The following is a 119803-nucleotide window of genomic DNA, read 5'->3' on the forward strand; positions in this document are numbered from 1 at the left end:
TTCCATATGCCAAAAAAAAAGAAAGAAAGAGAGAAAAAAATCCAGGCCTCAAGGGGTAAGTGCATCCAAATGGGTCCTGAGCCAAAGGGCAAGATCAAGAGATAAGAGAGGGAGTTCCCGTCATGGCTCAGCAGAAACAAACCTGACTAGCGTCCATGAGGATGCAGGTTCGATCCCTGGCCTTGCTCAGAGGGCCAGGGATCCAGAATTGCTGTGAGCTGTGGTGTAGGTCACATACCTACGAGTTGTGTGGCTCAGACCCCGAGTTGCTGTGGCTGTGGTATAGGCCGACAGCTGTAGCTCCGATTCAACCCCTAGCCTGGGAACCTCCATATGCCACGGGTGCGGCCCTAAAATTTAAAAGAATAAAAATAAATATTTACAAAAGAGATGAGAGAGAAACTAAAAACGGGTGATGACCTTACTTTCAGGCCCAACCCACAGTCCCAAATCTCAATTTTCAATGGACAAACCTTAGTCTAGTATAAATTATTTTAAATAATAAACCCCAAACACATTTTAATTGGACGTTAGCACAAATTTTTGACAGTTAATGTAAATGAGTGCTGCCTAAAAAGCAAAGTGTATCTGCTGGTAAGCCACACAGACAGTGCTCGGACTCAGCCTCAGGCTGAGTGCACCCCCAAAGGCTCAGTTTAACTGCTTCATTCTCTAATTAAATCCACATCCATACCTATTTCTTCAGACCCTCTGGAAAAGCGTCCAGGGGCTAGCTGGCCCTGAACAGTGTATAAAGCACAGGCAGGACGGCCACAAATGTCATGCAGGTGACCAGTGTGCCATAGATGGTGTTCCTGTTGACCTGGGCTTGTAGCCTCTGCTCCGTGTCCGACAGCGCCAAGATCACGCTCCCCTGTTCCAGCAAGGAGCCAGGCAGAGCCCCATCTCCTGGCTCCGCCATGCCTGGATGCGCTGCAGCCTTTGCAAGCTGAACCACCCCAGCCATTTGGCTGAAAGTCTTTTCCAGGCCATCAAGTTGCTCTCGTAAAGCTTCTAGACATGAATGGACCTGCCTGGAATGGCTGAGCTGCTCTTTCAGGGTAGCTGAAAGGACACCTGTGTCTCTGTCATGGGTAGGTGAAGTACCTGCCTGGGACAAAGAGCTCTGCCCAGGCCCGGCTTGCACCAGGCCCCTCAAGTCCGCCATGAGGTCACGGAGGTCCCTCTGCTGGAGGGAGTAGCTGGATGCCTGTTCTCGAATGGCCTCCTGGAGGCTCACAGGCCCTTTCTGAGCCTCCAGAAGCAAGGCCTTCAGCTCCTGTAACCGCACACGGTTCACATAGGTGGAGCCAGCCACACCAATCAGGGCCCCCAGGACTGACCCAATGAGGGACCAGTTCTTGGTCCTCTCAGCCCGAGTGCGCTCCTTCTCATGACTTTCCCGCACAGCTGCAGAGAAGAGGGAGAACTTCTCTCGCTCAGAGTCTTCGGCACGCAGATAGGTCATGCGCAGCCTCTTCTCCTCCTGCAGAAGCAAAGCTGTAGCAGCAGCACAGCCCAGCAGCTGGAGCTGCCAGCAGATGTCCCACCACCATCTCCCCAGGGCTCAGCCTCACGCCAGGCACAGATTACATGCTCCAGAAACACAGTGAATGAGTGAGAGCAACATGAGCCTGGTCCAGGTGGGGGAGCAAAGAAATTGGGGCTGGTCAAGGTGAACGGTACTATCCTCTTCCCCTGGCAGCAGTGGGTCTGACCAGACATGCTCTGGTGTCTAGAGAATGTGTCTAGAACAGAAGGGAGGTGTCTGTCTCTCTCTGGGTAAGCCCCCTCCATGGTGCCCCCTCCTCAGTAATCTGGGACCTAGATTATACACTGTCCTGGACCACTGATCCCCCCCCCCCCCAAGTACTCTAGGAGGAAGTTGGTGCAGAGGCCCTGGAAACCTGGGTCCCCGTCCATTCACAGGGGCTTCTGGCTTACCTCCTCACCAGCTCTCTGACCACCAAAGCGGTCAAGAGTTCCCACCTCACCCCTCCATGACCTGCCAGGCTAGGGTTCCAGTCCAGGTGGGGAAGGTGCCTACCTGCAGCATCCTGTGCTCCAGAGTAGCCAGTTCCAGATACTGGTTATCGTCTCTAGAGATGCGGTCCAAACGGTCCCTCACCTCCTTCAGCTTGGCCTGTTGACCCTCCAAGTCCTCCCGAGCCTCCCGGACAAGTCCACGAGCCACCATGAACACTTTTTCTGCCTGCAGAGAGAACAAGAGAAGACATCTGCCCCTTCTCCCCACACCCACACAGGCTCTGCTCTATTCCCAGACTGGGCAGAGGTCAGTGGGGTGTCAGTACAAAGAGTGGAGAGTCCCTTTGACACATAATCCTGGCTCACACAGTCATTCCTCAAAGTATAGCCTCAGGCCATGCCCATCAGCATCATGGTATGTATCCCTTCAAGTGCAAACACCCCACCCCTGAGAGACTTGGAAATAGCTTGTTAGATGGTTGCACACAATCGGTGTCAACCTAACCAGTTGACGCTAGTTTAGTCTCATACAAACCACAGCAGGCCCCTATGATTTTTGTTTTTTGTTTGTTTATTTGTCTTTTTAGGACCATACCTGCAGATATGGAGGTTCCCAGGCTAGGGGTCGAATAGGAGCTACAGCTGCTGGCCTACACCACAGCCACAGCAACATGGGATCCCAGCCACATCTGTAACCTACACCACAGCTCACAGCAACACTGGACCCCTAAACCACTGAGCAAAGCCAGGGATCGAACCCATATCCTCATGGATACTGGTTTGGTTCATCACCACTGAGCCACAACAGGAATTCCAAGGGCCCCAGGATTTTAATCCGCTTCATGTGTATTACCTTATCTAAACCTGCCAATAAATGCCTGAAAGGCATTGCTCTGGCCTCCATTCTACAGACCTAGAAACTCTGGTTTGGGCAAAAGTCATGACCTCCAAAGGGAGAGACAGCACTGTGCCTCAAAACCTCCAGCTGAACCCTAGGTTCTTCCTACCCCTGGTTTGCACTCAGGCAGGAGTGGGAACAGAAATGGCACAACACATCTCCACTGCCACAAAGGATTTGACAACCAGAGTCTGACGTTTCCACCTCACAGTCTGATGTTTCCCAGTGCCTCTACCTTCATGAGGGATGTTTTAATCACATACGGGCTTTGACGACACTGTAACGCAGCAAGCCTCCAGGCAATGATCACCACAAACCGCCAGTCAATTAAGGAAGTGTTTGCTGGCCTAACAGAAAGGATGTTAATGGCCTAGGACTCAATGGTAAACAGCATACACAGCAACTTGTTTTCGGGGGCGGGTGGGGGGGGGAAGAGCCCTTCACCCTGGTAGTTTTCAAACCCAAGCTATCACGTGAGAAATGAGTCAGCTCCCTCTACCAGTGGTATCTGTTCATGAAATGACAAATCTGGATGTAGCTTCCCAGCACCTATGGTTGGTGATTTATTTGGCAAGAGCCTCCAGGCTACATATATTGCCCAGGTCAAAGGGCAGGGCTAACCACCCCATCTCCCCTCCTCACCTCAGTCACATTTCCCTGGGCCTCTCGAACCTCACTGAGTCCAACAAACTCTTCATATCTGTCCCACCAAGCCTTGGCCGTGGAGGATGTTTGTTGCCGAATACTGTGCCCCAGGACTCCTCCCAGGGCTGTGAGGCGGTGGTAAAGCCCAAGGGCCACCTCTTCAGGTCTTTTCTCTTTGGGCTGGCTGGGGCCTGGGCTGCAGAGAGTCCTGGTCATAAAGAGGTCCTTTCCAAGGAGGCCTCTCCGCACCAGTATGGGGGACACACCCACGACGTGCTGCATGGCAAACACAGGGCTGCACCCTGTCATCAGGAGATCTGTGGGGGGATGCCAGACAGATCAGCTCACAGCTGAGAAAGGCTGAGCTTAAGTCAGGTCTCAAGGCCTACGAACAGTTCTGAATAGAATAGTTTCCATTAAAAACTCCAAACTGAGCACCACTCTGTTGGGCCCAGACATGGGAACCACCAGGGTCAGGCTTCACCTGGTGCTCCCAGACAATGGAGCAGACTGGGAGGAACACAGGCCTTCCACCTCCCTCCATGAAGCCACAAGAACCAGACACTCCTATTCCTCCCACCTTCCCAAGTCTCTAAAGTGATTTGGATAAGAATCCTGGTGTCCTGTTTTCTGATAATCTCAAGGAAAATTCTTTCTTTTTTTTTTTTTTGGCCCTGCCAGGAGCATGTAGAAGTTCCTGGGTCAGGGATTGAACTCTCGCAGCATTGCAACCTGAGCCACCACTGAGACAATGCCTGATCCTTAACCGGCTGAGCCACGAGGGAACTTCCTCAAGGAAAATTCTTTTTTTTCTTTTGGTCTTTTCCCCTTTTCTACGGTCACTTCTGCAGCATATGGAGGTTCCCAGGCTAGGGGTCTAATTGGAGCTATAGCTGCCAGCCTATGCCATAGCCACAGCAACGCCAGATCCTTAACCCACTGAGCGAGGCTAGGGATCAAACCCACAACCTCATGGTTCCTAGTCAGATTCGTTAACCACTGAGCCATGACAGGAACTCCAAGGGAAGTTCTTAATTCTTAAACCTGCACTTCAGAGAGAGCCCCTCAAAGACTCATAAAGACTCGCAGGGAGGAGTTCTAGTCATGGCCCAGCTGTTAACGAATCCAACTAGTATCCATGAGGACACGGGTTTGATCCCTGGCCTCACTCAGTGGGTTAAGGATCCGGCTTTGCCGTAAGCTGTGGTGTAGGTCGCAGATACAGCACAGATCTGACATTGCTCTGGCTGCGACATAAGCCAGCAGCTGTAGCTCCAATTCAACCCCTAGCCTGGGAACCTCCATATGCTGTAGGTATGGCCCTAAAAAGACAAAAAAAAAGATTCACAGGGAAACTGAACTGACTGAGGGGGATTTCAGAGAAAGATTCCTATAAATGACCATCAAAACCAACGTCCTAGTCTCCCTGAGGGCTGCCTCAGCACTGGGGAAGCAGTTTTACTTCTGTTCTAGGACAAAGGTCATCCATGTCGCCAGGCAGAAAACCCTCTCCTCAGCTCTCCTCTGAAAAGACAATTCCAGGGGGAAAATAAAACAAAACAAAACCACCCAGATTTCTTCACAGAGGATAGTTTTTCTTAGGTTCACACCAACTTTCCTCCTGCCCCTCCAAGCCCAGACATTCCGGGCAACCAACTCCCAGTCTCACATTTCTCACTTTCTATAAGCTTTCTTCCTCCTCTCCAACCTGAGTCTCTGCTCAACAGGTTAGGTTTCTTTAGTCTTTCCCTTTTCAACCTTGCTTTGATGTTTGGGCCCCAACAACGCCTACTTCTGTTACCTGCACAGCACAGGCAGTCTCCCATTATCCAGTCAGGCCTCGCTGGAGCCCAAGAGCAGAAGTGATTCTGAGGTCCCTAAAGAGAAGGCCAGATGACCCATGTTCCCAGGGCAAAACATGGGCCAGAGCACCCTCCTCTGGTCAAATCACCCCTGCCCCCCAAGTACTGACTCTGGCTGTCAGAGTGACACCCGATGGCCAAACAACCAGACCAGAAAGAGAGACACAGAGGGGGGTGGGGACAGGAACACAGACTAGAAGAGCTCCAATTATAAAGAAAGGGTCTTCCTGGAGTTCCCTGATGGACTGGTGGTTAAGGATCCAATGTTCTCACTACCGTTGCTTAGGTTTGATCCCTGGCCCAGGAACTTCCGCATGCTGTTAGCACAGCCAAAAAAAGAGAAATACCTTTCCTGATGTAAGGTAAGGGATAAGGCCACCTCCTCCCTATGGAGCCTTCCTTGGAGAAGTTTGAGCCCTCTAGAAAACAAAGATGGTTGGGTAAGGGCAGGCCTCCTGGCCACAGCCTGAGCTGAGCACGACAGAAGGGGACATCCCTGGAACAGTGTTTCCAAACCAATGCTGCACCGGAACCCCTGGGCCCCATTCATAAGGCCCATGGGAGTGCACGCCATCCATGCCCCAGCAAGCTGGGGCAAGCCTCCTAGGCTCAATGCCAGTGCCCACTGACCACGAGCTGTGGCCCCACAATAATCATGCAGGTGTACCCCTCATCAAGCAAAGCACCTGCCCTCCTCAGCCATGTTCAATAGAAAGGGTTTGCCTTTGGCTATCACTACTTCCTCAGCCCACCTCTCTCTTAATCACACTCCACCACCAAGATTGCTCTCCTGAAGCCCTGTAAAACTTCCGCCTTAAAACAACAACAGGTGTGGGAGTTCCCTTGTGGCTCAGCAGAAATGAATCCAACTACTATCCATGAGAAATGTGGGTTTGAGCCCTGGCCTCACCTAGTGGGGTAAGGATCCGGCATTGCCATGAGCTATGGTGTAGGTTGCAGACAAGGTTCGGATCCCATGTTGCTGTGGCTCTGGTGTAGGCCAGCAACTACAGCTCCAATCTGACCCCTAGCCTGGGACCTTCCATATGCTATGGGTGCAGCTCTGGGAAAAAAGATCAAGAGATGAGAGAGGGAGTTCTCGTCATGGCTCATCAGAAACAAATCTGAAAAAAAAAAAAGGGAGTTCCCGTCGTGGCACAGTGGTTAACGAATCCAACTAGGAACCATGAGGTTGCGGGTTCGGTCCCTGCCCTTGCTCAGTGGGTTAACGATCTGGCGTTGCTGTGAGCTGTGGTGTAGGTTGCAGACGTGGCTCGGATCCCGAGTTGCTGTGGCTCTGGCGTAGGCTTGTGGCTGCAGCTCCGATTCGACCCCTAGCCTGGGAACCTCCATATGCCGAGGGAGCGGCCCAAGAAATAGAAAAAAAAAAAAAAAGAAACAAATCTGACTTATATCCATGAGGACACAGGTTTGAACCCTGGCCTAGCTCAGTGGGTTAAGGATCTGGCATTGCCATGAGCTGTGGTGTAGGTCACAGATGCGGCTTGGATCTGGTGTTGCTAGATTCAGTTCCTAGCCTGGGAACCTCCATATGCTGTAGGTACAGCCATAAAAAGCAAAAAACAAACCAAAAAAACCTAACAACAAAAACCCTCACCAAATAAGCAGTTGCTACTCAGATTTGCTCTCCAACACCTCTGCAACTTTCAAGATCCTCTCTTTTTGAAATCACTACCCTTCTCAGCCTCCTTTCCTGGCTCCTCCTCCAAGAGCAGCCCATTCCTGGACCCACAGTCCTGGTGGAGATGACAGCTACGGTCACCTACACAGGCTTGGCTTCCTCCCCTGACCCTCACAACTGTTCTTCATGTGGCAACCAAAGGCTCTGTTAACTCATAATTCAGATCACATGTCACCAGGCATGAACACCATTCCTGCCAGTGGCCATCAAGCCCCGGTCCTCTCAGCCCTTAACACCTTCCTTCTCTCTTTCCCTGTACATAACCCACCCTACCCTGCTGAGACAATCCTGCCACAGGCTCTGTGCCCTGCCATTTCTTCTGCCTGGACCTCTGCTTCCACAAGTTCATTGGAATCACCCTGATTCCTATATCTTTGCTCAAATGTCACCTCCTGATAAGGAGTTTCTTGACCATTCCCTCCTTGACCACCTCACCTGCTTTCTTTTTCTACATCAGACACATATTGCCTTCTTCATGTGTTGCCTTGCTCCTCACCAGAACCTAAGCTTGGAGAAAGCAGGGACTTCAGTTTGGGAGGGGAGGCACCAATGACTTCCAAGTTTTTTTCTCCACACCAGTCCCTCCTCTCTGCCTTCCACCCTCCCACCCTGGCTTGACTCCCAGCTCCTCTTCACTTAGATGTCTCAGGGGCCCTCCAACCAGCAAAAGGAAGAAGTTCCTGGCATAGAGAAAAAGTGGAAAAGCACTTGAGGCAGTCCAAAATCCAAAAAGCAACCAGGGCAGCTGGAAAGCAGCAGAGGAGAGGAGAAGAAAGTGGACGGATAGGCCAGACAGATGAACTTTGAAGGCCAAGTTCAGAATCTTGCCCCTCCAAACCCATTCTCCTACTCCATCCAGATAACCACCTCCTACCAAATGCCCTTTCCTCCAACCTCCATCATTGGTACCTCCTCCCTTGTAGCTGATGGGCTTGCTTCATTTTTCACCAAGAAGATATTTTAAAAGTGGGAGAGAAGTCCCATAAACTCCTACTATAGGAGTTTCCCACTTGACACTGTCTCATTCCCACCTTCTCTGTTGTTCCTCAGGATGAAAACAATTCATGCTCTAGGGAAGACCAAGCTATACCCCAGGTCCTCTCCCCTCCTCAGACATTGCTCAGTAATTGACTTGACACCCCCTCCAGCAACTGTCCCACTTCTCTGCTCCTCTTTAGTCCTTGACAGAGTAACTGCACTAGCTGTCTCCAGTTCCTCTTCACCCATTCTGATTTAAACCCTCTCTGATCCAGAGTTCCCGTGTGTTGTGTCGGGGTTAAGAATCTAGCATTGCCACTCCAGCAGTTTGGGTCAATGTAGTGTGGATTTGATCCCTGGCCCAGGAACTTTCATATGCCATGGGTGCAGCCATTAAAAAAAAAGAAAGAAAAGAAAGCATTCTCTGATCTGGCCTTCACTCCTACCATGGCACTGGAACTGCTCTTGTCGAAGTCATTTCCATGTTGCTAATGATCAGTTCTATCCTCGTCTCACTTGCCATCAGCAACCTGTGCTTCATGATCACCCTCTCCTCCTTGAACTGCATTATCCTCTTGGCTTCCAGTCCCCAACTAATTTCTACAACCTCTACACAGAGTGCCCCAGGACTCCATCCTTAGGCTCCTCTCTCATCCAGTCCGGTGCCTTGAAAAGTCATCTACAAAAACGTTCTGAAATTGATTGTAGGGCGTTCCCTACTGTCTCAGTGGGTTACAGATCTGTGTTATCACTGCTGTGGCATGGATTCGATTCCTGACCTGGGAACTTCCACATGCTACGGATGCAGCCAAACAAAAAAATTCATTTTAAAATAAGTAAATACTTTTTAAGGAGTTCCCATCGTGGCACAGCAGAAACGAATCTGACTAGGAACCATGAGGTTGTGGGTTTGATCCCTGGCCTTGCTCAGTGGGTTAAGGATCCTGCGCTGTTGTGGCTGTGGTAGGCCAGCAGCTACAACTCCTGATTTTGCCCCTAGCTTGGGAACTTCTATATGCCATGGGTGCAGCCCTAAAAAAGCTAAATAAATAAGTAAATAATCTTTTAAAAGCTTATTAAAATTGATTGTAGGGATTATTGCACAACATTGCAAATATACTAAAAACCAATAAATTGTACACATTAAGTAGGTAAGTATTGTATGGTACGTAAATCATATCTCAGTAAAGCTGTTACTAAAAAACAATGTTCTGACCCCTCTAGCCCATACCTCTCCTCCAGATTACACGCTCATTAACTAAACTGCCCAATCCACGTCTTTATTTGGAAAGCTAATGGAGCCCTTATCTTCCCTTCTCAAACGTGGCTTTCCCACATTCTCCATCTTGGTTGATGGAAACCCCAATTCCCAATCAGGCCAAAACTCTCACATCATCCCTGACTCTGCTTTCTCTCCCTCCTCACATTCAATCTATTAGCAAAAGCCATCTCTACCTCTGAAACTGAATATAGAATCACCCTTCCCTTTGCTCCTGCCACTGCTATCGCCTAGTCCCAGCGACCAACATCTTTTGCCAGGATTATACTAAGAGCCTCTGAAAGGTCTCCCTGCTTATACTCTCTAGCTCCTACTGTCAACGGAGCAGACTGATCCCTTCAAAACACAAGTCAGACCATGTTTCCCTCTGCTCAAACCCTGCAAGGTTCTCCACTTGCCTCAAGGTAAAAGCCAAAATCTTGTCCTTAGCCTAGAGGGCATTCACCACTTGGCTCTCCAACTTTTCTGACCTCATCTCCCACTGGTCTTCTGTTCCTGCTCTGCTCCAGTCACATGGAACACCCCCCATCCCCACCATGATTTATCAAGATAAAGCTGACATACATCATTGTATAAGTTAAAAGTGTACAATATGATGAGTTGATACATGTATATACTGCTAAATGTTTACCACAGGAAGATTAGCTAACACATCCTTCACCTCACATTACTACCGTGCAAGGATCTTCTTGATGTTGCACACTAGGCTATTCCAACTTCCAGGATCTTCACATTGCACTAGTTGTTCGCTATCCTATTCCTTGCTCAAATGTCAAAGCCATCCACTCCCACCCCAAGACACCTTACCTACTTTCTCCGCTTTATTTTCCCCCAGGCGCATATCACATGACCCAAAGTACGCATTTCACTTATCTACTTATATTCTATATTCGGTCTCACCCACAAGAAGGTCAGCTTGACCAGAGCAAGATGAATGCCTGTTCCCTGCTGCACCCTCAGTGCCTAAAGTACTACCTGCATGGGTCACACTCAACAAAAACGTATTGGATGAATAAGCAGAGTTTGCAAAATGTCGCACCCCGGGCTGTATTATAAAACCCTAATTCCTTTCAGTGGCCTCCAAAGCTCTAGAACCAGGCGATCTAGCCCCAGCCCAATTCTGCCTCTTCTCTGGCATCTCTCTCCAGTCACGCTGTGTTTTCCTCGGTTCTAGGAACGTGTCCTAGCTTCAAGGCCTTTGCACAAACCCTTTCGTCTACCTGCAGCGCTTCCCTCATGAAGGGTCCCAAGCTTAGCGTCTGCGGTTAAGCATGCCTGGCGGCTTCCGGACCCTCCCGGAGCAAGACACTACCACCCACCCCCGCCCTTCGCCTTCCGCCCTCCGCCCTCCGCCCTCGTACCTGAAGCGCTGGGCGCGGGATCCTCAACCTCAATCGAACGCCCGCCGCTCAGTTGATCTCTGACCCTTTAGTGCCTGCCCCCCGCAGGGCCACTTCCGGCAGCGGGCACACAACTTCCGGACTCGGAGCCAATCAGCAGGTCTGCATGGAGGTATAGACGCAGTGGGTGGGGCGCAGCGCTCCGCATCCGGTGGCAGGGTCTGGGGAAGGGGCGGTAGGCGCCATGTCGGGCCGCGAAGGTAAGTGTGCAGGCCCGGTGTGATGTGGCGGAGAGGGAGGGGACCCGGAGGGGGCCAGGCTGAGCGTGCTCGTGTCGCCCGCAGGTGGCAAGAAGAAGCCCCTGAAGCAGCCCAAGAAACAGGCCAAGGAGATGGACGAGGTGAGTGCGGGCGCGGAGGCGTGGACGGGCGCGAAGGGGCTGGGAAATCTGCCTGGAGTGAATCCGCTCTTTCTCTCTCTAGGAAGATAAGGCATTCAAGCAGAAACAAAAGGAGGAGCAAAAGAAACTCGAGGAGCTAAAAGCGAAGGCCGCGGGGAAAGGCCCCTTGGGTAAGTGAGATTGAGTAGAGCTCAGACAAACGTTTGAGCGTCATTCTGTATATTGGCCAGGGCAGGTAAATGCCCTGCCTCGTTAGTGAGTTGCGAGGTCTCTGTTGCTGGTGTTGGCAGCGGTGGACAACCCTGGCCAAGCTTAGATTCGCAGCAGCAGAAAGAGCTGGAGCCAGACCTAGTTTAGGCTTCTCTTCCTTAGGAAAGTGGCAGAAATGGAAATGTGTATGTCTCAGTTACAAGTTCATACGGTAGAGTTTCCATATATCCTATACAGGTTCTTGCTCCAAATACGTATTCACTGCTTCTTTGTTGCTTATAACATTTCTTGATTTACTACTCTTAACTTTAACATATACTTTTGCATCCAGAGTCTTTTCAATCCTGAATGCCCCTAGACTAATGGATAAAGTCCTGGCTCCTTGGCTGTGCTATTGCACAATATGCTTTTTTAACCTAATTCTCTACCATTCTGCCTCTTTTGCCTTTGTATAAGAGGAATTGATTACATATCAAAAGACTTTTAATCCCATTAGTCTCAGTACTTTCTGTTTTTCTTAAGTGCTGTTTACATTTATCAAACTAGTGGTTATTTCCTTGGCAGTTACCTATATCCTCTTGGATTGCTATGAGCCAGACTGGGGACAGTGAAGTCTAGGATGGTGGGAGTGTCCTTCAGGGCTTCTCTCAACATCTATTCTAGTGGGTTTATTCGTTTTTGTTTACACAGCACTGAGATGCTAGCTATTGAGATTCTTTCTCGGAGTGACGTGAGGTATTGTGCATAATCTGTGATTAGGTGTTGGGAGAAAGTCAATCCTTACTAAAGTCCTTTACTACTGGTTTCTTTTTCTTTTCTTTCTTTTTTTTTTCTTTTTTTTTTTTTTTTTTTGGTCTTTTCTAGGGCCGCACCCGTGGCTTATGGACATTCCTGGGCTAGGGGTCTAATTGGAGCTGTAGCTGCCATCCTGTGCCAGAGCCACAGCAACGCAGGATCTGAGCTGCATCTGTGACCTACACCACAGCTCACAGCAATGCCAGATCCTTAACCCACTGAGCGAGGCCAGGGATTGAACCTGCATCCTCATGGATGCTATCAGATTCATTTCCACTGAGACACAACGGAAACTCCTACTACTGGTTTCTTATTGAGCATCATCTACTTTTTTTTTTAAGTTTATTTTGTCATAGCTCTTAGGACTTTCAATCTTATATTAGGCATACTTGATTCTATAACTATTTGTTAGATTACCTACTGTGTCCCAAATACAGTCATTGGTAAATTTGGTAAAATAAAGGTATTTAGTGTACCAGATCCCAGGAGCATAATACTGAAAGTGTGATGTGAGAGGAATTTGGACTTGGAAGTCAGGTTACCCAGGTTGGAATCTGGCTTTGTTGCACACCAGTTTGTTAATTTGGAACAACACTAAGACTTTGTTATCTGTAAAACAGGTTGATAGGGGATGAGGATTAAATGAGCCATTCTGAAATACCTATTGCTTGTGCCCTGCCTTATCCTCATTCTACAGTATACTCACAGTATGCAATATGGTGAAGTGCTGTGCATGCTTGTGTCAAAAAGAATGCCCAGGGGAGTTTCCCTTGTGGCTCAGCAGAAACAGATCCCCACTAGTATCCATGAGGATGTGGGTTCAGTCCCTGGCTTTGCTCAGTGGGTTAAGGATCCGGCATTGCCATGAGCTGTGGTGTAGTGGCAGATGCCGCTTGGATCCTAAGTTGCTGTGGCTATGGCGTAGGCAGGCAGCTGTGGTTCCAATTCTACCCCTAGCCTGGGAATCTCCATATGCCTCCAAAAAGCAAAAAGCAAAAAAAAAGAGAGCTGGGCCATACAAGGGACCCATGTAAGGCCCCTGGGGCTTCAAACCATAGAACTATATTTTTCCCTAGATGAGACTTTTTTTTTTTCCTTTTACAGCCACCGGTGGAATTAAGAAATCTGGCAAAAAGTAAACTGTTCCATTGTGCCTGAAGCAATGATGATTCCATTCCTGTTTAAACATCTGGATTCCCTGCTATAACATCTTTTGCCACCTATAGCTAGAATGAAGTGTTGTCTTGGAACCTATTGTACATTTAAGAATAAACTTTTGTAAAAAAAAAAAAAAAAAAAGAAAGAAAGAAAAAAATGCAGTGACTCATTTCATCTTTGGTTCTTTTCAGTCATTTCTGCCTTGGCTATGAGATATAAACCTAGCCCAGAATCCTGCCAAAGTGCGTTCTTTAAGGCATTGTGCTATCCCAAATTCTGTACCACCCGGAATTAAACCAACTCATTTAAAATGGCCATTGGGTTTTTTTTGTGTCATTGTATACCTGACAGAATATACTACGTGAGATTAGTGGGGAAATTTATGCTTTGGGGGGAAAAAAATTTTATTTTATGATGTCCATATTGCTTTTTTTTTTTGTCTTTTTAGGGCTGCACCCCAGGCCCGTGGAAGTTCCCAGGCTAGGGGTCGAATCACAGGTATAGCTGCTGGTCTATGCCACAGCCACAGTAACATGGGATCCCAGCCAAATCTGTGACCTCTACCACAGTTCATAGCAACACCAGATCCTTAACCCACTGAGCAAGGCCAGGGATTGAACCTGTGTCCTTATAAGTACTAGTCAGATTCGCTTCCACTGAGCCATGACGGGAACTGCTATTTGCTTTAAATGGGATTGTTCATCTCTTCATGTAAGGAGTCTGCTGTCTGCAGGCCTGGCACGTACCAGTGAACAATTCCTCTTATCAAGGAACCTCTCTATTGTTGGAGGGGAGCAGGACAAATACATACAATGAATGTATTACGTAGGGGAAAAAACTGGAGAAAGATCTACCTGAAAGTCTCTAAGAACTAAGCTTACTCTGAAGCCCCCAGGTCTGCATTTCCACTAGGGCCTCAGAAAGGTCCTTGCAGGGTTCCCATCATACCCAACATTCAAACCCATCAGCAAAATTAAATCTGGATCCTTTGTACTTTAATACTATATCACCCAGACCTTCATTATGACCCTAAAAGCCCTCACCTGAATTATTACTTTCATAGCTAAATTTGTCTTCTGCCCCTACCCTTGCTCCCCTACAACCTAATCCTTACTCAGGAGCCAGAGTGATCTTGCTAAACCTCAAAGTTAAGGTTTTTCTTTCGTTGGCTCAGAATTCTTCCTTGGCTTAGAACAACAACAACAGTCCGTGAGGTGATCAGTGAGGCCCTAAGGGATCTGGATGCCACTCCCTACCCTCTGGTTATCTACCATTCATTCCCTAATCCACTTTGAGCCACAGTGGCCTACATTCCAAACAAGCTCCTGCCTCACTGTTGCACCAACTAATAACTCCCCTTGGAGCACTGAAAAGTCACAGTAGTAAGCTCTTTTCTAACCTTAGTGGCAGTCCCAGTGTCTCTTACTCCTTTCCTTTTTTTTCTCCTGGCATATGTTAACTACCACCCTTGACTCCAGGAGGAGTAAATTCCTAAAGGACAGAGACCATAATGTTGCCAAATGCATATGTATTGAAATACCTAAATTAAGAGACATAAGTCTAGATTTTGTGTGTAGGCCCTTGGTACGACTATGGGAATAATACTAATACTACTACATTTTCTCCAAAAACATGTTTTCAAAAGGGGCTCTAGAACTAGTCTGAGATTTTGCTAGGTCATAACTGGAAAAGTGGAGTTCTCACTGTGGCGCAATGGGATTGGTGGTGCCTTGGGAGTGCTGGGATGCAGGTTCAATCCCCAGCCTGGCACTGTGGGTTAGGGATCTGGTATTGCTACAGCTGCGGCTTAGGTCACAACTGCAGCTTGGGTCTGATCCCTGGGCCAGGACCTCCATATGCTGTGGGCCAGCCAGAAATGCAAAAAAAAAAAAAAAAAACCTGGAAAAGACTGATAGACTGAAGCCTGTTTTATAACTCTAACGTATTTAACATTAATAGAAAAGGAAAAACAGCTGGCTTTGGTCATAGTCGAAAGTTGCACAGCCAGCAGCAACATCTTCTTTGGACTTCAAGCATTCCCTGTGGGGCCTTGCCAGCTGGCACCCATCTCTGTGCTGCTGAACAATCCTTCAGAGAGCACTGCCTCTGAGATTAAACTTCTGCTCTTTTATTTGGTGGAACCTAATCTGTACTGACAAATGAAGTATAATCCTATCTCTTTACAGGACCAGAGACTTGGAGCAATTAAGACAGGTGTTCAACATTTGAGCAGCTATCTGAGGGAACCCTCTAGGCCCTGACAACCATCTCCCTTTCATTTACTGCCTTCACAGACACTCATAGGATACTCACAGGCTAAGTTTGGCTCTGGGCATGCAAGAATGAAAAGTTTTGCCCCAGTTCCTCTCCAACACCGTTCCTGCACATCACTGCTGCCTAACAAAATCCTGTTAGCCACTCAAGCCCAGAAGTCCCCTCTAACACCTTCTCTCTTAGCCAAAGATAACTTCTGCCTAGCACTTGTGTGACCTCCATTTTAGTGTCATATTCTTGTCTGAGGAGTAGTCTTTTTTTTTTTTTTTTTTAAGGGTAGCACTCTTGGCATATGGAGGTTCCCAGGCTAGGCATCAAATTGAAGCTGTAGCCACTGGCCTACACCACAGCTACAGCAACTCATGATCTAAGCCGTGTCTGCGACCTACACCACAGTCCACAGCAACACCAGATCCTTAACCCACTGAGTGGGGCCAGAGGTCAAACCTGCGTCCTCATAGATACTAGTCAGGTTCGATTCTGCTGAGCCACGACAGGAAGTCCTTGTCTGAGTAGTCTTGTGTGCCATCCTCCTTGCTAACTCTTGATAAAACTCCCACTGAACCTGTAGGACAGCCCAGGTAACACTTAAGGGGGCCTGCCTTGAACTGAGTCTCATGCATTTCTTTTTTCTTTTGTCTTCTTAGGGCTGCACCCCCCCCCCCCCCCGCATATGGAAATTCCTAGGGTAGGGGTGAATCCGAGCTGTAGCTGCCAGCTTATGCCACAGCCAAAGCAATGCTGGATCCTTAAGCCACTGAGCGAGGCTAGGGATTGAACCCTCATCCTCATGGATACTAGTCGGGTTCGTTACCGCTGAGCCACAACGGGAATTCCCTCATGCATTTCTATATGACCAAGCACTTGAGACAAAAACACCTAAGAGCTCTCTGAGAAATGAATGAATGAATATTAACAGCCTGAGCTGTTAGTTCCCACCCCCTCCAACACAGACACACTCTTCTCAGGATCATTCCTTTACTCCTTTTTTTCTATTGACCTACCTCAAATGCACACATTCAAAACATTTACTGTTCTCAAAAAGATGTGTGCTCACAACAGCGCTGTTCATACTCCTAGCCCAGCCCCCCTCTCCAAGACTCCTCCCCAAGAAAGCCTCCAGGTATATGTGAAGTGGTTCAGGCTGGAGGACAGTCAGGTCACAAGGACCCTGAATGCTGCCTGCCTCGATTCACGTGTGTGAATGTCTGGGCATGAATTTGTGAATATCAGGAGGGCGAACTCCTCCAGCACAGCAAACCCTATGGGATGTCAAGAAGCTGGCACAGAGCCACCCCGGCGGTGGGGCTGGTGAGTCACCCCAGGTTAACTTGGCTCACATTGCACAAAGCACCCGCCAGGCCCACTGAGTCCTAACCGCCAATACCTGAGCAGCAAGCAGGGTGGGGCCCAGAGGCGGAGAACAACGAAGCTAGGCAGACACTCTGTTGAGCGCAGTAGCGCGCTCAGATTATGTCATCCCTCCGCGCCTAAGAACTGGCAGCTGATTGGCCCCTTGGTTCCGGGGCGTGGCACAGCGGCTGAGGCGAGCGGCGGCGCGCGAGCGGTTGGTCCCTGCTCCTGGATAGAGGCCGGACTCCGTTCCTTCGGAGACTGGCCGGCGGCAGGCATGGCTGGAATACCCACGCCAGGCAGCAGGAGGCGAAGCGGACCCCCGGCACCCAATCCTGGCCCGCCGCGCAGCCCCGGGCACCCTCCGAGCAAGCGGGCCCGGGGCTTCCCAGCTGCCGCCGCTCCTGACCCCGAAGACCCTTTCGGCGCCCATGGGGATTTCACCGCCGACGACCTGGAGGAGCTGGACACCCTCGCGTCACAGGCCCTGAGCCAGTGCCCGACCACGGGTCGGGACATGTCCAGTGAGTGCGCCTCGGGGCCTTTTCCCCCGAGGATCATGCAGCCCTTGCCAGACCCCCTAGAAGACTGGGGAATCCCTCAGCGACCGCTGCCACGGTGTCTTGCACCCACATTACTCCTTCACCTTTTAAAAATACAGGAACAGCTTGATTTAAGCAGCGGTTGTGCCCGAAAAGGTCCTCTGATTTGGGGGAGAAATATATCAGGAATGTCAGACAGCCTATTTGAAATATAGAAAGCTAGGTTGACATTTTACTTTAGTTCCTATAGTTTGGACCACTAGGATCCTTGGAACATGATTACCACTGCCATCAGAACCCCCACCATTACTGCCTACACATGAGGACCCATTCTTAGGACAGGTTTGAGTGGCTTTAGAACTAATGTCACGGCCAAAGCAATGCTGAATCCTTAAGCCACTGAGTGAGGCCAGGGATTGAACCCTCATCCTCATGGATACTAGTTGGGTTCATTATGGCTGAGCCACAACTGGAATTCCCTCACGCATTTCTATGTGACCAAGCACTTGGGAGAAAAACACCTAAGAGCTCTCTGAGAAATGAATGAATGAATGAGCCTGAGCTGTTAGTTCCCACCCCTTCTAACATGGGTCCTTTTCCCTTTTCCCATAAGGATAAGAGGGGCTTGGAAGTAGTAAGAGGTAGAAGAGACATTCTTTTATACAACCAATAAATTGTATGAGGTGCCAAACTTTAAGAGCTGCAGACACTTAACAGTGAACAAAAGACAAAAGCCCCTTCCTTCATGTGCTTACATTCTAGGTGGGAAATAAGTGAAGGCTTGTGGGACTTCACTGACTTCGCTTCATTCCTTGAATTCTCCCTGCTCCTTACCATATAGAAACTGCACATTGCTGTTTCTTATGCATTGAGTATTCTTTCCATCCATTCCCCATCCCCACTCACCTGCTTAATTCCTGCTTGTTCTTCAGCTCTCAGTTCAGTTATCACTTCCCTACAGAAGCCCTCCAGTCATTCACTTGGATCAAATCTCCTAGTATGGGCTTTCCTATATTGGTTCTTTTCTGCAGCTCTTATAACAATTGTGATTTTACATTTATTCGTGTATTTTTTAGTGCCATGTAAGCTGGATGAGTGTAAGGACTGTATCCATTTTGCTCACCACTGTACCTTTCTTTTGAGGCTAAATTGTGCCTGGCATATTGTAGGTCCTCAGTAAATATTGTTGATAATAGATCTCTGAGTTCTGATCAGTGAGACCAGAGCACCTTTCAACTTTAGGTAAGACTCTTAAAAAGGGGTGGGAAGGAATTCCTGCTGTGGCGCAGTGTGTTAAGAATCCGACTGCAGTGGCTTAGGTTGCATCCCCAGCCAGGCACAGTGGGTTAAGGATTTGGAATTGCCACAGCTGTGCCATAGGCAGTCAGTCCCTGGACTGGGAACTTCCATGTGCCACCAGTGTGGCCATAAGTGGAAAAAAAAATTGGATGGGGAATGGGGAGAGGTTGGCAGGATCTGTTCTTTCATAAGGATTCAATTATGTTCTTATGTTGGACAATACCTATATTGCTTACTATATCTTTCTCTAATTTGCTTTCCAAAGTGATTATTTTCAGCATTGTCTGGTAAAAATGGAAAAATATTGGGTCCTGAAAAGTATATGGGAACTGTTTTTTACAGATGTTCAAAAGGTCCCCAGATTAGATGGAATGCCAAAAAATCCTACAGGGAAAAAGAGAGAAAGTGCTCCAGTTAATTTTGAATTAGAGGTACTTCAGGTACAATACAAAGAACTTAAAGAAAAGGTAAGTGATTTAACTTGTGTTTTTTATAGTTAATTAATTCACATATGCATATGTTATTAAAATATATATATAAGTTTAAGAGCCCAGACATTCCTACCATGGCATGGCAGTTAAGGATCTGGTATTGTCTTTGCAGTGGCATGGGTTCCATCCAGTGTGGCCACAGTGGCACCACAGGCCACAGCTGTGGCTCAGATTCGATTCCTGGCCTGGGAGCATCCATATGCCCCGGATGTGACAAAAAGCAAAAAAAGAGTCCAGATTGATCCCCATGAATTGGGAGAAAGCTATGGAAAGAAAGCCAGAAAATTTTGGTGGAACTAAATCCTGAAATTCCTAACAGCCAAAGCAAGAAAGGAAACACTGTAACACTGTATACCATATCCAAAAAGAGATACAAACTTGTTATAGCATTGAGATAAATTTATAGCATGTCTTAGTTAAAAAACACATCCTAATGGTTACTATTTTCATTAGCAGTTTTGTAAAAAAGCAGAAGTCCTCCATATGACCCTTTACAGTTCCCTAGAAAAACTAAGAACATAACAGGGAGGGAGTTTCTGTTGTGGTTCAACAGGTTAAGAACCCAGAAAAATGTCCTGAGGATGCAGGTTTGATCCCTGGCCTCAGTCAGTGGGTTAAAGATCCGGCGTTGCTGTGCCTCTGTGGTGTAGGTTGAAGATGCAGCTCTCATCCAGCATTGCTATGGCATAGGCCGGCAGCTGCACTCTGATTCAACCCCTAGCCTGGGAACATGTATATGCCCAAGGTGCGGCCATAAAAAAATTAATAATAATGAAAAAAAAGAACATAATATGAGAGTTCCCATTGTGGCACAGCAGAAACAAATCCGGCTAGTATCCATGAGGATGTGGGTTCTATCCCTGGCCTCAATCAGTAAGTCAGGGATCCAGGATTGCCAGGAGCTGTGGTGTAGGTCACAGATGTTACTCAAATCCCACATGGCTGTGGTGTAGGCTGGCAGCTGTAGCTCTTATTTGACCCCTAGCATGGGAACTTCCATATGCTGTGGGTGTGGCCCTAAAAGGCAAAAAAAAAAATACATATATATATAAAACATGGAATTTCAGTTGGGTGAAGTATATGACCCAGATTGTTTAATATATGTTAGAGCCTACAGAACCTTCATGCTTGAGTGACAAGAATATCCTTAAGCTATCTTGCTGAATATCAGCTGTCCCAGGAATAGGCCTAGTAGATTATGGTGATGTCTGGTTGGTACAGATATATTTTTGTTGTTGTTGTTGTTGTTGCTATTTCTTGGGCCGCTCCCGCAGCATATGGAGGTTCCCAGGCTAGGGGTCCAATCGGAGCTACAGCCACCAGCCTACACCAGAGCCACAGCAACGCGGGATCCGAGCCGCATCTGCAACCTACACCACAGCTCACGGCAACGCCGGATCGTTAACCCACTGAGCAAGGGCAGGGACCGAACCTGCAACCTCATGGTTCCTAGTCGGATTCGTTAACCACTGCGCCACGACGGGAACTCCTTTTTGTTGTTGTTGTTGTTGTTGTTGTGAAACAAGTATATATATAATTTTTCCTAACTTTTTACATGATCAATTTGGGATTTACAGATGAAGGCAATGGAAGAAGAAGTCCTCATTAAAAATGGAGAAATTAAAATTTTGCGGGACTCACTGCATCAGACAGAATCCATTCTAGAGGAACAGAGAAGGTCACATTTCCTTCTTGAGCAGGAGAAAACTCAAGCACTCAGTGACAAAGAAAAGGAATTCTCCAAAAAGGTGACCCAGAGCATTTGGTTTGCTTGTATGGATATCAGCTTTGCTTGCTCTCTGAGTTTCTTGAGAAGCAATGACAAAAGTTGCTTGTAGATCTTCCAGGAAGATTTCAAGAGTTGTCTTAAATACTTCTGTTACCAACTAATTGCATGTACTTTTTTTCCAGGCTCTGCATGTGGTTTGGAAAGGACTTAGATGAAATTATTTTGCTGTAGTCTAAGTCACTGGCTTACACTTTGCAGGAAGATTTAATTAGGGCTTTTTTTCAGAAACTCAGTTTACCTAGACCAAAAGGAACTATATTGGCTTCCTTATCTAAGTCTAGGGAAAACAGGTGTCTGTGGCCTCAAATGACTTGAGATTTGTCAGGACTCACCTTTACTCCCTGTACTATAAACAGGTTCCATCCTTAGCATAGAGGATGTGTTCTGCAAAAGCTCCTGGGTCATATTTCATAGCTCCAAAGCAGACTGAAGATTTAGGGTTCCTCATCTCCAAGTTTTAAAATTCTGAGGAAGGGAGTTCCCATTGTGGCTCAATGGTAACGAACCCAACTAGCATCCATGAAGACGTGGGTTTGATCCCTGGCCTCGCTCAGTGGGTTAAGGATCCAGCATTACCATAAGCTGTGGTGTAGGTTGCAGATGCAGGTTGGATCTAGTGTTGCTGTGGCTGTGGTGTAGGCCGGCGGCTACAGCTCCGATTTGACCCCTAGCCTGGGAACCTCCATATGCTGCACCTGTGGCCCTGAAAAGAAAATCAGTCAAATTCTGAGAAAGGCTCTCACTGGTCTATCCTGAGTTAGCTGCCTGTCCCTGAACTAGTCATTGTAACCAAAGAGATAGTAGCTTCCATTCAAATCAGATGTGAAGAGGTAGGAAAATGATATTTCTTAAGGGAGGAAGATAATGCTCTGGTGAGAAAAACAGTGGGTATCCAGTACCACCCATAGTTTCCTTTCCTTTAGCACTTCCTAAGGCTTCAATCTCAAGGACATGGGGTCCTAGCCTACCACGACTTCATTCAGCTAACTTAGCAGACGCTGAAGCACTAACCTGAGCCCAGCACTAACAGCAGTAATTGGCTTTCCATATACATGATGAAGAGCAAGGGATTTGCAGTCAGACAAACCAGAGTTTGATTCCAGGCTTTATCACATTCAAGTGGTGACCTTAGGGTAATGATTTATGCTCTCTGACTCATTTCTTTAATCTGTTCCAGGAAATAACCAGAAGGGTTGCTCTGAGACTTAAATGGTCTTGCACTTGTGTCTGGTGCTCTGCCTGGCATGAAGTATGCTGAGGAAATGGCAACAGTTACTGCTGGCCAGAGCAGCAGGTCTCCCCACACTGCACAGGGTTTTGGTAAAACTCTTCCAAATATTCAGCCCAGACTTTCAGGAAGATCTGGATTGTACTTCACCATGTTCACTAAAAGGTCTACATGTTTACCATGAGATACGCACCTTGTCAAGCTATGTGCTAGACATTTTATATTCATTATTCTTCCTTAATCCCCCCAACAATGAAGATAGGTATCAAAAAAATGGAAGGTCACAGAGTCTGAATAAATTGTGTTTGAACCCTCACAAACTACCTAGCAATAGTTCAGGGCAAAAGATCTTTCTAGAATACCATGCTGTCTGAGGAAGAAGACTGAAGCTTGATAATTTAGGACATTTATGTCACAGCAGACCATTATACAATTTCTCAATGTGTTTTGCCTTTACTAGCTTGTTGAAGCCCAGAGATGCTTCTGTGTATGTGATGGGGATGCTACAGATATGCTTCCTTTGCCTTCCAGCTCCAGTCATTGCAGTCTGAGCTCCAGTTTAAAGATGCAGAGATGAATGAATTAAGGACAAAGCTTCAAAGCAGTGAACGAGCAAATAAACTAGCTGCTCCCTCCATTTCCCATGCCAGGTAACGGTGGTGCTGGAGGGAGTGTTCAGTTTTGCATCATTCAGTAAAAATCTGAATAACAGTGTCACGCTAGATCTAAATGAAGGCCATTCAGACTCTGCCACTGGGGCAGAGATGCTCTTCCCCAAGGCCTCACAGGTGGTCTGGATGAGACTGGAAAGCTTTGGGGCATAATGGCATAAAGGCTCCACTCTCTAGATGCGCTTCCTCCTTGTAGGAGCTTATAAACACAACTCCTCGGGATGAGAAAAGGCTGGAAAGATGATCTCCAAACTTTTGGAGTGGACCAGTCCTCATTTTTATGTAATTTGTTTCAAATAAGTGATTTTACCCCAATCCTAGATGTATTTCTTTTCTTTTTCTTTTTTTTTTTTTCCTTTTTAGAGCTATACCTGCAGCATATGGAAGTTCCTAGGCTAGGGGTCAAATGGGAGCCTGTAGCTGCTGGCCTACACCACAGCCACAGCAACACAGGATCTGAGCCAGGACTGCGACCTACACTGTAGCTCATGGCAATGCTGGATCCTTAACCCACTGAGCGAGGCCAGGGATCAAACCTGCATCCTCATGGCTGCTAGTCAGATTCGTTCCTGCTGAGCCACAATGGGTACGCCTGTAGATGTATTTCAGTCCCAACTGCTTGGAATATTCTTTCTCATTTATTTCCCTGGGACCTTTGTCCAACACTCCCCACCTTTGCTGCAGATGTGATCAGCTTGTTAATGGTCTGTCCTGTCCCCTGACAGAGAAATCTGTCACTCTGTATCAGCCTTGATATTTGAATAATGTGGGTTGTCTTTTTCTGGTATTGAATATTCTGCTGCTTTTGCTTATAATGGGTTTGAAATTGAACTCTTCTTGCTTTGCAAAGTCCAGGTAAGACAGGAGAGCAGAAGAGGTCTAGCCACACCTCTTCACACACCACTAACAGGTGGGCCTCAGCATTGCTTGATCTGATCAGTGGGTTAAGACTGCTTCTCTAACAAAGACACTGGCACCAAGAACTGGTTCAGTTTTCAAGTTGCAAGACACAACACACCTTTTACTAGACCCTCTTTCTACTGAAAAATCTTTGAATTCAGCACCTCACTATTAAAGAAAGGGTTGTTCCAGCAGGTTAAGGATCCAGCATCATCACTGCTTGGATCACTACCATGGTATGGGTTCAATCCCTAGCTTGGGAACTTCCACATACTGCAGGGGCAGCCAACATAAATAAATAAATGAATTACAAGGCTGTACTGCACAACACAGGGAATATAGCCAATATTTTATAATAACCAAAAAATGGAGTATAACTTTTAAAAATTGTGAATCACTATATTATAAACCTGTAACTAATTATTGTATAGCAAATACATTTCAGTTTAAAAAAAAGAAAAAAAAAAACAGGTTTTTCCAAATTGAAAATGTTTTTTGGTGGAACTGGGAATAGTAATGGAATTATGGCCAGTAATCTTGGATGATTAGAAGAACGGAGAAATAAATGAAAGATTTTTTTCAACAATTTGGATCAAAATACATTGAATTTTGCACTACTGTCCTGTCAAAGAATGACTAATGTATAATAGATAAAACGTTTAGTCGAATCACCAAGAAATGAAAAGTTCAAAGTTTTTTAGTCTTATAACCAAATATTTAAATGGTGTTAAGCAGAATCATTATTTTGCTTTCATAGTTATCTTTTTCCAGTCCTAGGAAAAGCCCTTCTGTGGTTATAAAGCCAGAAGCATCTCCACAATTTGGGAAACCATCTTTCCCTACAAAGGAGTCTTTTAGTGCTAACATGTCCCTTTCCCACCCCTGCCAGACAGAGCCAGAATACAAGTCCCTGACGGGCAGAGAGGGTAAGTCAGTCTATCCATCATCTGTTGCTCTGTATCCTCAGACTATTTCAGTTTGTGGCTTGAAACAATGAATATTTATTTCTCCTCATTTCTTTGCATCAGCAATTCTAACAGCACAGTGGGGATGGCTCATCAGCAGGAGGTGAAGCTTCTAGTTCAAGGTGGCTCACTTACATGTCTGGGAGTGGAACTCCTCTCCACATGTGAGCCTCTGCACAGGTCTAGTTTGCTGACCTCATAACCTTGAAGATGGCTTCCTTAAGAGCTAGCAGGAGTTCCTGTTGTGGCGCAGCGGAAACAAATCCAACTAGGAATCATGAGGTTGTGGGTTCAATCCTTAACCCTCGCTCAGTGGGTTAAGGATCCGGCGTTGCTATGAGCTGTGGTGTAGGTCATAGACATGGCTCAGATCCAGCGTTGCTGTGGCTGTGGCGTAGGTCAGCAGCTACAGCTCCAGTTTGACCTCCATATGCCAAAAGTATGGCCCTAAAAAGAAAAAAAAAAAAACCCAAAACTAGCAAACTCAGCTGAGTAGAAGCTATCCCTCCCCCCCCTTTTTTTTTTGTCTCTTTAGGGTAGCACCCCAGGCATATGGAAGCTCCCAGGCTAGGGGTCCATTCAGAGCCATAGCCACTGGCCATAACAATGTAGAATGCAAGGCCTCGTCTGCAACCTACATCACAGCTCATAGCAACGCCGGATCCTTAACCCACTGAGCAAGGCCAGGGATCAAACCCATGGCCTCATGGATATTAGTCAGGGTTAGTCACCACTGACCCACAATGGGAACTCCAAAGCTATCCTTTTTTTTTTTTTTTTGCTTTTTAAGCCCACACATGCAGCATATGGAGCTTCCTGGCTAGGGGTTGGAGCTACAGCTGCTGGCCTACACCACAGCACAGCAACACAGTATCCGAGCCGCGTCCGTGACCTACACACCACAGCTCCCAGCATCGCTGGATCCTTAACCCACTGAGCGAGGCCAGGGATGGAACCCACAACCTCATGGTTCCTAGTCGGATTCGTTTCTACTGCACCATGATGGGAACTCCTCCAAAGCCATTGTTTTTACAGCCTTGCCTTAGAAGTCACATTCTATTTGTCAGAAGTGAGTCACTCAATCTGGGTTGTGTTCAAAGAGAAGGAAACTAGGCTACATCCTTTGAATAGAAGTATGTCAAAGAATTTGCAGGCATACTTTTAAATCTCCACAAGCAGCATCCGTTGACATGCCAGAAACACAGCTAGTGTGCAGGAATATATGTTCCCTTCATAGCCCAGCCTTGAGTTTATACAGCTTTGTCCAGGCTGAGGGAATGCTACTGCTTTCTAGAAAATCTAGCATTGGTACGTTTTCACTCTGAAACTGTGCCATACCAGTTTATTTGGGAATTCAGATACATTGCCTCTCTCCTACGGCCATCAACCCTTTGAAGTCACTGACATCATGCCACCCGAGAGAACCCCAGCTACTCATGTTTTTTGTCATCTATCAACTCCAAGAGGGTTATAGGGTCGTGTTATGAACAGGCAGTAGAGCCCACCAGACTGGCTTCCTGGCTTGTATGATTTGGACAGTTCTCTTAATCTTGGTGTCTCAGTTTTCCCAAATATAAAACAGAGCCAATGATAACACCTCACGGTAGCATTGCTGTGAGGAAAAAGTGAGCTGGCATGTGTAAAACTCTTAGAACAGTGTCTGGCACATAATAAGAACCATATAAATGTTGGGGTTACTGCTTTTATGTTATTGCTTGATTTTGAAGTAGGGTAAACAATTGAATTTTCTTTCCTTTCCTTTCTTTTCCTTATGCAAGTTCCTGTTTTATGTGAGGAAGGCAAAGATGTGAAGGTTCTTGAGTTGCTTTGGCTCTTGTTTTGATTCAAAGTTGAAGAAGTAGAACAATGTATGTTTTAAACTCATTAAATTTAACAGTTTTCTGATAAACTTGTGCTTTTGTGCTCAAGTTTTGATTCACATTTTATCTAGTTTCAGAGAATAAGGCCCATAGCCTGGGAGATGACCCCATAAAGCAAGAAGAGTCTCAGAAAAGTCTTACTTATAGCTGGATGCAAAGCTCAAACACTCAAGGTACCAGAATCCTTGCTGCTTCTGCAGGAGGCCTGCATGGGTCCCATCATCCTCTCCGATACTGCAGTGGAATTGCCTAGGGAACTGCCCCAGGCTCTGAGAACCAGCACACCAGGCGGTGCTTTAGAGGGTCCAGGGAAGTAGTAGTCTGTGACTTAAGCAGAAAACTACAAAATGGAAGGGGCCATGATCAAGGATGCCCCAGAGCCTTCACCACCCACGGGCATCTCAAGGGGGCTTAGTGGCAGTTTAGAGGACAGCTGGCATTCCCGTATCAGAACCTTCTATAGTCACCTTGTCTTCTACAGGTTCCATTTTGATAAACCTTCTCCTGAAGCAGCCTTTGATCCCAGGGTCATCCCTAGGTCTCTGCCACCTCCTGAGCAGTTGTTCTGAGGCTCCTGCTGGTACCCTGTTGCAGCTCCCAGGGCTTGGCAGGTAAGCATAAGGCTCCTAAAAAGCTTGTTTAGGAAAGAGTTTCTAGAAAGCAAGTCTCTATCTGGTCCTGACCAGCCTAGGAGGTATGCTCTGGGGAAGGAAACTAGAGAATTTAGCAGGCAGGTTGTTCGGGGCCCTTGACCTTATTTCCCTCTCACACTTGTGTGTTTTCTTTTGTATCTGTTGCTAGTACCTTGACTGGAATCTCAAGCCTGAGGACCACAGGTTCTCGTGATGGGTCATTTCCCCTCTCGGCCCTGAGAGAAGCACAGAACCTGGCACTTACTGGGCTGAATCTGGTGTCCAGGAATGAAGGCTTCTGTGACAGACATCCAGCAGAGGCAGGCAGAAGAGCCTTCCCACTCTGCCAGCTTCCTGGAGCTGTGCATCTCCTCCCTCTGGTACAGTTCTTTATTGGCTTACATTGCCAGGCTCTGCAGGATTTGGCAGCAGCGAAGAGAAGCGGAGTCCCTGGGGACTCACCAACACATCCCTCCTGCGTGAGCTCTGGGGTAGAGGCCAACCCTGAGGACTCACTTTGCAACCTGGAAGGCTTCTCTGTGGCCTCACTTAGTGTCCTTCAGCACCTGGTGTGCCACAGCGGAGCAGTCGTCTGCCTGTTACTGTCAGGAGCGGGCACAGATTCTGCTGTAAAAGAAGGAGACCAGAGTCTGGTTCATGGACATGGCCACAGGGATGTGACCTCAGTGCCAGCAGGGCTTGCCGATGACCAAGACCAGCATCCACTATTGAAGATGCTTCTTCAACTCTTGGCTTTCTCTTCAGCAGCAGCAGGTCACCTTCAAGCCAGTGTCCTCAGCCAGTGCCTTAAGGTTTTGGTGAAATTAGCTGAAAATGCTTCGTTTGATTTCTTGCCCAGGTATAACACAGCATTGGAGTCATGATTCCTTGTGGGTCTTACCCAGCCTCCTGAGGTCTATCCTGTGGCCCCTGTACTTGCTCCCATCTTGACTCGTCCATACTGCTCAGCTCTAAGCCTTAGTTTTAGGTTCTGAGGCTTAGCTCAGGGAGTTCTGAAGTGATGGGAAGTGGAGCCAGGTGTTAGAAGACCCAAGGAAGTGGTTTATTTGGCTTAATTCTGCCTCTGGACCTCAGGTAAGCAAAAGACACATGTGATAAAAGGCCATTAGTCACTGTGGAAGAGTGCCTTGCCAAGACAGACATAAGCAGAACTAAAAGACTGAAGCTGGGACATGGATGGGGTAAACACCACATATCACAACCATATCGAAGTTTAGTTTGGTGGGCTCTCCTGAGGAAGCAGAGGGTATGCAGAGGGCCTGCAGCTACAAGCTGACCTTGCTGGGAAGCTGTCCATCATCATGAGCCATACGTTACTTGCTCCTCTTAAGGTCTGTTGGAAGTGGTAGTACAGTGAACATAGCTCGGAACATTATTGTCATAAATTCCTAGTTTTGGATTCCAGATCTTCAACACTGGGAAGGTAAACACCCCCACCAGTTTCCTTATCTTATAATTCGACTTCTAGATCCTGGTTTCCATATGAATATATTTGGGCTTGCCTGGTCCATCCTAAAGGTGGTGCTCAGAGCTGGACACTGTACTGCAGAGTGTAGTCTGGACAGCATGTAAGCACAGAACCATCACCCAGGTGCCTGGCAGGAGCCCAGCTCATAATGGCTGGTTGCTTCATTTTTTTTTTTTAATTTAACTTTTTTTTTTAAGTCTTCTCTTTCATTTTTAAAAATTCTAAGTGCTTTACAATTTCCAGATGTTTCACACACATGATTTCATATAATCCCATAATAACCCTTTTTAAAAATCCCTTATCCCTATATTGCCCTTTCCCCCTTCCTTCTCCCCACTGGTAACCACTAGTTTGTTCTGTATATCTGTGAGTCTGCTTCTTTTTGGTCATATTCACTAGTCTGCTGAGTTTTTTAGATTCTACATATAAGTGATATCATACAGTATTTGTCTTTCTCTGACATATTTCAGTTAACATAATGCCCTTCAAATCCATCAATGTTGCTGCAAATGGCAAAAATTTGTTCCTTTTTATGGCTGGTTAATATTCAATTGTGTACCTATATACAACATCTTCTTTATCCATTCATTTGGGGTTTTTTTGTTTGTTTTTTTTTTTTGTCTTTTTGCTATTTCTTTGGGCCACTCCCGCAGCATATGGAGGTTCCCAGGCTAGGGGTCGAATCGGAGCTGTAGCCACCGGCCTACACCAGAGCCACAGCAACACGGGATCCGAGCCGCATCTGCGACCTACACCACAGCTCACAGCAACGCCTGATGGTTAACCCACTGAGCAAGGGCAGGGACCGAACCCGCAACCTCATGGTTCCTAGTCGGATTCGTTAACCACTGCGCCACGACGGGAACTCCTATCCATTCATTTGTTAATGGACACTTAGGTTGCTTCTACAGCTTGGCAATTGTAGAAGGTTGCTGTGAACAAGTATCTTTTCAAATTAGTGTTTTTCTTTTTTTCTTTTGGATATATATCCAGGAGTGAAACTGCTACTTTTTTTTTTTGAGAACCCTTTATACTGTTCCACATTGGCTGCACAAATTTACCTTCCCACCAACAGTATAGGAGAGTTTCTTTTTCTCCACATCTTCACCAACATTTGTTACTTGTGCTCCTTTTAATGATAGCCATTCTAACCTGTGTGAGGTAATATCTCATTATGATACTGATTTGCATTTCCCTAATGATTAGCAGTGTTGAGCATATTTGCATGTGCCAGTTAGCCATCTGGATATCCTCTTTCAAAAAAGGTCTATTCGGTAGTTCCCACTGTGGCTCCAAGGTTTAAGAACCGATGCTGTCTCTGTATGAATGTGGGTTCTATTCTTGGCCTTGATCAGTGGGTTAAGGATATGGCATTGTTGCAAGGTGCAGCATCCTTTGAAGATCTGGTGTTGCCGTGGCTGTGGCCGAGGCCTGCAGCTACAGCTACAATTTGTTTTTTTTTTGTTGTTTTTTGGGGTTTTTTGTTTGTTTTGTTTTTTTGTTTTGTCTTTTTGAGGGCTGTACCTGTGGCATATGGAGATTCCCAGGCTAGGGGTCTAATCAGAGCTGTAGCTGCCAGCCTACACCAGAGCCACAGCAACGCCAGATCCAAGCTGAATCTTTGACCTACACTGCAGCTCACGGCAATACCAGATCTTTACCCACTGAGCAAGGCCAGGGATCGAACCCACAACCTCATGGTTCCTAGTCGTATTCGTTTCCGCTGTGCCACAATGGGAACTCCTATAGCTGCAATTTGAACCCTAGCCCAGGAACTTCCATATGCAGCCATTTTTTTTAAAAAAAAGGTATATTCAGTTTGCCCATTTTTTAATCAGGTTTTTTGTTTCATGTTGATTTGTATTAGCTGTTTATATATGTTGGGTATTAACCCCTTATCAGACATAGCATTTGCAATTAGCTTCTCCCATTCAGTAGGTTGTTTTTTCATTTTGTTGATGGTTTTCTTTCCTGTGCAAAAGCTTTTAAGTTTAATTAGGTCCCATATGTTTATTTTTGCTTCTGTTTCCTTTGATTGAAGAGATGGATTCAAAAAAATATTGGAGGAGTTCCCTTCATGGCTCAGCAGTTAACAAATTTGACTAGAATCCATGAGGATGTAGGTTTGATCCCTGGCCTCACTCAGTGAGCTAAATATCCAGAGTTGCTGTGAGCTGTGGTATAGGCCCTGTGTTGATCCCCATGGCTCGGATCCCATGTTGCTGTGGCTGTGGTGTAGGCGGTCAGCTACAGCTCCAATTAGACCCCTAGCCTGGGAATTTCCACATGCTGTGGGTGCAGCCCTAAAAGAAGAAAAAAAAAATTTGGAGCAGTTTATGTCAAAGCATGTTTGCCCTAGTTTTCCTCCAGGAGTTTTATAGTATCCAGTCTTACATTTAGGTTTTTAATCCATTTTAAATTTATTTTTGTGTGTGGTGTTGGAGAATATTCTAATTACATTTTTTGACAGGTAGCTGTCCAGTTTTCTCAGCACCACTTTCTGAAGAGTGTCTTTCCTCCACTGTACATTCTTGCCTCTTTTGTTGTAGATTAGTTGACCGTAGGTGCATGACTTTATTTCTGGGCTTTCTATCCTGTTCCATTGATGTATATGTCTATTTTGGTGCCAGTACCATACTGTTTTGACTAATGTAGCTTTGTAGTATACTCTAAAGTCAGGGAGCCTGATTCCTCCAACTCCGTTTTTCTTTCTCAAGATTCCCTTGGCTCTTTGGGTTCTATTGTATTTCCATTAAATTAAAAAAAATGTTGCTAGTTCTGTGAAAAATGCCTTTGTTAATAGGGATTGCATTGAATCTGTGGATAAGTTTGGGTAGTAATTTTGACAATATTGATTCTTCGAATCCAAGAACATGGTATATCTTTCCATCTGTCTGTGTCACCTTCAGTTTCTTTCATCAGCATCTTATACTTTTCAGAGTACAAGTTTTTCGCCTCTGTAGGTAGGTCTATCCCTACGTATTTCATGCTTTTTTATGTAATGGTAAGTGGGGTTGTTTCCTTAGCTTCTCTTTCTGATCTTTCATTGTTAGTGAATAGAAATGCACCAGATTTCTGTATATTAATTTTGTATCCTACAGCTTTACTGAATTCATTGATGAGATTGAATAGTTTTCTATTAGCATCTTTAGGATTTTCTATGTATAGCACCATGTTCTCTGCAAACAGTGACAGTTTTACTTCTTTTCCAATTTGTCTTTTTTTTTTTTTTTTTGTCGTTGTTGTTGCTATTTCTTGGGCCGCTCCTGCGGCATATGGAGGTTCCCAGGCTAGGGGTTGAATCGGAGCTGTAGCCACCGGCCTACGCCAGAGCCACAGCAACGCAGGATCCGAGCCGCATCTGCAACCTACACCACAGCTCACGGCAACGCCGGATCCTTAACCCACTGAGCAAGCGCAGGGACCGAACCCGCAACCTCATGGTTCCTAGTCGGATTCGTTAACCACTGCGCCACGATGGGAACTCCCTTCTTTTCCAATTTGGATTCCTTTTCTTTTTCCTCTGTGACTGCCATGACTAGGTCTTCCAAAATTATGTTGAATAAAAGTGTGAGAGTGAACATCCTTGTCTTGTTCCTGATCTTAGAAGAAATGCTTTCAGTTTTTCACCATTGAGTATGTTAGTTATGGGTTTGTCATATATGGCCTTTATTATGTTGAGGTAGGTTCCCGCTCTGCCCATTTTCTGGAGAGGTTTTATCATAAATGGGTGTGGAGTTTTGTCAAAAGCTTTTGCTGCATGTTGAGATGACCGCATGGTTTTTATTCTTCAATTTGTTAGTGTGGTGTATCACACTGATTGATTTATGGATACTGAAGAATCCTTGCATCCCTAGGATAAATCCCACTTGATTATAGTGTATGGTCCTTTTAATGAATTGTTGGATTAGGTTTGAGGATTTTTGCATTGATGTTCATCAATGATATTGGCCTATAATTTTCTTTTTTTGTAGTATTTTTGTCTGGTTTTGGTCTTGGGGTGACGGTGGTCTCATACAATGAATTTGTAAGTGTTCTTCCTCTACAATTTTTTGGAATAGTTTCAGAAGATGTACATGTTAACTCTTCTCTAAATGTTTGATAGAATTCACTGTGAAAGCCATCTGGTCCTGGACTTTTGTTGGGAGTTTTTTTTTTTTTTAAATATATATTTTTTTCTTTTTAGGGCCACTCCTGTGGCATTTGGAAGTTCCTGGGCTAGGGGTCAAATTGGAGTTGCGAGCTGCAGCTGCCAACCTACACCACAGCCACAGCTACGCCGGATGCAAGCTGCATCTGCAACCTACACACAGCTTGCAGCAATGCCTGATCCTTAGCAAAATGAGTGAGGCCAGGGTTCAAACCCCTACCCTCACAGAGACTGTGTTGGGTACTTAACCCGCTGAGCCACAAAGGGAACCTTAATCACAGATTCAATTTCAGTACTTGCTTTGTATGCCAGCAGTACACTCCCCTCTTGTTACCCAGGGGCCAGGGACCAGCTGGTCCCAGGGTAGGTTCTGACCTGTTTGCAGACTCAGTTTTGCAGGATGCAGGATCATATTTTCTTGCTTAGAGTGTCTGCCTCCAGGTGAGTGAGGCTGATCCAGAGGCTTGTGCAGGCTTCCCCATGGGAGTGCAGCTCCTGATGGGTGGATCTGGGTCTTGGCCCTCAGGTGGGGCAGGGCTTTGTCAAGGGGTGTCTCTAGAGGTGGCTGTGGGCCCAGGAAGTCTTTTTTTTTTTTTTTTTTTTTGGCTACCCTGAGGCATACGAAGTTCCCAGACCAAGGACCAGATCTGAGCAACAGTGGTGACCAATACCGCAGTTGCAGCAATCTGGATCCTTTAACCCACTGTGCTGGGCCAGGGATCAAATCTGTGTCCTGGCACTGGAGAGACACCACCAACCCCATTGCACCACGGTGGGAACTCCTCAGAAAGTCTTTAGGCAGCCTGTCTACTAATGGGTGGGGCTGTGTTCCCAGGCGGTGAGTTGGCTAGCCTCATAAGATCCAGCCATAGCCAAGGCTACATCACTTCTGAAGCCTGGCCCATTCTTTGGTGGTATCCCAGGACATTTCTCTCACACCCAAGTTAAGACCTGCCTCCTATTTGGGAGCAGAGCCTCCCAGGAGCAATATGGAGGCCAGGCACCCCAGGTCCAAGGAGGCATCTTGAAATACAAATGCTGGACAGCACCATCAGCTAAGGACCTGTCATCTCCAAGCCACAGCAGTCCTGCAGTGGAGGGTGGTACCCACTTGGTCACATAAAATGAGTATCCGCAAGTAGGCTGCCATTTGAACCCAGATCTTTCTGAATCAAGTTTTCTCTTTGCACTGGCCTCTTGGAAGTTCCTGTTAACCTCCAGTGAAAAGTGAGGGCGAGTTATGGGAGTGGGTTGGAGGTGTCACATCTCTCTGGGCCCGTTTCAGGTTCCAGTGCGTGTTCCGGGTGCTGCCCCAGTGCCTGCGCCCAGAGACACCCCTGCCTGGTGTGCTACTGACTGTTGAGCTCCTGTCCCTCCTGGCGGACCATGAGAAGCTCGCCCCTCAGCTCTGTTCCCACTCAGGTAAAAGTAGGCCTGGGGTGTATGTCTGGGCTGCTCCTGCAAGTTGCAGTGAAGGGTGGTGGCAGGGACAGGTCAGGGGCCTCCTGAGGGCTTCTGCAGCTTGTACCCAGGTGCTGGGTAGGGAGGGGGACCCTGAATGACAGGTGGGACATCCTTTCCAGAAGGCTGCCTCCTCCTCCTCCTGTACATGTACATCACGTCAAGGCCTGACAAAGCAGCCTCGGAGACACAGTGGCTTCAGCTGGAACAAGAGGTAAAACTACTAGAGCCCCTTCTGTGGCCTGCTCACCACCCCACTCCAGAGCCACTTTTCCTCCTTCTGGGAACAAAGGGAGCTTTAATTCATTTTGGTAATGAGTTCAGCCACTAACAAGGTAAACTCACTTGGGGAGCTCCATACAACACAGATCCAGTACAGGTGGACTTCTGGGGATCCTGGGACTTAGCAGGGTTGCCTGATAACTGATGCTCCCCTGGTTTGGGGGCCTGGTGGCTGGAGGTAGCCTGGAACGAGGTGGGTCACTGGTGAGACACAGGTGTTGGTAAGCCTCGCCTGGGAAGGCCTCACAATACTACCACCTCTAGGATCCTTAGTGCAGAGGAGCAGTTGCTGAGACAACCGGAGCTCTTAGAGAAGCCTGAGAAAGCTCTCACTGACCAAGGTCCTGTTCTGCCATGGATGGAACAGAATCTCTTCCTGTTCTAGGCCGTGTGGCTCCTGGCTAAGCTTGGTGTCCAGAGCCCCTCCTCCCCAGTTACTGGCTCCAGCTGTCAGTGCAACGTGGAGGTGAGTGCCAGGGACAAGCAGGGGCAACAGCGGGTGGCTCTGTTGGTGGGTGAGGGGGCCCCACGCAAGGATCCGTGCTCCTCCCCAGGGTTAGAGCACCGCTCAGAACCTTCCTCACCTGGGGGGCAAGGAAAGGGGCTGCCCAGCTGAGCAGGTTGTTAGGGCACAGCGACCAGAAAGCCTGACCTCAGCCTGCCCCTGTCGCAGGTGGTCAGAGCACTCACCGTGATGCTGCACAGACAAGTGGCTGACGGTGCAGAGGGCGGGGGCGCTCCCGAGGACTGACCAGCAGAAGCGGACAGTGAGGTGTCTGCGGGACACGGTGCTGCTGCTGCACAGCCTGTCCCAGAAGGACAAGCTCTTCACTGTGCACTGCGTGGAGGTCCTGCATCAGTACGACCAGGTGATGCCAGGGGTCAGCATGCTGATTCGAGGGCTTCCTGACGTGACAGACTGTGAAGGTGAGCCGGCAAGACGGCCCCTCCCTGCCCAGCCCACGTGTGGGGTTTGCCCTGGAGTCTATGGGCAAGTCAGCCCTCTCCACCTTAGGTCAGCAGCCCTCCGTGCTCACGGCCTTTGCCAGTACTGGGGCCATTCTTGTCTTCCCGCTCCGGTTCTTTGAGTATTATCAGCCTGCCTTTTGCTCCTATCTGTTGAATCAGCCTGGCAGAACCACGGTTTTTCCAGAAACATCCCTGTCTGAATTGCCTTTGTATCACTTTGCTTGCAGTAGCTGAGGGAGCAAGGCCTGGGCATGGAAGGGACTGGTTAGTTCCTGTGGGCCTGGGTGTGGGAGGAGAGGTGGGACTTGCTGCAGTCCCAGCGCCTTTAGGCCACAGAACCTTCTTCTCTTTTGGCTCAGAGGCAGCCCTGGATGACCTCTGCGCCACAGAGCCCGATGTGGACGACCCTGAGATGGACTGTGGCTGAGGCCGGGTGAACATCGAGCCACATGGTGGCACCAGCACCACTCATTTCCTTACCTCATCCACTGATTAAAAGCAGTGACTGGCTGTTTGAGAACATACCAGCCTTTGTTTCCTGAGTCTGATGTGTGTCAGCTGATTGGGAGGGACACAGTAGGAGCGGGATCCAAGGAAACTGGGATCCTTCTTACTGTCCCTGGAGGGAGCTGAGATCCAGCCCCTTGGTGATGAATCTGCTCTGAGGAAGCTGCCCTGCTCTGCCCTGCCTGTGGAATTGCCCTGAGTCATCGCATTGGGCTGAGGCCATGGTTAGAAACCATTGTGTGGCAGAGAAGGAGGCGGCCCTTCAGCCCAGGCCTAAACCAGGGAGGCCTGGGAAAGTGGGGCCAAGGGGTGGGTACAAACTGGCCATGGCAGGGGCTCCAGGCAGGCTTGAGTCCTGGAGCTCGCCTTCCCGGATAGCCCTGTCCCCTGCTGTCCAGGGGTCCTGGTGCACTGTGCCAGACAGAGATCTGAGAAGGCCTTTGAGGCAGTACTGTGGGTGCCTGGGGAGGGAACGGGTGTTGGCAAGAGGGACAGCCCAGCAGGCTGACGAGCAGGGGCGGGCTTTGCTCACACCAGCTCCTGGGCGGGCTCAGGCCCAGTTTCACTTCCCGCCACTGCTGCCAGCAGCAAGAACCAGCCAGAGAGCATTCACCCTGAGTCATTGCTGCCTGCCTGCTGCTCGGTGAGGACCCCCAAGGGGATGGGGTAGGGTGGGAGGGCTGTGGGTACCTGCTCCCACACACACACCAGGCTAAGTGGGTTCTAGGGGAGGAGCCAAACCTTCCCCTGATCAGATAGCTGAGTATGCTGATCCCACAAAGGAAGCCACCACACCTTCTCTGGCTTCCTGCCCACCCACCCCCTACCCTCCTTTCCTCTTATCACTGGGCACTCACCCTCCCCACCCCCACCCCATGCTCCTCCCCAGGCTCAGCGCCAGATACCTACCATGGGCTCGCAGGCCCTGCCCCAGGCTCCCGTGCAGACCCTCATCTTCTTGGACCTGGAGGCCACTGGTCTGCCCTTCTCCCAGCCCAAGGTCACGGAGCTATGCCTGCTAGCTGTCCATAGATGTGCCCTGGAGAGCCTTCCCATCCCACAGGGGCCTTCTCCCACGGTGCCACCGCCTCCTCGGGTGCTGGACAAGCTCTCCCTGTGCGTGGCTCCAGGGAAGGCCTGCAGCCCTGCAGCCAGCGAGATCACTGGCCTGAGCACAGCTGTACTGGCTGCACATGGGCGTCAGTACTTCGATGCCAACCTGGCCAATCTCCTCCGAGCCTTCCTGCAGCGCCAGCCACAGCCCTTGTGCCTCGTGGCACACAACGGTGACCGCTACGACTTCCCCCTGCTCCAGGCAGAGCTGGCCATGCTGGGCCTTGCCAGTGCTTTGGATGACACCTTCTGTGTGGATAGTATTGCAGCCTTGAAGGCCCTGGAGCAAGCTGACGGCTCCTCGGAGCACGGCCCAAGGAAGAGCTACAGCCTGGGCAGCATCTATACACGCCTGTATGGCCAGGCTCCACCAGACTCACACACGGCTGAGGGTGATGTCCTAGCCCTGCTCAGCATCTGTCAGTGGAGGCCACGGGCCTTGCTACGGTGGGTAGATGTTCATGCCAGGCCTTTCAGCACCGTCAAGCCGATGTACGTGGTCACAGCCTCTACTGGAACCAACCCAAGGCCATCTGCTGCCAAGGCCACTGTACTCCTGGCCAAAGCCAGGAACACCAGCCCCAACCTTGGTGGGGACAGAGGCCCCAAGCCCCTTTCTCCAATGAAGAGCCCTGGAACCCCACCCAGGGAGGGACTGCTGGCCCCACTGGGCCTGCTGGCCTTCCTGACCTTGGCAGTAGCCACACTGTATGGGCTGTCCATAGCCATACCTGGGCATTAGGCCAAGGAAGGGCTGACTAATAAAGACCCTCTCACAGCACTGACTGATCACTCACCTCTATGCTCCGTGGCAGCCTTAGAGCCTCCTGCACTTCTGCCCATACTCAGAGATCTGGGGCCAGGACACAGAAAGTGGCAGTCCTTGTTATCACCCTTCATAGCAGGATGATGAGACGTCTGAGCCCAATAAAAGTAAGGGAAATGAACTCCAAATATTGGATGGAAATGGTTGGTACCTGGCCTAATACACAATCCCAGCAGCCAAGGCCACAAAAAAGGGGGACAGCAGCTCCAAATACTTGCATTTATCATAAACAAGGGTGCAGACTCTAGATTCTCAAAAACACACGAACAGGTACAAAGCTACAATGTGGTAAGACATTAATAGAGGAGAGGGAACACCGAGGTATTGTGTCTGGGCCAAAGCAGCCACCCAGGGCCCCTTCCACCTTTGGTCCAGATGACCCCTTGGCCCAGGTGTCCCCACTGCCAGGACAGACTGTGGACTGGGGTACAGGAGCTAGATAGTCTGTGAGGCTGGTGCTGGGGAAGCAGGGGCTATCACGTTAGACAGTCTCTCTCCTCTGGGGCAATTTCTCTCTAGGACCCAGGGGTTTCAGCCTCACAGCAATTATAACACACTTTGAAACAAAGCAGGTAAAATGTTTAGCTCAAAAAACACTGCAGGAATGACACCTGAGTGTGTAGGTAGACAGAGGCCAGCCTGTGCATCTGTGGCGGGAGTCAGGGCGGCCAGAACCATGGGTAAATGTGGCTTTCCAGGTGGTCCCAGGAAGGATGCAAGAGTCCAGGCAGAGAGTGCTCGAGGGAGGGTGCGGCTGTGCCTGAGATGTTTTGATATCAGGAGGCTGCCCTCCCTCCAATGGGCAAGGCACAGGCTGTGGGAGCTGTGGGCTGTCTGCCACAAGGGTTGAAACCCACCTCTGGCTGGCTCCCAAGCCTCACCTCACCCACTTGTCTGCATCACAGCTCTGGTTCTTTGAAGGCAAGTCTGGGGACAAGCCATGGCCTTGAGCAGTGGCCAGCATTCCTCAGAAACTGGAACACGGGTGCACTGTGCCCACAAAAAGCTGTGCTATCCTAGGGTGACAACCCCCATTTGGCCTCCTGGGCTGTCTGGAAGAGAACCATTCTTTCAGTTTTGCTTGAGATTTCAGAAGCATAATTTCAAGTCAGGAAGGGAACAAGCTATGGTCCCAATTAACTCTGGGAAGGATTGTCCTCCACCCCTCACAAGAAACTTCGTGTACAAATAGGACACACACACCACGCACGGGAAGAAACAAGACCGTGCCTGCATACCCATTCACATACACACATGACAGATCAAGTGGCAGCCAGAGATGCAAGGGTGTGCTCAGAGAGCTGCCTTCGGGGGATCCACGTAGGCCGGATTGTAAGGAGGCTGACTGGCAGGATAGGGCATGGCCGCACCTCCTGAAAATGGAGAGGACACTGGTTGGCTGTGGGCATGCGGGCAGCAGGGGGGTCGGGAGGGGTCTGGGTCAGCAGGATACTCACCAGCCATTGTCTCGTGGTAGGCGGGGGGACCCATGGGCTGGGCTGGGTAGGGTGGTGGGTACTGCGTTGGGTAGGGTGCAGCTGGCATCGCTGGCTGGGAGGGCATGGAATGGTAGCCCTGGTACGTCGGTCCTGGATAGCTGGGTGGCACACTTGGAGGTTGTGGGTAAGGGGCGTGTACCACTGTGGTGGCCGTGGTGGTAGTCACGACCGCTGCAAAGAGAGTCCCAGTCAGGACCCTCAGGCTTGCCACTCCTCTCTCCAGCTTAGCCCCATCAGGGCCCTGGTCAGCTCCCCTACCACCCTGAGTCTGTCCCTGCACACAAGGGGTCACAGTGGGACAAGGCGGGTGGGGGTGGGTATGCTTACGACGTGGTCGGCGGCACATCTTGTACAAACAGCAACAGGAGCAGGTGAAGCAGATGATGATGGTGACAACAGACAGCACAAAGATAGTCAGGCCGACAGCTACAGTCGTTCCAAACCTGCCGAAAAGCCAATCATGACCCAGCGCTTCTAGCCCATGCCCAGGACCTGCTTGCAGTCCATACCACACCCATGCCCAAGGGGCACCCCTCTTGCCAGAGGAGACTCTGGGCAACAGGTAGAGCAACTTCTAGGGTGTACAGCTTGATCCTGTGTCAACCTGAAGTGTTTCCTCAAGTCTAAAAGGGAGTGAGCTGTGAGTCTATGTGAAGCACCTTGCCCAGGGGCTGCCCCCTTGCTACATCCTCGATAGCTCAGGAAGGCGTTCAAGTGCCTCCCCCGTACACACATCTTGTCCACTTCTACCAAGGCAGCAGCAACTATTCATCGGTGCTGTGTGGCTTGAACCAAAAACAGCAGTGGGCAGGACAGACCAACTCGTGGCTTCCAGAAGCCCACAGATCATTACAGAAGATGGGTGTTGAGAAGAAAAATGATGCAGGTGACAAAAACGGAGAGAAGTTCCAGGAGAGTGGAGGCCAGGTGTGGCCAGGCCAATAAGGAGAGGCACTCAGAGAAACCAGGGCAGGGCTGCTGACAGTGCACCTGCTGGGTGCCAAACACTGTGCCAGGGGTCCACATACACCTGCACTCTGGCCAGCAGCAAACTATAAGCCCTGCCTTCTGGAGGAAGCCTTCCTGCCTACACAGACCCTCAGCAAGGACCAGGAGTGGAGGCCTGCCCCCTTAGAAAGCAGGCCCTGGGCAGGAAGTTCACCAAAGCTGACTTTCATAGGCAGCCACAGCCCCTTGCTGTCCTCCCCTGTTCCCAGAGGCCAAGCGGTATTCTAATAAAAGGTAACTGCATCAAGCACATTAAAACATGTGTGGGGCTTGGTGAGCTGTAGGTATCCACCTCCCCGGAGGCCTGGGGGAGGCTGGGGACCCCCACCACCCTGGGTGGGGGGGCTTCCATCTCACAGCCCCAACAGGCAGCACAAGCTCAGCAGGGCCCAGAGTCACAGCCAAAGGACAGACTAAGGGCAGACCCTTCACACTCCAGACTCAAAATACCCAACTGCCTACTCTGTGAGGCCCAGAACAAGGCCCCAAAATAGGACCATCTGAGTCAGGAGGTGCCTTCTGGCTTAACCAGAGGATTTTGTCCCTGCCCCTCACCACAGGCTCCTCCCAGATCCTCTGCTGACCCAGGGATGGAGACACACACCCCCACATTCACACACAATCAATGGCATGCAACTGCAGGGCCACCACCATCAATATTTAACCTCTATTCCCCACCCCCCAATCTCTCTCTCTCTTTCTCTCACTCTCGCTCTCACTCTCACTCTCACTCTCTTTCTCTCTCTCTCTTCTGTTGCTGTCTGTCATACACATAACAGTATGGTGCCCAAGCTCACCCCATGTTAGCCTCCGCCTTCAGTCAGGGGCCTCTTATACCCCTGGACTTCCCCTTTCCATCATGGGGCCACTCAGTTTCAATCTCCTCCCCTTTCCAGGAAAAGTAAAACGAATCTCCTCGGCCCTCCCTTAACCTTGACGTCACAGGCAGGAAGGACAGATGCAAGGGCCTCTTAAAGACACAGTACAGCCACCCAGGCGCCCCAGCTGCTCCCAGCTATGCTCCCAGGGGCTACCAGAGGGGAGGGAAGCACACAGGCATCTTCCCAGCGCTGCCTCCACAGCTCCGCCTGCTCAGGCCTGGCCTCTCAGGGCACCATCCACCCCAAGTCCAGGACAGCACTAGCATGGGTCCGAGACACACACCTGGCAGCCCAGCTCAACCAGCCAGTCCTATTCCAGCTGTCCCCTCAACAGGCACCTTTAGCTATCTAAGCCCACCAGCACACCCACCCAGGGGGCACCACCAGCCCATCCCCTCAACAACTCCTCTCCCACCTGTGCATGCTCCAAGCCACAAGCCTGCCTGAGGCTGAACCTGCTTCCTCAGGACAATGCAGATGCCTCCTCAAGTCCCCTTGACCACCTGGCCAGGTCTGATCTTGTCACTCATGGTGGAAAACACAGTATGGCTCCTGTAGCTCTTGGGATCACACCGGAATTTGCTTTATAATTTACTTGTTTAACTCTATGTGATACATGTATCTGTACGTGTGTGTGTGTTTATGTATCTCACACAGTAAAGCAAATGTTAATCTTTTTCTTCTTTTTTTCTTTTTAGGGCCGCACCTGCAGCATATGGAGGTTCCCGGGCTAGGGGCTGAATCAGAGCTGCAGCTGCCAGCCTATGCCACAGGCACAGCAACATGGGATCCAAGCCGTATCTGTGACCTATGTCGCAGCTTGTGGCAACGTGAGATACTTAACCCACTAAAGGAGGCCAGGGATCAAACCTGCCTCCTCAGGGACACTGTGTTGTTCTTAACTCACTGAACAACAACAGGAACTCCCAGATGTTAATCTTTAATTAAAAGTCTAAACAGGAGTCCCCTGGTGGCCTAGCAGGTTAAGGATCTGGTGTTGTCACTGCTATGGCAAAGGTTTGATCCCTGGCCTGGGAACTTCTGCATGTTGCATGCATGGCTGAAAAAATAAAGGGGTGGGGGAGTCAAATATAAAATAAAATGCCCTGTGTGGTCCAGCCACATCACCCTCTTTTCAGCTTTTGAAAGTACCCTGCTGTGTCCTACACCTCAGGGCTTTTGCACATGCAATCCCGCCTGTCCCATTGACTCTTTTCCTCCTCTCACACCAATACAATTAATTCTTTTGTTTTTTGTTTTTTTGTGGGTTTTTTTTTTTTTTTTTTTTTGCCATTTCTAGGGCTGCTCCCATGGCATATGGAGGCTCCCAGGCTAGGGGTCGAATTGGAGCTGCAGCCACTGGCCTACACCACAGCCACAGCAACACCAGACCCTTAACCCACTGAGCAAGACCAGGGATCGAACCCACAACCTCATGGTTCCTAGTCAGATTCGTTAACCACTGAGCCACGACGGGAACTCCATTGATACAATTAATTCTTGTTCACCTTTCAGACCCAGCTGAAAATGTTACTTCCTTGGGACACCTTTCCTGACCATGCAGATGAGGTCAGGCTCCTTGATAAATCCTCTTAAAGAATCAAATTCCTGTCTACCTTAATGTATAAGCATATACTCCTTTGCATGAGCATTTCATTAACATGCATCTTGTCCCCAGCCTGTGATTCATGGATGCAGAGACTGCACCTGCTTTGGACCATCACTGAATCTCTGGTGCCTGGCCATACAGCATGTGCCCAATAAGGATTTGATATATGAATAAATTCACTCAGGGACCCGCGTAGGGAGCATCTAGTAGAACAGCAAGGCATGATGCCCTGAGGAAGAACAATATTTGAAGGGTAGCTGCAGAGTGGGGTAGGGGCCAGAGGCCACAACAGGCCATAAGACTAACAGAACCACACCTCTGAGAGAAAGGAATGGGGTTTCCCAAGGCCGGGCTACCTTCCAGGTCAAAGAGTCCAGAGGCTAATTTCAGAAGGCAGGGTCGGCCTAGGCAGGAAGGGACAGGAGGCCACGGGAGCAAAAGCCCAGGCAAGAAGCTTGTGGTGGGATTGAATGGGCTGGTCCCCAGGAGGCCAAAGACTCCCAACATGCAGACACTGGAAAGGCCATCTCTGGAACCAGGACACCAGTACTCTTACCATGATGCTGGTCAGGCAGCACACGGCCATCACACAGCAGGTGTGGGAGCCATGTGGGAGCCATGGGAAGGGCGCTGTGAGGGCTGAGAACAGACACAGGTTCGCCATGCCTCACCTAAATGCACCTCCATGCCTTCCTCCTGCATCCAGAGTAACCAGTGCACAGGGTCAGGATTGACCTGCCAGCAAGCTAAAAGCCAGCAGTTCCACCACTCAAAACACATCATTCCTCAAAAAGACAATAAATAAATAAATAAATAAATAAAAGACAAAAAATAAAAAAATTTAAAAAAAAAAAGGAGTTCCCGACATGGCGCAGTGGTTAACGAATCCGACTAGGAACCATGAGGTTGCGGGTTCGGTCCCTGCCCTTGCTCAGTGGGTTAACGATCTGGCGTTGCCGTGAGCTATGGTGTAGGTCGCAGACGCGGCTCAGATCCCGTGTTGCTGTGGCTCTGGCGTAGGCCGGCAGCTGTTACAGCTCCGATTCGACCCCTAGCCTGGGAATCTCCATATGCCACGGGAGCGGCCCAAGAAATGGCAAAAACACAAAAATTAATTAATTAATTAATTAATTTTAAAAAAACAAAAAATAAAAAAAATTAAAAAAAAAAAAACACACACCATTCCTGCCACACCATCTCATGAGTGGCAAAGAACAGGGAAGGGACAATCAGAACCCAAGAGAACCATGATGGAACCAGCCAATGCCCATCAACAGGGCAGGATGAGAGTCACCTGCCAAAGTGGGTGGTGGGCAGAAGACCCACATACATAACATGGCCACACTATGGGGAGCACAGAGCCCATGTCAAGGGAGGATGCCACACAGCCAGGAAGTGAAAGGCAGATGGGGTCTCATCTGAGTCCTGTGCTGATCTGGTGCCTTGTTCTTAGGGAACCCAAGGGGTTTCCCAAAGGAAAAGCTGAGTTCAAGGGTCCATGAAGGAAGGAGGAGGGGTCGGAAGTGGGGAGGGGGGCAGAGCTGACCCAGGCCCCCTCAGCATATAGGTCCTTCCCCTGTAGGGTGTCCCCAGAGCCTCCAACCAGGCTGGACCCCATTAAGGAATCAACGCTCCAGTGGACAAACAACAGTGTCCTTGGCCAAGGGGGCAGCGGACAAACCTTCACCCAAGAGGATGGCTCTATGGGGGCCTAGACATGTGGCCACCTGGTGTCATGGATAATCCCATCCCTCTGCCCTCTGGGCACCTGCTTCTTGAGCCCTAAACCTTTATAGGGCAGGAGCTGTGCAAGACACTGGGGTTCTGCTCAGAAGCAAAAAAGCAATGGGGCTAGACTGGGGCGGGGGTGCCAGGGCAGAGGGAACATCATCAGCTCTCCCAGGGGATGGGCAGGGTAGCCTGAGGGGAGGCATCAGCGAGGGAGAAGTGCTCCTGAGCTGGCCCTGGGAATCCACTTCTCTGCCCTTCCAGCAACCTTGTTCTGCAGTGTGGAATCCACCACTGGTCCTTCTCAACACTCACAGACTGGCCAGCCCTCCTCTTGTCTCCCACCTCTCTGACCCCTCCCTCTCAGCTCCTGCAGCCCTTCCTCAAATGTTGCTGACCCTCAGACTGGGTCCTCAACACACTCAATCCCACCCAAATCCAAGCACTTCATCTGAAACCCACTCCTTATCTACCCCTTATCCCCTGCACAGGGCACAGAGCAGGGTGCACCATCCCCTCCCCTCCCTCGGCCACCCTCCTACCTCTGGCCTCTTAATACCTGGCCCAGGACACCATGGCTGTCTCCACCACAGCCTGCCACACCTTCCTGGCCTGCTCCTGTCCTCCTCCAGGAAGCAGCCATAGTGGTCTTTTTCCCAAAACACTGTGCAGACCTCAGCACTACCGAGAAACCCCTGTGGTACCCACTGTCCCCAGGACAAGGCTCACACTGGCTGGACATCACAATCTCCCATGTGGCCAACTAAAAGCCCACAGTCCTGGGCCTCAGCAAAGGGGGTGGGGTGGGGTCCTTGGGTGTGAAGCCAGGATCAGCAACATTTGAGGAAGGGCTGCAGGAGGAGCAGAACAGAACGCCTGGCCCCCGGTGCAGGGGGCACAGCACCACCTTGTCCCCACCCCCTCCTATAGGAGTCCTGCCCAACTCCTGTGAGCTAGAGAGGCCTGACACCTGCCCAGGCCCACAATGCAAGATGGGAGAGGACCAGAACTTAGACCTCCCCCTACACACACACACACACACAAAGGCCCAGAGGCCAAAATTTCTTCCTCCAAAGGGGTAACCAGGCCTGGGTAGAACTTCTCCTAAGAGGGGTTCTAGATCCACCAAGGAAGGGGGCACAATGCACGTGTGACACACTCCACCAGGAAAACACACACAAGCAGAGCAACTGCATGCCCATTCCATTCACATGAAGTGTGCATCACAACACCTGTCATGGTGGCATCAGGACAGGCCAGGAACCTGGCCAAGGGGACTGGAGTTTGGGAGACTGGGTTGGGGTTGTTCCCTGCCCCCCAACAATAAGCATGACCCACAAACCCTGATGTTATCCCAGCATCAGTTATCCCAGCATCTTTACCACACTATCATTTTCCCATCACCTGCAGTACCATCACCCCCAACAGTGTCACTGCTGCCACCATTACCCACCATCAGCATCCCCATCACATCTCCCTGTCACTGTCACCCCATCATGTGCCAACAGAGCCTCCATTACCATCAGCCTCCCCACCATCAACACACACTACCGCCCCATTACCGCACACCCACCATCACCCTATCCCCACCACCACTGCACCTGCCACTATCACTACCATTGCACAATCACCACATTCAGCACTCTACCCCCGTGACCTCATCCCTGTCACCACTGCCTCATCATCACCACCTCCTGCCACTATTGTCCCCATCACTGTCGCTCCCTCATCATCACCTATACCCACAGATCATCTGCATCCACCCTATCACCTAGGACAATATGAACACCCTCACTTGGCCTTTCAATTGTCAACCCCCAACCACAGTCACCCCCACCCCTAGCAAAAATGATGAGGATACAACTTCCCACACAAGGATCAAAAGTCCTGGAGGTCAGACATGGTGAGGGCTTCCCTGGGGCCCTACCCCAAGGACTCTGTGCCACCCCAGTGCCCACAGCCCTTTTGAGCCCCCTTGTCATCTCTGCCAGGAAGATGCACCTAGCCTGAAGGTTTTATTTACCCTGACATGGGGTCGCTGTCCAAGCTGGAGCGGAACCTCAGTGCTGAGCCCAGCTGCTCTCCTGGCTCCACACTGGCGGGGACACTGCAAAGAGGAAACCTCATAATTAACATGCCTGAGCCCCAAGCAGCACACCAGGAACAAACTTTACCTTAGCAACCATGCAGAACATGCCTAAAAACCAACCCTGTACCAGGCCAGAGAGGTAGCCCTTGTGGCCTCCTGAGGGTGGATATCACATACCCCAGGATCTCAGGCTACAGTGCCACCATCCTTCCAAAATGATGGAACATTCTCCAGGCCAGACCACATGTGAGGCCACAAAACCAGTCTCAAGAGATACGACAATATAGCTATCATACAAAATATCTGCTCCGGAAGTTCTCTTATGGTACAGTGGGTTAAGAACCTGACATTGCTACAACTGTGGCACAGATTCAATTCCTAGCCTAGGAATTTTCACATGCTGCGGGCGCAGCCAAAAAAGAGGGAGAGAGAGAAATAATGCAAAAAGATAAAACTACAGAATAAAAACGGGGGAGTTCCTGTTGTGGCTCAGCAGGTTTAGAACCCAACTAGTACCCATGAGGATGCAGGTTTGATCCCTGGCCATCCTCAGTGGGTTAAAGGATCCTGCATTGCCCTGAGCTGCAGTGTAAGTTGCACACACGGCTTGGATATGCCATGGTTGTGGCTGTGGTGTAGGCCAGCAACTGCAACTCTGATTAAACCCCTCTCCTGTGAACATCCATGTGACTCAGGTGTAGCCCTGAAAAGAAAAAAAAAAAAAAAAAACGGGGAAATAACTATAGGTACAACAGAGATTTCTTAAAATAACAACTTTGTTGGAGTTCCCAAAATGGCTCAGTGGTTAATGAATCCAACTAGGAACCATGAGGTTGCGGGTTCATTCCCTGGCATCGCTCAGTGGGTTCAGGATCTGGGGTTGCTGTGAGCTGTGGTATAGGTTGCAAATTCGGCTCGGATCCTGAGTTGCTGTGGCTGTGGCGTAGGCCAATGGCTACAGCTCCAATTAGACCCCTAGCCTGGGAACCTCCATATGCTACAGGTGTGGCCCTAGAAAAGGCACCAAGACAAAGACAAAACAAAACAAAACCAAAAAACAACTTTGTTGATTTGAACAAATCACCAGTGAAATAGTATTTTTGAAATAAGTAGAGAAAACTCAAAATAGACTAGTATTACAACCTATTAATGGAGTTCCCGTCATGGCTCAGTGGTTAATGAATCCGACTAGGAACCATGAGGTTGTGGGTTCGGTCCCTGGCCTCGCTCAGTGGGTTAAGGATCCAGCGTTGCCGTGAGCTGTGGTGTAGGTTGCAGACGAGGCTCGGATCCCGAGTTGCTGTGGCTCTGGTGTAGGCTGGTGGCTACAGCTCTGATTAGACCCCTAGCCTGGAAATCTCCATATGCCATGGGAGCAGCCAAAGAAATGGCAAAAAGATAAATAAATAAATAAATAAAAACTATTAGTGAATTTCCATCAATTGTGCCAAATGTATTATTGATACAGTGACTTTTTTTTTTTTTTTTGGTCCTTTTAGGGCCACACCAACGACATATGGAGGTTCCCAGGCTAGGGGTCCAATCAGAGCTGTAGCCACCAGCCTACACCAGAGCCACAGCAATGTGGGATCCAAACCTCGTCTGTGACCTACACCACAGCTCATGGCAACCCCAGATCCTGAACCCACTGAGCAAGGCCAGGGATCAAACCCACCTCATGGTTCCTAGTCGGATTTGTTTCCACTGCACCACAACGGGAACTCCATGACTATATTTCTTTTTGAAGGGCTCATTTGTACTAACAAAAACTAACTTTTTTTGTTGTTGTTTTTTAGGGCCACACCCACAGCATATGGAAGTTCCCAGGCTAGAGGTCGAATCAGAGCTGTAGCTGCCGGCCTACACCACAGCAACAGCAATGCCAGATCCGAGCTGCATCTGCAACCTACACTACAGCTCACAGCAATGCTGGATCCTTGACCCACTGAGCGAAGCCAGGGATCGAACCCACATTCTCATGGATCCTCATCGGGTTCGTTAACCACTGAGCCACGATGGGATCTCCCCAAAAACTAACATTTAAGGAGTTCTCTTGTGGCATAGCAAGTTAAGGATCTGGCATTGTCACTGCAGCAGCTTGGGACACTGCTCTGGCATGGGTTCAATCCCTGGGTGGAGAAATTCCACATGTCACAGACACAGCCAAAAATGAAAAGAAAGAAAAGAAAAGGAAAAGAAAGGCAGGGAAAAACTTAGCAGAAAGCTCAGCTTTTAATCACCTCAGTCTCTGCAATTACGCCAAGGTGACCTCAGAGTGCTTGTGTCCTGGGCAAAAGCAACATCAATCCCCTAGAGGGAGAGACCTGAGCTCCAAATTTCTACTCAGTTTTGCAAATGCAATGTTTGGTACACAACTGAAAATTTTCAGGAACACTAGACAACATGAATAGCAAATAAAAGAAAAAAAACTGACAATAGAAATATTCACAAGGGCTTCAAATGTTGAAATTATCAGACCCTGACATCAAAACAACTCACACTGGAGGAGTTCCCATTGTGGCGCAGTGGAAACAAATCCGACTAGTATCCATGAGGATGAAGACGTGGGTTCGACCCCTGACCTCACTCAGTGTGTCGGTGATCCAGTGCTGCTATGAGTTGTGGTGTAGGCCGGCAGCTGCAGCTCCAGGCCCTAGCCTGGGAATTTCCATATGCCATGAGTACAGCTCTAAAAAAAATAAAAAATGAAAAATAAATATAATCAATCAACCAGAGGAAGCCCAAACAAATATATGCACACTGAAGCCCAGAGACACAAAAAGATGGTAAATATAAATACAAAAGATAATAGGTGGGAGTTCCCGTCGTGGCGCAGTGGTTAACGAATCCGACTAGGAACCATGAGGTTGCAGGTTAGGTCCCTGCCCTTGCTCAGTGGGTTAACGATCCGGCGTTGCCGTGAGCTGTGGTGTAGGTTGCAGACGCGGCTCGGATCCCGCGTTGCTGTGGCTCTGGCGTAGGCCGGTGGCTACAGCTCCAATTCAACCCCTAGCCTGGGAACCTCCATATGCCGCGGGAGCGGCCCAAGAAATAGCAACAACAACAACAACAACAACAACAACAAAAGACAAAAAGACAAAAAAAAAAAAGATAATAGGTGAATTACGGAATACAGTTTACAAAAGTTCTTATGTATGCACAATCAGATTCTTAAGACGTGTGAGATTGAGGCAGAAGCAATCTTTATTTTATTTATTTATTTAATTTATTTATTTATTTATTTATTTATTGTCTTTTTGCCATTTCTTGGGCCGCTCCCACGGCATATGGAGGTTCCCAGGCTAGGGGTCGAATCGGAGCTGTAGCTGCCAGCCTTCGCCAGAGCCACAGCAACGCAGGATCCAAGCCGCATCTGCAACCTACACCAGAGCTCACGGCAACGCCGGATCCTTAACCCACTGAGCAGGCCAGGGATCGAACCCGCAACCTCACGGTTCCTAGTCAGGTTCGTTAACCACTGCACCATGACAGGAACTCCAGAAGCAATCTTTAAAAAGATAATGACTGGAGTTACTCAGTTTTCCTGGGTATCTCCCAAAAATTCAGGAGATATGCATGTTATTAAAATCGTTTGTTTCTCTCCGAGTTTTTTTTTTTTAAAAGATAACAGCTGCAAATTTTCCAAAACTTAAAAGAAAAAGCCAGTGATTCCAGAAGTACTATGAACCCCAAGCAGAAAAAATTCAAAAAAGCCATACCTAGGCACATCATAGTAAAACTGCTGAAAAACAAGAAAAATCTTTAAAAGCAGAGAAAAGGAATTCCTGTCGTGGCTCAGTGGTTAACTAATCCGACTAGGAACCATGAGGTTGTGGGTTCGATCCCTGGCCTCACTCAGTGGGTTAAGGATCCAGCGTTGCCGTAAGCTGTGGCGTAGGTTGCAGACGTGGCTCGGCTCTGGGGTTGCTGTGGCTGTGGCCGGCAGCTACAGCTCCGATTAGACTCCTAGCCTGGGAACCTCCATATGCCATGAGAGCGGCCCAAGAAATGGCAAAAAGACGGAAAAAAAAAAGGTAGAAAGAACATGATCTCAGATAAAGCCTAAAGATGAAGGAAGCAGAGTGCCCATTGTAGCACAGTGGAAACGAATTGGACTAGGAACCGTGAGGTTTCCGGTTCAATCCCTGGCCTTTCTCGGTGGGTTCAGGATCCGGCATTGCCATGAGCTGTGGTGTAGGTTGCAGACATGGCTCGGCTCTGGTGTTGCTGTGGCTGTGGTGTAGGCCAGCAGCTAGAGCTCTGATTAGACCCCTAGCCTGGGAACCTCCATATGCCTCAGGTGGGGCCCTAAAAAAGACAAAAAGACCAAAAAAACAAAACAAAAAAAGATGGAGGAAGCAATATGCAGAAAAAATATATATGGATAAATGTAAATAAATATTCACTGTTAGGAACAATTAAAATACTGGCTTTGGGAAATGAAAATCAAAACCACAATAAGGTATCACCTCATTTGGATTTTCAGTCGTGGCTCAGCAGGAATGAATTTGACCAGGTTCCATTAGGATGGAGGTTCAATCCCTGGCCTTGTTCAGCAGATTAAGGATCTGGCGTTGCCGTGAGCTGTGGTGTGGGTCGCAGACACAGCTCGGATCTGGCGTGGCCTATGGCTGTGGTGTAGGCCGGCAGCTACAGCTCTGATTCAACCCCTAGCCTGGGAACCTCCAAATGCCACAGGTGTGGCCCTAAAAAGACAAAAAAAAAAAAAAAACAAGGTATCGCCTCATGGAGTTCCCAATGTGGCTCAGCGAAAATGCGAACCCGACTAGTATCCATGAGGATGCGGGTTCAATACGTGGCCCTGCTCAGTGGGTTAAGGAACCGGTATTGCTGAGTTGCAGCATAGGTTGCAGATGGGACTCCGATTTCACCCCTAGCCAGGGAACTGCCATATGCCGCAGGTGTGGCCCTAAAAAGCAAAAAAAAAAAATCACCTCATACCTATCAGAATGGCTATCAACAAAAAGAATACAAGTGACAAATGTCTGCAAGGATGTAGAGAAAAGGGAACCCTCCTACACTGTTGGTGGGAATGTAAATTGGTGCAGCCGCTGTGGGAAACAGTATGGAGATTTCAAAAAAAGCTAAAAATAAAACTATCAGAATTCCCTGGTAGCTCAGTGGGTTAATGACCTGGCATTGGTACTGCTATGGCTTCAACTCTGCTGTTGCACAGGTTAAAAAAAAAAAAAGAATTAGTGTATCACCCAACAATTCCACTCTGTGGTATACATCCAAAAAAAAATAATAAAGAGGTTAATTTGAAAAGATACATGTACCCCAAGGTTCATAGCAGCATTATTTACAACTGCCAAGGCATGGAAGCAACCTCATTGTCCGTCCACAGATGAACAGATAAAAAAGTGGAATACTACTCAGCCATAAAAAAGAATGAATTTTGCCATTTATAGCAACATGAATAGATTTGGAGGGCATTATGCTAAATGAAATAAGTCAGATAAAGGGGAATACTGTTCATCACTTACACATGGAATCTAAAAAAATATACAAGCTAGTGAATACAACAAAAAAGCAGCAGACTCACAGATATAGCAAATAAACTAGTGGTTACCAGTGGGGAAGAGAAGTGTGTGGCAATATAGGGGTGGGAGAGTGGGAGGTATAAACCACTTCCTGTGAGATAGGCTCAAGGATGTATTTACAATATGGGGAAAATAGCCAATATTTTGTAATAACTATAGTAGGAAGTAATCTTCAAAAATTGTATTTAAGGAGTTCCCGTCCTGGCGCAGTGGTTAAGGAATCCGACTAGGAACCATGAGATTGTGGGTTCGGTCCCTGCCCTTGCTCAGTGGGTTAACGATCCGGCGTTGCCGTGAGCTGTGGTGTAGGTTGCAGACGCGGCTCGGATCCTGCGTTGCTGTGGCTCTGGCGTAGGCCGGCGGCTATAGCTCCCATTCGACCCCTAGCCTGGGAATCTCCATATGCCACGGGAGCGGCCCAAGAAATGGCAAAAAAAGACCAAAAAAAAATTGCATTTAAAAATTTTTGTACAGAATATATATATATATTTTGGTCTTTTTAATGCCACACCCACAGCATATGGAAGTTCCAAGGCTAGGGGTGAAATCAGAGCTGTAGCTGCCAGCCTATGCCACAGCCATAGCAATTGCAAATCTGAACCACATCTGCGACCTACACCACAGCTCACAGCAACATAGATCTTTAACCTACCAAGCGAGGCCAGAGCTCAAACCCGCATCCTCATGGATACTAGTCAGATTCGTTACCTTCTGAGCCACAACGGGAATTCCCAAGAGTATTGCATTTATTTATATATTTATTTTTGACTTTTGTCTTCTTTTTAGGGCCACACCTATGGCATATGGAGATTCCCAGGCTAGGGGTCAAATCAGAGCCAAAGCCACGGACCTACGCCACAGCAACTCGGGATCTAAGCCGGTCTGCGACCTACACCAATGCCAGATCTTAACCCACTGAGCAAGGCCAGGGATTGATCCTGAGTCCTCATGGATGCTAGTCAGGTTCATTAACTCCTGAGTCACGATCGGAATGCCTTCATTTTTTTAAGTGTATTAAAAAAACTTTTTTATAAAGTTCCTAGGCCAGGGATCAAATCCTCACTTCTGCAGTGACTCATCATTGCAGTTGGATTCTTAACCACAACAGGAACTCCAAAAAATTTTTTTAATGTTTTAAAAACTGAAAAGGAGTTTCTGTCACGGCTCAGTGGTTAATGAATCTGACCAGTATCCATGAGGACGCAGGTTTGATCCCTGGCCTTGCTCAGTGGGTTAAAGATCCAGCGTTGCCTTGAGCTGTGGTGTAGGTCGCAGATTCAACTCAGATCTCGTGTTGCTGTGACTGTGGTGTAGGCTGGCAGCTGTAGCTCTGATTAGACCCCTAGCCTGGTAACCTCCATATGCCAAGGCTGTGGCCCTAAAAAGACAAAAGACCAAAAAAAAAAAAAATACTGCCTTTGGGGTTCACAAGAGCATTACAAGAGCTAAAGAGAGGTACCACAAATGATAAAATGAGCAATGCATCTGAAAGCCAAAAGAATCCTAAATATGTACACAGCTAGTAAAGTATTAGGCTTAATGAAGTAAATTTGTGTGTGTGTGTGTTTGTCTTTTTGTCCTTTTAGGGCTGCACTCACAGCATGTGGAGGTTCCCAGACTAGGGGTCCAATCACAGCTGCAGCCGCTGGCCTACACCACAGCCACAGCAACGCGGGATCCAAGCCACGTCTGCAACCTACACCATAGCTCACGGCAACGCCGGATCTTCAACCCACTGAGGGAGGCCAGGGACCAAACCCACAAACTCATGGTTCCTAGTCGGATTCGTTTCTGCTGCGCCACGATGGGAACTCCTGAAGTAAATATTGACAAAACTAAAAGATTAAACATATCTGTAGACTCTTGGTAACTGATGAGACAAGCACACACAAAAATCAATAAGGATAGAAAAGATCTAAACACTATTATCACCAACTTGACCTATTTGACACTTAGATAACACTACATTCAACGACTGCAGAATATACCTTCTTTTCAGGTACATAAGAAACTCACCAAGATAAAGCATATCCTGAACCATAAAATGAGTCACAATAAATTTCAAGACTGAAATCTTTTTTTTTTTGTCTTTTTGCTATTTCTTTGGGCCGCTTCCGCGGCATATGGAGGTTCCCAGGCTAGGGGTCGAATCGAAGCTGTAGCCACCGGCCTACGCCAGAGCCACAGCAACGCGGGATCTGAGCCGCGTCTGCAACCTACACCACAGCTCACGGCAACGCTGGATCCTTAACCCACTGAGCAAGGGCAGGGACCAAATCCGTAACCTCATGGTTCCTAGTCGGATTCGTTAACCACTGTGCCACAACGGGAACTCCATGACTGAAATCTTAAAAGACATTAATACAATGACACATTATTGCTACTCAGCCACCAAAATTAACAAAATTAAAACATTCCAGGGATTACAATAATCTTTTTTTTTTTTTTGGCTTTTTAGGGCCACACCCGAAGCACATGGAGGTTCCCAGGCTAGGGGTCTGATCGGAGCTACAGCTGCCGGCCTACGCCAGAGCCACAGCAACTCGGGATCTGAGCTGTGCCTGCAGCCTACACCACAGCTCATAGCAACATCGGATCCTTAACCCACCGAATGAGGCCAGGGGTTGAACCCAAAACCTCATGGTTCCTGGTCAGATTTGTTTCTGCTGCACCATGAGGGAACTCCATCCAGCAAACATTTTCAATGGTGAAATGAGAAAAGCCTTCCCTTGGAGGCAAGAAACAAAGATGCTGTCTATCACCACTCTCAATCAACATTGTTCCAGAAAACTTAACTATTGTAATAAAGCTAAAAAAAGTAATAAAAAGTATAAGAATTGGAATGGAAGAAATAAAAACTGTCATTATTTGCACATGACATGCACATTTTTCTTTCTGGCCACACCCATAGCATGTGGAAGCTCCTGGGCCAGGGATCAAATCCATGCTGCAGTTGCAGCTTGTGCCACAGCTAAGGCAATGCTGAACCCTAAACCACTGTGCCAAAAGGCCACAATAAATGACTATTTTTGTAGAAAGTCCTAGAGCATTTTCAGTTAAAACCACTCAATAAGTAAATTTAATAAGGTCTCTGGATACAAGGTCAATTCATAAAAATTAATTATATTTATCTTGGAAGTCCCCGTGTGGCACAGCAGGTTAAGGACTCAACATTGTCTCTGTGAGGATCCCTGGCCTCGCTCAGTGGGTTAAGGATCCAGCGTTACCCTGAGCTGTCACGTGGGTCAGAGATGTGGCTCAGATCTGGTGCTGCTGTGGCTGTGACGTAGGCTGGGAGCTGTAGCTCCAATTGGACCCCCACCCTGGGAACCTCCACATGTCACAGGTGCGGCCCTAAAAATACAAAAGACAAAAAATAAAAAATAAATTAATTAATAATAAACAAAATGAGTGCTCCTGTTTTTTGTTTTTTAAATGCCAGAATAGATTAAAAAACACCCCCCCACACACACAGAAAAAAGACACTTGTAAAGACCCAAAAAGGGGAGTATATGATTCATCAGGTATCGCCATTCCCAAGGGCACTTTGTTTTTCTTTTTATAGCCGCACCTGTGAGATATGGAAGTTCCCAGGCCAGGGCTCAAAGCAGAGCTGCAGCTCCCAGCCTATGCCACAGCCATGCCAGATCCAAGCCACCTCTGTGGCATGCGGCGACATCAGATATTTAACCCACTAAATGAGGCCAGGGATCAAACCCACATCCTCACCGACAATATGTTGGGTTCTAAACACACTGAGCCACAGCAGGAACTCTCCCAAGAGCACTTTGGAAGTCTTTAGTAACTACATGCATCTCTCTGACCTGGCAATTTGCTCCAATGGACTTGGAAGAAATTCTCCCAAAGTTCTGTAAAAGGAGGTAGGAGGAAGCACACAAGGATGCCCCCTGAGGTTAGCTGTGATGGCCAATTTTGGACCCACATCACAGAGAATGACAAGACAGTGATGGGCCGGGGCCATCCACACAGCAATGTGGGTGGGTCTTACAAACACTGTAACAACTGCAAAAAGTAAGGGAGTTCATTGCACCCACAGATCCATATAGATTTTGCAAGAACTCAACAATTGAAGTAATACAAAAGACTGGCTGCCCAAGGAGTGAGGAGGGAATGGAATCATCACAGGAGATTAAAGTAAATGTATAAGGAGCTCCCACTACGGGGCAACAGGTCGGTGGCATCTTGGGAGCACTGGGATTCGGGTTCAATCCCCAATCCAGCACAGCGGGTTAAGGATCTGGTGTTGCCGCAGCTATGGCTTAGGTCAAGACTGCAACTTGGATCTGATCCCTGGCCCAGTAGCTCCATAGGCCACTGGGCAGCCAAAAATGAAAAAGAAAAAAAAAAGAAAGCAAGCAATGTGTAAGACAGTGGAAGGCTGGTCTTGCCCAGACCAATAAAGATCACCTGCCACGAGCTTAGGAGTATGACCACCTCCACACTCTACACCTGTGGCCGAAAGAAACACAGAATGTGGCAGACACACACAGTGGCCTGGAAGCTTAGTCTAAACCCAAGCTGCAGTGTATATCCAGGACTGTGGCAAGAGGACACAGGCATGACACACAGTGGGGTATACACCCATACACAATGCCCTCCAGGGCCCACAAGATACAGCTGCATAAACCACATACAACCACTGACCAGGTACTCACACACACCACAGGTACACTCTCGCCAAGGTGTCCACCCTGAGGACATGTTGGTACAAGTACAAACCTAGGGGTGAGCCACAGGGCCAGCTGAAGCCACTGACCCATGAAAACCTGCTCAGCCCAAGGCTGGGTGAGCTGGCACCCTCTAGGGTTGGGGAGAGATGGGCAAGGGACTTCCTGAGCAGAGACTGGGGAGCCCAGCCCAGAACGGGGACTCCCCAATCCCCCTACCCTCAATGCTCTGCCACCATCTTGAGGAGTCTGCGAGGCCAGAGGGGCAAGCCACCCACCCACCCTATGACACCCGGTGTACCCACCTGGCCTCTGGAACATCACACTCATCCTTGCTCCACACAAATTTCTCCAGCACATCAGAGCAGCAGTACTGGTAGTTACAGGTGCCACAGCAGAAATCAGGGCAGAACTTGGGGAAGAGGCTGCGTCCAGTAGAAACCATACACACCTCACTGTGGGCTGGAGCAGAGAAACACACGTGTTCACCTGTGGCCACAGGGCCAGGACTCAGCCATATCCCAGCCAACACGGCCCCTTCCCCAGAAAGGCCAGCAGGCCTAAGCATGCTGCGCCATCTCCAAGCCATCCCAGTCTTTGGCTACCTCTGGCCCCTGCCCCAACCAGCCTTGCCCTCTCCCCAGCCACAGCAGAGGGCCTACCTGGGCTCCCTACCTCTCCCACCAGTTCACTTGCCTCCAGATGGGATACTAAATTTTCTTCTTTTTTTCTGGGCCATACCTGTGGCATATGGAGGTTCCCAGGCTAGGGGTCCAATGGGAGCTGCAGCTGCCAGCCTACACCACAGCCCCAGCAACCTCAGATCCAAGCCGCGTCTGCGACCTACACCACAGCTCACGGCAATGACGGATCTTAACCCACTGATCGAGGGCAGGGATCGAACCCGCAACCTCATGGTTCCTAGTCAGATTTGTTTCTGCTGAGCCATGATGGGAATTCCAGGATAACTGAACTTTCTAAGTGTGAGTCTGACTGGACCACTCTTGGACCATGAGATCAAGTCCAGAGTCCGCAAGGCAGGACAAGACTACAAAAGTCCTTGAAGGTCACCCCATACTTGGGCCATATTCCTACGTTTTTCCCATCTCCCACCTTCAAATCTACTTACTCACCAAGGCCTTAGTCCAGGCCCTTCCTGCAGAAGCCACCCCAGTCCAGCAGTCACACAGCTGAACAGTAACACCCAAACCAGCTGTTGGGGGCCAGGCACTAGACTGACCAGTTATTTTTCTTTTCTTTTCTTTTTTTTAGGGCTGGCCCTGCAGCATATGAAGTTCCCAGGTTTGGGGTCAAATCAGAGCTACAGCTGCCTGCCTACACCACAGCCACGCCAGATCTGCGACCAACACCTCGGCTCATGGAAATGCCTGATCCTTAACCCACTGAGTGAGGCCAGGGATTGAACCCACATCCTCATGGATACTAGTCAGGTTCTCAATCCACTGAGCCGCAACGGGAACTCCTAGACCGACCAGTTCTTAATCCTCATTCCCTGTCCCCACTACTCAGCCACAGCAGCCTCAGCCCCCACTGGACACTATGACTTCAGAGACCAGTGCTCACAGACCAGAGCCTTACAATAGGCTGCCTCTTAACCAATTCACCAGCCACAGTCACATCCACCTCAGAAGTGTCCCCACAGCATTTAGCCATAGGCTGGGCCTGCAGCAAGTGCCTAGGAGATGTCTGTGCTCGCAGTGGCCGGGGTTCTGAGGCAATGGCACCATGTGGAGCCCCAGGACTAACCATCACATGGCTCTTAGCTGGAGATGGGATCTAAGGACATCTCCATGGGCTGGGATAAGGACAGAGCCTCAGCATACAGGGTCGTGCTGAGGGGATATGGTTGAAAAGTCTGGAAAACGATTCAGGGTTCTGGATGACCACAAAGTTTGCAAACTTGCAAGATGCTACGGCTAAAGGTTCCCATGTATCCGCCTCCTTAGGGTACATGTGCCCAGCAGCAGGAGGGAATGGTTCTGAATTCGGCCAATACAGACTCCAAATGGAACACCCAGTCCAGCAAGGCCCAGGTGATTATGTTAGGCTGGGGGTAATTCTCATGATAAACCCCGAGGTGTAGCTGTGTCGCCTGGAAACAGTCTTGGCACAGCACTGGAACTGTGAAGACCCAGCCTGGCTAGGCCCCCAGTGGGCAAAGTCTAGAGATCCAGCCTGCTCAGTGTATTGAAAGGGAGTGGAGTAGAATTTGTCATTCCCAAATATTCCTCTTTGGCATAAGGATTTTTTTTTTTTTTTTTTTTTTGCTTTTGGGGGCTGATACCTGCGGCATGTGGAAGTTCCCAGGCTAGGGGTCGAATCTCAGCTGCAGCTGGTGGCCTAGGCAACAGCCACAGCTACGCAGGATCTGAGCTGCATCTGTGATCTACACCACAGCTCATGGCAACACCAGATCCTTAACCCACTGAGGGAGGCAAAGGATCGAACCCGCATCAGCATGGATACTAGTCTGCTACACCAAGATGGGAACTCCTGCATAAGGATTATTTTAAGACAGCTTTTGGCTGAGCCTGTGGCATGCCAAAGTTCCCCGGCCAGGGATCGAACCCCCATCACGGCAGTGACCTAAGCTACAGAAGTAACACCACCAGATCCTATACCACTAGGCTACCAGAGAACTCCCAAGCAGGTTTTTTGGGGTTTTTTTTGTTGTTCGTTTTACTTATTTTTACGGCTGCACCTGCGACATATGGAAGTTTCCAGGCCAGGGACTAAATCCAAGCCTCAGTGGCACCAGATCCTTTAACCCAGTGAGCCAGGCTCAGGATTGAACCCATTCCTCCGCAGCAACTTGAGCCACTGCAGTCCCACTGCGCCACAGTGGGAACTCCTAAGGAGGTTATTATTATTATTTTGCTTTTTAGGGCTGTAGCCACAGCATACGGAGGTTCCCAGGCTAGGGGTCGAATTGGAGCTATAGCTGCCAGACTAAGCCACAGCCACAGCAACACTGGATCCAAGCCATGTCTAAGACTACACCACAGCTGACGGCAACACCAGATCCTTAACCCACTGAATGAGGCCAGGGATTGAACCTGCACTCTCGTGGTTCCTAGTCAGATTCGGTAACCACTGTGCCATGATGGGAACTCCAAGGAGGTTATTTTTTAAAAACTATAGAAGTTCTAAAAACTGATAAGTTCCCCTTTATTAGACATTTAAAAGTATAAAGGAAATCCCACAGTTCCCACTGTGGCTCAGTGGTTAACGAACCTGACTAGGAACCATGAGGATGCAGTTCGATCCCTGGCCTTGCTCAGTGGGTTAAGGACCCGGCGTTGCCATGAGATGTGGCATAGGTTGCAGGCGCGGCTCAGATCCCCTGTTGCTGTGGCTGTGGTGTAGGCCAGCAGCTGTAGCTCCGATTTGACCCTAGCCTGGGAACCTCCATATGCCATGGGTATGGCCCTAAAAAGCAAAAAAAAGGAAAAAGTATAATGGAAATCTCCATTTGTAAGGGTATCTCCCTCTGATGTACTAGGAAGAGGAAGACGACTCTCATCAATACAAAAGGAATAGTTTTTTGTTTTGGGGTTTTTGTTTTGTTTTGTTTTTTGTCTTTTTATGGCCGCACCCTTGGCATATGTAAGTTCCCAGGCTAGAGGTTGAATCTGAGTCGCAGCTGCCAGCCTATACCACAGCCACAGAAATACAGAATCGGAGCTATGTCTGTGACCTACCACACAGCTCATGGCAATACCGGCTCAAAAAGAATAGATTTAAACCTGCATAACCACCTTACCCTTGTTTACCAGCCATTTCCTGGTAACTTCCCACAACAGAATTTCCATAACAGGCTCCTAATAACTTTTTTTGTTTTTAGTTGAAGGCGATATTTAAGGTGAGGGCTTTCACCATTTGAGGCATTTTCTTCAGTTTTCCTGGGTCTCCCTCCGGTATCCAGGAGGTATATGTGTTGTTAAACTTTTGTTTGTCTCCTGTTAATCTGTCTTACATCAATTTAATTATTAGACCAGCCAAAGAACCTGGATGGCAAGAAAGGATAATGTTTCCACCCCCAGAGTATCATGCACCCATGGGCCACTGGCAGTGCAAGGTCCAAAGACAGAGGCACTGATTGACCTTGAGAAGCGACAGCTGGGAACCCGGTGGTAGGTGGGGGGAGATGCTTTCTTCTTGGCAGCTCCAGACAGAAGCCTGCTCTGGACAAAGCTGCAGGGCAGAGGACCAATGACAGGCCCAAACTAGCCAGTTGTCCACCTGCGAGCTGGTGGTAAGCACAGCCCGTGCTACTGGGTAGCTCAGGTGACCAACCTCCAGCAGGGCCTTTACAGCCACAGCCCAGCCCAAGCCTCTAAGCTGGGCCTGAAGACGCACACAGGTGACGTCTGAGCCCAAAGCCAATGATACAAATGGTCTTCTGACGCCCAGATGCTCTGAATCAGGCTCTCCAGACCTCACTGGACCAGGAAACAGGGCTGGACCTTCTCACCTTCCCACCCCAGGTCCTCTAGATGTGTCCCAGTGCCCAGGAAATAAGGTCCTTCCCTTGGAGAAAACCACCCACCCCAGAAGAATCTTCGGCTTCCTAGGGCAGGAGGTGGGTGGGGCAGTGTGCTGTTCTATTCAGTTACCCCTGAAAGGCCCCCAGCCTGGCCTCCACCATCTGTGAATCATCAGTCTACAATCAACACACACAGTTAGCATGTCTCCTCCAACGCCGGGGGCCAGCCTCAGCCGTCTCCAGGAACACCAGGGCCATGAAGGCAGGGAGTAGAGGCTCCCAGCCAACAAACAGAGGCTGAGGGAAGGTGCAGATGGAGGGTCCAGGCCTCCCTGTTGCCACCCCCTGCCCACCCCCACTAAGACCAGGAAGGGAATCCTACCCCAGCCTCTGAGGACCCAATCCCTTGGAACACTAGAGGACAGACCACCCCCCCTTCCCACCATTCCAGGACAGAGCAATGGTGGCAGCTGCCTGGGGTCAGGGCAGTGTCAGTTCACACAGGTGAGAGGCTGGGCAGGAGAGACCAGTCGTGGGGTTGGCTGACGACCTCAGAGTGATTAGAGGTCCGCTGGCGGCCCTACGGGGACAGGGCTGCCTGGGCTGGTTCCAGGGACGGCGCGCCGCGGCTGCCCCCATCCCTTCCCAGGACAAACCCCCGGCCACCCGCCAAGGCTCACCACCCGGAGGCGGCGGTAGCAGCAGCAGCAACAGCAGCAGCAGGATCCGAGGCGCGGGGGCTGAAGTGGCCATGGCTGGGCTGGCGGGCAGACTGACGGTCGCGGTGCGGCCTCAGCCTCTGCGACCCGCGCGGCGCCCCGCCCCGGCCGTTCCGGGAACCCCGCCCGGGAGGCAGAGGAGGGGAGGGTGAGGGAAGGAAAGGAAGCGGACGCCCCTCCCAGCCTCCAGGCCAGGCACACGTTAGGTGTTGGTTCCTCGGAGCAGGTTCCGCCGACGGGCACCCGGCGACCACCAAAGTTGCCTTTTGCTCTCAGGGCCCTGTCCGCCCACACCGCCAGTCCCTGTCCCGGGGTCCGGAGAAGGTCTCCTCGAGGATCTGCGTCCTGGTCCTTGAGCTTCTGCTGGGTGCTGCTGGCAGGCCCGGGTGCTGGGCTCAGAGCCCTCCCCCGCCCGCACTCGCCGGGGAGGGATACTCCCCAGAGGTACTTTAGGGTGAAGTGGGGTGGTGTGGCAAACCTCTGCACACAGTAGGCGCCTGACAGATGCTGGTTCCTGTTTGGATGCCTAGTTCAGAAGCTTCCCAGGACTCCAGCTCTGAAGACACTCCTCCTGGAGTGACAACCCTATGCCCTTGTTCACCCTACCTTGAGTCCAGGTAGGCTCACCCCTGCCTCAGGGCAAGCTTGGCTCCAATGGCCTGGTTTGTGGGTTAGGAACTGGCAGCTCCAGGCACACATTAGGCCACCACCTGGCTCAGAATGGGGCCAGTTGGCCCCAATCACTGCTGCCAGAACATAGGCTCTCAAAGACACCCTTAGATGGGGCCACGGCTAATAGGCCTCAGATGCCCCCTCACTGTGGGTGGTCAGGGTATAACAGAGCAGGACCATATGGGGCCTTCCTAGGACAGATCCCTTCCCTGCTTTAGTTCCTCTGGCAAGTACCTAGGTAATAATATCTGGTGCACATTTCCTGAGTTGTTTTATAGATGCTAAGTATGTAGCCCTCCCCGCCCACCCCTGGCCTAATGGCCGCTTTGATTGCTTGACAGTTAACACCTGTGATACTACCCTGTTACCTCACCATCAACGAATCAGAGAATTGTGCAGAGCTGATTACCTTCCCTGTGACTTGACTCCCCTCTCTGGCTTTTAATAAAAATGCTTTGCTAAATCCCATGGGGAAATTAAGATGTTTTGAGCACCAGCTGCCCCAGGTACCTTGCTTGGTGCCTGTCAATAAATGCTGCACTTTCCTTCGCCACAGCCTAGGCTCAGTAGCTTTGCTTTACTGCACACAGGCCAGTGGACTCTAGCTTGGTTTGATAACAAGGGGTCCCTGAATAGCCAGGGCTGGGAAGCTGGACTACTGTCTTAGTCCCTTGGGGCAGCTATAACCAACATCTCAGACTCAGTGGCTTATAAACGACAGACATTTGTTTCTCACCATTCTGTAGACTGGGAATTCCAAGATCAGGCTGTCAGCATATTCTGTGTTGGTTTAGAGACTGCTTTCTTGTTCTCAGATGACCTCTGTTTCCAGGAGGCAAGGGAGCTCACTGGGGCCTCTTTTTCCTTTTTTTTTTTTTTTTTTTTTTAGTACACCTGCAGCTTGCAACACAAGTTCCAGGGTCAGGGATTGAACTCAAGCCCCAGCAGTGACAACAATGCTGTATCCTAACCGGCTGAACAAACTGGGAATTCCTCACTGGAGCCTCTTTTATGAGTGCACCAATCTCATTCATGAGGACTCCACCTTCATGGTCTACTCACCTCCCCAAGGCACCGCCTCCAAATACCATCACTGTGGGATTAGCCTTTAAAGTTGGGAGGACACAAACATCAGTCTATGACAAGCATTCTTTTTCAGCCCATGTTTCTGAGCTTCTGTGCACCCTGCTTCCGCCACAGGTATACTCATTATATAGCAGAAAACATGAAGTGTCACACTAATTGAGCCACTGTGTACACCCTGAGTGCCACCAGGGTGGGGCTTCGTGTAACAAGAGGTAAGGCCTCAGGAGACAACCGGGATATCCTCAGGGTAGTCCTTGGCCAGTGTAAGAATAGGGAGGGAGGGCTTGGGTCCTCCATTGTCCCCCTCACCACCTGGCTGGGAAGGGTACAAACTCAGCACGTTCAGCACACAAATGGGGGCAGAGGTGTGACCGCTCCGTGTGACCTGTGACGGAGCACGATGAGGGGCCCTCCCTGACACAGCCCAGCCTCAACCCACCTTGCTGCCTCTGCCCCTTCCTATCCCTACTTTGCTCCTCAAAGCTTCTGGAGGCCAGACACACCTCCTACTCCCAACAGCCACAGCTCCTCCCACCCCTCGTTCAGAGCCATAATGCTGAGAAATTGGAAAGTTATCTTGAGGGCCCCAGGGAGTGACTGATTCCCTCTGCAGAAACTGAACTGGAGGTTGGGGCCAGTAGGGGCTGGGTGGGTGAGTGGAATCCCACCAGGTCCCAGGAGTCTTTCCCCACCTGGGGCTCGATCCTGCAGGCTTTGGACAGGGAATGTTACCTGCCATGCCAGTAAACAAAGAATGTTGCCTGCCATCCATTTCCAATCAAGCCACTGTTCTAATTAGCCACTGCAGCCACCTACCCACAGCGTGCCCTGAGGGGATGAATTCCTTGAATTTGTTCCCTGAATTGATGGAGGAAAAGCAGGAAATATACTATGCTTTGGATGCTGGCCCTAGATAAGATGCATATCTAAGGAAGAATTTCAAGGAACACTAGTCCTTGCATTTTCCCATACACAGAAAAGAGAGCTCTAGAATCATTTAACTTGAGACTTCTATTCTGTGAGATCAGTAATCTTTTTCTTTTTTTTTTTTCTTTTACTTTTAGCGCAGCACTTGTGGAATATGTAAGTTCCCAGGCTAGGGGTTGAATTGGAGCTGCAGCTGCTGGCCTATGTCACAGCCACAGCAATGCCAGATCTGAGCCACATCTACAAAATACACCACAGTTTGCAGCAATGCCAGATCTTTAACCCAATGAGTGAGGCCAGCATCCTCACAGACACTATGTCAGGTTCTTAACCTGCTGAGCCACAACAGGAACTCCTTTTTTTCCTTTTTGGCTGCACCCAAGGCATATAGAAGTTCTCTGGCCTGGGACTGAAACCAAACCCATGCCACAGCAGCCACCCAAGCTGCTGCAGTGACACAATGCTGGATATTAACCCATTGCGCCCCAAGGGAACTCTGTGATTAGTAAGCTTTTGATATTTGACTACTTGTTTTATTTTTCCAACGAAAAACTCCTATATATCCTGGCTCCTCCTGATGCCAGGAAGATGTTACCGGAATCCAGGTTCTTGTTCACGGACCTGAAGAATGAACTGTGAGAACACGCAAGCAGCAAGCAAGCAAAGTTTTTATTACAGGAAAAGCAAACAGCTCCCAGCACCGACACTGGGAGTGGTTAGAAGAGTCTCCCTTTCTATTGTTCTCTGGAGGGTTTTATTTCTTAAAGACAGGAGTAGCAATGTGGGGTCCAGATATCAGTTCTTTTTCCCATTGGCCTTGTCCAACAGGGACTTGCGAGTTAGGGGATGCGCCGTACATTTTATGGTCCTTTTTCTCTTCTTTTTCCTAGACTTAAGAGTCGCCACTCTTTACATTATTTTGCTAACAGTCAAGTGTATAGGTCAGGGGTTAATTCCTACCTTGACGTAAAACAAATGTACTCTTAATAGTTAATATCCCAATAAGAAAGGCCTGTTTGTCTTGATCAGTTTTTACAAATCTTAAACCATGGATATTAATCAGGGAATATATCAAAGCCCATGTTCCTACATTAACTACCTGAATTATTATTCTGCCTCACTCCCTTACCTCTTCAGAGCAGGTCCTCAGAGCTGAGAGGCTGTCTTCTGGGCTATAGTCCTCAGAATAAACGGATCCCCAAGTAAAATTTGACTCATAGAGTTTCCTGGTGGCTCAGTGGGTTAAGGATCTAACATTGTCATTGCTGTGGTGCAGGTTTGATCCCTGGCCCAGAACTTCTGCATGCTGCAAGTAAGGCCAAAAATTAAACAAACAAACAAAAATTAAACAAACAAAAATTAACTCAAGGAGTTCCCATCATGGTGCAGCGAAAACAAATCCAACTAGGAACCATGCGGTTTCGGGTTCAATCCCTGGCCTTGCTCAGTGGGTTGAGGATCCGGTGTTGCTGTGAGCTATGGTGCAGGTCACAGACGCAGCTCAAATCTGGCGTTGTTGTGGCTGTGGCAAAGGCTGGCAGCTGTCGCTTCGATTAGACCCCTAGCCTGGGAAACTCCATATGCCACAGGTGTGGCCCTAAAAAAGAAAAAAAAAAAATTTACTCACAACTTGTAGGTTCTGCATTTTTCTTCAGCTGACAGGCCTAAGGATGGAAAGAGCTCTCACTGATGCAGCCCCCGGGGGCTGCCACCTGAGCTCGCCTACAGCTCTGTAACAGCCCTTTTATGGAACTCTCCTCAAATATTCAGTGATAAGAATAACTATTTTTCCACTAGAACTTCTATGCTAGAACAGCCAAGCTGTTTATGGGAGCTCTGCACGGAGCCAGAGCAATATTCAATGATACCCAGAAAGCCTAGCACCCAAGAGGTGTGGGTGGCAGGGTGTGGATGTGGCCCATCAGCCCAGGACTAACTCTGAGCCAGGGTGAGAGTAAGCCAAGCAGCGCTCAGGGCCTGTGCCATTTCCTCCTGGGCCGCCTTCCTCCATCCAGTGCAGAAGGCAGAAATGGCAGACATCCACTTCCCAGTTTCCTTTGCCTGAGGCCCAGCCAATCAGATGTTCCCTCCCTGGAGTTCGCTCAGCAGGGCTGGTGACGAGCCGAAGGACAGCAGAGCCTCTGCTGTGGCAGGAGTCACAGCAGCCGAGCAGCAGCATGCAGTGTCTGCCAAAGCAGAACTATGAGTTGGGCATCGCCTCTCTTCCTTGTCCTCCAATGCTCTTGGTGATTCTGGGAGCTACAGAAGTTTCCATTCATGAATTCCATTTCTGATTAAGGTGGGCAGAGTCAGTTTCCTCCAACTGATAAAGTTGTCAGCAGGTGACCAAGAAATAGGGGTGCATCGGACTGGACATTTGCCTTGTTGGAGCTAAGGCAGTGGAAATCCAGCCAGGATGAAGGAAAAGCCTTTGGCAACCCTAGCAGATTGAGGAGACAGAGCTGGTACAGCCATCACTGGTGGTGTACACATCTTGCTTGACTTACAAAGGCATTACACTCCAATAAACCCAAATGGATAGCTTAAGTCAAAAATGCATTTAGTTTTGTTTGTTCATTTGTTTGTTTTTGTCTTTTTGCCTTTTCTAGGGCTGTACCCGTGGTATATGGATTCCCAGGCTAGGGGTTGAATCGGAGCTGTAGCCACCGGCCTACACCAGAGCCACAGCAATGTGGGATCCGAGCCGCGTCTGTGACCTACACCACAGCTCATGGCAATGCCGGATCATTAACCCACTGTGCAAGGCCAGGGAACCTGCAACCTCATGGTTCCTAGTCGGATTCATTATCCACTGCACCAAAACGGGAACTCCGAAAATGCATTTAGGAGTTCCCCTCATGGCTCAGCGTTTAATGAACCCATCTAGTATCCATGAGGATGGGGGTTCGATCCCTGGCCTCACTCAGTGGGTTAAGGATCTGGCATTGCCATGAGCTGTGGTATAGGTCGCAGATGCAGATCTTGAGTTGCTGTGGCTGTGATGTAGGCTGGCAGCTGCACCTCTGATTTGACCCCTAGCCTGGGGACCTCCATATGCAGTGGGTGCAGCTCTAAAAAAAAAAGATTTAAAAAAATGCATTTAGTGCATCCAGGGAATTGGTCGCCTTCTCAGTGAGGCCTTCTTACAGCCTTGTCTCACACTGTCCACTCTGTCCCTGCATCAATACATTACATCTTTACTCATCTCTTTACAGTGTCTCCCATCACTAGAACATAAGCCCTGTGCCCATGTGCTTAAGGCTATATTCCCATTGCTTAGTACACAGTAGGCACTTGATGTGTTAAATCAATGAATTAAGTGAAATGAAGATATATATGAAAGAATCAGAGGAATCAGATTGCCACAAACCTCCAGCCCATCTGCACCTCCCTTGCCCACTGAAGCCCAGTGTCCTGTCCTGAACTTTGCAAGGAGAGCCAACTCTTGTCATGCCTGGCTCTCCCAACTCTCTAAACAGGATATGGATTCCAGCATGTCTGGAGATCTTACTACGTAGTCAAACCCAGAGGGGATGGCTTATAGAGCAAAAGAACTGTAAGACTGGTATTTTATATTAGCCAGAATATAGACTATGTCAGGGAAAAGATTGAGGTCCTAGACCACAGAGATAAGAACATCAGCTTAGACAGGGCTGATTTTATCAATACTGTGCACTTACCAGGAACTCCAGATTCAACATTCTATGCTGGCTTAAGAAACTGAGGGTTGTTCTGCGTGTCTCTCTGGTTGGCTGAAATGAAAACTGGGTCTCATTTAAATGCAGCTGAGATACCAAAAGCTCCCTGGTACAAAGTGGAGGAAAGAATTCAAAGACTTAGGAAGATTCACACATTCATTCAAAATAAATGTTGGACTGACTGAATTTATCATGGACAACTCACCTTTTCCCTGGGTCCCTGGAGAGGACCCAGAGGATACTTCCTTCACTAAGGTCTTGGGAAGTGCATCACCAAGGGGTGCTTTGAAAACCTGCCATTTGAGGTTCCCTTGGCCTAGAAGGTTAAGGATCCAGCATTGTCACTGCTGTGGTTTGGGTCGCTGCTGTGCCACGGGTTCAGTCCCTGGCCCGGGGAACTTCTGCATGCTGCAGGTGCAGCTAAAAGAAAAATAGTGCTGGGGAGCCTCCAAGGAGGTCAGGTATCCACGCCAGGAACTCTGTGCCCGGAGACAGGGTGGGGCCCCCCAACCTTACCTACCACCAAGACAGTCGTAGCTGATATCTGAGCCTAGGGATGAAGACCAGGGGTTCCCTGTCATCCACTGTGACATAGCCACCCTCTGCCCTGACATACTGGGAGGGGCACACTGGGCACCCAGCCATGCTCGGCTTCATCAGGTCCACAAAGGAACACCTCTGCAGCCACCCAACAGCATAGCTCCAGGGCAGAAAGTATAGAAAGTCCAACAAAATTCTGAGACACAGGAAAGGGAAAATCCTGCCCCTTGTCACCATCTTCCTCACGCCAGAAGTAAGTGACAAAGAACACCAGAGAACCAGCCAGCATGCCCCTGGCCTTGTGCAGTGCTTCCATCCTCAACCCAGCTCACGGTTCCCCACCCTGAGGATGCCAATACAGGGACCCATGTTTCTGAGGACCCTACACCTGTCTCTGGCTCAGTGGTGAGGGCCCAGCACCCTAGGCTGGCCCAGAGAAAACTTGGGCCCTGCCTACATCCCAGGCCCAGGGCTCACCCCACAGCAAGACAGTTTCCACTCCACATGGGTAGGCGTAGGGGTAGGAGCTGGACCAAGGGTCCCAACACAGACCCCTAAGGATAGACCTCAGCAAGGGGGTCTGCAGAGCTGCCAGAAAGAACAGCCCACCATGGAGCTGGCCACAAGACACAACATTTGATTATTCGTTTTTAAAAACGTATTTATTGCAAAGAATGCTGTGTGTGATGTGTAGCTGCAATCCAACAACATCCATTCCAGAGAGAGCAGGAAAATCATCTGCAACAGGAGCACATCAGCCATCACGGCTACAACCTGGAAGCCAGCCAGGCGGGCTGCTGCCCCGCAGACATAGCTCCGGAGAGAGCCCTGCTGGGACCCCAGACCTCCCCCTGCCCCAGCCCAGTCCTTGTAACACATGTGGCTCAGGAGCTCCTGGCTGCCCTCTGGACACACAGAGAAAAGGCCTCGCTGATCTTGCCTCAGCCAGCCAGAGGTCCTGGAGAAGTGGTGACATCTTGGTGTACATGCCACTGACCAAAGGGACTTGCTATGGCTGATGAGTGAACATGTCCTGTTGACTTAAAGTCACCAAAACTCCAGCAGACATAGAAGCAAAGGCTGCAGTCCCCACATCCCAAAGCAGAGGCATGGTGCTCTGGCCCTGTCTTGAGGGGCTTGGGGCTCTGACAGGAGACAAATCCACAAGGAGGATCCTGCTATAGCTCTGTCGTGGACATCTCTTCTCTCGTGTTGGTCCACAGCTGCTGCTCACAAGAGGCCGAGAGACCACCAGCCTGGGCCAGGACATGGGATCTGGAAGCCTGGCTTCACCAAGAACCACCTGTAGGCAGCAGGGCACCCAACTACAAATCCACACATTTTCTCATCCAGCCTCACAGCCTGCTGGCCAGTAAGTTCTCCCAGCTACAAAATGGAGCTGGAACCCACTGCCCAGCCCACCTCTCTGGGCCTAGAAGAACTCAGGGTGTGACAGATGGCAGGCTTCCTGAGGTCGTTTCCACCAGGCTCCTGTGTACAAGAATCAAAAGCTGTGAGGTGGCTGTGAAAACCCTCCCCTGGCCATGGGCTGCCTCCGGTTCCAGCCTCTCACCTGCTCAGTCCCACCGGTAGAGGCCAATCCATGCCAGGCCAGGCTCTACAAGATCACAAGCTTTCCCAAACCCTTCACAGCAAATGCAGGTCATGTCACCAGTGCATACTCCTGTATGGGCACAGGCAGCTGTGGGTGAGGTAGCCTGGTGGCATGGCCGGGAAAGGGAGAGGGGAGAGCAGCCTATCCCTCGAGCACTTGGGAGTGTACACTGGGGGGATAACTCATACAACCGCCTGTCTTTGTTCTTTCTTGTTTGATTGGTTTTTGTTTTTTGCTTTGTTTTGTTTTTTGCTGCATTTGCAGCACACAGAAGTTCCTGAGCCAGGGATCAAACCTGCGCCACAACAGTGACTCAAGCCACTGCAGTGACAACGTGGGATCCTTAACCCACTGCACCACAAGAGAACACCCCAGCCACCCTGTCGTTATGTCTTTACATGTTGCACCATGAGAGTGTCGGGGAAGGGTGGCCTTGGCCACTGGCTCCCAGAAGTATTCCAGTGTAGGCATAATTGTGAATGAGTGACCTCAAGTGCTCTGCTCCCCACGTGTTTCTGTGCACCCCCAGATGCTGAAGGGAGCACACTGCTTTCCTGAGCGTCCACAGATGTGGTGCATGGAACGAGGGTCTGCCTGCGGAGGTGGCTGCCTTGGCAGAAGCTCTTCAGTTCCCGGCGGAGCAGGAGGGGGCAGGCTCTCTCACTCACAAAGGCAGCAGCAAATCCCAAGGGATCCCACGAAGACCTTGCCTCTGGATCAGGAAGTGATCATAGAGAGGGACGCAGAGCCCTTGGAGGTGTCCCCAGGTCTACCCAGGCAGCTCCGCCTCGGTGGGTGGAAAGATCACAGCAAGTGCTTTCAGTTCACATTTTTGGGTGTGACACTTCACAAAACCCACCCAGCCGGTGAGAGAGAAGGGTCATGTGCTGGGAGGACTCTCACACACCAGCGTGGGCAGTCGGGCGAGTGATTTTTAGCAGCAGGTTGGGCACCACGTACAACCCTGTCGCTGTCAACAAGGAAACAGGTGGGCTGGGGCGGGGGTTCTGGGCGCCACCAACCACGCATGGCTTTGAGGGGGTTCCTGTGCAATGACTGTCACACAGACGAAGGGCCTGGAATGACCTCGTCCGAAGAGCTCAACAACGGCCCAGGGGGTGCCGTGGACAAGACATAGTCACTGGTGAGCAGGGACAGTGACAAGGGCTTCCTCTGGAGGCCGAGAGATGTCAACATTCTGCACAAAAATAAACACACACGACACTCACCTAGAGCTAAGGACAGATACCACCATCTGCTTTGCTCGCTGCTGTGGCTGCGTCCTCACATCCACACCCTGAGGAGCCCCAGCCACAGGACTTAGATCTTGACCTTCCCCAAGAGCCAGGGGTCAAGAGCCTCTCCACACGTAGCAGGTGGACGAGCACCAGAACACGGGTGGGGGTGGAGGATGCCCTAAGTTCCCGTGTGTTCCTTGCAGGCAGATCAGACGTTACCCAGAAGAAGGCTGTCCCCACCTTCTGCTTCAGGTCCAGGTCACATGGGGAGGAACACCTGGGCTAGAGGACCGCTCCTCATCATGGAGACAGGACAGGGCATCAGCTCCCAGGAGTGCCCTCCTCCTGGCTCTATATTATTGGTGGACACATGTCAGATGTGGCCCCAGCAGCCTGTGGACGTCTCCTGGTCTGTCCCCTCAGAGGTGGGGCACAGGACCCTCTGCACCTCCTAAAGCCTCCCCCTTAGTGCAGATGGCACCCCCCAGTCCTGTCCACAACTGGCTAAGCTCAGGGCATCTCAGGCTTAAGGAACAGGGGCCTGAACCTTCCCTCTCAGCTCTATAAAACTGTCCTATTGACCCCCCCGATGCTGGTAGCCCATAGGAGCAGGTCACTGATGTCACCACCCTAAGCAATGTGACATGCCCAGATCTGCGGGGATAGAGACATGGCCCCATGGCCACACCCCTAGGTTCAGGGAACTGGCTCCTGCAATTGGAGAGACAGGTATGATTCTCACGGGGGTCAGACTTCCCAAAAGCCTTTTTTCCACCATGACCTGACCCCAAGATGGGCCAGGACCTGGGGATCCTGCTCACCTTAAAGGGAATCATTCGGGAACAAGTGGCCAGCAGAAGCTAGCTTCTTACAAGCACCCACCCCGAGGTGGGCAGGGTGCCTGCCAGCTACACCACGGCCATGCTGGCTGCTGATGCTTGTGGGGCCCACCAGCATCACGCTGTCAGTGCTGGAGGCTCGATGCCTTCCAGGCTTTCCTCAGCACAAAGGGCCTATTAGGATAGACCTTCCCTGTGACCTCTCTGTGCCAGACTGGGCCTGCATCGGACTCTCAGAGCAAATGGGGAAGAGGCTTACACAGTGACTGGTCCTGCTGAGGGGCAGCAGCCCTGGGATGTAGGGCACATCCACACACCTTAACTTGGGGCGGGGACCCAAGGCCCAGCATGTCCCACTGAGTGTGGCAGCAGGCACAACTGAGGCCCCAGGAGCTTTCATGGTGCAGTAAACGGTAATAGGGTCTGGGAGAGATGGTCCTGCTGCCCTTGGCCTCAGTGGGAAAGGTAACCAACCTGGCAGAAGGACCCCACATGAGCACAAAGTGATTCTGAGCACCACATCAACACTCCTATCTTAAGACACTGAGGGAACACAGGACGGAGAACTGCCCTTCTGCAGCAAGGTCTCTGTCTAGCGCCACGACCTGCCCAGCATCTGTGTGGCCTTTTCCCCAACAAGGCAAGACACTTTTACTTTTTAAAGGTGCTCGAGCTGGAAAAGGTGCTCATGAAGCTTGGGACTGTGGGACATGGATGCACCTGCCTCTCATAGGCCTCCAGCTTCTGTCTCAGCCACGGCCTCCTCCTGACAGAATTCAAGCTCATTCAGCCCGACCTGCCTGTGTCCGGACCGCCAGCACGTGCCCACCACCCCGGCAGTGACCCTGCTACTACCTGAGGCCTGTCGCGGTGCGTGTTCACAGCTGCCACGTTCAGGAATATGGACTCCACTTTACAACCTGCCAAAGGAAAGACGCAAATCCATTCCCCCCTCCTAAAAGGCAGCTGAGCAGGGGGCTAGAAGCTTCTCCCAGGGGGAAGCCTGGGGTGCTGTGGGACAGAGCAGGCCCCTCAGTTTCACCCGAGTCCTCCTCTTAGGTAGATCTGGGGGCCCTGGGAGGAAGGACGAGGCACCTTATCAGGCCCGAGCCTCCGTGCCACTGCCCAGCACAGGCTTCAGGGAGGAGCTTGGGCACCAGGCAGAGCCACACTGAAGATGAGTGGGCTATTTCAAAGGCTGAGGGTGGTCTGCAGAACAACAAGCCTAGCTCAGCAAGGGGCCATTACATGCAATCCTCAAGGCCCCCAAACTACCCACACCCAACCCTGTTGCACACGCAAGGCCCAACCACCATGGTGCCAGGCACTCAGTGCAAGGGGGGACAAGGGGACTAACACACGTGGGAATGACATCAGCTGCAGGTGAATTTTAAGTCACTGTCCCAAGAGCACAACCATGTGAGGGTGTCTTATCCAGTCTTGAAGGGGAGGAGCTGAGACCCAGGAGCTTAGGAAGCTGCCTGAGGTCTGCCCTGGCAGAGCCATTGGCAGAGGCTTTTTAAGGTCCATACTTTAAGGTCCAGGTCTCAGGAGTTCAGAGGCTTTGTGGGAGATTTCTGGAAAAACCAGTAGCAAAGCTCCTCATGTGAATGGGTGACGATTAGGAAGGATCACTGGGGAGGTTTCCTGTGGCCCCAGGAATTAAGACAAAAAAAAAGTTAAAGCCAACTGGGAGAGATAGTGGGGTGGAGGGAGGAGGAAGGAGCTTCTAATGGAATTTTCAGGGGTGGAATTTGCAGAACCTCCTGTAGAGCCAGAGTGTGGGAAGCAGGGAGTTCCCATTGTGGCTCAATGGTTAACAAATCCGACTAGGAACCATGAGGTTGCGGGTTCAATCCCTGGCCTCGCTCAGTGGGTTGAGGATCCGGCATTGCCATGAGCTGTGGTGTAGGCTGCAGATGCGGCTTGGATCCCGAGTTGCTGTGGCTCTGGTGTAGGCAGGTGGCTACAGCTCCGATTCGACCCCTAGCCTGGGAATCTCCATATGCTGCGGGAAGCGGTCCTAGAAAAGGCAAAAAGACGAAAAAACAAACAAAACCAGAGTGTGGGAAGCAGGACAGCGCTCTTAGGGAGCTTCCTTACCATAAGCCACAGGGGTCAGCTTCAGGACTGTGTGCAGTGGACACTTGAGGTAGGGCAGCTGCTCTGTGGACACAGACAGGTAGGGCTGGTACCGGGGATACCAGAGTGACAGTTCTCCCCGCAAAACTCACACACACACTCCACCTCCCCAGGGGCAGTATGTGCACCTGCCGCCTTGTCAAGGAAGTAGGCCAGGAGGCAGCGCATCACCGCCTGGTGGCAGATGACCAGAACATTCTCCTGACGCTCCAGCTCCATGATGACAGGCTCCAGTCGCTGGACCAGGTCCTCGTAGGACTGCAAAGGCAAGTGGGAGGCAGCCCTCAGTGCAGCTCGCGGGGCAGGGCTGGAGACGTCCTGGGAAGTGGGCTACCTTGTCACTCCCAGAACCCCTCACACTCCGGGAGGCTGGTGAGGATGGGAAAGGGCTCAACTCCCCCATCCCAAGGCCGGGTCCGGGAAGGACTGAGAGGGCAGGGCTGCATCAAAGGGGCCACCTCCATGCCCACCCACAGGGCCCTTCGCTGAACCCTCAGCTGCTGGAATTCACATGCTGGCCACTGATGACTGGAGAAAAAGACACTGCCCCCCTCCAGCCCACAGCAGAGAGTGCACAGAGCACGCCCTGGGGTTGGGGTAGGGGAAGCAAACCCCCTAAAAGTTGCCAGTGTACAACCTGTCAGAATGCCTAAGGTCCCCCAAGGGACCCTCACAGATCTACCTGCCCTGTACCTCCCCCAGATGCCATGAGTGAGGCTTCAGACCAACCCTGATGCCTGGCAAGCTTAGAGATTTTCACCAGGAGACCTAGCACACAAGGAGCAGTCCTTAGTAACTCTAAATTGCTTCTTCTGGGAATTAATTTCTGTACCAACATCCCCCCTGTATTCTCAAGTTCAAGCAGCCAGGCTACTTTCTTTTTACCGTTATCTGGATTGGCTCTAAACCTGGGCTCAGCCTCACAGTATGTATGATGTGGGGCATAATTAATGCCACCCAGAGCTGTACTATTCCCGAGGACAGCACGGGTGCCTGTGAGCCTGGCGTTTGGATGGGGGGGGGGCTTCTACATGTTCACATGTATGTGTGTACACACACCTGTGTGCTGTGGGAGGTAATGTTATTGGCCATTGCCCCAGGTCACCTCCTAGAAGTGGGAGACACAGGAGTCAAAGGTGACGCCATTTCTGCTCTAGTGCCTGAGCTGAGACAGGAGCCAGTCTGAGGGGAAGTGATGATGCAGGTGACTTGTGGTGGGCACCGACTTATCCAGGAAAGGTGAATCCCTAGGTCTGGATTCAGGGCTGGGGGGTGGTGTCTGGAGCCACAGGGAGGACAGGGTCACTTTGTGACACACCCAGAAAAGGTGTAAAGATAGGGAGTGATAGGGAATAGGGCTCCAACAGGTCTCAGGGTTGGGAGTCCTGGGCAGCACTGCCCATCCATCACCCAAGGAAGGGACTGCACCCCAGGCCCTCAGTCACAGGCGGTCCTCCCAGACAGGCAGCAAGGGGCTGGGACTGAGCCTCCAAGTCCCACCTACCTCCCCCTTGGGGTACCGGTACCGGTACTTGTCCTGGTCTCGCAAGGCAAACTCCAGCGGATAATGATCCTGAATTTCCTCATAGGTCATTTCCTCACAGACACCCTAGGGAGATACTGAAGTCATTATACAGCCCATGCCAGACCCGGGAATAGGCCCTGAGTCGGGGAAGGGCATTCCTGGGCCATGGGAGTCCACCGAGCCTGGGGCTTAGAACCCAGCTGGGAATAGCAGGCCCCCTGGAGACACTAAGCAGGGTGTTAAAGCTATCATGACAATCCTTTCCACACACCCATGAGCCATCCATCCAGTATATGCCATGAAAGTAAACACAGGAGCTCCAGCCATGGGCAGTGGGTCAAGAATCTGACTGCAGTGGCTTGGGTTGCTGCGGAGGCAAAGGTTTGATCCCTAGCTCAGCACAGTGGGTTAAGGATCCAGTGTTGCCACAGCTATGGCTGGGATTCAACACCTGGCCTGGGAACTTCCATATGCTATGGGCGTGGCCATAAAAAAGAAAGAAAAGGAAAGGAAAGAAAAGGGGGAAAAACCCACAGAAATGTTAACTGTCTTTTCTAATGCCTTTTGTTTTCTATGCTGTGGAAATACTACTTCTGAATTACTGTACAAGCTGTAAAGCAAGTTTCACTCATCATTCAGGATACACTCATGGCATAGAGTACCTTACACAAATGCCATTTTAAAACAAAATAAAACAGCCCAGGAAACTGTGTGGACTGACCCATGTCAGTCCTCTGATGCTCCATTCAAGGACCAGCACATAGAACCTGCCCGAGAGGAAGCAGTAAAATGCCTATAATAATGCCTAGTTTCTATATTTGTCCTATTTTTTTTCCCCTAGACAATGCCTTGGGGGCAAAGTTGTCTATTAAAAAGGAAAAACAGGAGTTCCCGTTGTGGCTCAGTGGTTAAGGAACCTCACTGATATCCATGAGGATGGAGGTTTGATCCCTGGCCCTGTTCAGTGGGTTACAGATCTGGTGTTGCTGTGAGCTGTGGTATAGTTCATGAGCTGCAGCTCTGATTCAACCCCTAGCCTGGGAGCTTCTATATCTTGAAATCCTAACCCTTGGGAACTTATTTAGAAATGGTCTCTGCAGGTATAATGAAGTAGATGAAGTCCAATGACTGGTGTCCTTTAAGAGGGCCATGTAAAGACACAAAGAGACCCACACAGGGAAGAAGTCCATGTGATGATAGAGACAGGGACTAAAGTGATGCACCTGTAAGCCAAGGAATGCCAACGGTTGCTGGGAGTCACCAGAAACCTTTGAACAGTGATTAACTTAAGTGATTAGGTTGATAAATACCATTGACAGCCAAATGGATTAAGAAGATGTGGTACATATATACAACGGAATACTACTCAGCTATAAAAAAAGAACAAAATAATGCCATTTGTAGCAACATGGATGCAACTAACAATTTCATACTAAGTGAAATCAGAAAAGAGAAAGACAAATACCATGATACCACTTATATGTGGAGTCTAAAATATAGCACAGATGAACCAATCTATGAATCAGAGATAGATTCACAGATATAAAGAACTGACTTGTGGTTGCTGAGGGGGAAGAGGAAGGAGTGGGATGGACTGGCAGTCTGGGGTTAGTAGGTGTAAACTATTAGAATGGATAAGCAATAAGGTCTTACTTTATAGCATGGGGAACTGTATCCAGTCTCTTGATGGAAGGTAATATAAGAAAGAGAATGTATACGTATTTTATGACTGGGTCACTTTGCTACAGAGCAGAAATTGGAACATTGCAAATAGACTATATTCTAATTAAAAAAAATTTTAGGAGTTCCCAATGTGGTGCAGCGGAAACGAATCCGACTAGGAACCATGAGGTTGCAGGTTCAATCTCTGGCCTCGCTCAGTGGGTTGAGGATCCGGCATTGCCATGAGCTGTGGTGTAGGTTGCAGATGTGACTTGGATCTGGCATTGTTGTGGCTCTGGTGTAGGCGGGCAGTTGTAGCTCAGATTAGATCCCTAGCCTGGGAACCTTCATGTGCCGTGGGTGCAGCCCTAAAAATACAAAAATACAAAAAAAAAAATTTTTTTTTAAGTGATTATTAGGTTGTTGGCTTAGAAGGAAGTGAAGGACAGTAAAGAAAGCCTCTATCATTTTAGAGAACACATAGAGCATGGTGAACAGAATGTTGCTAGAAATATGAACTTTTAAGGTGCTTCTGGTAAGGCCTCAGAAGGACAAGAAGCACATGTTATAGGACACTAGAGGAAAGGCAGTCATTGTCATAAAGTAGCAGAAAACTTGGCTGAATTGTGTTCTAGTTTGGGAGGCTATAATAAAAAGACAGAGCTTGACAAGTGCTGAGGAGGATATGAAGAAAGCAGAGCCCTCATGTACTGTTGGAGGGAATGTAAAATTGGTGCAGCCACTTTGGAAGACAAACAGCCTGGCAGTGTCTCAAGGTTAAACACAGTTAACATATGACCCAGAAATTCCATTCCTGAGTATCTACCCAAGAGAAATGAAAAACATGTCTGCACAAAAACTGGTCCATGACTTTTTTTTTTTTTTTTTTTTGGCTCTTCAGGGCTGAACCTGCAGCATATGGAGGTTCCCAGGCTAGGGGTCTAATCGGAGCCACAGCTGCCATCCTATGCCTGAGCCACAGCAACACAGGATCCAAGATGCATCTGTGACCTACACCACAGCTCACGGCAACACCAGATCCTCAACCTACTAATCAAGGCCAGGGATCAAATCCACAACCTCGTGGTTCCTAGTCAGATTCGTTTTCCGCTGTGCCACAACGGGAACTCCCTGTGAATATTTATAGCAATATCATTCCTAAAGCCAAAAAATGGAAACTACCCAAATGCTTAACAACTGATGAATGGATAAATAACATGTGGTATATCTGTACAACAGAACATTATTCAGCAATACAGAAGAAAAAAGTATTGGAACATCCAACCACAGGAGGGATGAAATGTCCAGAATAGGTCAATCTACAGAGAGAAAATAGGGCTTGGGGAAGGGATTGGAAGGAAATGGGGGGATAGTTACAGGGTTGCTTTTGCAAACAAGAAAATGTTCTAAAACTGATTGTGGTGATGGTTGCATAACTCTGTGTATATACTAGAAACAACTGAATTGTATACTTTGAATAGATGAACTGTATTGTATGTGAATTATATCTCAATAAAGCTATTTTTTTTTTGTCTTTTGTCTTTATAGGGCCGCACCTGCGGCATATGGAGGTTCCCAGGCTAGGGGTCCAATCAGAGCTGTAGTCGCTGGCCTACACCACAGCCACAGTAATGCAGGATCTGAGCTGTGTCTGTGACCTATACCACAGCTCACAGCAACACCAGAGCCTTAACCTGCTGAGTGAGGCCAGGGACTGAACCCCCTCACCCTGATGGTTGTTAGTCGGGTTCGTTAACTGCTGAGCCATAACAGGGACTCCAGATAAAGCTATTATTTTATTTTATTTTTTTGTCTTTTGTTGTTGTTGTTGTTGTTGCTATTTCTTGGGCCGCTCCCGTGGCACTTGGAGGTTCCCAGGCTAGGGGTTGAATCGGAGCTGTAGCCACCAGCCTACGCCAGAGCCACAGCAACGCGGGATCCGAGCCGCGTCTGCAAACTACACCACAGCTCACGGCAACACTGGATCGTTAACCCACTGAGCAAGGGCAGGGACCGAACCCACAACCTCATGGTTCCTAGTTGGATTCGTTAACCACTGCGCCACAACGGGAACTCCAAGCTATTATTTTTGAAAAAGGAAAAATGAGTCAGTAAACTGTGGATTGGGCTAAGAAAAAAAATCTCGATGTTGAAACTGAAGACTAGCCCAAGGCTGTTTACCAGAACAGAGGAAAAGAACAAAGATAAACATGAAAGATGACTAATAGATCATAGATATTACAACAGTTCTTAAATTAAAGATAAATAAGGGAATCCAGAGCATCTAGAAAAACAATCAGATTAACTTCAAAGGAAAAAAAAATCAGGGCTGCCGAAGGTTTCTCTGCAAAACCAAATGCTAGAGGTATAGCCATGTCCCTGAATGGTAGACACCAGGCGCCTAACCTGCTGCTATTTGTGTGAGAATAAATTCAGGGCTGGAACCCTCGTAACTCCCACCAGCCACAATGATGAAAGCCCACAAAATGGGTTAAATGAGCTATAAAACGGGCCACAAAAATTGTTTACTCTTTTTTTTTTTTTGTCTCCTTAGGGCCACACCAGTGGCATACGGAGGTTCCCAAGCTAGAGGCCACCAGCCTACACCACAGCCACAGCAAGATGGGATCTGAGGCAAGTCTGCGACCTACACCACAGCTCTGGGCGACGCCGGATCCTCAACCCACTGAGCAAGGCCGGGGATTAAACCTGTGTCCTCATGGTTCCTAGTCAGATTCGTTTCTGCTGAGCCATGCGGGAACACCCAAAAATTGCTTACTCTTTTTTTTTTTTTTTGTCTTTTTGCCTTTTCTAGGGCCGCGCCCATGGCATATGGAGGTTCCCAGACTAGGGGTCTAATCGGAGCTGTAGCCACCTGCCTACACCAGGGCCGCAGCAACTCGGGATCCGAGACCCACACCACAGCTCACGGCAACACCGGATCCTTAACCCACTGAGCAAGGCCAGGGACCGAACCCGCAACCTCATGGTTCCTAGTCAGATTCGTTAACCACTGCGCCACGACAGAAACTCCAGAAATTGCTTACTCTCTTGAATGAGAGTTTCAGTTCTCTTTGAAGAGCCAGAACAGATGAAACAAATGGAAATAACACACCCTCATCATTTGCAACAGAGCCAAGAATTATTACGAATTTTGATAAGCATATTTTAGTTACCCCTTTGTTTATGAGCATTCTGTTTAAGAATGTCTTTTCGGAGGTTCCCATTGTGGCTCAGCAGGAACAAGCCTGACTAGCATCCATGAGGATGAGGGTTCAATTCCTGGCCTCGGTCAGTGGGTTGGAAGATCCAGCATTGCCATGAACTGCAGTGCAGGTCACAGACGAGGCCTGTATCCTGCATTGCTGTGGCTCTGGCTATAGCTCCGATTCAACCCCTAGCCTGGGAACTTCCAAGCGCTGCAGGTGCAGCCCTAAAAAGCAAAAAAAAAAAAAAAAAAAAAAAAAAAAAAGAATGTCTTTGAAAAGCTTTAAAGTAATGACTACTGGAATAAAAATATCGCCTGCCTTCCGAATCACAGAAAAGATGATGTTTATACAGAAAAAAAATAGGATGGAGAGAAAACTGCAAGTTATTAAAAAAAACAAAAACACAAAGGCAGGAATTTTAATAATAAAGGTAAATGGGTTTAGTTTCTTAAATGAAAAAAGAAAACTCTCAGGCCAAAAAATAAACCAAAGATATGCTCCTTTTATTTAAAGAAATGACATAAAAAGGTTAAAAATAAAAGTAAGAATAAACAAAAAACACAGACAAAAAAGCAAGGATGGCAAACTAGAACCAAAATAGGATAATGCCTCACACCCATTAGAATGGCTACTGTCAAAAAGAACAGAAAAATAACAAATGTTAGCAAGGATGTGGAAAAACTGGAACACTTGTGCACTTTTGGTAGAAATGTATAATAGTGCAGCTGCTGTGGAAAAGTGTAACAGTTCCTCAAAAAAATAAAAACAGGGGAGTTTCTGATGCGGTGCCATGAGTTAAGAACCTGACTGTAGCTGCTCAGGTCACTGTGGAGGAGCAGGTTCAATCCCCAGCACAGTGAGTTAAAGGAACTAATGTTGCCACACTGTGGCTCAGATTTAATCCCTGGCCTGGGAACTTCCACATGCCACAGCTGCAGTCAAACAAACAAACCAAAAAACAAAAAGAATTACCATATTATCCAGCGATGCCACTTCTAGGTAGGCACCAAAAAGAAATGAAAGCAGTGTCTCAAACAGGTATTTGTACACCCATGTTTACTGTAGCCCTGTTCATAAGAGCTAAAAGGTAAAAGCAACCCAAATGGCCATAGATCAATGGATAGATAAGAAAAATGTGGTGTATGCATACAGTGGAACCACTATCAGGCTTAAAGGTGATTGTGACACATGGTACAAATAGATGAAACTTGAGGACATTATGCTAAATGAAATAAGCCAGTTTGGGAAGGAAATGCTATAAAACTGGGATGTGATGATCGCTGTGCGACTATAAATGTAATGGAATTCATTGAGTAATCAAAAAAAAAAAAGAGAAATAAGCCAGTAACAAAAAGACAAATACTCTATGATTCCACTTATATGATGTACATAGAGACAGAAAAATCATACAGATGGAATCAAAGAGACAGAAAGTAGAATGGTTGTCAGGGCCTGGGTAGGAAGGAGAAACGGGATTATTGCTTAATGGGTACAGAGTTTCCATTTTACAAGATGATGTAAGTTCTGAAGATGGGAGTTCCCGTCATGGCTCAGCGGTTAACAAATCTGACTGGCATCCATGAGGACACAGGTTTGATCCCTGGCCTCCCTCAGTGGGTTAAGGATCCAGCGTTACCATGAGCTGTGGTGGAGGTCACAGACATGACTTGGATCCTGCATTGCTGTGGCTGTGGCCTAGGCTGGAGGCTTGAACTCTGATTCGACCCCTAGCCTGGGAACCTCCATATGCAGTGTGTGCGGCCCTAAAAAGAGAGAAAGACAAAAAAAAAAAAAAAGTTCTGAAGATGGATGGTGGTGATGATTGTACATTATGATTGTATTTAATACAACTGAACTATGCACTTAAATATGGTGGTTAAGATGATACATTTTGTTATGTGTATTTTACAAAAAATACTGGAACTTCCATATGCTGCCACTGTGGCAAAAAAAAAAAAAGTAAAAAAAACAATGGAATCCAGAAGACAGTGGAACAGCATTTTTTTTTTTTTTGGCCACACCCATGGCATGTGGAAGCTCCAGGGCCGGTGATCCAACCGGTCACAGCAGCAACCTAAGCTGCTGTAGTGACAACGCAGGATTCTTAACCCTTTGAGTCACAAGAGAACACTGAAACAGCATCCTTTAAATGCTGAAACAGCAGGAAGGCTATGCTGGTGGTTCTCATCTGCCCCTCCATATCCTTCTGCTTCTGCACCTGCTCTCTGCCCCAGGAGGCTGATCTCTGGGGACTGCATCTATACCGCCTAGCCACCAATTTCTTGTTAGGCTAGGCTATGGGGAACACTGGCAGGTGGTCACAGGGAGAAGAAAACTGAAACTGGGATGTTTATGCCAACTCCTTCCTAAACAAGTTGCTTTTAGTAGTCTAGGCCCTTACCCAAGGTCCCATCTGACCTGGCTGCCCCTTCCTTCCTGCTCCCAGGCTCCTGTATCCTCTCTCCTCTGCCCAAGGGACGCAATGGTCCCTGCTGTTAGGAGGTCCCTATATTCTACCCATTATCTTTGAAAAATGGTCCTTTTATAAATCCTCACTGAATTAACCTAATTGGAGTAGGTTTCCTTTTTTTTTTTTTTTTTTTGTCTTTTTGCTATTTCCTAGGCCGCTCCTGCGGCATACGGATTCCCAGGCTAGGGGTCTAACCGGAGCCATAGCCACCGGCCTACGCCAGAGCCACAGCAACGCGGGATCCGAGCCGCGTCTGCAACCTACACCACAGCTCACGGCAACGCCGGATCGTTAACCCACTGAGCAAGGGCAGGGACCGAACCTGCAACCTCATGGTTCCTAGTCGGATTCGTTAACCACTGTGCCACGACAGGAACTTCCCATCTGTTTCCTTTTATGTCCCACAAATTACCAAGTCATGATCTCTAAATTACTTTATAATAAAACATCAAAATACATTTTGAAAAAAGGTAAAATAAACAACACAAAATTGTCAAAAATTAAAAAAATGTAGCAATTCGCTCGTGGCACAGCAGGTTAAGGATCCGGTGTTGTCACTGTAGCGGGTCGTTACTGCAGCAAAGGTTCAACCCCTGGCCTGGGAACTTCCATATGCCATAGGCGCCAGCCAAAAAAAGGAAAAATAAACAAAATTTTAATTGCAGAATATTAAGTATATATTCAACTATTGATTTATTATGATCAAGTAGACAAAAAAGAGAAAATATGAATGATTTAAAGAAGTTGAAATTAATGAGATAAATACTTTTTTTTTTTTTTTTTTTTTGCTTTTTAGGGCTGCACCCACAGCGCATGGAAGTTCCCAGGCTAGGGGTCAAATTGGAGCCAACAGCTGCCAGCCTACGCCATAGCCATAGCAACTCAGGATCTGAGCCACGTCTGTGACCCACACCACAACTCACAGCAATGCCAGATCTTTAATCCACTTTGCAAGGCCAGGGATTAAACCCTTATTCTCATGGATCCTAATGAGGTTCGTTAACTACTGAGCCATGAAGGGAACTCCATAAATTTTTTTCTTATGGAAATTTTCAACCACATAGTACAGTATAGACAACAGTATAATGAATCCATGTCCTCACCTCTTAGACAAAAACAATTTTTTTTTTTCCACATTCTTGGCATGTGGAAGTTCCCAAGCCAAAGAACAAATACTGCACCACAGAAGTGACTCAAGCTGCTGCAAGGACAAATCAGGATCCCTAGCCCACTGCACCACAAGGGAACTTCTGCCATAAATGTTAACAACATATGGCCAATCTTATTTCAACTAAACCTATACTTGCTTTCCTTTCCCAACTAATTTCGAAGAAGTTGCTTTGAAAGAAATTACTTTGAAGAAAATGCCAGACATGATTCTATTTCATCTGAAATACTTCAATATAAGACTCTAAAAGTTAGAAAGCTTCATTATCTCATACACACATACCCTGTGATTCTTCCATATAATTGGATAATGGATGTTATATCCAACTAAGAGACAATAGACCTTCCTTTCAAAAGGCCATGAGATATCTTATGAAAATTCACCATATTCTTGGCCATAAAGGAAGCCTCTAAAAATTCCAAAAGACTGAATTACAAGATACATTCTTGCCTTGCAACACAATAAAATCAACTGGAAAATCGCTTAAAATGCTTTCATTATTCAAAAGGAAAGAATGATTATAAATCCCTGAGTCAGTGAATTCTAGAGTGTTTTTTTTTTTAATCAAAGGAAAGTAACAGGAAAATAATATACAAACACAAAAGCAAAAAATAAATGAAATATAAAATTTACAGGAGCTCCCGTCACAGCTCAGTGGTTAACGAATCTGACTAGGAACCATGAGGTTGCCTCACTCAGTGGGTTAAGGATCCGCATTGCCCTGAGCTGGGGTGTAGGTCGCAGATGTGGCTTGGATCTGGCGTTGCTGTGGCTGTGGTTGTAGGCCGAAGGCTACAGCTCCAATTAGACCTCTAGCCTGGGAATCTCCATATGCTGCGGGTGTGGCCCTAAAAGACAATAAATAAATAAATAAATAAAATTTAAAAAATAGAATTGATAAATCTGAGTTCTTTTGGAAAAAATTCAATGAGTGACTAATTTCTGATACATCTAATTAAGAAGAAAAACCACAATATCAAAGGACAGGAGAGGGGGTAATAACTACTGATACTAAGATATAACTACATGAGTATACTCTGCTGTTATGCACTAATAACTTATCCTGACAAACAAATAAATTTTGAATAAAAGAAACTATCAAGATGATACAGGGATGAAGAAAGAAATAGGAAGTGACAAGGCAGGTACTACAGGCATACCTCGGAGAGAGTGTGGGTTTAGGTCCAGATCATTGCAGTAAAATGAGTCATACAAATTTTTGGGTTTCCTGGTGCATATAAAAGTTACCTTTTCACTAAACACTATTAAATGTGCAATAGCATTAAAAAATGTACATACCTTAATTTAACAATTTATTGCTAAAAAATGCTAAGCATTATCCGAGACTTCAGCAAGTCACAGTAGTAACAGCACAGATCACTGATCACAGATCGCCTAACACATATAATAACTATGAAAAGTTTGAAATATTGCAAGAACTACCAAAATGTGAGCCAGACATGATGTCAGTAGGTGCTGCTGGAAAAATGGCGCCCATAGACTTGCTACATACAGGCTTGCCACAATCCTTCAATTTGTAAAAAAAAAAATGCATTATCTGCAAAGTGATATAAAATGAGATCTGCCTAGATTGTAAAAGGTTGATGGTAGAAACATGGGGGTGGGGCACAACACACCCTACGGTGACTCCCAGTGAGTCAAGCATGGGCAGAATCAGTGACGCTTCTAACTAAGGCACTATGGCAAAGGTGACAAGATGTGTAGTGTAAACCCTGACAGCTGTTTTATTTTCTTTTTTGTAATACAAATGCCTGATTTAAACTGTGATCACAGAGGCCTGCAATTCAAAGAAGACACCCTTCAAAGACGGCTAATTGAGCATTCATACTGCCAGACCTGAGAGCAGCTAGGGCCAGGCCGCCTTCCACAACCCCAGCCTCCTTTGTTTTAGAGATTTTGGTTGATTTCCAACCACTTGATGGTTGATAACTGACCAGTTGGGGTCACTGGTTGATAACTGACCGATTGGAGTCACTTGCTTTTTTCTCTTCCCGTGCCTCTCCCCATCCCTACCCACCCACTCCAACCTCCCACCCTCCACCCCCGCCACCAATGCAACCTCGCTGGGTAGCGCCAAATAGGCCATGTAATTTCCAGGTCTTGCAAGAAATGACCTCTGTTTTTTTCAAAGTTCCCTGACGGTGATTGCTGAATGATGACCTGTAATCATAGTAAGAACCATAAGGGCTGCTACAACCAGAGCAACGCTGGTTATTGACAAACAGACCAGCACAAGAAGGACATCAGTCTCATAACTATGTTATGTTACTAAAGACTCCCCTTGAGGAGTTCCCATCGTGGCTCAGTGGTTAACGAGCCCGACTAGGATCCATGAGAACCAGGGTTCAATCTCTGGCCTCAATCAGTGGGTTAAGGATCCAGCTTTGCCATGAGCTGTGGTATAGGTTGCAGACGCGGCTTGGATCCCATGTTACTGTGGCTGTGGCCAGCAGCTACAGCTCTGATTAGACCCCTAGCCTGGGAACCTCCTATGCGCCATGGGTGCGGCCCTAAAAAGACAAAAAAAAAAAAAAGACTCCCCTTGAAAGTTCCTTAACAGTGGGTTAAAGATCTGGTACTGCCACAGCTGTGGTGCTGGTCACAACTGTGGCATGGGTTCGATCCCTGGGAACTTCCACATGCCATGGGTGCAGCCAAAAAAAAAGACTCTCTCTTAGCTGACTATAAAGATAGAGACCCCCTACTGGCTCTAAAGAAGATGCTACTCTGTTGTGAGAAGGCCACATGGCCAGGAAAAATGGGTGGCCTCTAGGAGCTGAGCACTCTTTGGCTGATAGCTAGTAAGAAAATATAGGACCCCACTCCTATAACCAAAGGAGATGTAGACTGATAGTGAGCACATGAACTTGGAAGAAGATCCCAAGCCTCAAATGAGACCAAGTCCTAGCCACGTGTTGAATGCAGCCTAATGAGACCATGAGCAGAGAACCCAGCTATGCCTGGCCAGACTCCTGAACCAGAGAAATTGTAAGATAATAAATACGTGTTGTATGAGGCCACTAAGTTCATTGCAGTTTCTTACATAGCAATGGAAAGCCAATACAGTGGCCATACAGGCATTCCTATTAAAATCTTTCAATTCTGGGAGTTCCCATTGTGGCGCAGTGGTTAACGAATCCGACTAGGAACCATGAGGTTGCGGGTTCGGTCCCTGCCCCTGCTCAGTGGGTTAACGATCCGGCGTTGCCGTGAGCTGTTGTGTAGGTTGCAGACACGGCTCGGATCCCGTGTTGCTGTGGCTCTGGTGTAGGCCAGTGGCTACAGCTCCGATTCAACCCCTAGCCTGGGAACCTCCATATGCCGCAGAAGCGGCCCAAAGAAATAGCAATAAATAAATAAATAAATAAATAAATAAATAAATAAATAAATAAAATCTTTCAATTCTGCTCTATGTTTAAAACTTTTTTGGGGGAAGGAGGAAACCATAATTTTTACGGAGGTAAAATTTACACATAATAAAATTTACCAATTTTAAGTGAAATTCAGTGAGTTTTAACATGTATAAAGTCCTATAACTGCCACCACAATCATAAGATAAAACATTTTTATCATCCAAAGAGTTGCTGTCTTCCCTTTGTAACTTATCAACTCTCTGACCTTTTACCCATTATTTTTGCAATTTTTTTCTGTTCTCTCCACTTATCTTTTTCTAGGACTTCAATAACACATTTGTTTGACTGTCTTGTATTATCTCACACATCACTGACGCATTGTTGCTTTGAAATTCTTCATAATAAAATATTGGGGAATAAAAAAGATGACAAGCATATGTTTCAGGAGTTCCCATCATGGCGCAGTGGAAACAAATCTGACCAGGAACCATGAGGTTTCAGGTTTGGTCCCTGGCCTTGCTTAGTGGGTTAAGAATCCGGTGTTGCCATGAGTTGTGGTGTAGGTCACAGATGCAGCTTGGATCCTGCGTTGCTGAGTAGGCTGGCAGCTGTAGGTCCGATTTGATCCCTAGCCTGGGAACCTCTATATACTGCAGGTGTGGCCCTAAAAAGCCAAAAAAAAAAAAAAAGGACCAAGGGAAAATAAATACATGAAATGAAATGAAACAAACAAAAAAATAGGCCAAGGAAGACATTTTAATTGTCATTAAAGAATTATCCCTTGGGGTTCCCCATCATGGTTCAGTGGTTAACGAATCTGACTAGGAACCATGAGGTTGTGGGTTCAATCCCTGGCCTTGCTCAGTGGGTTACGGATCCAGCGTTGCCATGAGCTGGGGTGTAGGCTGCAGACGCTGCTCGGATCCCGCGTTGCTGTAGCTCTGGCATCGGCCGGTGACTGTGGCTCCGATTAGACCCCTAGCCTGGGAATCTCCATATGCCATGGGAGCGGCCCTAGAAAAGGCAAAAAGACAAAAAAAAAAAAAGAATTATCCCCCAAAACTCAAAAACCCCAGGCCAGGGAAGAACGAACCCCAAGGGCTCACAAAAGACTGATAATCCACTAAATTCATTTCATAGTATCTGCCCATTCAATTAAGACCCAAACAAACCAAACCAACCAAACAAAAACAAAGAAATCGAGTTTGCCTATCACTTATTCTGGCCAATATAATATTACACAACAAAACAGAAGGTACTTAAACTGGGAAGGTGACAAGTGAATGATCCTTATTTCAGACAATCTGAGAGTTTCTTGAGAAAGAGCCAAGAGAATCAACTGAAAAATTACTAGAGTAAATAGAAGAATTTGGTCACGGGTTTTCTGTGGACCAGTAACACCAGAGGAGGGACAAGATTTTATTCACGGAAAACCATAAAGAGGCTTCCTCGGGGAGTTCCCGTCGTGGCACAGTGGTTAACGAATCCGACTAGGAACCACGAGGTTGCGAGTTCGGTCCCTGCCCTTGCTCAGTGGGTTAACGATCCGGCGTTGCCGTGAGCTGTGGTGTAGGTTGCAGACGCGGCTCAGATCCCGTGTTGCTGTGGCTCTGGCGTAGGCCAGTGGCAAAAGCTCTGATCAGACCCCTAGCCTGGGAACCTCCATATGCCGCGGGAGCGGCCCAAAGAAATAGCAAAAGGACAAAAAAAAAAAGAGGCTTCCTCCTTTAGGCCAGGTGGCCCGAGCTCCTGGGGACTCTCTGGCATCACCCTTGTTAACAGCCCACTGTCAGCCTCCTTGGCCTGACTCCCCGGGAATGCTGTGCCCATGGTCCCTCCCATCTCATAAGGCCACAGAGGGCCCCATTCGCTCCCCCAATCTTTTCTAGTCCAGATGGACTCCATGGCATGTGGCTTCATTACGTTCCTCCCAACTCCTCACCTCCTGGTCCCTCTATGCTTCCATCTCACCTATAAGGACACAGCTAAATAAGCTGGCAGGCTGAACAAGCATTCTGCCTTCACCACAGCTGCTGCCACCTGCCAGGGGCTGGAGGCCCACTCCCCAGGACACCAAGGTGCCACAGAAAACTCCTGATTTCCACAGCAGCCAATTCTCCCACCTTGGCTAACTCCCACTGGAAACTTCTTCCTTTCACTGTTTTTTTTTTTTTTCTTTTTCTTTTTCTTCCTTGTTTTTTTTTTTTTCTTCTTTGGCTGTCCTGTAGCATATGGAGTTCCTGGTCCAGGTATCAAATCTGAGCAGAAGTTGTGACTTATGCCACAGCTACAGCAATGCCAGATCCTTAACCCAATGCACCACTGCAGAGACATTGTTGATCCCGCTGAGCCAGGAGGAACTCCCTTCCTTTCATTCTTGAGTGAAACCTTCATGAAGTTCTGTGACACAGTTCTCTGTGGCTTCCCGCCCCCCTCTGCCCTCCTGATATTCCGGACTCTGGGCCTCTATCACCTTTAGAGCCTCCTATTCTCTCACCCTCTCCTTTTCTGCCAGCCCCTCCCCATCAGCTTACACATGACCAAGTAACTTGACTCTAAGCCCTGGCCCCCACTCACTCCCATGGGCACCAGCCCATTAGGCTCATGTCAAGAATCCCAGTGATCTTGTTATGACATGTTTGGAACTTGGCCTCACTCCCTGCCTCCCTGTGATATCTCATCCCCTGGACTAACGCCTCATCCCCTCTGCCTTGACTCCCATGACTCCATCAGCCTGGTTTCCCTTCCACCTCACTGGACACCTATCCACAGCTTTCCAAGGATGCCCAAGTCCCAGCTCTCCTTAGTGATCAGACTGCCTTCTGGGAATCTGCTCTTGACTATCTCCCAGGAACGTCCTCCTTGCATTCAGTACATATTTACTGAGCACCTACAATGTGGTGAACAAAGTAGACATAGTTCCTGCCCTCATGTGAGCTCATCACCTTCCTTCCCCCAGAACCCTTCCCAGTGGCTGGAAACCTGGAGTCATTCTGGAAGCTTTTTCCCCTTTCAGACCACTAGTCCGGCATCATCAGCCTTTGTCCTTTCACCAGGAACTTGGTTCCCAAGTTCCTAGCACAGGGTCAGCTCACATAAAGATGTGACGAATAAATGAATAAACATCTATTTGTCTCTCGAGTTCCAAATATCATCCCCTCATCAGCCACTCTAAGTACCTCGACCTAGTCTCCTTTCTCCAACTTGTCCCCCAACCTCATCCCAACAAAGCCATTCTATCAGTGCAGGTGAGCTTCCTAGGATTCAAATCTGATCTCATTAGAGACTCCCACATCAGGCAACGGTTGACTAGCTTGCTTTAGACTAACCCTCCACTGAGAGCTACTAGAAAAGCCAAAGAGAAAAAAATTATAAATTTTTAAATCTGCTTGATATCACAGAGCCACAAGGCAGAGAAGACCTGAGGCGCCAAGATCTTGGAGCAAAACGAAGCCCAAAGAGATGAACCTGATATCCAGCATCATTTTTCCCTGTGAGGTTTTGTTGACGTGAAAGTAACACTTTAAAAGGGCGAGAAGCCAGATGGTAGGCAAAAGGAGAGAAGGGGGTCAAAAGGAATAAACTTCCAGCATAAGGTACATAAGTCCTGGGGATGTAACATACCACATGGTAACTTACTAACAATACTGTATCATATATTTGAAAACTGCTAAGAGAGGAGATCTTAAAAGTTCACACCAGGAGTTCCCCTCTGTGGTGCCATGGGTTAAGAATCTGACTGAAGGAGTTCCCATCGTGGCTCAGCAGAAACAATTCTGACTAGTATCCATGAGGATGCAGATTCGATCCCTGGCCTCACTCAGTGGGTTAAGGTTCACAGCCGTAAACTGTGGTGTAGGTTGCAAATGTGGCTCGGATCCAAGTTGCTGTGGCTGTGGTGTAGGCCAGTGGATCTGGCTCTGATTGGACCCCTAGCCTGGGAACCCCCCATATGCCAAGGGTGTGGCCTTAAAAAGACAAAAAAAGAAAATGATAATAATCTGACTGCAGCAGCTCGGGTCACTGTGAAAGTGTGGGTTCAATCACCCACCCTACACAGTGTGTTAAAAGATCCAGTGCTGCTGCAGTTTGAATTTAATCCCTGGCCCAGGAACTTCCATATGCTGTGGTGTTGCAGCTACTAAAAAAAAAAAAAAAAAAAGTTCTCACCATAAGAAAAAGTAAAGTTAGCTATGTGGATGTTAACATATTGTGATAATTAATTCACAATATATACATGTGTCAAACCATCATGTTGTACATCTACATAGTTATATGCAAAAGAAGGGAAGGAGGGAGGCAGGAAAGGAGGGAGCGATGAATCAAAACAATAAATCATGACGCAAGGGTAAGGAGAAAGCCCTCCCTGACCCTCGTGGCTATCATCCAGGTGAGCTGAGCGCAGCTGTGTGGCCCCAGGCAGGTGAGGAAGAGACGGGGATTACCGCATCAATCTCGTTGAGAACTTTCCACTGCTCGTAAGGCACACCCAGGGCCTCAGCCGTCTGGATTGTCCTCTTCATTTGGCTTGTCCAGACCTTTAGGTCCTTAATGTTCTGATCACTGATGAACTGGGCCAGACTCCTGGCAAACTGAAACACATCACAGGCAAATTCAGACCCACAGGTCCTGGGCTGCCCTCAAAGGGTCCAGGGGGCCCAGCCTCAGAGAACACAGTTTTGGTAAAAAACACGAACTAACTCTCAGTGACACCCACACCCACAAGTACGGTTCTCGACCCTGAGTGTAGCTCCACCTGTAGCTCATCAGGTCCCCTGCTGCGGCTCATTCCCTGACCACGTGCCCTGGGCCGGATGAACTCCCCACTGGAGCCTCAGTATCTCCCCTGGACTGTGGCACAGCGTCCGCTGCACTAGAGACTCATGTCACTCCCCTCTAGGGTAAGAGGCTCGGCTGGTGACAGGTCACATGGAAGCCAGAGAGATCCAGGCCTCTAGACCTTCCCTATAAAATGGGACCATTCCAGACCGAACGAGGTCAACCACCTAGACTGCACATTAGCTGGAATCTAGCTCCAGTGTGTGCACACACGCACGCACGGGCACATGTGTGCGCACACACACCACTGACCTCCCTGCCCCGGGGGGACAGTCCTGGGTCCCCGCCAATCCGGCCCTTGAGGTTAAGCTCGCTCTCCCCATGCCGGCAGAGGTAGATGGAGCGGGGCGTCACATGGATGTTCATGAGGTAATACACGATGCGGCTCTGGATGTGGTCAGCCACGCGGTTCACCACGTAGCTCTGCCCCACGTCCATGATCTTGATGTAGGACAGCTCCCTTTCCAGAAAGAAAGAAGGTAGGGAGACGACTGTGAGTGTGACCCAGGGCCTCGAGGACACACCCTGCCTACCCCGCAACTGGCCACAGAGCCTTGCATCTCTGACCCCACCAGGCTTGTGACCCTCATAACACAGGACTGTCAGCGGGGGTGTGTGATGCGGGTGAGGTGGAAGCAACAGGACATGTGTGACATACAGACAAACCCTGTGAGAGATGCTCCACATTCACCATGCTTCCAAAACATGACATCCAAAGCGAGGAGGCAGTCCTACCACATCAGGGCTCTCATGGCTGCTCTATGTCCCCTGGGCCCCTCTTGCCTACCTCTGAGCTCTCAATGCACTGTCTGTAAGGTGAACAAAAGACAGTTTTTTTCCAGGATTGACCAGGGAGTAGCTGGCAGGCATGCTTCCCCTCCACGCTTTGTAGTCAGTCATATGGGCCCAGCCTTCCTTCCCCCAGCAAACCCTCCTAGAACCCAGCCTGGGTCATCTGAGCTGCCATCACATCCCATGCCAGGCAGCAGGTGGGTGAGACAAGAAGCACAGAGGATGGTGCTGGTGGCAGCAGCTTAATCCCGGCTCCACCGCTTTCCCTGCTCTGGACCAATGCAGCGCTGCAGCATGGAGAACAGGCTTCTGTATATTTCCGGGGATGAGGGGCGGGGGGCAGCAGGAGGAAAGGCGGGGCTTCTTGGGCATCCCTAGTTCAGCCTGGAGCCCTCTGGATATTCTCTTTTGAGTTCTCACTGTCTGGACTTGGAACCTCGGCTTAGGTCTAGGCTTGTTATACTGACACCACCAGTAAAAAGAGCAGTGTTTACTGACAAATACAACAAGAGGTGGTCCAGAGAGGCCCCTCTAATGCACCCACATCACAGAGCCACAAGGAGCAATGCTGTGCTGGGGAGACCAGGAAACGCGGAGAGACAGAGAGCCTGGGCAGCGGTGCTGATCAGCGCCAGCCCCACTGAGAAGACTCACAGCCAGTCCAGGGATAGTCCCACAAACACCCAGAAGCCACCCCTCCCACAGCCACATAGCCTCTTGCTTCATATGCATTATACATTCATATGTAATTATAAATGACCCAAGCACAAGTGCATATTCCACCCTTTTTACTTAATGCTATATAATATACACTTTTCCATGTCTCTTTGGCATGATTTATAAGGACTAATACTTTATTCACAGTTATTAACCGAAGTACTTAAGTGTTATTCACTTAACCACTGCCGTCGCTTATGTTATAATATGGAAGTTAGCAAACTATGGCCAGCAAGTGATACTCAGCCAGGTTTTGTAAAGAAAGTTTTACTGGAACACAGTCAGGCCCATTTATTTACAGATTGTCCATGTTGCTTTTGAACTAAAAGCCCTCTGCAGTTACGTAGCTGCAACGGAGACTCTATGCCCCCAAAGCCTAAAATATCTCCTTACAAAAGGAGCAGGAGTTCCCTGATGGGCTAGTGGTTAAGAATCCGGCATCGTCACTGCTGTGATTCAAGTCATTGCTGTGGTGCGGTTCGATCCCTGGCCTAGGAACTTCCACATGCTGCGAATGTGGAAAAAAGAAAGGGAGGGAGGGAGGAAGGAAGCAAGGAAGGAAGGAAGGACAGCTGACCGTAAGAGCATTAGTTGAACGCACCATCAACCTAAAGAACTCTCCCCACACAGCAGTCCCTCCTGCAGATGCCCTGGGTCTCCTGTTCCAGAGGGAGCGGGGCAGGGCTGCGAAGCACTGGCCACAGCCAGCTGTCTGTAGGCAGGGTCTGGGCGCCCCTTCCCCCTTTTCAAAACAAAGTTATGCCGTGTAATGTTTGCAAGTGCCTCATGAGAAGACCATCTGCATAGAAAACAAGCTTGATTTTATGACGGAATAATAGAAAACTATGCCTTGCAGAGCTCCAGATAAGGCAACTGCATTTTTTCAAGTCACCCTCTGGGCCACGATTTCCACCCCAAGTGAAGAAACAAAAAAGGGTAGGCCACCTCTGCCTGTTGGGGTGGCCTCTCAGCCCCTACCTCGGGGAGCGACAGGAGGCAGCCAAGGGGACCCCTGCCTATCCCACCAGAGCTGAGGACACGGTGCTGTACTGGCTCACCTGTCCAGGTCCTCGTCTAGTGACTCGTACGAATTCTCATAACACTCGATGCGCCTCATGAAATCCTCCGTGGCCTCATCACTATCGCGGTTGACATAGTCAGGGCTGCCCAGTTTCACTTGCTGCCGGAGCAACACAGAGCAAGGACACATCAGGGCCCCAGGCCAGGCAGGGGCAGAAACCAAGGAGAATGCTGGGGGGGCGGGGGGGAGATTGAGGCGAGGCTGGGCCAGAGGCCAGGCCAAGGCTGGGGGCGGGAGGCTGGAGGCCGGAGGCCAAGCCCAGGAGGGCTGGTCCCATTCGGAAGAATCCAGGGGCTCCCTGGTCTGAGCTCCCACACCAGTGCTGAGAGAGTATGACAGGGCACCCTGTGACCACAGTCCTTCATCGTTGTGGTACAGGGGACATGAGGCCAGAGGGGCAAGGGGCCTCGAAGCCCTTTCCCACCTGAATTATCTCCCCACACCTAGATGTTCATTCCTTAAACAAACAGGGGGTAGGGCCGAGGGATCAAGTCTCTTTCAAAACATAAACAACCCACCCTCTACCTCCAGGGGCTGAAGCTCCTCTCCCATCGTCCAGGGGATCCTGAGGGGGAAGGGCAAGGAGCCAGAAGGTAAGAGAAAAGAAGAATGGACGCCTGCCAGCCACAAGGTCCTCCACACAAGTGGTCCTCAGGGGTCCAGGACCATCTGACCAGCAATCTACAGCCTCCCCACCCCATCCTCAGTGTGAAGAAGACTACATATTAAGGCCAGCCCAGACACCAGCCCAACCTGGAGAGGGACCTCACTGTAACATGCCATCTTGGTTGTACTACTGCCCCCACAAGGTCAGATACACCACTCACCACGATGTTGGCAGCTATGACCTCAGGATCCACACAGATGGACTCAACAAAAAAGGTCTGCAGTGAAGACCAGGGCAGAAAGGAGGGGAAGAACCAGACACAGTCAGGGCCCTGGGCCGGGCTCCCCGGAGCTCCCACCCACGGAGAGCCATGCTGACCAGCAGCCAGGGCCCCCGAGGCCCTTCTGAGCAGCAATTTACAGCCTCCCCACCCCATCCTTGATGTGAAGAAGACTACATATTAAGGCCGTACCAAAGCAGGTGTGGCCCTAGCCAGGACTCTTCCCACCAAGACCCCCACTTCCCCAGAAAGAAAACCCCAGGTGGAGAGAAAAGAGCAGCTCTTCATATCCCAAATCCACCCAGGAGCCCTCCTGCCCAATGTCCTGCCCACATCAGGAGGCCTCACCTTGTAGCCGTTCTGTTCCCCAAAATTGAAGATGGTCGCTCTCCGTTCTCGGGTGGTATTTGTTGCATCAAAAACCTAGGATCAAATGGCAAAAAATGCGAGAACTAAAAAAAAAAAAAAAAAAAACCTAGGATCAAACTGGGATTAATTCGGTCTCTGGCTCTAGAGAAGGTGGGAGGCCCCCTGAGAGCTAGGATTGGATTTCTCACTGGGTACCATCTGCTGCCAGGCCACCTGCCTGGCCAGTCTCCTTCAGACCTGCAACGGCTGGGCTGGTCACCCCCCTTCCTCAGGGAGCATCTCAAGGAAGCTGGAAGGGGAGGGTGTCTGGGCAGCAGGCACTCAGCTCATGTTTGATCAGTAAGACTTCCAGTGAAACCAGTTAAACCTGGAGAATTGAACCCATGCTTACTTCCACTTCAACCTGAAATCCCGAGAATGGGAAAAGAGAAATGAGAGATGTTAACAAAACTTTTTAAGAGAAATGGAGAAAACCAAACATAAGCCCTCACCAACCAGAGCTCACCTGCTTGTACCGAAGCAGAATAGTCAGGAATGGGGCATGTGTATTGCTAACAAAAGGGACCAGTGCACAGAGGAAAGAGGAGGACTATCTGGAAGTGCAGAAAAGAGCACGCAGAGCCCAAGGCCCCCTACCTGCCTCCTCCAGCCAGGCTCTGACCTTCCTGGGGCCTGTCCAGCACCTTTGGGTGCAGTCCATCCAAGCAGCTTTTACAGCATCACTTTTTTTTTTTCTGTCTTTTTGCCTTTTCCAGGGCCACTTCCTGTGGCATATGAAGGTTCTCAGGCGAGGGGTCTAACTGGAGCTGCTGCCGCTGGCCTATGCCACAGACACAGCAACAGGGGATCTGAGCTGTGTCTGCAACCTACACCACAGCTTATGGCAACACTGGATCCTTAACCCACTGAGCAAGGCCAGGGATCGAACCCGCAACCTCATGGTTCCTAGTCGGATTCGTTAACCACTGCGCCACAACGGGAACTCCCAACAGCATCACTTTTTTGGCTGTACCCACATCATGTGGAAGTCTCCAGACCAGGGACTGAACCCCATGCCACAGCAGCAACCAAAGCTACTGAAGTGACAACAAAAGATCCTTAACCTGCTGTGCCACAGAAGTAATTTCCCAGGCATCACATTTTAAAAAGGCCATGGAGAATTCCCATTTTGGCTCAGTGGGTTAAGAATCTGACTAGTATCTATGAGGACGTGTGTTCAATCCCTGGCCTTGCTCAATGGGTTAAGGATCTGGCATTATTGCAAGCTGCGGCGTAGGCTGCAGACGCGGCTTGGATCTGGCGTGGCTGTGGCTATGGTGTAGGCTGGCAGCTACAGCTCCAATTCCACCCCCAGGCTGAGAACTTCCATATGCTGCAGGTGGAGCCATAAGAACAAAGAGAGAAAGAGAAAAAGGGGAGGGGACGGAAGAGGAGGGGAAGGGAGAAGAAGGAAGGCAAAGGTTAAAAAGCCATTTGATCAGGGCTCACTGGACGCTCCAGAAAAAACCTCTAATATGAAAAATGGAGACTAAATCAAACGGAATAAAAGGAACTTCAAGAAATGAGGACAGGGGAGTTCCCTTCATGGTTCAGCGGTTAATGACTCCAACTAGGGTCCATGAGGACACAGGTTCAATCCCTGGCCTCACTCAGTGGGTTAAGGATACAGCAATGCTGTGAGCTGTGGTATAGGCTGGCAGCTGCAGCTCCGATTCGACCCCTAGCCTGGGAATTTCTATATGCTATGGGTGCAGCCCTAAAAATCAAAAAAAAAAAAAAAAAAAAGAAGAAGAAGAAAGAAAAAGAAATGAGGACAGGGCATAGAATAGAAGGAAATATCAAAATTATTGGAGTTCCCATTGTGGCTCAGTGTTAATGAACCTGACTAGTATCCATGAGGATGCGGGTTTGATTCCTGGCCTCTTCAGGGGGTTAAGGATCCGGTGTTGCCATGAACTTCAGTATAGATCACAGACTCAGCTCGGATCCTGCACTGCTGTGGCCATGGTGTAGGCCGGCAGCTGCAGTGCCAATCAGACCCCTAGCCTGGGAACCTCCATATGCCATGGATACAGCCCTAAAAATAAGACCAAAAAAACCCTTACCATTATTGTCTAAAGAGACATAAAAAACACTATCATAAGCACAAAATGAGAACAGAGTTCTAAAAAATTGAAATACTCAGAGAATAAGAAATTTTAAATTTGGAAATTAAAATATGCTCAGAGGTTTAAAAATTGAGCCAAAAAGAAAAAAAAAAAAAAGGAGTTCCTGTTGTGGTTCAGCAGGTTAAGAACTCAACGAGTACCCATGAGGATACGGGTTTGATCCCTGGCCTCACTCAGTGGGTTAAGGATCCAGCATTGCTGTGAGCTGTGGTGTAGGTGCAGATGTGGCTCAGATCCCATGTTGCTGTGGCTATGGTGTAGGCCAGGGGCTACAGCTCCAATTCGACCCCTAGCCTGGGAACCTCCATATGCCGCGGGGCAACCCTAAAAATACAAAAAATAAAAATAAAAAGTAAAAAAATTAAATTAAAAAATAAAAATGCTTTCCGGGAGTTCCTGTAGTGCCTCAGTGGCAACAAATCCGACTAGTATCCATGAGGACGAGGGTTCAATCCCTAGCCCCACTCAGTGGGTTAAGGACCTGGCAGTGCTGTAAGCTGTGGTGTATGCTGGCAGCTACAGCTCCAATTCCACCCCTAGCCTGCAAACTTCCATACGCCGCAGGTGTGGCCCTAAAGAGAAAAAATAAAATAATAAAATAAAATAAAATAAAATAAAAATTTTTTCCTGGAGTTCCCTTGTGGTACTGGCACTGTAGCAGTTTGGGTGGCTGCTATGGCACAGGGTTGAATCCTGGCCTGGAACTCATACATGCCGCAAGCATGGCAGAAAAGAAAGGGGGACAGGGGCTTTGTTGAAAACTTTTGGGGAGTTTGGGGCTTTCTGGGCACCAGCCACCCCCTCCTTATATGGCCTTGCAATAAACCTTGCTCTCCTCCAAACTCTGATGTTTCAGTATTGCTTGGCCTCATGGAGCATCAAGCACATGAACTCTGGGTCAGTAACAAGAGGAAAAGGCATGAGAAGCCCCCAGTTCCCTCTAAAAAATGAAACTTTTAAGGAGGATCAGCAAACCAGAATGACATCAGACTTTCCCAAAGCCACGCTAGAAGCCACAATTCCATGGAGCAATGTCATGGAAATTCTAAAGGAAATGTTCTTCCTCCCCAGAATTCTATAACCATTTATCAACTGTGAGGGTCAAAAGACATTTCTAGACATGCAAGGTCTCACAAAATTTACTTCGCAAGTACTTTTCTCAGAAAGCTACTGGAGAATATGCTCCAACAAAATGAATCAGTAAACCAAGGAAAAGGAAGACATGGGATGCAAGAGCAGGGCATTCAACTCAGGACAGAGGAGAAGGGAATTCCCAGGGTGACAGCTGTGCCACAGACCTAGAGGAGAACTGATCTAGATGGGACTGGTGGACAGGGATCGGGGGGCGGGCGGCAGAACTCCAGGACGCATGCCTCCAAGAAGAGAAAGGAAGGAAAAAACAGCTCCTGTGTGTGACTGCATAAAGTTGGGGTAGGGCCCTTTCCGGAAACACACCCTTGCTCAGCATTGTCCCACTTGTCCATCTGACTGGAGGAGCCAACACAGGTGGAATTCCCTTACCCAGCATTCACCTGATTTCCTGGTCCCAGCCACCAAATGCAGGGCAGAATGTTCCCCACACCAGGAGAAATCTCATTTGCTAAAGGGAACATGACACCTCTGACTTGTGGAGTAGCACAACATGAGTACTCAGAGGGGAGTCCTGTGGAGTCAAACACAACCACAAGCCCAGAGGGAAATTCCTGGCCCACATCCAGCCTCTGGCTTCCTCCTACATAGTAGCTGCCTCCTGCCTCCCGGGGCACCCAGGGCCACGTACACCCTGTCTTCCCCTCCAGATGTCCTATGAGTGAAGGAGAAGCGTGTGGGGCTCCCACATGTCACTCCCCCACGTCACCAGGGTGTTAGACTTACCGCCACATGTCCCCCCTCCTCACTAAGAAACCGCCGAACATCACGGAGAGCTGCCAGGGCACACTGCCTTCAGAAAAGAAAACACAGGGTCAGCCAAGCACCTAACTACAGCTGCAGGAGGTCCCACACCAAACAGGAGAGGGACAAGCCTCTGCAGCCTCTTCCCTCTTCTCAAGGTTTCTCTTTCCTTGGGAAGATTTTCAGTGTTTTGCTGACTGTGCTCCTACAGGTAGAAGGCTATGTGCTCCCAGCCATCAGGAATACTTTTAGAAACACTGCTTTGCTGTACTCTCCCTCTTCACCTCATCACATACAAGCCCAGGCCACCATTTTGCTATATTCATGATTTCTAAGTGTCATGTATTTTCCCTGATTATCAAAATAAGCACTTTTAAAACCAGACCTTGGAGGTGCAGTGGGTAAGTGGTGGTGGGAGAGGAGAGACACTGTCAATGGCTCCCATTCAGCTGCATTAAAAGCTTAATGTTCAATTTTCTTTCTTAGAAGGGAGATGTTGACTAAGAATGCCACCTGCCACATCAGCAAACAAAGGGCGTTGCAGCCATCAAGCCATCAGCCACTGCAGCTGCCCCGCACCAGTGCACCCTGAGGGGACTCAGGATGATGGCAAAGAACTCCAAACCAGCCCTAGAGAGCCAAAGTGTGCATCCAAAAAATAAATACATAAATAAATTGTGACCTGAAGTTTGGCACTTGCCCTCAGCGTCTATGTGGATTCAATCATGAGCCACTGCAGCTGTCGACCCCGAAGCACCCCTGAGCAGAGCTCAGGGTGAAAATCGGGAGTGAGGTACTCTGTGCTCTGGGAAACCTGGAAGAACAGGTCTTCAGATCGTCAGATATTTTTAGAAGATGTTATGTGCCCAATTCTTGCATCCCCTCATATCTAGAAAAACACTAAAATCCTTCACGGTGATGTCTTCCCCTTGTGACCTTCAGGAGATCAGCAACTAACTTTTGTAAAATGTGTGTGTGCTGCATGCACCTCCCCCTCCCCTTCATCATATCCTGCTATTCCCCCTTTCCTCTTTGGGGTGGAATTTCAGAGCTATCTGAACCCCCGCCCACCCAGGCTGTAGTCAAGGATAAACAAAGAATGTCAGGTCATCTGTGAATGCAGTCACCTCCAAGGGTGAGAGCAGGTGAGTCCTGCAGGCTGTGAAAACTTAGGATACTGGCCTTGATAGCAGAGATGCCTATCAAAGGAATGATTTCAGTGAGCTCAGTCAGACTTCTTTGGTTCCTCCTACCTGCCCTTTGTTGCAAAAACTGATACATCCTAGCTCCTCCCTTTCCTCCTCGGAGTGGTTTCTCAGGGCTACCTGAGATGCTGTCTTCCTGGCTTGGCTGCTAATTTTGCCCCAAATAAAACTTAACTCTCAGCTTTCAAGTTGTGCATTTTTTTAAAAGTCGACTAAATAGATAAATAAATAAATAATCCCACGGAGTTCCCCTTGTGGTTGAGCGGTAATAAACCTGATTTACAGTATCCTTGAGGACTTGGATACAGTACCTGGCCCTGCTCAGTGGGTTAAGGATCCAGTGCTGCTGTGAGCTACTATGCAGGTAGCAGATGAGGCTCTCTGGCATTGCTGTGGCTGTGACATAGGTTGGCAGCTGAAGCTCCAATTGGACTCCTAGCCTGGGAATTTCCATATGCCATGGGTGTGGCCCTAAAAAAATAAAAGAAGTGCACATCCAAGGAATGGTTTCCATGAGCCCAACTCTTGCATCTTCACATACATAGAAAAGTGCTAAATTTGTTAACTTGAGATGTCTGTTTTACTTTAATTAACAACCATCTTTTGATGTTCTGACTGCCTGGTTTTTGTTGCAAAAACTCATTATCCTGGCACCTCTCTTACCTCTGCAGGGCAGTCCCTCAGAGCTATGTGAGAGTTTGTCTTCTGGGCTTAAGTCCTCAGTTTTTTTGGCCACCCCAAAGCATACGGAGTTTCCAGGGATCAGATCTGAGCCGCAGTTGCAATCCACACTGCAGCTGCAGCAATGCCGGGATCCTTAACCCATTGTGCTGGGCTGGGGATGGAACCTGTGTCCCAGTGCTCCAGAGATATCAGCAATCCCCTTGCGCCTCAGTGGGAACTCCTTAAGTTCTCAGTTTCATTAGCTGAATAAAACATAATTCACAACATTTTGGTTGTGAATTTTTTTTCAGTCAACAGAGAACTTCCCGAGTGAGTTTATGCTATTGAAGGGATTCAAGGTGGGGCCCCTAGACTTCCTCAGCCAGGGGCTGGTCACCAGAAAGTGACTGAAGGGTTGGAACTTTCAGCCCCACCCACCACCCTCTAGGAATGGGGGGTACGGGCCCTGAGGGCTGAAGTTCCCTGCACTGCCCTCTCCCTTTGCCTGTGCACCTCTCTTCCATGTGGCTCTTCCTGAGTTGTACCATTTATAACAAACTGGTAAATACAACTCAAGTCTGCTCCTGAGCTCTGTGAGCTAGAACAGCAACCTGCTCTAACAAATTACTGAACCTGAAGAGGGGGTTGGGGGCACCCCCAATTTATAGCCAGTTAGTCAGAAGTACAAGTGACCCCCAGGAACTTAAGACTTGGGTGTGAAGTGGGGGCAGTCTTGAGGGCTTGAGCCCTTAATCTGTGGGAACTGACACTAATGCCAGGTAGCCAAGGTCAGAACTGAACTGAATTGTTGGACACCAGTTGGTGTCAAAGGAAACATCCCAGTGTCCCCAAGCCCTCATGTGTAGTATGTGACTGAAAAGGCAGAGGTGTGATTGAACGTGTACATGTGCACACAGGGTAGGTGTGTACACATCCGTGTGTACGATTATAGATTTTTATGTGTGTTCAAACATGTGCAGAGGAGGAGTTCCCGTTGTGCCTCAGAGGTTAAAGAACCCAACTAGCATCCATGAGGACACAGGTTGGATCCTTGTCCTTGCTCAGTGGGTTGGGGATCCAGCGTTGCCGTGAGTTGTGGTGTAGGTGGCAGACGCTCAGATCTGGTGTTGCTATGGCTATGGTGTAGGCCAGCAGTTGCAGCTCCAACTGGAACCCTAGCCTGGGAACCTACACATGCAGCCCTAAAAAGACAAAAAAGCAAAAACAAAAAAACCCAAACACTCGCAGAAGATATGCAGTGTGTGAATGCGCATGTGCATACATGTGGTACGGGTACACGCCTTCCTATAGTATGTGACTATGTGTACGCACATATCCATAATGTGCATACACTGAGCACAAGTGTGTATGTGCCCACACATGTGCCTGAGATCCACAAGTGTGTGTGTGTATTTGGGGTATGCATGTGTGTGTATGCCTACCCTGCTACGTTGTGGCTGCATGTGTGAAAAGTTAACCTCACAGGCCTGAGAATCCTGTCCTTTGAAAGGCCTGCTTGCAAGTCTGGCAACCTAAACAGTCAACAGTTCTCCGCACAAATAAACTTTCCCTAAAAAACAAGAAGGCTTCGCTGTGTCTAGACAGTTTACACAAACAATATGGTTTTTACCAAACACCTGCTTTCCTTTGGGGATTCTGGAATGTTGGTACAAGCCAGGAATGGGGTGCATATGTGACAGGCCCCCAGAGCAGCCCTGGGCATAGCGTCTCTGAAGAGCTTCCCTTGTAGACTACACCACAAATGTGTGGTCACAACGTAATGCTGGAAGAATTCGGTGCATCCTGTGTGAGTCCACGGGGAGGCAGACTCTTGGATGCTGCACCTGGTCTCCTCCGCACTTCACCCCAAGAACCTTTTCCCTATGCTGACTGTGCTAAGTCTTAGCCAGGAGGAAAACCACATGCTGAGTCCTGTAAGTCATCCTAGCAAATCACCCCTGCCACATGTGAATGCACGTGACGTCTGCAAGTGTGTGTAGATGGGCCCTTGGGTGTGAGGTGACTGGTACTGTCATGTACGAGTCTGAGAAATTACACGTGCAGGTACCCAGGTGTGTAGATTCTCTCATGTATAGTGAGATGTGTACTCACAGGGCTTGTGTGTGCTATGAGACTGCGTGCACGAGTTCGACCGTGCCTGATGGTGTGTGTACATGTGGCTGGCATGCCCTCTTACAGACATCCTACTATGCCCAGCGACAGGGACAGACTGTCACACTGTGCAGTTCCAAGAACCTAACAATGTGTCAGCACCTGGGCCTACAGGAAATGCAGGCTTTTCTTCTCAGGTTTTCCTTTTTTTTTTTTTTTTTTTGCTTTTTAGGACCACATCTGTGGCACATGGAAGTTCCCAGGCTAGGGGTCTAATCGGAGCTGTAGCCACTGGCTTACACCACAGCCACAGCAACAGGGATCCAAGCAGCATCTGCAACCTACACCACAGCTCACAGCAATGCTGGTTCCACAAACCACTGAGCAAGGACAGGGATTGAACCCACATCCTCATGAATACTAGTTGGATTCATTTCTGCTGCGCCACAATGGGAACTCCAGGTTTCCAATTTTTAAAAAGTCTGATCTTTCTATTTTGTCAATTATCTGTGAGACTTTTTTTTTTTTTTTTTTTTGCTGTACCCTTAGCATATGAAGTTCCCAGGCCAGGGGATTGAAATCTCAAAATGCAGCTGCAACCTCCTACTCCAGAGCTGCAGCCATGTCAGATTCTCTCTTTTTTTTTTTTTGTCTTTTTGTATTTCCAGGGCCACACCCACGGCATATGGAGGTTCCCAGGCTAGGGGTCTAATCAGAGCTACAGCTGCCGCCCTACACCACAGCCATAGCCACAGCCACAGCCACAGCAACGCCAGACCCAAGCCACGTCTACAACCTATACTACAGCTCACGGCAACACCAGATCCTTAACCCACTGAGTGAGGCCAGGGATCAAACCCACAACCTCATGGTTTCTAGTCAGATTCGTTTCCGACGCACCATGATGGGAACTCCTAGATTCTTAACCTATTGTGCCACAGCAGAAACTCCCTGATACAACCTTTGTGAGAATTAACATATGTCTTTTCTATCAAAGGAAGCCGTGATTACTCCATTTTGTTCCGGCTTTGCCTAAGACACCCTCCTCCACCCCTCCCCTTTTCCCTCTCCTCCCAGTAAGAGTTTATTTCAAATTAGCCAACCGAGAAGAATGTGCACCCTAACCTGACCAATGGGAAGGGGACAGATGTACTGCCTGCATTAGGGATAAATAGTGGGTTCTTCCTTCTCTAGTGCTTGCTTGCTTGCCTGCTTGTCACTGAAAGGGAACATTTGCACCCTTCTGCAAAAGTAAAGCCTTGGAGTTCCTGTCATAGCACAGCGGAAACAAATCCAACCAGGAACCATGAGATTGCACATTTGATTGCTGGTCTTGCTCAGTGGGTTAAGGATCCGGTGTTGCCGTGAGCTGTGGTGTAGGTCACAGAAGCGGCTCGGATCTGGTGTTGCTATGGCTGTGGCATAGGACAGCGGCTATAGCTCAGATTAGACCCCTAGCCTGGGAACCTTCATATGCCGCGGGAGCGGCCCTAAAAAGACAAAAGACAAAAAAAAAAAAAAAAGAAGAAGAAACTTGTCGAGATCTCCCTGTGTTCGTGTGTCTTACTTTGTGACACCAAGCCGTGAGTCACTTTCCCCCAACACCTTTGATCAACTATCTGTGTAATACTGGAATGATGGACACTTTTTGTTAGCATATGGACTTTGATTTAAGTCTGAGCTCTGTGAAGTTTCTTGGTATCTTGTGTGAGACTCTCTAGCCTCAGTTTCCTCATATGTAAAATGCAGGGAGGAGTAGCAATGGGCCTCACACACCCAGCACACAGAAGAAGTTCAAGTGTCATCCCCTCCCTTTTGTCTAGGTTGATATCACCAGAAGGCCCACTCTGAGTTTTACCCACAATTCAGTTCAGAGGTCTGCATGTGAGACCCCTCCCCTTCTTAGCAAAGCAGTGGACCCAAGAGCAGAGGCACTGAAAAGCCAAGCCCCACAGTGGGGCGCTTCTGTCCCCTGGTGGCCAGAGAGGAAGCAGGCCCATGGCAACAACAGTCTCTGGCTCCACGCCTGGAGCTCTACTTGATTTGGGGAGGTCACTAGAACTGGGCCAGCTTCTGTTCAAAGCCCTCCCACCATGACCGGGCCCAGAGCAAGAGCAAAGAAGCTTCTTGGCCCCCTAAGCTGACATCTGCCAAGAAGAGCATAGCTTAGCTCCTCAGACCACAGCTGGTACTCAGTTTCTCTTGAGGAAGCACTCAATTCAAGTGTGAATAGGGGGTGAGAGTATCATGCAAATTTCCATCTAGTCACCCAGCAACACTGAGACCACTTCAAAGAAAAGCCAAGGCCTACCTGATCCATGCCAGGTATTCTCCAGAGATCCTTAGGGGGCTTTTACTGGGGCAAAGGGAGGAAAGAACCCAGTTCCAGGCCTGATTCTTCTGGCTTTGCAAGACGGTACCAGGAGGTGGTCCCACTCCCACTCTGCTCCATCCACTGAGGCCTGTACCTCTGCATTGCCTTGAGCTCCCCTCCCTGTCAGAGCTCATCCCCACGAAGGGCCTGGGATAAACGAGTGTGGCCTCTATGAAGCTGGCCTCAACCTGCCCTGGTTAAGCTTTCACCATTTCCCTGAAGCCCCATCCTCCTCTCCCACAGACACCCAGCAGGGCAGGGTAAGGCGAGCCACCAACAGGGCACACTCTCTCTCCATTAGTCCCTAAACCCATCACATCCCACCCGTCCCACATCCTGAGAGATCAAGAGAACAGCCCTGTCTGGTCTCGGGCAGAGCAAGGCCAGGGCTCAGGAGCAGCCAGGTCATCTCTGGCGACTAGGCTCCAGGGCCTTCTCTGTAAACACATACTCACACACACACACTCACTTCCTGATTTTCAGGCCCTCTTCGTTGTCTGGAAGGAAAAACTCGAAAGATTTGTACGTCTTGACCATGTCCCGGCGGTACTGGCCAACGTTGAATTCTGGGGGAAAGGAAAGGCTCAGTTTTCATACAGCAGCATCCCTCCCCAACCTCTGACCATGACCCACCCTCATCACTGCTGCTCCTCCTCCCTTCCCCCACAAAGTCTCAAAGCCCCTATGGAAAGCCAAGGCCCAGGCTCACCCCGCGTGGGCACGCCAATCCAGTTCAGGTAGCGAGTCAGCTTCTTAGAGATGTAGGTCTTGCCCCTGGCAGGCAGCCCCACCATGACAATGAGCGTTGGGCAGTTGGTCATGCAAACTGAAAGGCAAGGAGCACAGTGTCTGAGGCCAGGACCCCTCCCAGTGTGCCCCTCCCTCTCTGTCCAGGGTTCCTCGGGCTCAGGGCACAGGACCTGCATCGGATGTGCCTTTCCAGGCTCCTGGCATCAGAGAGCTCCCTGAACACCCTCAGACCCTGGTCTCTAACCACCCCTGGCATGCCCCTGCTCCCCAGGCCCATATGGGCTCCAGCAGACACACCAGCCCTTAGCCTGTGCACCAGATGTAAAGCTGGAGCCACCATGCCCCTGGCTAAACACTTCTGGGGAATTCCGTTGGCACTCAGGATAGAGCCAAAACCCAGTGGGGTATTCAACTCCCTGCTGTCTTCCAGGAATCTGAGTCCCCACCCCAACAGTCATTCAGGCATTCCCACTCCACAGTACCACTGCTTCCACTCCCTGGGAGGGATATCTCATCACCTACAAAGCCCAGCTCAAAGGCTGCTTCCTCCTGAGTCCTTCCTCCAAGACACCTCCATACCCTCCTGGTGCGCCCGTCCCCATAACCCAGTCACCGCACCAAGGAGTCTGCTCCCTGCAACTGATCACTCAGAGCAAAAGCAGCCCTGCAGTGTCTGAGCCATTCAGGGATCCTGGCGTCCAGCACAGAGATGGCACTCAAAAATCGTGGGCAGGTGAGTTCCTGCTATGGTGCAACAGGATCCTGGCATCTCTGCAGCACCAGGACGCAGGTTAGTTTCCCAGCCCAGCACAGTGGGTTAAAGGATCTGGCATTGCCGCAGCTGCGGCAAAGGTCACAACTGTGGCCTGGGAATTGCATACGCTGCAGGGTGGCCAAAAAAGAAAAAAAAAAAAATTGTCAGCAGGAAAGGGGAGGGAGACCTCTTGAAACTCATCACGTAAGGACCCAAAGGGGCTGAGACCAGAGACCCGGGCCAATGCCCACAAGGGCAGTCCCTCTGATGGCCACCCACCACCATCCCATGTGCCACCAGGTCAGTGTGCCAAAAGAGAAGCTGCCAAGGCTGGAGGCAGGCAAGAGTTCAGATCCAGCCCCCCAATTCTTGGCCAGCTGTGACAGACACCAGGATATCAAAGAACTGCCAGTCTCACGCAATGCAGCTCAGCTTTCCGTGAGGCCTCACCCCAGAAGCCTCAGGAAGTTTCTCTTTCACTGTCCTCAGGACCTGAGCCAGGTGAAACCACAGCAGACAGATGAATAAATGTGGGGACCTGTCACTGCCCCTCCTTTGTCTACATGGCTCTGCAAGTGCCTTCACCCAGTAGTCCTCCTTAGACAGACTGCAGGGCCCACCCTTCAACTTGTCTCCCTTGCTGGAGGGCAGAGGCCACAGGGGCAGGCCTCAGACACAGAGGAGGACAGTGAGCAAGAGTGAGCAAACTTGCAGAAAAACCTCAGCATTGGCTAAGGCGAGAGAAAAACAAGTTAGGTAAGCCCCTGCATCCTGAGGGCCAGGAAAGTGATTCTGGGGACTCAGCTGCTTGCACAATTCCTAGCCAGCTGTACAGGGCTCCCAAGCAACAGCAGGGCAGTGCATCAGCTCCTCACGGTGGGGGACAAATACACCCATCCTGCTCCCCAGTGAGGCCACCCCTTCCCACTGCTCCCTCAGGGGCTTTCTTAAGACCTCAGGCCTGGGGTTCTGCATCCCCTCATCATATCTTCTGTCATCCCAGTGACCCCCCACCCCCGACCCTGGTCTCCTCCCACAGCATTTGCTGACAGCATCCCCCCACCCCAGAACAGCCCATGCACAGCCATGGTGGGCAGGCAAGGCAGCAAATCAGAGCTGGGTACAAAACAAGAGCAATAAATTACCTATCATCTCTGTTCCTCAAGATAAGATCCCAAGGAAAGGACCCAAAAGAAAAATCAAAGTACAAGTGCATTCACAACAGCCCTGCTTACAACAGCAAAACACTGGGAAAGTTCCAGTAATGGAGAAATTGCAAACCGAGGCCCACACAGAGGGAACACACTTGAACTGAGGGCACATGGACCAGGTGAGCTGGGGCGTGCAGCTGGAACGGCAGCTCTGGGTCCTCAGGACCTTGCCAGTGAGCAACTGCAACAAACACACACTTTAGGACATGGGGCGTGTGCGGGAGGAAATCAGAAGATGTGGCAACTCAGCTTCTCTCACTAGTTCCTATAAATTTGCTGTAAATTTGCTCAAGGCCAAAGGAACCCAAGGGGTCTAGAGGCTGAGACAAGCCTGGTGCTGGACAGTGACTACTTTCCAGTGATGCTTCTGCAGGGGCCGCCACTCGTCCCTGGAGTGGGTTCCAGAACTGAGTCCTGACCTGCACCTTCTCCCACTTACCTGACACGGGCTGGGGAAGGGAGAGCTCTTTTAAATAAAATGCAGCCTGGCATCACTGTTCTGTTCAGAGGGGACAGAAAGTCATCTGTCCTCTTGTCCTGTGCTCACACCAGCTGTGTCCTTATCCAAATAGTCTTGCCACCTTTTGGCTAAGAAAAGCCATCAAGCACTGTCCTTTCTGCCATGTTCCCCAAGTCTCCTCTCCACCCCCCACCCATCTGCCCCCAGAGCCCCTCTAGGTCAATGACCAGGAAGGTAACAGCTTCCGGGCCCTCTGAGCAGCTCTCAATTTTACCAAAAAGAGGAAGAATTGCTAGTGGAGAGTGGGGGTAGAGGAGGCAGGGAACATCTCTCAACCAAGCAGCCTCTGGTGCCCTGAGCAGCTGGAACTAGACCCCAAAGACAACTCACCACACGGCACGGACAAGTGGTAGGCCCATATCCTCTTCTCTCTAAAGCCCTGTGATCAAGTCAACTTGCACCCACCCCAACCCTCAGGTCCCCACCTGGCGTTGGGGTCCTCCAACCTAGTTAGAAGCCCACCATGCAGAAAGTATCATGCTGCACAAAGGCAGGCTCAGAACCTGAGGTGCTGGTTCCATGTTCATTCACTGCTTCCTCTCTCCTTTCTGTGAACTCTGGGACTCTAGTCTGGGGCCCAAACTCCCACACAGTCTTCAGGGTCTCATCTTTAGGCTCTTGGGTGCTGCCTCCTTTTCCAGGAAGCCCTCCTGTGCCGCCTTGGCCCACAAGCCCTTCTGCTCAGGCCAGAGTCACATTGTAGTCGCATACTAGGAGCTTGGAGAAGACCAGGCCCTGCCCAAGGGGCGGTGAGCTCTGGGCAAGTCCCCCTGCCCATTGGGTCTCAGCTCCTTTGCCACCTGGAACAGGAGTAGCTCAGAGCTGCTGATGCTTCAGTCCCTGACTGAGGTATAAAGAAGCAAACAGAGAACAGTGAGAAAATATATGTGCTACCACTTATCAAACACTTATCAAGTGGCTCACTGCAGCTTTATAGGGCAAGGATGATGACTGTCTCAGTCCGACAGACAAGGAACCTGAGACCAGAGGGGCAGTTCTTGGCCCAAGGTCACCCAGCTGAGCCACGAGGCAGCTTGAGTGTTCCTGCCTCCAAAGTCCACATTCTCACTCCTGCCTCTGTGTGTAATAACAGAGGCCACCCCCCAGTTAGGACAACACAGCCCTAACACAAACTGGCTAGGAGCACAAGAGGAAGGGCCTTGGCCCTCCACACCTCCAGAAAAGTCTGGAAGGAGGGCTGGCTAGGGTGTTGCCAAAGCCCCTCAGGACTTGAGTTCTGACTGGAAAGCTACGGCCAAGGCTAAAAGCAGGATCACAGGCTCAGGACAGCACCAGGACCTACTGTGCAGGCCAGAGTCACAACCTACTAGAATGTCTGATCAAAGCCACAGCCACCCCTACCAGGACCCACAGTGTGGTAAGGCATACACATACTCCTCCCCCAGGACTCACATCTTGGTCAAAGCCAAGGCCCCTGGGCTAGCCTCAAAGCAAAACAAACACCAAGCGCTCGCTCCTCTCCTCTCCTATCATGCACGCAGGTCAGGAGTGCCGGGAGACCCCAGCACAGAACACAATCTCCTGACCTCTGTTTCCAAAGCTGTACTAGGAGCTGGACTGGATGTTCTCTGAGGACCTTGCCAACTTGCAAATTCATTACAATGTTTCAATTACTTCTAAAATAATTCTTTATTTTTCTTGGTTAAAAAAAAAAGTTGCAGACTCATTTAAAGACAAGTAGAAAAATCAATGGAGTGGATTAAACACCTAGGACCCCAGGAAAGGCAAGCCCCTTAACAATTCCATGAATTTCAGCATTTCTCCCAGACGTTCCTACCCTCCAATTTTACCACTCACCCACAAGCCCACCTGGATGCTTACACACTCATGGACAAACACAAAGACAGGCTCATAGAACAAAGTGTTCTGTCTATCCTGAACACATCTGCACTTCCCTGCAATTCCTCCCAAAACTGGCTTTCAGGCCCAGAGATGGGTCTTCCCTCCTTTGGGCCTTTGAAAGTTCCGGGCTCAGAGAAGCCAAGAAATTTTCCTAGGATCAACACAGCTCAGTCCTGGGTCTGACCATCCGGCCTAAGCTTTCTGGTCAGCAGCGAAGGCAGGGCCACAGGCTCTGAGTCCTCCCCTGGCCTGAGCTGATGGGTACAGAGTGATGTGCAAAGGCTCCTGAGCCCTCCCTGAGGTGATGGCGGCCACACCTACCCCCTGCTGAGCAGAGACGCCACATATCTGCCGTCTGCCTCGCGCTCTGCTGCACCTGTCCCAGGCCTCCCATCTGTTCCTGCTCCCTTCCCACCAGTTACAGCAGTCTCACCTGTCCCCGGTCCCCCACCTGTTTCCAGTTCCCTCTCCAAGGGAGACCACTACCCATACCTATGCACCACCCTCCCTTTTCCCCATAAACCCCGCCTCACCACCGCGCTGGCAGGCGTGCAGAGCGGGCCGCCCATTGCTGTATGGCATCCAGATCTTCTTCAGGGGGTTCTGGGTCAATTCCCGGGGGGACGCCATCCTGGAGCTGGGATGAGTAGGACTGCGCCGCCGCTACCAACCCAGCAGCGGGGCCACCTCGGGCCACTCGAGGCCCCGCCTCTCAGCCCCTCCCCTCCTGAAGCCACGCTGACGCTAGTCCAACTCCCCACAAGCCCCGCCCCAGTGCGAGAAGGCTCCACCCCAACAGAAGAGGGCCTGGTCTTTGACTACGCATGCCCAACTCGCTTCTGAGCTTGTTTTGGACCAAGCTGGCCCGCCCTTTATTATAGGATAGAGGAGGCGCATGCGCAGCTCCGCACAGGTGCCAGGCTTGGATAGTGCAGGCCCCGCCCTGGATGTCAGAGCTCAACACATCCACCACGACCCTGCTAATTTGCATAGGCCTCACCCACGCCCCCTCTCTGGGCTCGCCAGCCTTGACCCCAGATACCCTTGGCTCCTCTTCCTGTTCTGCGAGATCTCAGGGCCCCCTAGAGAAGGGGTTTGCCTGCGTTGGGGGAAGGCCTGAGTGACCCACAGAGCTTGGTTGGTCAGGACCAGCCTTGCGGCCCCTGCGTAACTCTCATCACCGGCCCCACCTGCATTGAACTCTGACCCTCTTGTCTGCTCGAACCGGGACTCTCCGCGGCTCACAAGAGCAACCTGTTCAACCGCACTGAAAAAGGTCCTCTATCTCATGGACAAATCTCAAAATTGATTGTGTTTCTCACTTTGCTTTAGATGCTGAGGAGCTCACCTGGAGCACGTGAGCAGGCCGTAGTAACCAAGCTCCCAGGGGACTCAGTGAGCCTGACAATATCTTACTTCTCCTTCCAGGATTTTCCTTTTCTTTTCTTTGCCTTTTTTTTTTTTTTTTTTTTGGCGGCACCAGCGGCATGTAGAAATTCCCAGGCCAGGGATGGAATCTGTACCACAGCAGTGACCCAAGCTGATGCAGTGACAATGCCAGAACCTTAACCTGCTGCACCACGAGGGAAATCCAATATCGATTACACATTAAATCAAAAGTTTACACATTTTTTCTTAAAGGAGCCCCTTCCTCTTCATCAGGAAAATGGAATACACACTGTCATCAATCTTAATGAGATTCCGGTATGGATTAAATGTGTCAGTTTCTGAGAAATCCATTTTAAAGTGTTAAATCAGTGTTTTATCATTGATTGTGCTATTTATCCCCAGCCTGTCTCTAAAAATGTAGCAGAGGTAAGAAGCAAGGGAGAGAGCCAACAATTCAGAACACCCGGCTGATTCTCCCTTGTCCCACCTCCTCTGTCTCCTCAACCCAGCCGCTTCTGCTTTGTACAATTTCTGCCCCAGGCCTTGGCCCACACTGCTCCAACCTGGTTCATACTGCCCCCTAGCGATGCCCTCCACCACATTCCCTGGCAGGATCACTGTATCAAGTTCCCTCTGCCTAATGTGTACCCAGCCAGGATCCAGGGCTGGGGCATGGAGAAAAGGCTCCATCCAGTAGGCTATGGGGGGAGCACCCCACCCTCTGCCCTCCTTGCCACACCTCTGCCTCGGGCCAGTTCTCCAAGTGACAGCCCAGTCCTTCAGAGCCTGGAAGGACTCTTAAGATGTCTGATAGAGATGTCTTGCCCACTTCACAGGAAATAAGGTTAAGAAAGTCCACCTGCTGGAAGCCCACGCAGACCTTCCCTGGAAGCAGCTCAAGCTGCTTCCCCGGGGAATGCCCTGCCTCAGACAGAGTCAACGACTTCCTCTTTCTTCAGCCTCCTTGGCTGTCCACCCTCCACCTCCCTCTGCCTCATGCCCAGCAGCTGGCACACCCATGGGCAGCTCCTGATGAGCAGGATGCCCCTGGTGGCCTCCCACTCGCTTCCTACTTCTCCAAAGCCAGTCATTCTGTTCCTGACAGCCCTCCTGTCTGTCTCTCGGCCATTGTCAAGGCCATCCTGGGGCCATGCTGGCCTCAGAGACCTTGTCACCACACACCCACACCCTGTCAACCCCCAGCACCAACTGCAAAGGCTTCCTCCTCTAACACCCTAGACACCCGCTACCTTCTCAGGCCTGCCATTCTCCTCCTCAACCTCTTGGAATGTTAGTCAAAGGCTAGGGATAAGGAAGAGACAGGGCAGGGCGGGAGGCCAGGGCCATGTCTGGGAAGCCATCCCTACGTCCAGACAGTCTGAGTCTGGCTTCCCAGGAAAAGCAGTGGCTCCACACCTCCCACTCTTCCCCAAACACTCTGACCCTGGAATGACCCAGACATACCTTCCCAAATCTCTGTATCCAGTGAGAGGCCACAAGTCAACAGCAGGAGAATCCTGGGGCCTCTCTTCAAGGCCAGGGTCTGTATCTGCTCTGGGGGCCATCGCCCCTCCCACGGCCCCATTTCCCAGGTAGGAAACTGAGGAAGGGGGAAAGCCGTCACACAGCTGCTAGCCCACAGGGCAGGATAGACTCAGTTCAACTCCCAGCCTCTCAAAACCTCACCTCCCACACCTTGGACTATAACCACACATCCCACCTCCACACCCGCGTTCCTACACGTTTGCTCCATTGAAATGCTCTCCTGGCTTTCTGCTCCCTCAGCGTCGATAGATGTCCACTGGAATAACTGGCCCCTGTGGCTTTTCCCTCCTTGGGGCCATCCCAGAGTGAGCCAGCCCTCCTGACCCAGGGGTGGGAAATGTGCTGAGATGTCAGTGTGTGCCGGTGTGTGAACACGTCCTGCTCAGCTCTTCCCTGCTGAGAACACACCTGGCCTGGCCCTGGAGGGCTCCTGTGGTGCCCTCTGCACTGACCACTGGTCCTTTTCCCAGTGTCCTAGGACTAGGATGACCAGAGTCCTCAATCCTCAGTCCTCTATGCTCAAACTCTTCCCAGTCCCTGTATCTGCTGGCCCATCCTGGCCAAACCGCCAAACCATGCTTTGCAGCACATAGGCCCAGGGACCTCAGTGCACACCACACAGACCCACACACACCAGTGCATGAAAGCACAGTGTGCACACAGCCACGAGTGCACATACACACTAACAAGCCCTACACCCGGGGCCAACTGCGTGAGGCCTGCTGCTCTCTGCTGCCTCCCTTTCCCTTTATTCCCCTCCTCCCCTCTCCCTGTACTGCCACCAGAGGTTGGGGAGTTTCCAGGAGTCCCAGCTTCCTCTGGCCATCTCTAGCCAAGGATCTTCCTGAGTCTCCCTGTGTCCAGAGCTCACACAGGGTGTGAGGTTCCAACTTGGGGGTGACCAAGCAGCCCGTGGACCCTGATCTATGCTTGTTGATTTCAGCCAGACACAGGACACACAGTAGGGGCTCGAGGTGACTCAGGACCAGCTAGGGCCCACAGTAAGGGTTTAAGAGGTTCATGACTGGAACAGAGCACACAGTAGGTGTTTAGGGCAGCTCAGGACCCACACAAGGCACACAGTAGGTGCTCTAGAAATGCTGGTTTAAGGGCTACAGTCACATCATATAAAAAGCTTCCCAAATGGGCCTCTGGAGCTCCCCAGACTGGCATGACCCCTGAGGGAAGACCTGGACAAACATGACCACTTGGAGGCCAGCAAAGGGCAGAGGACGAGGCCCCCAGGCAGCTCCAGCTGGCTGGCCCTCTCCCTAGACTGGAGGAAGAAGCTATTTATAGTCCCCCCACTTGGCCCAGCTCCCTCTCCCCTGTAAGGCAACAGTGTTCCCACTCCTCCATGCCGCCGAGAGATTGATACTCCCTCAGAGCACCCCTATTCCTGGAGAGACCCCCAACACTCTCACACCCTTTCTAGCACCACCCTCACACCGCCCAGGTCTTTTCCCAGTCCTCCCACCCTCTCCACCCGGCTCCGAGCCTACCCCGCCTGCTGCTCCTTGACCCGAGTCCTGTCAGGGAGTTGCCTCCTTCCGTGCCTCGGTTCATCCTGCAACTGAACTGGCCTGGGCCACCGCCCCCTGCGGCTTGGAGTCGGGCAGCCCCGCCCCCCAGGCTCCGGAGAGGCAGCCTGCCCGCTGGCCCCGCCTCTCCAACCCCTCCTTGGGCCCCGCCTCCACCCCACCCCCCGCGCTGCTTACAAACTGAGATCTCGTCAGTGCCCCGGCCAGGCAGCCTCACTTCCGACAGTACTACCTCTCCAGCCAGAGCCGGGTGTCTGCCCTCTGCTCCAGCTGGAGTTGTCTACACTACCCAGATTATCTGCCCCATCTGCAGACAAGCCTGTCTGCACTCTCCAGGTCAGTCCCATCTCCAGCCCAGCAATAGAGTTGGGATTGTGAGATCAGCCAAAACCCACCCTTTCCACATCAAGGGATGGGTCAGTGAAATTGGGGTGGGGGGAGTGGGCAGAGGGGCAGCGTAGCCAGCTATGACTCCACCCTTGTGTGTCACTGCCTGGTGATTCTTCTCTCTCCCGTTCTCTGGTCTCTGCATTTATTGAGCTCTCTCTGCATGTCAGACTGCATCACTCGGTGCTCACAAGACACCTGGTGGCATTACTATGCTTTACAGAGGAGAAAACCAAGGCTTGGAAAGGTGAGTGTGTTTGCCCATTTGACAAAGAAGGGACAGTTGGGTCAGGAGTCCCAGCAGCCTGAGCTCCTCCTCCTTTAGCCCTGTGTGTCGGGGTGGAGGCTGGGTATGCAGGGGTGTGGTAAGACAGTGCCTGTCTATGTGTTGAGCATGCTTCATGCAGGTTTGAAGGACAAGCACCTGTTCCTCCCAGCCCCCTCACACGCCCTCACCTTGCTCACACATACACACATATGCTCCCACACACAAAGCAAGGCTGCCACAGCCACAGACCTCACACATACGACCATCAATCCATGCTTAGAGATACCCCTGATGGCCCCACTTGTCTGGAGTGGGTACTGCCTCACTGGGCACAAAAACATGCTTGTGACCCTCCACCAGCACTTCTCTGTGTGGTGACCAGTGAGGGGCAGGGAAGACCCGAGGGTCTAGTCTTAGGCAAGCTGGTCTCCAATGCAGCCATAGACTCTCGTGTTGAGGTTCTTGAAAGAGACATGTCAGTGACCACAAGTGATGTTGTCCAGATGCTCTGTGACTGTGGAACCCAGATGTGACGAGACCATGTGATAGTAACCTTCCATGATAGCGTCCAGGCTGTCCAGACATACTGTAAGTCTGTGGGGCTCCTAGGAACGGCAAGGCTCCACTTGGTGACCTGACATGGCAACATCCAGGCTGTCCAGACACACTGCGACTCTGTGAAGCACTTTAGGTGATATGACACCACATGGCAGTGACCCCATGTGGTGGAGTCCAGATGCACCATGCCCAGATATAGTACCATACAGCTCTGCCGCTCCGGGACTCCCCATCTCGGGTGGCTCCAGCATTGTGAGCCCCTCCCTCAGGCTCAGCGGCGACCAACATGGGCCAGGATGCGGGCGTTGGCAGCAGCCTGCTCCCTCACAGCCCTGGCCCGGGCCTGCTCCAGTAAGATCTGCAGGAGGCCGAGAGGGACATCCAGGGAGAGGGTGATGCGGGAGCCAGGGTGGGGGCCAGGGCTGGGGTGCCCCCAAGTTGCAGAGGGGCCTGTGGTGCTGGCTGATGGGCTCTCTGAGGTCACAGGGCAGGGAGTGACCTGGGGAAAGTTCTGAGGGAGGAGCTGAAAGCCTGGGAGTGGGTTTGCTGGGACAAGCAGGGTCCTGGCCAATGTCAGGATCATCAGCACCAGCAGAGCCCACCTGGTCATCATGTGGTCAGGCTGCGAGGAGAAAACGGACTCAGGGCAGGGGCTCTGGTCGGCTCTGACCAATGGACAGAGACAGATGGGGAATGCAGAGACAGAGAGGCTGCAAGGTAGAGATTAGAGAGGCTAGGGACAGAGAGAGACAGAGACAGAGATGAAGGGACAAGAAGAAAGCCTGAATGAACCAAGAAAACTGAGACAGAGGCACAGAAAGAGTGAGAAAGAAAATAAGACAGATAAAGAGACAGAGAAACCCAGAGAAAGAGAGCCACAAAAGCATGATACGGATTCTTTCTCTTCCTTCTTTCTTTCCTTCCTTCCTTTCTTTCTTTTTGCCACACCTATGGCATATGGAAGTTCCCAGGGCCAGGGATCAAATGCAAGCTGCAGCTGCAACGTTCGCCACAGCTGTGCCAATGCTGGATCCCTATCCCACTGTGCCGCAGTTGGAACTCTTAGACATGGATATATTTTAGAGAGAGAGAGGTGGAGGAAGGAGGAGGAAGAACAAGAAGGAAAAAGGGAGTGGGGGGAGTTGAATGAGAGGGAGGCAAGGCAAAATAGAGGAAGACTGGAAGAAAAAAGAGACAGAAACCGCCTGAGAGACAGTGTGATAGAAATAAGGATGCAAAGAGAGAAACACAGAAGGACAAAAGGGGAGCCTGAGGTCTGAGTGAGAAAGCTTGTAACAGATCCAGGACAAAGAAAGGCAGGAATGGGGTTTCTTGAGGTGGAGAAGCAGCCAGAGATCCCAGGACCCCCTCAGATCGAAAGCCCTC

General features: G+C 49.5%; 6 protein-coding genes across 19 annotated transcripts; 2 read left to right on the forward strand and 4 right to left on the reverse strand.

Annotated features, from left to right (window-relative positions):
- Positions 1 to 492: 492 nt before the first annotated feature.
- Positions 493 to 10823, reverse strand: CCDC51 (coiled-coil domain containing 51). 2 transcript variants are annotated; one of them, XM_047773464.1, is made up of 4 exons: positions 10712 to 10823; positions 3527 to 3846; positions 2048 to 2212; positions 493 to 1486 (listed from the first exon to the last, which is right to left on the reverse strand). In XM_047773464.1, the coding sequence occupies exons 2-4, from the start codon at positions 3836 to 3838 to the stop codon at positions 731 to 733; spliced, it is 1233 nt and encodes a 410-aa protein (XP_047629420.1). In that variant the 5' UTR covers positions 3839 to 3846; positions 10712 to 10823; the 3' UTR covers positions 493 to 730. The 2 variants fall into 2 exon arrangements, with proteins under 2 accessions (XP_047629420.1, XP_047629427.1); XM_047773471.1 differs by lacking the exon at positions 3527 to 3846 and having other exon boundaries at positions 10712 to 10821.
- A 6225-nt stretch (positions 10824 to 17048) lies between these two features.
- ATRIP (ATR interacting protein) lies at positions 17049 to 36152 on the forward strand. Its single transcript, XM_047773450.1, is given in 14 exon segments — positions 17049 to 17404; positions 19064 to 19188; positions 20790 to 20960; positions 22761 to 22879; positions 24572 to 24726; positions 26717 to 26818; positions 27127 to 27256; positions 27447 to 28136; positions 34202 to 34338; positions 34500 to 34591; positions 35045 to 35125; positions 35333 to 35368; positions 35370 to 35586; positions 35988 to 36152. Coding segments are annotated over 14 exon segments (2370 nt in total). The 5' UTR covers positions 17049 to 17157; the 3' UTR covers positions 36056 to 36152.
- Positions 36153 to 36279: 127 nt separating this feature from the next.
- On the forward strand, positions 36280 to 38029 carry TREX1 (three prime repair exonuclease 1). Its single transcript, XM_047773483.1, has 2 exons — positions 36280 to 36778; positions 37025 to 38029. Exon 2 carries the CDS (start codon positions 37046 to 37048, stop codon positions 37988 to 37990), a length of 945 nt encoding a protein of 314 aa, XP_047629439.1. The 5' UTR covers positions 36280 to 36778; positions 37025 to 37045; the 3' UTR covers positions 37991 to 38029.
- Positions 38030 to 38279: 250 nt separating this feature from the next.
- On the reverse strand, positions 38280 to 62494 carry SHISA5 (shisa family member 5). 3 transcript variants are annotated; one of them, XM_047773497.1, is made up of 6 exons: positions 62328 to 62494; positions 57446 to 57602; positions 46823 to 46906; positions 39901 to 40016; positions 39532 to 39744; positions 38280 to 39447 (listed from the first exon to the last, which is right to left on the reverse strand). In XM_047773497.1, exons 1-6 carry the CDS (start codon positions 62398 to 62400, stop codon positions 39368 to 39370), a joined length of 723 nt encoding a protein of 240 aa, XP_047629453.1. In that variant the 5' UTR covers positions 62401 to 62494; the 3' UTR covers positions 38280 to 39367. The 3 variants fall into 3 exon arrangements, with proteins under 3 accessions (XP_047629453.1, XP_047629461.1, XP_047629471.1); XM_047773505.1 differs by lacking the exon at positions 46823 to 46906 and having other exon boundaries at positions 62328 to 62492; XM_047773515.1 differs by lacking the exons at positions 46823 to 46906; positions 57446 to 57602; positions 62328 to 62494 and adding an exon at positions 41379 to 41491.
- A 7435-nt stretch (positions 62495 to 69929) lies between these two features.
- PFKFB4 (6-phosphofructo-2-kinase/fructose-2,6-biphosphatase 4) lies at positions 69930 to 117261 on the reverse strand. 11 transcript variants are annotated; one of them, XR_007134090.1, is made up of 16 exons: positions 117166 to 117230; positions 115583 to 115718; positions 108341 to 108457; positions 108101 to 108197; positions 107569 to 107778; positions 101260 to 101326; positions 97196 to 97270; positions 96788 to 96844; positions 95938 to 96059; positions 93623 to 93830; positions 92977 to 93123; positions 76628 to 76732; positions 75252 to 75381; positions 75085 to 75147; positions 70863 to 73901; positions 69930 to 70780 (listed from the first exon to the last, which is right to left on the reverse strand). XR_007134090.1 is itself a non-coding variant. In XM_047773541.1 (16 exons), exons 2-16 carry the CDS (start codon positions 115701 to 115703, stop codon positions 72043 to 72045), a joined length of 1644 nt encoding a protein of 547 aa, XP_047629497.1. In that variant the 5' UTR covers positions 115704 to 115718; positions 117166 to 117230; the 3' UTR covers positions 69930 to 72042. The 11 variants fall into 11 exon arrangements, 10 of the variants coding, with proteins under 10 accessions (XP_047629497.1, XP_047629536.1, XP_047629485.1 ...); XM_047773541.1 differs by having other exon boundaries at positions 69930 to 72102; positions 73837 to 73901; XM_047773580.1 differs by lacking the exon at positions 107569 to 107778 and having other exon boundaries at positions 69930 to 72102; positions 73837 to 73901.
- Positions 117262 to 118688: 1427 nt separating this feature from the next.
- UCN2 (urocortin 2) lies at positions 118689 to 119059 on the reverse strand. The gene has a single exon (XM_047754425.1). It carries the CDS (start codon positions 119028 to 119030, stop codon positions 118689 to 118691), a length of 342 nt encoding a protein of 113 aa, XP_047610381.1. The 5' UTR covers positions 119031 to 119059.
- Positions 119060 to 119803: the final 744 nt, after the last annotated feature.

The sequence above is a fragment of the Phacochoerus africanus genome, chromosome 1, assembly GCF_016906955.1.
Source record: "Phacochoerus africanus isolate WHEZ1 chromosome 1, ROS_Pafr_v1, whole genome shotgun sequence".
Lineage (NCBI taxonomy): Eukaryota > Metazoa > Chordata > Mammalia > Artiodactyla > Suidae > Phacochoerus > Phacochoerus africanus.

What these genes read in the sequence shown, in the direction of transcription:
- TREX1 (XM_047773483.1), top strand. Translation starts at nt 37,046, where the DNA reads ATGGGCTCGCAGGCCCTGCCCCAGGCTCCCGTGCAGACCCTCATCTTC.
- CCDC51 (XM_047773464.1), bottom strand. Translation starts at nt 3,838, where the DNA reads ATGACAGGGTGCAGCCCTGTGTTTGCCATGCAGCACGTCGTGGGTGTG. An exon ending in CCCAGGGAAATGTGACTGAG is followed by an intron (nt 2,213 to 3,526) that starts GTGAGGAGGGGA and finishes TTCTCTCTGCAG; the next exon opens with GCAGAAAAAGTGTTCATGGT. An exon ending in TGGAGCACAGGATGCTGCAG is followed by an intron (nt 1,487 to 2,047) that starts GTAGGCACCTTC and finishes TTGCTTCTGCAG; the next exon opens with GAGGAGAAGAGGCTGCGCAT.
- SHISA5 (XM_047773497.1), bottom strand. Translation starts at nt 62,400, where the DNA reads ATGGCCACTTCAGCCCCCGCGCCTCGGATCCTGCTGCTGCTGTTGCTG. An exon ending in GACAGCGACCCCATGTCAGG is followed by an intron (nt 40,017 to 46,822) that starts GTAAATAAAACC and finishes GCTTTTCGGCAG; the next exon opens with GTTTGGAACGACTGTAGCTG. An exon ending in CTACCACGAGACAATGGCTG is followed by an intron (nt 39,448 to 39,531) that starts GTGAGTATCCTG and finishes CTCCATTTTCAG; the next exon opens with GAGGTGCGGCCATGCCCTAT.
- UCN2 (XM_047754425.1), bottom strand. Translation starts at nt 119,030, where the DNA reads ATGATGACCAGGTGGGCTCTGCTGGTGCTGATGATCCTGACATTGGCC.
- PFKFB4 (XM_047773529.1), bottom strand. Translation starts at nt 115,703, where the DNA reads ATGGGGCCGTGGGAGGGGCGATGGCCCCCAGAGCAGATACAGACCCTG. An exon ending in GGATACAGAGATTTGGGAAG is followed by an intron (nt 108,458 to 115,582) that starts GTATGTCTGGGT and finishes CTTGCCTTTCAG; the next exon opens with TTTGCATGACCAACTGCCCA. An exon ending in CTTCCTTGACAAGGCGGCAG is followed by an intron (nt 75,148 to 75,251) that starts GTGCACATACTG and finishes CTGTGTCCACAG; the next exon opens with AGCAGCTGCCCTACCTCAAG.